Genomic DNA, 144,179 nt, shown 5'->3' with positions numbered 1-144,179 from the left:
AGTACTTGACAAAGACATTCAAGACATGCAAACACACTCATCTGACACAGAGCTAATGGACTTGAAAACATTGCTTGATCATAAGTGAAGCTACAGCTCTCAGTGTACATGAACGTATAAAACTACAGGAAGTGTTATCCAAATATTTACAAGTTTTTACCAAACGATTAGGTGTTATCAACACGTATGTGTACAAGATTGAAGTTAAGCCTCACAAGATCTTCTACCATAAGACATATAACGTACCGTTATCTCAACGACCTGCTGTGTGGCAAGAATTAAAACAAATGTTAGACTGGAAGGTCATTGAACCATCCACCTCACCTTATTGTAGTCCTCTACTTGTTGTCAAAAAATCAAATGGAGGCATTAGGTTAGTGTTAGACGCACGAGCTATTAATGAAATAATTTTACCGGTTCACACAAAACCTCAAAATTTAGAAGAGCAATTACAGAAATTTCTTGAAGGACAATAACATTAAAAGTATATTTATTTCGAGGTTTAGTCCACAATGTAACGCGACTGAGAGACTTTTCCGAGAATTAAATCGATTCATGAGGACCTATATTTCATCAAAACATACTAATTGGGTGTCCTACCTAAGTCTTTTCGAAGACGTACACAATAACTTAAATATTTACGATACGAATTACACACCTAACGAGATCATGTTCAATTGCAAACAGAACGATCAGTGGATAGAACCATTACCTAAGTTGCCAGACAAGGAAATCACACCTGAACAGAAAATAAAAGAAGTATTGACTACGCTGACACATCACGCACAGATACGAAACAAACATCACAGAAACATAATAAAAAGAAAACAAAAATTCGAGGTAGGAATGCTTGTACTACTTCGTACTCATCATAAATCTGTTGCACTCAAACGACGCAACGCTAAGTGGCGTCTGCTATATGAAGGACCTTATATAATTGTTAACATACCGCACCCTGGTGCGTATCTGTTACAACATCGTAGAACTAACAAAATTATTGGGCTATACGCACACCGAGATCTTAGAGCATTTCAGGCTGAATAATGTAAAAGTCATACCCATCAAAATATTGCTAAGCAACTCGAAAAACTCTGTTGCTACAACACAGATAATAAGTAGTACAGAAATTTTCATTTCAGCGTTCCAGTGACGCAGTTGAAGACAGAAGAACTTTTCTTTCAACGCCGCGGCTCCACCGAGAAGACTGAATATTAAAGTAAAATTTATGATTACGTAGCAGTGAATGATATATAAATTTTTCACGGAACATTTGTGACTGTAGGTACCACTGACCTGGTATGACACCTGACGAACTGACAGACGTCATCTGTGAAGCGATCTTTTACTTTGAGAAATAGATTAGACGCACATCTCTCAACACGAAAAGCATCTATCAGTAGTCAAGGCCACACAGACACTCTACACACACGCACAAAACGCGAGGAATCGAACATTTTCTCTCTCTTACTATTTTGAATATTTATTGAGTAGCGAAAACGCCTGGTCTTGCCTACTGATGTAATGAATGTTGTGTCTAACCTATCTTAATTTCAGATGACATCACAAAAAACATCGATAATATCCCAGCAAAACCGCTAAAGAGGATGCAATTCATGTAATCAAATGTGACACAATGTAATAACCTATAGCTATGTAATGATGATGTAAACATGTTTATGTGCAACTGTATTATGTTTATGCTAAGAAAATATGTGACGTGTGTATGTATAATTACTTATTTTTTTAACTGATGTATCATGTAAAAATTTGAACAAAACGAGTGCCAAAAAGACATTGCGTAGTGAACCACTGTTCACGGACATTAACGTACATTACTAAGTCTGCAACTACGCAGAAACCTATGTGAAAGAAACTGTTAATGACATTCATGATGCATCGTACCTTTGTTAACGCGATGAACGATTTCTTCGATGAGTAACCACGAACATTTAGGTGAGCTATATTTAAAAAAAAACTGAATATGTGAAGTGCATAATTCGTGCATCGTCTAGTGACATTACTACAGTACCCAACTTCAAGATGTTAACTGGATTAAATGGACACAAAGTGCCTGTCCAGAAAACAACACGACGGGTGGAAGAGTTTTGGTTGGAACTTCAGGGAATGAAATGTTCTCGAAATGTGACGGACACGCTTACCTGGACTGTCCAAGGATCGATGCCAGTTATGTGCCGTCCGAGGTTCTGCAACCAAGCTTCCACGGAATGTAAAAAAAAAAAAAACGAACTGCACGTGGACCAATTACTCGACGGGTCACGTCTGATCTGTAATAAACAATGCTTTTTGTCACAACGAACTGCATCACAACGACTATAATGGAAATAGGAAATGGACACGCTTATGTATTAATCACGTTGTTATACAACGATGTTACTGTGATCAAAAAACTTTACCACGACGATACTAACCTGTAAAAAATTATTGTGCAGCAGATGAATATGAACTGTGATAACGACACCATGTGTATAGGTCAACGCACCTGAAACAACAGAACATGTTTCGTTGAAGCATTTCATTGCAATGCTATGTAACTAAGAACATTCAACAATCTAAAGTTGTATTGTATGATAACAAATATTGTAATTTTAAAACTAAGTTACCTGTCATAGAATGTAGTCTTCATATGTAATCTTGGTGGAATATTTTCTTTGTGCAACGACTAAGAAATGCGCGCGCACACGAACAATATGAACTGCAATAATGTGCCGCGTGATCTAAATTTACGAAATAACGGCAGTGCCGTAGTTACACAGACGCTTCTGCGCATGCGCGCACTCTGTTTTGCCAACATAAGAACTTTTTCGGCGCTCGCGCGTCATTCAAATTTTGTATATAACATACAGTATAATGTAAGTCATGTAAATAGTTGTAGATAACTTAGATTTTCTTGTGCCTTTAGGTGAATTGCTCGCCTGCAGGTGTGTCCTTTCGCCTCGCAATTCAGGGGGCAATATAAAGGCACATTTGCATGCCGAGCGTGAGTTTCCTCGGAAACGCGAGATATTAATTAAATAAATAATCAGTGACAAATAAATAAAGCCTACGGCACACAACTGCAGCGCTGTGTCGCTGATAAAACAAAAGTACATTTACGTTACTCGTATGTTTGATTAAGAAGGAAGAGCTCTCGTTGAAGTGGTGCGAGAAGCACGTATTTTAGTTTATTGTCTGGCACACCGCCATATTTCATGATATAGAAAATTACTGCGAGTTGCAACCATACTAGGCACTCGATTCTGTAAAGAATTTATATTTATAAAAGTAAGTAGGATTATGAACTGTAGGCTTATTCATTGAATATATCTGATTTAACTAACTGTGTAATTTTTTGTTTAGTAGACAATCACCTCTGTACGACGTTTTGGCATGGCTGGCAAATTATTGTAATATTGAGATTTAGTTTATGAGTCCGCACCTACCGCAGCAGTCTTTGGAAACGATTTAATTACGAAGTCCGATTATTTCAGTTTTATTTCACGGTCAACTACGAGTAACATTGCCTTTACGAAAAAGCCATTGTCAAGCGTCTGATACCGAATAATTAAAACCTGACGACTCATAGGAGAGACCATCATACAGATAAAAATAATTAATATTTTATTTTATTTTATTTTATTAATTTTATAGAACCCTATCAGGTCGGATTGATGGAGGACATAGGAGCAATTCAGAGGCGGGATGCTAGATTTGTTCAAATGGTTCAAATGGCTCTGAGCACTATGGGACTTCTAAGGTCATCAGTCCTCTAGAACTTGGAACTACTTAAACCTAACTAACCTAAGGACATCACACACATCCATGCCCGAGGGAGGATTCGAACCTGCGACCGTAGCGGTCACGCGGTTCCAGACTGTAGCGCCTAGAACCGCACGGCCACCCCGGCCGGCTGCTAGATTTGTTACTAGTAGGTTTGATCATCTCGCGAGTGTTACGGAAATTCTTCAGGAACTCGGGTGGGAGTCTCTAGAGGAAAGGTGGCGTTCTCTTCGTGAATCGCTACTGAGGAACTTTGGAGAACCAGCATTTGAGGCTGCCGCCAACTTATATTTCGCGGAAAGGCCACAAAGCTAAGATAAGAGAGATTGGGGCTCCGTCATTCCTAACTGATGCGGATCCTAGGCCGTACAGTAATACAGTACTCCAGAAGAGGCCGGATAAGCGTAGTTTAAGCAGACTCTATAGTAGACTTGCTGAATGTTCTAAGGTTCTGCCACTTAAATGCAATCTTTGGTTTGCCTTCGCCACAACGTTATCTATATAATTATTCTAGTTTAAGTTATTCGTAACTATAGTCCTTAAGTATTTATAGGAATTGACAGCATTTCTATTTGTGTAATTAATATAGTAACAGAAATTTACCGGATTCCTTTTAGTATTCATGTGGATAACAGCACTCTACACATAGTTTAGAGCCACTCTTCGCACCACAGAGATACTTTGCGTAAATCATTCTGCAATTGGTTTCGATCTTCTGATTACCTTATGACATAGTAAACGATAACTTCATCTGCAAACAATCTAAGAGAGCTGCTGAAATTGTGTCCTAGATCGTTTATATAGATCCGGTATAGCAGAGTGCCTCTAACCCTTCCCAGAGAAACGTGAAAAAGCTTTGTTTTACTCGATGGCTTTCCGTCAATTACTACGATCTGTGATAGGACCTGAAGCGATACTCCGTAGGCAAGCAATATGATTAGAACCCGCTTTTGAGCAACAATGTCAAAAGCCATCTGGAAATTTAAAAGCATGCGATCAATTTTAGATCCTCTGTCGTTGACACTCATTACTTCATGAGAATAAGGAGCCAGTTTTTTTGACAACAACAACATTTACTGAACCCATGTCGGATACAGAGGCTCTGTTTGGGAGTGGAACAGGGAGAGAAGATGCTAGTTGTGGTACGAGGTACCCTCCGCCAACCACCGTATGGTGGATTGCGGAGTATGGATGTAGATGTAGATGTAGATTCCGGCACCACCGGGCGCGTCGACACGGAAGTTCCGAAGACGAGTTCTTCTCCTACTTGGCTTGCCAGTCGAAGATTCAAACGTAGCCACTTTGCACCGCCCGCAGGAGCACCATCTGAAGCCGCGCCCTCGGTCGAGGTGTCCGACCGGTGCCACTCGATCGCAATAGTTGCTGCGAGACCGCAGACAGGCTGCGGAAGGCCAGCGCGCCGCCTATGGCGCCATCAGGAATTTAATCAACTCGGCCTCCTGGCATTCCGCCCTGCCCCCTGGTATCACTGGCGGCGGCGCCGGCGACCTCCGCTTCATCTCTGATGGGCACCTCGCGGACTGAGACAAGCGCCCAGCTGACCACAGCGTGTCTCTTCAACACCGCTTTCTATGGCTACTATACGCCGCTTGCTGTGAACGTGAGACGCGAAACAGATTACATCCAGCAACCACTGTAGGTCCTCAGCTGCTGCGTTTTGAAAGCCAGAAGCCTTTCTACTTTATTGGTGACGCCGTCTCTTCATGTTCTGCGCTTACCCTTCCACCACTGCATGCTTCTTACATCTATCGTCATCTACAATATGTTTTACGCATTCTCTGTACCTATACCAGGTGGACAAAAAGTCGGTATTAATTTGAAAACCTAATAAACCACGGAATAATGTAGATACAGAGGTAACAGTTGACAGACATGCTTGGAATGACATGGGATTTACGAGAACCAAAAAAAAAAAAAAAAAAAAGAAAAAGTATTGCTAGACGCGTGAAAGAAGTTCTCTTGCGCGCGTCGTTTGGTGATGATCGTGTGCTCAGCCGCCACTTTCGTCATGCTTGGCTTCCCAGGTCCCCAGACCTCAGTCCGTGCGAGTATTGGCTTTGGGGTTACCTGAAGTCGCAAGTGTATCGTGATCGACCGACATCTCTAGGGATGCTGAAAGACAACATCCGACGCCAATGCTTCACCATAACTCCGGAAATGCTTTACAGTGCTGTTCATAACATTATTCCTCGACTACAGCTATTGTTGAGGAATGATGGTGGACATATTGAGCATTTCCTGTAAAGAACATCATCTTTGCTTTGTCTTACCTTGTTATGTTAATTATTGCTATTCTGATCAGATGAAACGCCATCTGTCGGACATATTTTGAACTTTTTTTTTTTTGGTTCTAATAAAACCTCATGTCATTCCAAGCATGTGTGTCAATTTGTACCTCTCTGTCTACATTATCCCGTGAGTTACTCAGTTTTCAAATTTATACTGACTTTTTGATCACACGGTACATTTCCTTCTGACCTATTACTTATACTGTGCGATTCCTTGACGACGTCAAAAACCTTCGGGGGTGATTATATTAGATTAGTACTTGTTCCATAGATCATGAATACGGCACTTCGTAATGATGTGGAACGTGTCAGGTTAATAAAAGGTGTCTATACAAGATATTACATTACACAAATATTACATGACACTTAATATTTTTAATTTTTTTGTGGGGGTTGGGGAAATTACACACTTACTATATCCAAAAATTCATCTAATAAGTACAAGGAGTTGCCATTAAGAAATTCTTTTAATTTCCTTTTAAGTGCTATATTGCTATCTGTCAGACTTCTGATGCTATTAGGTAAGTGACAAAAGACTTTTGTGGCAGCATAATTTACCCCCTTCTGAGCTAAAGTTAGATTTAACTTTGAGTGGTGAAGATTATCCTTTCTCCTAGTGTTGTAGCCATGTACACTGCTATTACTTTTGAATTCGTTCGGATTGTTAATAACAAATTTCATAAGTGAATATATATATTGTGAGGCTACAGTGAAGATCTCTAGCTCTTTAAATAAGTGATTGCAGGATGATCTTGGATGAGCTCCAGCAATTATTCTGATTACACGCTTTTGTGCAATGAACACTCTTTTACTCAATGATGAGTTACCCCAGAATATGATGCCATACGAAAGCAGAGAATGAAAATAGGCGTGGTAAGCTAATTTACTGAGATGTATATCGCCAAAATTTGCAATGAACCTAATAGCATAAGTAGCTGAACTCAAACGTTTCAGCAGATCCTCAGTGTGGTTTTTCCAGTTCAACCCCTCATCAATGCATACACCTAGAAATTTTGAATATTCTACCTTAGCTACCGATTTCTGATCGAAGTCTATCTTTATTAACGGTGTCATTCCATTTACTGTGTGGAACTGTATATACTGTGTTTTGTCAAAGTTTAATGAGAGCCCATTTGCAGAGAACCACTTAATGATTTTCTGAAAAACATCGTTTACAATTTCATCAGTTAATTCTTGTCTGTTGGGTGTGATAGCTATACTTGTATCATCGGTAAAAAGTACCAACTTTGCTTCTTCGTGAACATAGAGTGGCAAGTCATTAATATATATTAAGAACAGCAGAGGACCCAAGCCGAACCTTGCGGCACCCCATTCTTGATTGTTCCCCAGTTTGAGAAATCACGTTTTTTTGCATATTATGCGAACTGCTTATTTCAACTTTCTGCACTCTTCCAGTTAGGTATGATTTAAAAGATGGAGAAGGGTAAGTGCATCGATCTTATTTAAGGGATCCCGGTCCGGAAACTTCCAAGTCCAGAATTATAGGCGAAAATCGTTCTGATACAGTGGAATACCTGTACAGGTACTGTTGTTGCCAAGATTGCAGGGCAGGAAAATTTCAGTATGCAGCATTATAAGAAAATAATACCTGCCAAATTGGGCTCCAAAATGGCTACGTTAAGAGCTATGGGCACTTGTTCAGCAGAAGAGATGCGTTTTCACAGAAGCGACGATAAACAAGTGCTCACAGGTCTTTAGGTACGCATTTTAGAGCCATAGTTATTGGATATTTTCTTCTTGTTTGGGTCAGTAGTACCTCCTCCAAAAATATGGAAACCAAAGAGCTTGCGGTTCAAGATATGTGTTTCACACTAAGATGAACAAGTGCTCATAGGTCTTTAGGTATGCAATTTGGAGGTCGTGTACTAGACATCTTCTTGAAGAAATAATCGACAGCAAATCAGTTGGACAGTGGAAGGTTTATTTAAGATCTTTCACTATGGTTTCACAGTTTTGTACACACTTATTATACAAAAGGTAATATTAACATTCTAAATATGTATCAAATATTTATGTCGAGTCCGCAGCTCGTGTTCGTGCGGTAGCGTGCTCGCTTCCCACGCCCGGGTTCCCAGGTTCGATTCCCGGCGGGGTCAGGGATTTTCTCTGCCTCGTGATGACTGGGTGTTGTGTGATGTCCTTAGGTTAGTTAGGTTTACGTAGTTCTAAGTTCTAGGGGACTGATGACCAAAGCTGTTAAGTCCCATAGTGCTCAGAGCCATTTGCACCATTTGAACCATTTATGTCGATGCGAATACAAAAAAAATCAAACTTACTGGATTACATGTTAAAATATAGTCGAAAGTCGTTAGTAAAATATAAAATTTCATCTCCATAATAGTTAAAACATGCCCATCATGCTGGGTGTCATTTAGTATTACCTCACCAATGTAGAGTTTGTACAATAACATCGCTTACGATAAGGGAAGCTTCCGACTAGGGACGACACTGGTAGATGCGGGAGGAGTACCCGCAATAGTGAGTGAACATTATTATGCTAAAGTTGCTTACGACGTTAAAGTTGTAATTTTAACACTAAAAACCAGATCATATTTAGCTGTGTACACATTTAAAATTAACAAAATTGCAACAAGCAATAACTTACCACCTAATAAGGGTCATTGTGGTAAAAACAAATCACATAAACTATGAGATAATGTAAATAGAAAACAATCGCGAAGAATAAACACAAATATCAGCAGCACTGCCTCTTCCCAAAAGCTTTCCTTAGCCCAAGCGCGCGTAAGCGACGTTTCTGGACAAGCTGTACATTTGTCAGGCAACACTAAATGACAATCACCATGTTGTGCATGTTGTAATTATTATGTACACGAAATTTTATATTTTATGGACACCTTTCGACTAATTTTAACGCACCTCCGCCACAATATGTAATCCAGTAAGTTTGCATAATCTTTTTATTCGTAATGAGATATTATTGTACTTATTACACACACACACACACACACACACACACACACACACACACACACACACACATATATATATATATATATATATATATATATATATATATATATATATATATATATATGTATATTCTGATGGCCTGTTTAGGTTGTCTACTTATGAAGAAGATTTTTTTAAAAACGTTGAAACCATGATCAAGGAGTTTAAATAACGCTTCAATTTTGCTTCTGATTGGTCTTTTATTATTTATTCAAGATGATTTCATCGTCCAGTTGCTGCTTCAGCCATGTAAAAAATTTTGCTAGACATCTTTCTCTTTTTTGGCCCACTGTACCCCCTACGAAGGTTACATACCCCATAATCTTAGCAAAAACAGTTTCGGTGTATGTATTCTACTGTCAGCGGTATCAGAACGATTTTCACTTATATCTTCCGACTCAGTCGATTTCCAACCAGGTTCCATTACCTCAAACAGATTCAGTTACCCTTCCTCAACAAGCTCGAAAGTTCTTAATGTCATCACGGAATCACCTCTGCGTAGGTTTGCATTGGTCTTTGTCAATCTCATTAAATTCCTCCGCGTGTACTACCGCGTTCTCATATAAAGTAAATTGAACACTAGAATAACTGCCATTTCGGTCGCGTTGCAAGACTCTTTCTCAGGCTGCACACCAGTTTATCTGGGAAACAGGTTTTTCAATATTTTGAATTTCTATCCGCGTCTTAAGGACACCAGTGCCAAATTGCTTCGATTCTAGTGGCTTTATTATTTGTAGAAAATTATCTTTTCATCTTTCTCCGTCCAGGCTGTTTCTTAACATGCCTGTATAACATGAAGTATCACACAATTATAGGTGAGACTTTTTCTATGTTAAAACAGACAACGTTCCAAATGCATACAATTCTGCACTCTAAAAGTACAGTTTCAGAAACATTATTCCCTGTTTGATCATTCACAGCCGACTTTTTCAGCGAGTATTTGCATCTTTAGATACATTTATATTTTGGCAACAAAGAGTGGTCTGAGGCCTGCACCTGTGCCTAACGTTTCGTATCACAAAGTTGGGCGCATCAACAGAGACTGTAAGCACATGTGCAGAAGCTTCAACTCAAAATATCTCAAAAAGCTCAGGCGACTCACATTATCTGCTTAATAGTCTCAGAACGCTTATTAATGGATAGTAGTATAGGGAATGTCCACACTTTGCCTCTATAACGGCTTCAGTTTCCAGGATGCTACTCCTGGCGGGTGTAAAATGTAAAATAACTGTGTGCAACGAAAGATAATAAACGCTAAAATGAATATTTGGCCCTGTCTGACTACCCCCTGAAGCAGATCTTAGGATCTCTTAATGATCTTTAACATATACATTCCAACCTAAACAGAAATGAACGTTTAAGGGAACTAATTATACTAAATGATAAACGTTGTTGCTGCTTATACATTTATTGTATATTAAAAATAATCTTTAATTACAAATGTTTATATTTCCCACCTAAAATTACTGATCCATAGAACAACTGTGGCCTTTCATTATGACTGCGAGATCTAATATAAATAACGCGAAATGACTGACATCATCTATGTACCAAACACAAGAAGACACTACTTTTAAAGATGATCTACAATGGAGTGCAACGCCAGTGGGAATAAATTCTACGCGATCACAGCTGTTAAGCCTTATATCCCCTTATAAGCCAAAGCAATTAGCAATATCACCGTATGTACTGCGTCCGGTGCGTCGGAGTGATGGTTCTCATACACGTCTGCGACGATGGAACAACTCCAGCTACAAAATAAACTCTTTCAAAGAGTTGGACGGCAGAAGGCGGTCCTATTAATACTATACTCTAATACTGTCTTCTCCTCTCTGTGTTTTACAGACGAGAAACGCCAACTCCCAGCCACAATGACGGAGATCAAATAACGTCTCAACGTAAGTATAGGCAGAAGAAGTGCTCTTACTCACTGAACGCTGCGTACTCAACGACGACTTCCATCCCGGAGGCGAAGTCCAGAATCGTATAAGCCCACAACAGTACAGTGTATAGCCGTTCTAACTATAAAATCTCGTGAGAGCAAAGACAGGAAGTCCGTTCGTACCAACAAGAAGCTGATACTGAGCGACTGTCACACACGGGAGCTCAAAACGGAAGACCATGTCTCTCCAGCGCTGGTTTCCCGGCAAGGCTTGGCTCCCCACCATCGTAATTCCGAAAACGAATAAAATCCCCGAAACCACGGAATATTCTCCGTCTCTACAGATTCTTCCGACTGCCGGTCAACCATATTTTAGTCTTTTGTCGGGAAGCGCGGAAAGTTTGCGAGGAAAAACTTGTACAATGGAACGCTTCTGAGTAAAGATCCTTGGAAATAACCCAGCCTGCGTGGTTTCCGATATGCTTCTTCGTTCCTCTCACCTGCGTACAAGATTTTCGTAGTTTCTGAAGTATAATCCTTGCGGTTCGGCTACAATACAGGCCGGCCGCGACTCTATTGTGCTCCAGCGCTTATGTGCTACGACATCCGTCTTGCTATTTCCTATGTTTAAGCAGGACCAACACACCTGTGTGGGCCTTCCCCCCAGGGCTTGAGTTTCGTCTGCCGTTGCATTTCCACTGTCGTTCCAACCTCTACTAGTAAGATAATAAAGACACCCCGTCACCTTTCATGCAATAAGCGTTAACAATTATTTACAACACGTACGTGACAATGTCAGTTTCCTTTAAATATTCATATACACGATGTACTACTTGTCAAATAATACCTAATGTGGTTGTAGATCACGGAAAAGTATCTCGATAAGTACTTGTAAGGTGCGAAATTGTAGCCATCTTACAAGTTCACCTGTGGACAGTTTCATAGAGGCATAGTAGTGTCTGTAAAGGAATGGTAACCCATTCTTCCTCAAAAGCAGAAACCAGAGAATGGGGTTATATCGGAAATTGGGGTCAAGAGCAAAGTGGAGGTTCTATCTCACATGAGAGCTGTTGGACTGGCTTCAGATCGAAACTCTGTACAGGCCAGTCCACTTCAGGAATGTTATTGTCCCCAGACCGCTACCTCACGCACGATGCTTTATCAGAAGGTGCATCGTCAAGCTGATACAATCGTAGTCTCTGAACGGCTCCTCTACGCCATATCCAATGTTGTAAAATGTGTTCATATCCTTCCGTATCCAGGGCTTTGGTAAGCTCAGTGGGGGGCCACACCCGTAACCACAAATACACCCCCACACCTTAACACCACCTCCCCTGCAGTTCACTACTGGCATTACACGTTGTGACAGGTAAGGTTGTCAGGCATTCGCCAAACCCAGCCCTTCCATCCGACTGACACACAGTAGAGCCGAATAACTTATTTCCAGCCACCCACTGTCCAGTGGCGGCGCCCTTCACACAACCTCAAGTGTCGCTTATGATTGACTATAGAAATGTGTGGCTTATAAGGAGTTTCTCGATGACCTACCCATTCTTCTTAACTCCCTACGCACAGTCATTGTGCTAGGTGGACTGGTGGTAGCACTAGGGATCCCAACGACTCCTTCCTTCCACTGAATTTATGTGAGTTTTTACAGCCGCTCTACACAATTTTCGACGGTCGCTATTCGTCAGTTACATGTCTGCCTGGTCTTCATTTAGGTGCTGTTGTTCCTTCACGCTTCCTCTTCGCAGCCACATAGACAGTAGTCGACTTGAGCATCTTTAGAAGGGATGAAGTGTCCCTGATAGATTTGTTACTCAGGTGCCATCCAATGACTATTCCATGCTCGAAGTCACTGAGCTCTACTGACCCATCCGATCAGCTTCTACTGTTTCTCTGCTGACGACGCAGCACTTCCCGCCTGCTTTTGCACTGGCGAGATTGTCTTTCGTTACATCTAGTCGTCAATTCCGCATTACACAGCGTTATCCGGATACTTCTGAGCAGATAGTGAACATGCAACCAACGAATGGACTGCCAATAGCTCCTAACGTGTAAAAGATTAAACAATCTTCCACAGAGCGGATCTTGCTATTGACGCTTGAGGAAGTGTCACTGAATATTTAATTAAATCATAACCTCAAAAACAAAAAAAGAACTTGTCTACTCATTAAGAAAATTAAGGGTGACAGCCAAATATCAGTTTCTAAAGCAGTTATTAGCCTAATTCTTCATTATTAATGACGATTATGTCAACACTTATATTGATTATGACGTAAGACAGGCAGATACGAGGTTTGGGCAGTTCGTTCGGGCGTATTCCCGGGGAAACGACCCACCTGACGTGTTTCACCATCTATAGCTGTGCGGTAACGGATGTCTCGGTGGAGGCCACTGCGCTGTCGCAGCGGTACTCTCGCATCATCGCAACATCCTGCTACTGCAGCACACTGTGGGAACATCCGGCGCGAGGCGGCGCGTCTGAAGGTCCTCTGCGGCAAAGCAGACAATGGAAAAGAATGGCAGAAAGAGAGGAAACATTCTGGCCATTGTGTAACTAACCCCCGCCGATTCATTCTTTCACACACATTTATGTTTGAGAAAAGTCCTTGCTGTTCTGTATGAAATATCCAATGAAGACAGAAACGTACAAAACATTTATAGTCCCGCAAGTAGCCTCCGTATTGATAGTTACGAGGCAAATTCGGAAAGTAAGTTCCGATCGGTCAACCACTGTGAAAAATATATGAAGCTTTGCTCATAAGTGTTTGACAGTTTCTCTAGTATCCCTGTCGGTTGCATCACTTCGCTCTTTTCAGTTCTGAGCGCATGGTGAGCACATAAATATGCGTAGAAATAGTGTATCCCGCCAACTATGAGAACATGGTGAGAGATTTCGCCTGATGTTATGCAGCCCACATTACAGAACTGTCATATGGTTCCTATTTCGTGACAATTCTTGGTCGCAATCTGCAGGGGCAATGAAAATGCTTCTGCAGCGTTTTCGATGGGAAGTGTTTGATCATCCGCACTACAGCCGGTAATTGGCTCCCCCTGTGTCTCATCTCTGCTCAGATTAACTACTGGCTATTAGGACAACATTTTCGCACAGACAACGAGCTATAGATGAGCGTAGAGAATTGGCGGGAAGAACCAGGCGGCTGTCTTTTATGACGAGGATATTCGAAAGTTGATATAACGGTGCGACAGATGTCCTAGCTGGAGCGGCGACTATGTAGAGAAGTAACTGGAAGGTGAAGCCAACTGTCGCAAATAAAGCGTTTCTGGTTTTTAACGTAGTTTCCATTTCACGACTGATATGAACTTACTTTCTGGACAAGCCTTGTATTTTGGTGTAGCTCGCCATCCTCTCCAAGTTCAGCTAGTTCCTTTCCGTGCTCAGTAGCTGGTAGAAACCATAGGTCACACCAGTTCACAAAAAGAATAATAAAAGTGATCCATACAGCCAACATCTAATATCCTTGCCGGCCGGAGTAGCCGAGCGGTTCTAGGCGCTTCAGTCTGGAACCGTGCGACCGCTACGGTCGCAGGCTTGAATCCTGCCTAGGGCAGGATGTATGTGATGTCGTTAGGTTTAAGTAGTTCTAAGTTCTAGGGGACTGATGACCTTAGAAGTTAAGTCCCATGGTGCTCAGAGCCATTTGAACCATTTTTAATATCCTTGAAAACCTTACGTTGCAAAATAGTAGAAAATATTTTGTGCTCAAACTAACTGACTGTCACGAAGAGAATGACCTCGCCCATGATAACCAATATGGATTCTGAAAACTACGCTCATGTGAATGCCAATTCGCACTTTTCTTACATGATATACCAAAAGCCAATAAATAAGGCATTACGTAGATGCAGTACTTCTCGAATTCCAGAAAAGTATTTGACAAGGTACCATACCTACGAATACTATTGAAGTAGTACGGGGTAGAAAACGGAAGTTGACTAGGTTGAGGATTTTTTGGTTGCTAGGACGCAAAAAGTTATATGGATGGAGAATCATTTACATCTACATGAGTACTCAGCAATTCACAGTTACGACCCATGTTCAAGCTATTTCTCTACCGTTCCACCCTGGAAAAGCGCGCGGGGGAAACGAACACTTATATGTTTTGGTGCGAGCTAGAATGTATTTATTTTATTAGAATTATAATTTCTCCCTACGTCGGTGTGCACCAACTAAGCATTTGGCATTTGGAGGAGAAAGTTGGTGATTGATATTTCACGAGAAGATCCTACCGCAATGAGAAATGCCTTTGTTTTAATGACACAAATTGTCGTACCATATCCATAGCTCACTCTCTAACTTTATTGTATTTTGTTGTATTTTGAGTCATCAGTCTCTTGACTGGTTTGATGGACTTGCCACGAATACCTCTCCTGTGGAAGCCTCTTCATCTGAGAGTAGCACTTGCAACCGATGTCCTCCATTATTTGCCGAACTTGTTCCAGTCTCTGCCTTCCCCTACAGTTTGTATCTTCTACAGCTCCTCTAATACGATGTAAGGTATTCCCCGATGTCGTAACCGATGTCACTCCGTCCTGCGCCTTCTTCGTGTGACTGTTTTCCGCATATTCCTTTCCTCGTTGATTCTGCGGAGTACTCCTTATTCCTTACCTTATCATTCCACCTAATTCTCAACATTCTTCTGTAGCACCACATCTCGAATGCTTCCATTCTCTTCTTTTCCGGTTTCCTCACAGTCCTTATAACACTGCCATCAAATGCTTTCTCCAAACAAACATTCTCAGAAATTTCTTCCTCAAATTAAGACCTATGTTTCATACTGGTAGATTTTTCTTCGCAAGGGACTCCCTTTTCGCCAGTGCTACTCTGCTTTTTATGTCCTCCTCGTTCCGTCCGTCATGGATTATTTGACTGCTTAGGTAACAGAATTCCTTAACTTCATGTTTAAGACCAATCCTGATTTTAAGTTTCTCGTTGTACTCATTTCTGCTACTTCCCATTACTTTCATCTTCCTTCAATTTAGTCTCTGTCCACATTCAGTACTGATTAGAATGTGCGTTCCATTCAATAGATGCTGTAGTAATTTTTTAATTTCACTTCGGATAGAAATGTTACCAGCGAATACTGTCATTGATTTTTTTTCACCTTCAATTTTAATTCCACACTTGAAATTTTCTTTTATTTCCGTAGTTGCTTCTTCGCTGTGTAGACTGAACGGTAGGGACGAAAGAGAACATCCCTGACTCACACCCTGCTCAATCAGAGCACTTCGTTGCTTGTCTACTGTTCTTCTTGTTCCCCCATGGCACTTGTACATATTGTATGTTATCCGTCTTTCCCTGCAGCCTACCCCTATTTTCCTCAGAATTTCGAACATCTTCAGCATTTTACATAGTCGAACGCTTTTTCCAGGTCGACAAATCCTGTGAACGTGTCATGATTTTCCTTTAGTCTCGCTTCCATTATCTACCCCAACTTCAAAACTACCTCTCAGGTACCTTCACCTTTTCTAAAATCAAATTGATTGACATCTAACAGAGCATTAATTTTCTTTTTTTCTCTTCTGTACATTATTTTTTTCAGCAACTTGGATGCATGAGATGTTAGCGACTGTGCTCTTGCAATCATCAGAATTATGAGGCTGCTTTTTTTCAGGAAGTCTGATGGTATATCGCCTGACTCACACATTCTGCACACCAAGGTGAACAGTTGCTTTGTTGCCACTCCCCCCCCCCCCCCCCCAATGACTTTACAAATTGTGATGGGATGTTATCTATCTCTTCTGCCTTATTTCTTGTTGTCCCTCCCAAAGCTTTTCCAAAATCTGATCCTAAAACTGGATGCCCAATATCTTCAATATCGACTCCTGTTTTTTCTTCTATTACATCGTCAGACAAGTCATCCCCTTCATAGAGGTCTTCGTCGTACTCTTTCCATATATCTGCTGTCACCTCTGTATTTACACTACCGGCCATTAAAATTGATACACCAAGGAGAAATGCAGATGATAAACGGGTATTCATTGGACAAATATATTATACTAGAACTGACATGTGATTACATTTTCACGCAATTTGGGTGCATGGACCCTGAGAAATCAGTACATAGAACAACCACCTCTGGCCGTAATAACGGCCTTGATACGCCTGGGCATTGAGTCAAACAGAGCTTGGATCGCGTGTACAGGTACAGCTGCCCATGCAGCTTCAACACGATACCACAGTTCATCAAGAGTAGTGACTGGCGTACTGTGAATAGCCAGTTGCTCGATCTCCGTTGACCAGACGTTTTCAATTGGTGAGCCATCTGGAGAATGTGCTGGCCAGGGCAGCAGTCGAACATTTTCTGTATCCAGAAAGGCCCGAGTAGGACCTGCAACATGCGGTCGTGCATTACCCTGCTGAAATGTAAGGTTTCGCAGAGATCGAATGAAGGATAGAGCCACGGGTCGTAACGCATCTGAAATGTAACATCCATTGTTCAAAGTGCCGTCAATGCGAACAAGAGGTGACCGAGACGTGTAACCAATGGTACCCCATACCATCACGCCGGGTGGTACGCCAGTATGGCGATGACGAATACGCGCTTCCGATGTGCGTTCACCGCGATGTCGCCAAACACGGATGCGACCATCATCTTGCTGGAAACAGAACCTGGATTCATCCCAAAAAATGACGTTTTGCCATTCGTGCACCCAGGTTCGTCGTTGAGTACACCATGCAGGCGCTCCTGTCTGTGATGCAGCGTCAAGGGTAACCGCAGCCACGGTCTCCGAGCTGATAGTCCATGCTGCTGCAATCGTCGTCGAACTGTTCGTGCAGATGGTTGTTGTCTTGCAAACGTCCCCATCTGTTGACTCAGGAATCGAGACGTGGCTTCACGATCCGTTTCACCCACGCGGATAAGATGCCTGACATCTTGACTGCTAGTGATACGAGGCCGTTGGGATCCAGCACGGCGTTCCGCATTACCCTCCTGAACCCACCGATTCCATATTCTGCTAACAGTCATTGGATCTCGACCAACGCGAGCAGCAATGTCGCCATACGATAAACCGCAATCGTGGTAGGCTACAATCCGACCTTTATCAAAGTCGGAAACGTGATGGTATGCATTTCTCCTGCTTACACTAGGCATCACAACAACGTTTCATCAGGCAACGTCGGTCAACTGCTGTTTGTTCATGAGAAATCGGTTGGAAACTTTCCTCATGTCAGCACGTTGTAGGCGTCGTCACCGGGGCCAACCTTGTGTGAATGCTCTAAAAAGCTAATCGTTTGCATATCACAGCATCTTTTTCCCGTCGGTTAAATTTCGCGTCTGTAGAACGTCATCTTCGTGGTGTAGCAATTTTAATGGCCAGTAGTGTAGCAGTGGAACTCCCACTGGAGCTAATTTGCCTTGGATTCCCTGCATTCCCTTGTTATTTCATTCCTAAGTGACTTGTATTTCTGTAGTCGTGAATTTCACTTGGTATTTTGGTACTACCCTCTTTTATTGGTCAACTGAAGTATTTCTTCTGTTACTTGTGGTTTCTTCATAGATACCTTCTTAGTACCTATTTTTTACTTTCCAACATCTATATGATTACCCTTTCCAGGGATGTCCATTCCTCTTCAACTGTACTGACTACTGAGAATTTCAAGCGTATGTCTTCACTCCTTAGTACTTCAGTATCCCACTTCTTTGCGCACTGATTCTTTCCAGAGTAGTTTCCTAAACTTCAGTCTACTGTCCATCACTACTAAATTCTGATCTGAGTCTATACCTTCTCCTTCGTAACCTTTACAATCCAGTATCTGATTTCGGGTTTTCTGCCTGACCATGATGTAATGTAACTCAAATCTTGCCGTATCTCCCGGCCTTTTCCAAGTATACCTTCTCCTTTTATGATTGTTGAACAGAATATTCGCTATTACTTCTGAAATTTATTGCGGAACCCGATTAGACTTTTTATTCTGTCATTCCTAGTACCAAGTCCATATTCTCCCCTAACTCTGTCTTCCATTCCTTCCCCTACAACCGCATTCCAATCCCCCATGAGTATTAGATTCTCATCTTCCATTACATACTGAATTACCCGTTTCTATATCATCTTACACTTTCTCTATGTCTTCATCTTCTCTATAATGTAAAACGCGTTGCCGTTCTTTGAACTTTTTCAATGTCTTCCGTCAATCCTAGGCCATAGAGTAATACAGTACTCCAGAAGAGGCCGGATAAGCGTAGTTTAAGCAGACTCTATAGAAGACTTGCTGAATGTTCTAAGGTTCTGCCACTTAAATGCAATCTTTGGTTTGCCTTCGCCACAACATTATCTATATAATCATTCTAGTTTAAGTTATTCGTAACTATAGTCCTAAAGTATTTATAGGAATTGACAGCATTACTATTTGTGTAATTAATATAGTAAAAGAAATTTAACGAATTCCTTTTAGTATTCACGTGGATAACAGCACACTTGTCATAGTTTAGAGCCACTCTTCGCACCATAGAGATACCTTGCGTAAATCACTCTGCAATTGGTTTCGATCTTCTGATCACCTTACGACACAGTAAATGATAGCTTCATCTGCAAACAGTCTAAGAGAGCTGCTGAAATTGTGTCCTAGATCGTTTATATAGATCCGGTACAGCAGAGTGTCTCTAACCCTTCCCAGGGAAACGAGATAAAGCTTTGTTTCACTCGATGGCTTGCCGTCAATTACTACGGTCTATGATAGGAGCCGAAGCGATACTAGGCATGCAGTTTGACTAGAACTCGCTTTTGCACAACAATGTTGAAACCCTTCTGGAAATTTAAGAGCATGCAATCAATCTGAGATTCTCTGTCGTTGGCACTCATTACTTCACGTGAATAAAGAGCCAGTTGTTTTGACAACAACATTTTCTGAATCCATGTCAGAGATCTGTCAATGACTCTTTACCGTCGAGGTAATTTATTATGTTCGAACACAGTATGTGTTCCAAAATCCTAATGCAAATGGTCGTCGCTGATACTGGTCTGTAATTAAGCGGGTTACTCCTGTTTCCCTTCTTGAGTATTAATGTGTCTTGTGCAGCTTTCCAGTATTTAGGTACGGATCTTTCGTCGAGCGAGCGATTGTATACGGTTGCTAAATAGAGTGCCATTGTATCAGCATACTTTGGAAGGAATCTAATTGGTGTTCTACCTGGACCAGAGGCCTTGCCTTCATTAAGCTACTTCGCTAATCCGGGGATGTCTACTTCGAAATTACTCAAGTTGACAGTTGCTATTGATTCGAATTTTGGAATATTTACTACGTCTTGTTCGGTGAAGGAATTTCGAAAAACCGTGTATAGAGACTTTGCTTTAGTGGCACTGTCTTCAGTAACACTACAACTGCTATCACGCAGTGAAAATATTGACTAAGTCTTGCCACTGATGTACTTTACTTATGACCAGAACCTCTCTGGATTTTCTGCCAGATGTCGAGACAGAGCCTTGTTGTGGAAAGGAATAAAATCATCTCTCATTGACAGATTTAGAAGTAACTTTGGGTGTGCCCCAGGGAAGTGTGATGGGACCCTTTCTGTTCGTGTTGTATATTAATGACCTTGCGGACAATATTTACAGTAACCTCAGACTTTCTCCAGATGATACAGTTATCTATAACGAAGTACTGTCTGAAAGGAGCATCACAAATATTCAGTAAGATCTTGATAAGGTATCAAAGAGATGCAGAGTTGGGAGCTTTTTTTAAATGTTCAGAAATGTAAAATGGTGCTCTTCACAAACCCCAAAAACTTGGTATCCGCTGACTCCGATATCAGTGAGCCATAGCTGGAACCGGTGAACTCATAGAAACACCTGGAATTAACAACTTGTGGGGATATGAAATGGAACGATCACGCAGACTCGGTCATTGGTAAAGCGGGTGGCAGACTCCGGTTCTTTGTTGGAATACTACGGAAATGCAATCAGTCTACAAAGGAGAATTGCAGGAGAGACTGAACAGATACAGAGAAGGGCAACATGGATGGTCACAGAATTTCTCGACCCACGAGAGAATGTTACGATGATGTTGGAAGAACTGAACTGGCAGAAACTTGAAGAAAGATGCAAGTTACCCGTGAAAACTTAGTAAGTTTAAGAAAGTTTAAATGAAGACTCTGGGAATATATTACAGCCCTCTACGTATCACTTCCATAGAGATAGCGAAGGCAATATCAGACCAATTACAACGCACGCAGAGGCATTTACCCGGTCATTATCCTTCGCTCCATATGTGAATGGAACAGAAAAAAGCCCTAATAGGTGTTGCAATGGGACTACCCTCTGTGATGCACTTCACAGTTATTCGCAGAGTCTAAATGTAGATAGGTTTCCAGAAGGAGAAATGGGTGCCTCTTCTTTCTGTACTCCGAGAAGTAAAAGAAAAACTGAATGTTTACCCATCTGTAAAGAACATGTTACGTTAAGACCCTTGGTACTTCACATCGTGTGAAAAACTTTTGTGCAGTATTGTGTTTGCAGTTTTAGTAATATTATGTAACGTAGCAATAGTTTAAATTACTGCGATAATATTTGTTATTTGAAACATATTGTCACGATTAACTCTGTCACACTAGTTGTCTGATGCATTCATCCAAAAATCATGTGCTTCTAGACTTCAGCAAATCCTTTGACACTGTCGACTATGATATTTTACTTGTCAGACTTTACAGCCTAAATTTGTCTCCAATTGCAGCGCAGTGGTTTCACTCATAGTTGACGACTCGCGAGAAGTACATGTCAGACACAATGTAGACAAGTAGTATCAGGCGTCTCCCTGGGTTCGGTATCAGGTCCTATACTCTCTTCATTGTATGTAAATGATGTGTCATCAGTTTTTTGCTACTACAAATACCACATGAACGTTGATGATTTCCAGTTGTTCTCGTATATAAGTGCTAAACCTACAAACTTGATGGGAGCTATCAAGAATCACAATACCAAAAAGTGTGCACGGTCAAAATGGGGGTAGGATGTAGGGTTAAAACTCAATCCATACAAAACCCAAGAGGTACTGGTTGGTCATTATAGGCTCGTTAGCCCGCATATCGGGAATCTTTACCGTCTTTAACTCTTCAACCCTTCAGTAATGAGGCTAGGAGTAGTAACATATGGCAATCAAAATTTGACTGAGCACGTAACTGCATTGGGCAAAAAGGCATCAGCATCTCTCTGCGGCATACAAAAGCGTGAAAAGCTCTTCCCTCTTGACCTAGAAAAGAAACTTTTACAAGCACTTACACTTCCAGTTTTTGATTGCAGCGATGTTATTCTGCGAAGACTTCCTCAGGAGGGCTCACTGTGCCTGGAACTGGTTATTAATGACTGTGTTCATTATATCTGTAATGTTTGGCTCTTTGATCACATGTTACCCCTATCATATGTACAGCTATGCTGGCTCCGCACACATGGTGCAGAGATTTCCACACCCTTTGGCTTTCCTACTATCTTATCAATGTAAAGTGTCCCTCACATCTCTCCTCGACCTTAACTCTCCCATCTGAACAACATGGCGGAGACACCAGTTCTCATTAGAGCAAAATCCTTTCTGTCCCACTCCATAGTTTAGCCACTTGATAGAAGTCCTCAATAGCAGGAACCCGACTCTGGAACAACCTCTAGCATTATATTGAAGAACTAAACAACATCTCCAGCTTTGCTGGCTGCATGAAGACAAACGCAGAGATTTCCACACCCCTTGGCTTCCCTACTGTTTTATCAATGAACAGTGTCTCTCATACCTCATCTCAATGTTAATAACGCTTGCCCCAACAACACGGCAGGAATACCTGGTCCTATCAGAGCAAGATCCTTCCTGTCCCACTCCATGATTGAGTGACTTTCTCGAAGTCCTCAGTGGCAGGAATCTGACTCTGAAATAATCTCCCAGATTATATTAAAGAACTGAAGACAGAAGACGGTTAATGATATATCTACTAAAGCAACAATAATGACAACCATTATCCCTATAGTCACTAGTTACCCTCATACATCCATATTTCCAACCTAAGCTTCCTCATTTCCCAGTATTCTTAGCCGACACAGTCATCTTAAATTTCCTGTTCTCCAGAACTCGCTATATCAGAAATTATCTATTTTGCACTCCTACAATTTCTTCTTATACCTGCCACTATCATTATTATTATTATTATTTTGAGCTTTTCCTCATTACTGAGGCTTATCTCCAACATAATAATTTACTTGGAAATTACAATACACACAATAAACGTTCTTAAACTATATTTTCAAAATATTCCTCCAGGTGTTTCGATCTTGTGTGTCCTCTTCCTCTGCGCCCATTCTCCTCATTGTGTGCTGTACATTTTGGAGCCAGGTGGTCATAGGTCGTCCTCTTCTTCTTCTCCCCTTCAGTTCCCACTCCAGTATCAATTTTGGTATTCTGGTTTTCTCCATTCGTCGTACATGCCCATACCACTGTAATTTCTTCCTATCCATTACGTCATATATTCTTTCTTTTATTTCCATTCTCCTTATTATTTCGGTGTTCCTTATCTTTTCTTTCCTGGAGATTCTTGCCGATCTTCTCCAGAAGTCCATCTCTAGAGCTTGTAATTTTTTAATGTGCTTCATGTTAATTGTCCAGGTTTCCGTTCCATACAGAACCACACTCTCTAATATGGATTTGTATATAATTTTTTTTAGTTCTGCTCATTACATTCCTGCTCCATAAGACTGAGTTAAGCATCCCTATGACCCTCCGTCCGCTACTAATTCCTTTATTGATTTCTGACTCTGATTTTCCCTCGATTTCTAAAATGGATCCCAAATAACAGAAAGCGTTCATCTTTTTGATTTTATTTCGTTCAATGTATAGCTCATCTGAATCATTAGTCAAGTATTCTGTTTTTTGGTAATTAATCTTCAAACCCCAAGTTTTGTGTGCTACTGCTAGTTGATTGCACATATAGTTAGCATCTTCCCCATCTTGTGCTACGACTACTTGATCATCAGCAAACAATAAATGATGTAGGTAAACTCCATCTCTTATTTTTAATCCCATGCTATTACATTTACGAGCCCATGTTCTAAGGCTAATATCTCTATAGATTTTAAATAATGATGGTGACATGGAACAGCCCTGTAAAAGGCCTTTGCTTGTTCTAAATTTCTGTGAAAGTTTATTACCAACTTTCACTTGGCAAATGTTATCTTTATACATCTGTTGTATTATTTTAATCAAGGAAGGGTTTATGTTTGCCATATGTAGTGCTCTCCAAAGTAATTTTCTTGGAACAGTATCATACGCTTTTTCTAGATCTATGAAAATTAATCCTATATTTTATGATTTTTCGCTATGTTTCTCCAAAATCTGTCGTAATGTGAAAATATGGTCTACACATGATCTCCCAGCCGTGAATCCACATTGTTCTTCTTGGGTTGTAAAATTTTTTCCCAGTTTATTTTTAATTACTTTAATTCTTATACCTGCCACTATCATTACCGTTATTATTATCATTATTATTATTTTTATTATCACTATCACTATTAGTGACAGAAACTGCAGTAGTACAAAAACTGGCAGTATTAATTTTATTAGTTCATAGTCAGTATTATTTAATCACACTGCCACTTCAGATACTCAGATCATTTTAATATTAGTTATCGTATTAAAATTGTTATTTCTTAGGCAGCTATGTTGTAAAAATGGTACTGAATGAGTGAAACTCTAGTCGAATGTAAGAGAGGGCCTTGTGGACCTAATCAGATCATGTTAAATTAATAAATAAGTGAAATGAATAAAGAATCTGCCTGACATTTGCACACAGTTGTCCAAGATGCCACTCCAGGCCGACGTAAAAATGAATGTGCGCAATGGAATATACTGAATTCAAAAATGAAAATTTGGCCCTGTTTGACTATCCCCTGAAGCAGATCCTAGGATCTCTTAATAGTGATATTATTTCCTCCTTGTTGCTCTTTAACAAATGGCTCAAATGGCTCTGAGCACTATAGGAATTAACATCTGTGGTCATGAGTCCCCTAGAACTTAGAACTACTTAAACCTAACTAACCTAAGGACATTACACACATCCATGCCCGAAGCAGGATTCGAACCTGCGACCGTAGCGGTCACGCGGTTCCAGACTGAAGCGCCTAGAACCGCACGGCCACACCGGCGCTCTTTAACATATAAACTACATAAATGAAAGATTATGTGAACTAGTAAGTACAAAATGATAAATGTTGATTCTGCTTATACATTTATTGTAAACCCCTTTTATATATTTCAAATGTTTCTATATCTATGTCAAATGGACATAAAGAGATACAAATGAATTTTCTAACTACTGTTACCGATCAGTTGCCCAAATCTGCCCGTTTTTATGGCTACGCAATCTAATATAAATAATGTGAGATGACTGACGTCATCTGCGTACCGAACACTGGAAGACACTACTTTCAACGATGATCTACAGTGGTGTGCAATCTCCGTGGAAATAAAACTTAAGTGATCACAGCTGTTTAGCTTTAAAGCCCTAATAAACCGAAGCAGTTAGCAATATCACCATATGTACTGTGTCCAGTGCGTCGGAGTGATGTTTCTCGTACACGTCTGCGACGATGGAAGAACTCCAGCCACAAAACAAAAATCTCTTTCAAACACTAGGATGGCAGAAGGCGGCCCTCTAACTAGTATGATCTAATACTGTCTTCTCCTCTCTGTGTTCTACAGACAGGAAACGCGAGCTCGCAGCCACAAGGATGGAATTCAGATAACGTCTCTACATGTGTACAGACAGAGGAAGCGTTCTCAATCACTGAACGCTGCGTACTCAACTTCGACTCCCTTACCGGAGGCGAAGTCCAGAATCATTTAAGTTTGCGACAGTGCAGTGCCTAACTGTTCTAACTATAAAATCTCCTGAGAGCAAAGGCAGCAAGTCCATCCGTACCAACAAAAGCCGATACGTCAAACACATGCACTCAAAACGGAAGACCTCTTTCTCTCCAATGCTGGCTTCCCAGCAAAGGTCGGCTCCCCTCCCTTGTAACTGCATAAGGTGAATCATATTCTCGAAGCAATGGGATATTCTCCCTCTCTACAGATTCTTCCGAACGGCAGCCAAACAGATTGTCTTTTGTCGTCCAGCGCGGAAAGTTTGAGAGGAAATACCTATCCCCGTTAATTAGGAATTCATACAATGGCACCCTTCTCAGACTAAAAATCCTTGGAAATTACCGAGACTCCGTGATTTCTGAAGTAATGCTTCCTTGTTCCTCTCTGCTGCAGCCAAGATTTTCAGAGTTCCCGGCTATCCTTCCGGCCTAGCTACAACACCGGCCAGCCGCCACTCTATTGTGCTTCAGCGCTCAGGTTCCCTGACCGTCCGTCTAGGGCTACTAGCTCTCTTAAGTACGACTAACACACCTGTACGGGCTTTTCCACCCAGGGCCGAGTTACGCCTGCCTTTTCATTCCCACTGGCATTCCAACCTCTGTTACAGTAGGCAATCATTCATTACGCCGTTTTGATAATAGAGACGATCCATTACCTTTCATGAAATAAGCGTTAACAACTATTTACTAGGTGTACGTGACAATTTCAGTCTTCTCTAAATATTCAAGTATATGATGTACAACCTATCAAATGATACCTAATACCGGTTGTAGATCACAACATAGAATGTATATGAGTGCTTGCATGGTGCGAAATTATAGCCACCTTTCTGTATGTGCAGGTCTTCTATATTACGAAAATATGATTCACATTACTATTCGTGTCAGCTAGGCAGGCAAAATCTGGATATAATTTTTACCGTATCCGAAGTGTTGTGTGTAATGTGTGCTTGAGGACACGTACATCGATTACTGTTTCAGACTTCAGCAAATGAACTGTTTATAACCCCGAACGAAGTTCCCGTCGATGTCACAGTATGTCGTCCGCGCACAATTGATTCCTGATTCCAAGCGGAGATAGACACTATTGCCCCACTAATAATTCCGGCAGCCTATGAAATCTGACCTCAATATCGAAACAGAAGCCACGCCACATTTTTTATTCATAAGGAGCAGGCGCCGGCGCCGGCGACGGCGACTATTCCTGGAAATGGCGATCGCTTCATCCGGAGGCAATTGTTTATCCCAGGAATCCACCAGTTTCATTTCCGCTCTCTTTATGTAACTTTTATGGTAGGATGGAGTAGCAGATCATGGACTAATGGACTCTGCTCATGATTTTTGTACTGGGTAGGCTGGTAATAATGGAGTAGAGACAGTGGATACACATTGACGTTAGAAGTCTTTTGGCTACTGAAGTGCTTTGTCAGTCACCTTTTTTTTGCCTTTTTTATATAAGTCTGGGCTGTTATCTGTTTCGAACGTCTGTTCATCCTCAGGTGCCACTATACTCTACCGTAGATTAACGGATAATATTAAAGAATTCTCCGTCTCCAATGCCAACCTGTACGCGTCTACTCGAGAGAAATGTTGTGTGGCGTTAGTTAAGCTGAAGACCTAGTTTAATGACACATATCCTGAGATTCTGCATTATCTAATAATGCAGACTGTCCCATTTCTTACGAGACCATTGATTGATTGTCTTATCGTCAGATGAAATTTCCCAGTCGGTTGTAGTGAAATGATTCAAAGGTAGAGAACTAGTGTAATGGCTTATTGTGGAACTCAGTGTAGGATATTAACGACGTATCAGTCGCACAGACATACCAGAACAGATGACCAATCACTACACAATCATTAGTTCTTATAACGTATGGCAGATTCACGTAAGGGAGAAAAAATAATGTAAATATTCATTCAAGCTAGCTTACATAGGTTCTAGTCAGCAGTGACGAGGACGGCCGTAAGGTGTTCTCATGTCATATGCTTGTTGACATGACAGCCACCTAAGCACCCACTACTTTGTAGATAACGAGTAGACAGAAGTTTGGCTGGATTTCGCGTTCAGTCCTTGCAGGACATTTTCTCTATTTAGTTTTATACTGAAACTAATTCGCCATTAGTAACTGTTTTAGAACTCTGTTGTGAAACGTACGAGTTCTAGACACTCATCATGACATTTGCATATTATTTACCATTGCACTTATTATTTGGCCACCGCGCACAATAGAAACACCACCACATTAAAAACATCAATTTAGAGTAACCCTAGTTACATTTGTTAGTAAGGGTCGCCTAAACGTAGGAAAGTGTAGGAAGTAGGGTTCAGAAATGGAAGTCAGTCTCACAATTACCCAACTTTTATTCAGTTTTACATATCAACATGAAATTTTACTGCAATGTTACTGTTAGAAGCGAAAACACAGATAACTAACATGAATAACTGAAGAAAATTATGTGGGACATCGATTAAATCATCAGGAAGACAGAAATAAGAAGATACACAAGACTAACCTCGTCTAACAAGCTCGCATTTTCAGATTAACAACAGAAATAACACGAAGAACTTCGCCATCTATATGCACAACTGAAACAGTTAAATGCGAGCTTATCAATATAGGGAATCGGAAATGCAACTAACACCCTACGCTACCTGCAATTTTACAAGAGGAGAACATCATCAAACTCAGCAGTCGGCACTGGACGAGAGCCAGAAAGTGAATGAATTCTCTGTGATCCATTCTGAGCTGAACACAAAACCTAAGCACTTGGTGGAGGGGCGACAGCACTTGTTGTCAATGCACGTTAACGTGCCTTAAAGACAGAACGACAGAAATAACGTGGAGTTAGTATGAATTTTATCACACTCCAAGGGAAGTGAAACGACCGTGTACTTCTAGACATCCACGCTGAAGAGACCGGGCTTATATCTCAAGTGGAAACTTTAGGGCTTAGGATCTGCTATGTCCGAACGTAGGGATCTGTCCCAGGAAACCGCCACTTTACCGCCACTTCAGAATTTGGCAAGTGGGCTATCCCGAATCGACGGTGGGAGTCTCCCAAGCCTGCCACTCAAGTTTTGAGGAAAGGTTTTCTGCCACAGTGGACAGTAAACGCGGATGTACCGGAACTCACTTCTTTATATGGGAATCTTTGATCGTCAACCAAACCTTTGTACTGCCCACTTCTATATAGGACAGTCAGAAACAGTCTGGAAAACTTATTAAAGGTGCTGCAGAGGAGGTTGTGTTTTTGCGCCGTTTCCGAATTATTTAGCATTAAGTTTTCCAATAAAGTCCTCATACGAGGAAATTCAAACAGCCTTGAAGAGTCGGCGCTGCCACATGTGTTCTTCATTTGGTTTCTTGAAACCGAACAAACGTGTCTTTTGCTCACCTAGCTTAAATTTATCACTTCCGAAAAATGCAAATGTTAACTGGCAAGGGGCATTTCAACAAGTGGCAACTCACGGAACCACAGAGGTCGCGCGCAGCGACCTGATTGGCTAACTTCACTGCTAAATAACTCGGCGCAACGTATCGAATTTTTTTCTTAACAAAAACTTCTCAGCAACACTCCCCTACAACACTGCTACCAGCTTCTCATATTCTCTGTGGCAAACCGGTATAAGAAATAAATGTAACTGAACTGATACAGAATCGTTAAGCAATATGTATACCGGTCATTTTAAAATATTTATAATTTTTATTTTTATAGATTTTTATCATAGTAATTTGGACACAACACATCAGCATAGTTGCTTACGTACTTTGGATCAGCGACATATACCACTCTATTACGATATTCTTGTTTTTTGTTTTCATTGATTTTTATCACCATTATTTAGATATAACAAATCAGCATGTTTGGCGATGTACTTTGGATCCTGACCAATAATACATACTCTGATGAAAATAAAAGGATGATGCTGTTCCACATGACAATGGTCGTAGGTCGATTATATCGAGGATTCTGTGAAGGGATCTCTCCCCTTCTTCAGCTTTACTGCCACCGTAAAACATATTATTTCTACTCAGGTTGTCTACTGAGGCTACCAAAGACGCAAAATTAATAAGAAAATAGTTCTGTCTCTTGTCTGTAATAGCTAAAGACTAACAGAGGGAGATGAAAAATTCCAACTCTATGCAAGAAATTTATATCGCGGCGTTATAAAAGTAGGCCTGGAATGTTGGCTGTGCCCATGTTTTTCCGAAATTAAAGGATAATTTGATGCACTGCATTCTTATACTGGTTATACATTTTTCAAGAGAATTCCTAGAACCGTGAGAAGATACCAGAGTGTCTCCTACGAGTGTCATACAAATTTAAACAGGAGTTCCGCACTATGGAAGCAGAAAGACGCTTAAGGGTTCGGAGCACTAGAGGTTTCCAGCTGCGAGGAAGGGGAATGTGTAATTACGGTACCGATCGAATAGCTGGATGATCCTGCACTAGCTACTGTTTGGCCTGCAGCATCATGAGAACTCGTATAGAACGCAGCTTGCTGTATTCATACGCAATATCTTGCGCTCAGTGGATGCAGGGGAATAAGTAGATAGCAAGTGACTTCCATAGCTGTATGCGTTCGAGACTGTACTACATTATTTCTGAGCTTGATGCGATCATACGACTGTTAAGAAAAAAAAATCCTTCATATGATCGTATCAAGCTCAGGATCATCAGGCAGAATTCGAATTTGCGACTGTAGCGAGGCTGCCCTGCAAAAGCCCTATCCGACGTGTCACAATCCATTATGAGTATGCATCAAACAGGAAGGTCCATGAACGACAAGTGAGGACCTCAAAAACGATGTTAAGGAGTTGTGATTTCGTAGGCTTTTCTGGCGTAGTAATTCTTGAAAGTCTCTTCGGGTTTGCTGCCGGATCCTAAAATCAACTCGGTTCAATATTTCGGCGATCCATTTGTTCGCCATCTTCAGGAGAATGCTGTTTCTGCTGATGAGTCCGGCTGAGAACTGTTCTCAGTGGAACTCATCATGGTACTGAAACAGAGGATGACAGACTAAAGGCCGAAATACTAAATGTCTTTTTCCAAAGTTGTTTCACAGAGGAAGATTGCACTGTAGTTCCTTCTCTAGATTGTCGCACAGATGACAAAATGGTAGATATCGAAATAGACGACAGAGGGATAGAGAAACAATTAAAATCGCTCAAAAGAGGAAAGGTCTCTGGACCTCATGGGATACCAGTTCAATTTTACACAGAGTACGCGAAGGAACTTGCCCCCCTTCTTGCAGCGGTGTACCGTAGGTCTCTAGAAGAGCGTAGCGTTCCAAAGGATTGGAAAAGGGCACAGGTCATCCCCGTTTTCAAGAAGGGACGTCGAGCAGATGTGCAGAACTATAGACCTATATCTCTAACGTCGATCCGTTGTAGAATTTTGGAACACGTATTGTGTTCGAGTATAATGACCTTTCTGGAGACTAGAAATCTACTCCGTAGGAATCAGCATGGGTCATGTGAAACCCAGCTCGCGCTATTCGTCCACGAGACTCAGAGGGCCATAGACACGGGTTCACAGGTAGATGCCGTGTTTCTTAACTTCCGCAAGGCGTTCGATACAGTTCCCCACAGTCGTTTAATGAACAAAGTAAGAGCATATGGACTATCAGACCAATTGTGTGATTGGATTGAGGAGTTCCTAGATAACAGGACGCAGCATGTCATTCTCAATGGAGAGAAGTCTTCCGAAGTAAGAGTGATTTCAGGTGTGCCGCAGGGGAGTGTCATAGGACCGTTGCTATTCACAATATACATAAATGACCTTGTGGATGACATCGGAAGTTCACTGAGGCTTTTTGCAGATGATGCTGTGGTGTATCGAGAGGTTGTAACAATGAAAATTGTACTGAAGTGCAGGAGGATCTGCAGCGAATTGACGCATGGTGCAGGGAATGGCAATTGAATCTCAATGTCGACAAGTGTAATGTGCTGCGAATACATAGAAAGAAAGATCCTTTATCATTTAGCTACAATATAGCAGGTCAGCAACTGGAAGCAGTTAATTCCATAAATTATCTGCGAGTAGGCATTAGGAGTGATCTGAAATGGAATGACCATATAAAATTAATAGTCGGTAAAGTAGATGCCATCGTGAGATTCATTGGAAGAATCCTAAGGAAATGCAGTCAGAAAACAAAGGAAGTAGGTTACAGTACGCTTGTTCACCCACTGCTTGAATACTGCTCAGCAGTGTGGGATCCGTACCAGATAGGGTTGATAGAAGATATACAGAAGATCCAACGGAGAGCAGCGCGCTTCGTTACAGGATCATTTAGTAATCGCGAAAGCGTTACGGAGATGATAGATAAACTCCAGTGGAAGACTCTGCAGGAGAGACGCTCAGTAGCTCGGTACGGGCTTTTGTCAAAGTTTCGAGAACATACCTTCACCGAAGAGTCAAGCAGTATATTGCTCCCTCCTACGTATATCTCGCGAAGAGACCATGAGGATAAAATCAGAGAGATTAGAGCCCACACAGAGGCATACCGACAATCCTTCTTTCCACGAACAATACGAGACTGGAATAGAAGGGAGAACCGATAGAGGTACTCAAGGTACCCTCCGCCACACACCGTCAGGTGGCTTGCGGAGTATGGATGTAGATGTAGATGTAATATTTATACACAAGGAATGTGAAATGGAACCCTCTCATGCTACACGGTGGTTTCAGAATGTCATACTATCCACCAAAGCCAGGTGCAAATTACATGGTCGATCTTGAACGCAGCTTACGCGAGCACTGTCTCTAGTACAACTGTTATCAATTTGATTAACTCTTATGTTGCAAATATGACTCATTGTCTTTGTGCCGATTGGTTTCTTCTCCACCGGCCGCAGACTCTAACGCGCATGAAATAAACAGTGCGAAATGGAGTGGCAAATGGGAATGTCTCAACGCTGCTAACATCAAAACTGAAAAATAATAGGTTGCCACCTGATTTTCTCTATTCATTAAATCACAAAATCAAGAAAAAATTTCTATTCACGAAATAATAAAATCCGGAAAAAGATTTCTAGAGCGACTGTAACATCAGTGATCACAGCAAAGCTCCCAGATGCTAGTCAGAATTTCTGGACCAGCGTAATAAGCTAGAAAATACTTCACACGCTCTTAAGATCAACACGAGATCGCACATGCACATTTTACAAGGTGATTTTTAACAAATCCTCTAAGGGAACGTAACTGGTTGATCTTGTCCACCAATGATTATGAACATTACCTGAAATTTGGAGTGAGATTCTGAATATGAACTGAGTGTCCTCGAAATTATTATTAAGTGCAGTAGCGTCAGGATCACAGCTGGCGACGTACATCAATATTCAAACAATAATTAATGGCACGCTTCTTGGAGCCAAGTGTCACAGGTGAATCACCGCTGTCTCTATAGGTCCCAGGACGATACGGCTTCTAGACACTCCGTCGTTCTCATGGTCTGAGACGGCCTGTCCACACTGTACATTAAAGCTTAATAATAAAATGTAATAAAACAATTCCCGGCCAAGAAAAGTCTACTAGAATGAAACCTAGGCCTTGTGATACTTTTAAACAGGATAGAATCCTAAGCAGTTCCACTAATTGGTGAATACCAGGCCATATTCAGAAAAGGACGATAATGTGCGGAACAGATACGGTGCTTAAAGACGATATTACAAATGAGGAAATACAGAAACACAGTAATGACATTTATCGATTTCAGGAAAGCACACGATTCAGTGGACCGGAAAACATGTTTAAAATCATGGAAGAATTTACGATCGAGCGAAAGACACGAAAAATCACAGGACAGTTACAGGAACAATATCCACAGTGAAATACATGGGCGAAATATCAGGACCCTTCGAAATCAAAACTGGCGTCCAACAGAGGACGGACTGTCCCCAATGCTCTTCAATATTGTTCTAGAAAAGATCATCAGGGAATGGGAATGTCATGTAAGGGGCATCCAAATTGGTATCAAAAAAGAGAACCGAATTAAAGTCAACCGCCTTACTTTCGCTCACGATATTGCAATTATCACCAATAACAGAACAGATGCGATTTACGCAGTGGAAAAACTACATGAAATTTCACAAAGAACCGGACTACAGATATCTTATGAAAAAAGAAACAAATATATGGAAAGACGCCCAGAAAATAAATCCCCTTTAATCACAAAGCATGGTAAAACTGCTCAAGTCTGCCATTTTTAACTACCTCGGAGAAACTATACATGTCTCAGGATTAGACCGAAACGCCAATGAACAAAGAATCACCAAGCTCCAGAAGGCCTACAAGCTAACATGGACGCCTTACAACAAGAAGTGCATTTCGACAGTCGCAAAATTAAGTCACTATAGAACAGTGATTTTTCCAGAAGCAATCTACGCAGCTGAAACAATGGTGATTGGTGGTCATTCAGTGGCCGGGATGGCCGAGCGGTTCTGGGCTCTACAGTCTGGAACCGCAAGACCGCTACGGTCGCAGGTTCGAATCCTGCCTCGGGCATGGATGTGTGTGATGTCCTTAGGTTAGTTAGGTTTAAGTAGTTCTAAGTTCTAGGGGACTGATGACCTCAGAAGTTAAGTCCCATAGTGCTCAGAGCCATATGAACCATTTTTGATAGTCATTCAAAAATTAGGGAAATAGAAAAGCAGGAAAGAAAAATTCTCAGGAAGATATACACCACGCGGGATTAGCCGAGCGGTCTTGGGCGCTGCAGTCATGGACTGTGCGGCTGGTCCCGGCGAAGGTTCGAGCCGTCCCTCGGGCATAGGTGTGTGTGTTGGTCCTTAGGATAATTTAGGTTAAGTAGTGTTTAAGGTTAGGGACTGATGACCGTAGCAGTTAAGTCCCATAAGATTTCACACACATTTGAACAACTTTTGAAGATTTACGGGGCTCATGGTAATGTACATGTGCGTCAGTGAAAAAGACCAATAAAAAGGTGTTAGCATGTGGACGTAATGCGCTGTTCCAGTCTCTTTTGTACCTAAGGTCCATCACCGTTCCCTTTGGATCCCTACGTAGTTCGGTGCTCTCCGATACACACGATCGAACAGCGGCGGAGTGGTACTCAAGCGTCAACTTTAGCTTACAATATCTCCGGATGTAATTAACATTTTACAATGCAACAAACGGCACTGATTACGTATTTGTTTATATGTTCAGATGTGCTAACAAAAGTAACAGGGTTCCATTTAAAAAAACGTAGGTTTGTGTTAAAAAACATACTTCCGTGCATGGTTTGCATTAACCAATTACACTAGCCCCTCTCCTCACGTTCGGTCTGTGGAATCTATTCGTCAGTATTTGATGTGATTTACGAAATATATCCAGCGGTAACGTTAGGTGACTCACCCTGTATAAGGACCAACTCAGTAACTGACGAAATCAGAAAACACGGAGCCAAATTTTATACGTGTATCTACAGGATGGAAGACTCCAGAGCAGCAGGGAAACGTTTCAGTATTATAACAAAGAATAAATGAGGCACAGAATGGCTGAAAGAAGTGCAGAGGGATTTGCAGCAGATCAACATAAAAAATGTCGAAGACCCCACTGATACAAATATGGGCAGAGATGTGGCATAAACGTCATTGCACGACAATCTTGGTATGTGAACACCAGAACGATAAACTGCAAATCTGCAAGCACTATCTTGTCACTGTCGGGTTATAGCATGTACCAGCAGAGGTTTCTTTGTGTCGCTTTATCAGATTAGCAGTTGTGAGTATAAAACATGCCGCGTTATGTAAAATGAACCTGGTTGCGACCGTGACGTCAGTGAAACAATCTGTTACAGTTATTAAAATTTAAGGAAATGATAAAAATATGTAAAACGGTCTGTCATTATGTGAGCTATAATTTCGCTGAAAGATTAAAATGCATTACGGGCGTAATGGTTTGTACGGGCGTCTCGCGAAGTTCGTCTGCTAGACGCAGAGTGGCGCGAGCGTAGTACGCACTGTGCAGTCGCTTTGTGGCGCCGGAAATGTAAAAACTGGCAGCAAACAGAGGACAGCGGACGGCGGACGCACTGTGGTGCCGCCTGCCCGCTAGGCCAAGCCAGGCAGCGATGTTTACCCTTCTGGCGCGGCTGCCGCCAGAACTCGCGAGAGCCTGCTTTGTGGGCGGTTGGCAACCCGCATCACAGATCTGCACTGTGTGCTGCCGCGTTCGTGGGCGGCCGACAGAAATGCAGATTCGCCGAGCGGCGCCGTACCCAGTGACGGTTCGCGGAAACGAGTAATGGCCTGGAAAGCAAATCTCTCGTTCTTTGTTGTCGCCGTCACTTTGCTCCTCTGTGGTGTAACGTCAGGCCTGATTTTTTAAAAAAAGGGAACGGCTTTCTGGCGTTCAGAGCTGTCTTTCAATGTTACCTGCGGCAGAATCATTTCAGTTTGTCGGAAAACGCTTCTTACGGAACTGTTTCGCGGTAAGTACTCTCACATAGGCTTAGGTGGCAAAAAACATAGCTTATGCAACACGGAGTACATTTTCACCTTTCTCATGAGACTCTGCAGTACGCCGACAGTACGTCTTCTCCGGTGAAATACTCTAGGAGAAGGGAACTTGATTTTGAAATTAGATGCAACTCTTAGTACTAGGTCAGACGAAATGATAGATGGACCATCGCTAATTTCAGGGCAGGTTTTAGGAAAGGATAGCTGATGCGTGAAATGACACAAAACGAATATGCAAAATTTATTTTACAGGTCCGTCTTGATCACATAATTTTTTTTACATTTCACCGTGACCGGTTTCGGCCACTGCCATCTTCAGATCTGTTACAAAAACAGTGTGTAACCAACTAATCTAGTTTGCTGACGCTAAAACAATCAAAGCTCTGGTGATACATAAGAAAGATAAAATGTTTACATGATTAACAGCCACGTATGTCACCCATACATACCATAAAATATCCTGATGTAGTATCAACGTCAAACTAAACACGTAGGCACATAGTAAGTGCTGATGATGATCAGAATGCGTCTGGTATTTATGCAAGGAAACTGAAGGCGGCAGAGGGCACTATAGCTAGGCTACATGATTAACCAGTATCGCAACTGTAATGGTTAAAATGTGATATGCGTAGTCATTAATTAAAATTACTTCACATAGCAAAACGAACGTCTGATAATAAAACTTGTGCTGGCATACTCCACGTGGAATTGGATGCATAGTTAAAATCCACATAAAAAGTGCAAATATTAATAATGTGAAGCTTCTAGCCTGGCAAGGTAGAACATACAGTTGTATAAAAGACAGTATAAAAAGTATAAAATTAGAAACTACTATAAAATAAAATCTTTCCTCGTGACAGATCAATTATAGTAAACGTAATTGTAAGGTAATTAACGAAGCAGTGACTATTAATTAAAAATTAAAGAATCGATAGTCGATAATACATCCGGAGTGTAGTCTCAATGGCGGCTCACCGTTGCTCCTCTGTATGACGTGGTTGTTTTCCTGCGGTGGAACTTGCGGAGGGAGGCCCAGTCTCCCCGTCGCCGGCGGCCGGCGCACACGACCGCACGCCAGGCATTATGTCTTCAATTGATGAATATGGCAAAATCACGTGTCCCGTCTGCTAATAATTAAAACAAGAAACAAATAGTCCGTTGAAGAAAAAGTCATCACTCAATTTCTGTCAAATACTGATATTTTCTTTCCGTCTGTTACTATCCCCAAATGACTCTACATCATTAACGAAGTGCTATAAGTAAATGGGGTATTGTTACGCATCGTTTGAAAACATGGTAGATTTAAGCACCACTATTGCATAAATTCATTCTTATTTTCCTTCTTATTCATCACCATCGACTTCGTCACCATTCCTTTGTCCGCAGCTCGTGGTCGTGCGGTAGCGTTCTCGCTTCCCACGTCCGGGTTCCCGGGCTCGATTCCCGGCGGGGTCAGGGATTTTCTCTGCCTCGTGATGACTGGGTGTTGTGTGATGTCCTTAGGTTAGTTAGGTTTAAGTAGTTCTAAGTTCTAGGGGACTGATGACCATAGATGTTAAGTTCCATAGTGCTCAGAGCCATTTGAACCATTTGAACCATTCCTTTCATCACCATTAAGAAAAAGCTGTCATCATCCCGAGGTTTGGTCTCAACATCGTAATTTACTAACGAAAATCTGATTGGAGTTGTTGAGCCCTTAACGTGTTCCTCAGAACCGACAGTAGAGAACCAACTAAAAAAAAAAAAAAAAAAAAAAATCTTAAGTCAGACCTTTGGATTTGGGATTTTGCACCTAAAATTCCGAGTGACTATTAAAGTATATATATACAGATAAACTTGTAGATGAGCAGTATCGGCTCAGAGGCAGACAGGAAATCAAACAATACTCTAATATTCACAGTGACATCAGAAAACTCAGATTAAGATTCTATGGACACAACAAAAGAATGAATCCGGACAGACTTACAAAGCAAATAATTGAATTCTATGAAAACAGGAGTAAATCTAAAACAGACCCAATGAAATGGATTGGCGAAATGAAAACAGATCTGAAACTAGCAGGAATTACACCGGAGGATATCCAAAACAGGGAACTCTTGAGATCCAAATGTCACAAGTGGCAAGTTGACCAAAAAGAGATATCAAAGAAGAAGACTGGAACAACGTGGTCTCAGAAAAGAAGCCCACAGCAAAAGAATGAATGAAGTATGGGCACAAAGAAAGGCAAATGCACGCCACTAAGTACTTTGCGTAGTCCTAATGAGCTCATTCGAAAATATATATATATATATATATCACGTTCCTCGGAGCCATAATCCGTAGGTAGTGGTCACCCACTGCAGTAGTAGGCTTTGGGCGACCTGTCATCGATGTCATCGACAGCTCCTGTCTCTCTGTATCTCCTCCATGTCCGAACAACATCGCTTTGGCTCATTTTGGTTGGCCTGGACGCTTCCCTAGTTGAGAGACCTTCGTGGCAGAAAGTAACAATGTGGACGCGATCGAACCGCGGTACTCACTGTGTAGGCAAGGTTGAACTACAGACAACACGAGCCGTGTATCTCCTTTCTGGTGAAATGACTGGAACTGATCGGCTGTCGGACCCCCTCCGTCTAATAGACGCTGCTCATGCATGGTTGTTTACATCTTTGGGCGGGTTTAGTGACATCTCTGAACAGTCAAAGGGACTGTGTCTGTGATACAACATCCACAGTCAACGTCTATCTTCAGGAGCTCTGAGAACTGGGGTGATGCAAAACTTTTTTTGATCTGTGTGTTACACAAAATGCAAGGAAACGCTATTAAATCACTAAGAAGTTGAAAGAAACTTGAAGTACATGAGAATGTTTAATATCCAAAATAATATTGTTTCAGAAAAAAGACGCCTTGTTGAAGTTCTTACTGGGTGTATGCGATATTCCACATTCGTTTACACATGATGTTAAAAAGAGTAAATTTTCACCAGATGCTAGTACGGGCATTTAACTGGAAGTCTTATAGTGTATTTTTAACATCATGGGCGCTCCGTATACTGCAAACACCGTTCTTAGCAACTGAAGGGCATAAAGTTTAGTGTGATATTCATTTCACGGATATTTGGTCAGGAAGGTGTCAAGACATGTAAGCAGACTAAAATAAATTCGAGCTTTTACTAGTTACAGAAGTATGACAATGTCAGGAAACATTGGTTCAAAGATGGTTCAAATGGCTCTGAGCACTATGCGACTTAACTTCTGAGGTCATCAGTCGCCTAGAACTTAGAACTAATTAAACCTAACTAACCTAAGGACATCACACATATCCATGCCCGAGGCAGGATTCGAACCTGCGACCGGAGCGGTCGCAGGAAACATTAACATCCACTTTAAATATATTCATGATACGTAAAAATACCTAACTACTTGCCTACTGCGACCAAGTACTGTCAAGAATGAAATTAAATGGACAAATTTTACCTTAACTGGCCTAATAGTTTAAGTTAAGTAATTCATCTATGGAATAGAAGGAGTTGGTCCCTAAGAAGCCTTTCAGACGCTTTTTGAGCTGTTCTCGTCTGAAACTAAGCTCTTACTGGATCTTGGCAACTGACTGGAAATAAGCGTTCCTGAATTTTGGTCCCCTTTTTGGGGCAACATGTGTGATTTCTGGTCTTTATGTAGATTGTTTGTATTGCTAGCATTGATATTGTGTTCCGAGCTACTGGTTGGAAAAAGAGACATATTACAACAAATTTAATTACGGAATAAATGCACTGAGAAACAGTAGTTCGTACATGCAGTTTCGGCATGTTTTTCTTGAATTTACGATACAAATGAGTCCTGTTACATGCTTCTGTACTACAAAAATTTTCTCTCGCCTTCAAAATATGATACCCGTCTGACAGAACAGATTAGAAGCAAACAAAATACCCCGCTTTATATCTCCGTTGTAACCCATTCCTAGAAAATGCGGTGTAGTTGTGCAGTTGAAATTTATTGAGACTAAATTCCCTCAAATTTCCCTTAAAAACAAGGTTCAGATATTGGTCATCCCTCGTAAAACCTTGATGAAATGTAAGTCGCACTACTTTGAAGTGATCTTTCATCTTCATAAATGACAAACAAAAACTTCGAATAGTGTAGATCTATATATTGAAATATCCTGTCGCCTCAGTGAGTGGGGGTTACCACCTTCACTCTAGGCAAAAACAATAGAATGTCACCTTGAAGACATACGCAGATCTGACGTCTGCTGCAGCGTTAGTCAAGGCTCTCACCACAAGAACCGTCCACACAGCTGCTGCTGCCGCAAAGTGCTTACTAGGCCTGAGGATACTGCATTTACTGCAGTGGCAATGGACGGCATTGCTATGTTTCCAGACAAGCCGTACGTTAAAACAACGACGTGTATAATGAATCAAATTACGTAACTAAAGTGTAAATTTGAGTTGATATCTGATAACACATGTAGTTCAGTGCACCCAAATGACATTCGGCGTCTGATGGATTTGACAGCATGCAAATTGTATTTATAATTCCCTTGATTGAACAATGTGTAATGGGGTGGGGGGATGAGTGAAGGGCTAAAACCACACAAAAACAAAAATTACTATAAAAATACAAAAATGAAAATCAAAGAATATGCTATTTAGACGTAAATCGGACGACCCTGTTTTAACACAGGACTACGAAATCGCATTTGAATTTTGTCTAGCCAAAACATTACGAAAGGAATTGATACTTGTTTATCGACGTTTTACTTACAGTAATTGAAACATCATCTTTTAAGTGAAAATAGCTGTCAGAATCGAGGCCCTTTTCAACTGAAGCTTTGATTCGAGAACATAAAGTCTATTAAATGGCTTTTATAAATAGGTCTCAAAAATAAGTTGAGTAGTATTTTCATACGAAACTTTCCAGGATTTAGCTGAGTATTAGACGGCTTCTGTCGCCCACAAAATCGACTATGTCACTGCGAGTAAGATGAGGTTCTGACTTCCAATAAATGTTAGTATATCTGGGGAATATTTCTAAAACAGAAACCAAATACGAAAACCCGAACCACAGAAAGAAAGTTGATAAAGTAAATATAAGTGTATATGAAGTTAGTAATTGCTCTCTAAAGAACAGATACCATTGATGACCGTGCAGTTTCTCTAGAATAAACGATAATTAATTGAAACCCTCAGCTGCCGACAGGTGTTGTTGATATAATTGATGGGGACAGGTGAAAATATGTGCCCCGACCGGGACTCGGACCCGGGATCTCCTGCTTACGTGGCAGATGCTCTATCTATCTGAGCCACCGAGGACACAGATGAACAGCGCGACTGCAGTAACTATCGCCCCTTAGGTACATTACGTGTGTAGATTGTGGACAGTTGGGAATGTGGGTCTCACGGGAAGCGTGCAAGGGGTAGTCCCTGCAGTCGTGTTATTCATCTGTGTCCTCGGTGGCTCAGATACCAGCACGGTAGCTCAGCGTGTTCTGTCAGAGAGGTGGTTGGCCTCTGTAATAAAAAAACGAACTTGACCGGGTGTCATGTGACGTCCGCAACGAGCGTCTGCCATATAAGCAGGAGATCCCGGCTTCGAGTCCCGGTCGGGGCACACATTTTCACCTGTCCCCATCGAGGTATATCAACAACACCTGTCGGCAGCTGAGGCTTTCAATTAATTATCATAAATGTAAGTAAGTAACTGAAATGATATGGAAAGAGACGTGTAATTTCAGGTAATTTTGTGTAGTTGTCGAAAGTGTCTGTAATATTTCATCCGAACCAAGTTTTATGATTCTGATTTTAAGTTATGATAGACAAAGCAGTATTCATCTGAAGAAGCTGACAGATAGACTGGTCACAATCCACTTCGGATTTCGTGAAAAGTGTGACGAGTTGAACAGAATTTATATCACAATATTAAGTCACACGTAGTTATTACCCTATATATCCTGTTATGCGCTTACCGTAAATTACCGAGCGGTGGTACATCAACGTCTTGCCATGCCATGCCATGCCATGCCAGAAGACTCCTATGCGGAGATGAGGTATGGAAGCCTGGTTGTCAAAAATGACCTGTTGATTTATGTTTAAACAGATAGCACCGAATTACATTGCTTCAGATAAAATGATTTAGTAACATGCGGAAGAATTCTGTGTGATGAGTTTACGAGATGTGCGACAAAAGTAATGAGACTGATTTTTCATCTACCAAAGATTTTACTTTTTCAAACACCTTATTGTCCTCTTCAGCAGGAGCTGTTGTTCTCAGTTGTGGTAGCAGGGCTCAAAGGCTTCAGCTGGTAAGGCCTTTAACATGACGGTCACAGTCTTTTGAATTTTCTCCAGAGTTCCAAAATAACGTCCTTTTAAGACGTCCTTTTAAGATATTTTTAAATTGCTGGAAAAGAGAAAGTCACAAGGATTCAGATTAGGTTAATAATGGGACTGTGGAACAACAGGATTGGCTTTTGAGGTCAAAAATTCCATGATGGGCGTGGCCGTGTGACATGGGGCGTTGTCATGGTGCAGCGTCCATCTGTCTGCAATGTCCAGGCTCACTCGATTCACCGTTTTCCTGAGCCTTTCACGACAATTTCGTAAATTTGTGGTTGACAGTTTGTTAAACGTCGGCCTGATCTCAATAAGAGCACGCACACGTTCGACATTTTCTTGAAGTTGAAAGTCTCCCTGAGCTAGGTACATCTTCAACATGTTCTCGGCCTTCCAAAAATGATTTGCGCCAGCGAAAAACTTGTGCTCTTGATAACGAGTGTTACCCACAGGCCTATTTCAACCTTTAAAAGGTCACACTCGCGGCTTCCCCAAGTGTAATACAAAATTCGATTGCTTAACGCTGCTCTATATTGCGCTGTTCCATTTACTTAACACATAAGGGAAACACAGCTTCACTGACAGTGCTCTCGAAACTCACATGATGGATGTACGGAGCTGAAACTCGGGCTGGGCATCTGGAAGAGATAAACAACACCGGTCTACACAAGTAGAACGACTCGAACGCTCGCAGTGTTATCCGTCTCATTACGTTACTCACACACCTCGTATCGGTCGGTTATCTAATTCTGACTACAAGTCGTCTTTCAAAAAGACACTGAGCTTTTCAATAGTATCTGTGCCAGAATATAAAGAAATATCTCTGCGATCCTGCCAGTAAGACTTTATGCCTTGGTTCAGGTGGTTCAAATGGCTCTAAGCTCTATGGGACTTAACATCTGAGGTCATCAGTCCCCTAGACCTAGAATTACTTAACCTAAGGACATCACACACACCCATGCCCGAGGCAGGCAGGGTTCGAACCTGCGACCGTAGCAGCAGCACGGTTCCGGACTGAAGCGCCTAGAACCGCACGGCCACAACGGCCGGCGTATATGCCTTGACTGGTATTATTTTCTGCTGACAGTGATATCGTTATACGCAGAACTCAGATAAAAATGCTCTTCTAGGCCTCTAATGAAATATTTACCGGCCTAAGGGAAAGAGAGTACCTGGAAAATAAGAGACTTTCTCAGGAAATGTATGGCGAGACAGAAGATGATAGTGAACACTAGGCCAGCCGGGGTGGCCGAGCGGTCCTAGGCGCTCCAGTCTGGAACTGCGCGACCGCTACGGTCGCAGGTTCGAATCCTGCCTCGGGCATTGATGTCCTTAGGTTGGTTAGGTTTAGGTTTAAGTAGTTCTAAGTTCTAGGGGACTGATTACCTTAGAAGTTAAGTTCCATAGTGCTCAGAGCCATTTGAACCATTTAGTTAACACTATTTGTCGATGAAATTGTGTCTATAAGTGACGCAAAAGTAATTGGAAGGCTGATCGAATGATGTCTTGAAAAGAGGTTATATGATCAAAAGCAACAGTATAAGAAGGGTGATAGAGTGTTGTCTATTTTAGTCTTGCGATGCTGAGGGAACTACATCAGGAAATGAGACACTAAAAACAGTAAAGCAGCAAACTAACTGACAATGGTCGAGGGAGAGACGACGTTCATTGCAGCCTGGTGAAAACTGCAAAAGAAATTCAGAACAAAAAACTGGATTTGTTAAACATAGAATATACACGGAGGTGACAAAAGTCGTGGAATACTACCTTTTCCCCGGCATAGTGCAGCAGCTCGAGTTGGCATGTACTCAACAAATCGATGGAAGTCCCCTGCAGAAATATTGAGAAATGCTGCCTCTGTAGCCGTTCATAATTTCGAAAGTGTTGGTGGTGCAGAATTTTGTGCACGAACTGACCTATCGTTTATGTCCCATAAATGTTCGATGGTATTCATGTCGGGCAATCTGGGTGGCTAAAACATTCACTCGAATTGTCCAGAAAGTTCTTCAAACCAGTCACGAACGACTGTGGCCCGGTGACATTGCTTACTGTCATCATAAAAATTCCATCGATGTCCATGAATGGCTGCAAATGAAGTTGCTGAACATAACCATTGCCAGTCAGTGGACGGCTCAGCTGGATCAGAGTACCCAGTCCATTCCATGTTAACACAGCCAACACCATTATGGAGCCCCAACCGCCTTGCGCAGTGCCTTGTTGACAACTTGGTCCATGGCTTCGTGGGGTCTGCACCACACTCGAACCATACTATCAGCTATCACCAACTGAAATCGGGACTTACTTGACCAGGTCACGGTTTCCCAATTATCTAGGTTGCAACCGATATGATCACGAGCCCAGGAGAGGCGCTTCAGGCGACGTCGTGCTGTTAGCAAAGGCACTCGCGTCGGTCGTCTGCTGCCACAGCGCATTAACGACGAATTTCGCAGTACTGTCTTAACGGATACGTTTGGCGTACGTCCCACATTGACTTCTGTGGTTACTTTACACAGTGCTGCTTATCTGTTTTCACTAAGCAAACGCCGCTTCTCTCGATCGCTAATTAAAGGCCGTCAGCCACTGCTTTGTCCGTGGTGAGGGGTAATGCCTGAAAATTGTTATTCTCGGTACTCTCTTGACACTGTGGATCTCGGAATATTGAATTCCCTAACGATTTCAGAAATGAAATGTCCCACGCGTACAGCTCCAGCTACTATTACGCGTTCGAAGACTGTTAATTCCCTTCGGGCGCCCGTAATGGACACAGTTTCACGTGTCTTACCTGAGTACAGGTCCTTTTATACCTTACGTACGCGATGCTACCGCCATCTGTATGTGTGCATATCGCTATTCCACGACTTTTTTTCATCTCAGTCTAAGTTTAGGTGTCAGGAGGTACTCTTTAAGTGTAGCTGTGAATGGAAGTGATGTATGGGCGACAATCCAGACAAGAAAAGATTGACTCAAATGAAAATATATGGTTCTACAGATGTTTTCAAGTCTCAAACATCTATAGCGTATATTTGCCGTCTGAAGCAGAAATGAAAATTTGTACCAAATCCAGGATTCGAACTTGGGTCTACTGACCAATTTTTTTTTTTTTTTCGGACTAGGTACTTTTGCCTTCGCGGGCAAGTGCTCTACCATCTTTTTTTTTCAGACGCTCTATCCATCCTTCTTTTCCCAGCAATCCAATTTTTTAACCACTTTTATTTTTTATTTATTTTATTTTTTTATTTTTAGGATGGTCAGGGCGTGGTACACGCCGCACTAGCAGTGGGTCTCTTCACGACACTGCCAGTTCGTCGAGGCCCAAACCCCTCCCACCCCTTTTTTCATGTTCCCTGTTGGGTCATAGCACCAAGTGTGCAGAAATCTTAACACAAAATTCCCATTCTCCGATGTTAGAAAGACAAAGAAACCTCTTCTATGAGTAGAAACTGAACACTGATAAAAACTTAACAATACTTCTTGAATCACACAAATACTTTGGAAAATAGGCAGATACGCTAACCACTACGCCACCCTGGGACAGTGGCTTTTCGCAACTGCACGGACTACCCTAGTGTGCCTAGCGAGTGGGTAACCCAGTTTCGAATTCCGGCCTTGGCACAAATTTTCTTTCGTCGCCTCAGTCTGCATATATACTTAAAAGACTGAAGCTCTTGCACTGTGCTGCAACGGAAAAATACTGAAACGCACATTAGTAGATCAGTCAACTAATTAAGAGGTACTGAACCGAATTAGCAGAAAAATTTGTGGCACATCTTGACTAAAAGAACGCATCGGTTGATGGAACACATTCTGAGGATTCAAGAAATTGTGAATTTGGCAATAGAGTTAAGTGTGTGTGTGTGTGTGTGTGTGTGTGTGTGTGTGTGTGTGTGTGTGTGTGGTGGGGAGGTAAGTGTTGAGGGGGAGGAGGAGTGTAAAAATTTTCGACAAAGAAGCAGGATTTGCAACAGTGAGTGTGTTCAAATGGATGTGGGCTGGAGTTTGTTATGTAGAAATGAAGAGATTTGCACAGAAGAGACTAACCTGAAGCTGCAGAAGAGCATCTAATCCCGTCGTAAGACTGAAGACCACAAAAATCAGTTTTGCATACATTTACGTGGTGATCATGCTATGAAATAAGGAAGTATATAATGGACAAGGAGATTTCTGGTTGGTTACCTAGGATCGGGCATGTTCAGGGTGACAATTATTGAACTTTATGATAAAAACTAAATTAGTTACAAACTAGGGCGTGCAAACACTTTATTCAACATGTAAACGTCACTACAGCCATTCAGAGTTAGGTTGTGGCAAGTTCGATATGCCTGCCATCACTGGCGACCATGTGGCACAGACGAATAGCGAAATTCTGCATGTCCCGCTAGAGTGTCGGAACATCGATGACTTCCTGAATGGCTGTTTTCGCTCAGCAATGATTTTGGGGGTTCTTTAAAGTCAGTACCGCTATTAGACTGTTGTTTATCTACAGCGTTACATTTACACTTACACAATCATGATTTCGGCTTGAAAGAGCCTAAGATGGCATACTGTCGTATTAAAATACACTATTAGACACATTGTCTCAGAGTCGATATTTCTGGCACAGCCTACTGCTTTGTTTCATAACTGAGTACACCATCTTGTGGTAATAATGAGCGTATGGTATTGGTGGCCGGGAGACCCCTCACGGGGCGGTTCCGCCGCCGCTGCACAAGTTCTTTAACGCCACTACGGCGACTTGCGAGTGAATGAGGATGAAATGATGATGAAAGATACACAACACCCAGTCATCTCAAGGCAGAGAAAATCCCCGACCCCGCCGGGAATCGAACCCGGGACGCCATGCGCAGGAAGAGAGAACGCTACCGCAAGACCACGAGCCGCGGACATCTTGTGGTTATTGCTGTACACCTTAATATAGCCCCACAAAAAGGAGTCGCATGTGTTCAGACGCGAAGAACATGGCGGCCAATCGAGGTCGATGCCAGTGGCCCCTGGGTACGCAAGAGCCAGAATGCAGTCCCCAGAGTGCTCCTCCATGACATCAAGACACTCTCCCGCTTTGATGGGGTCAAGCTCAGTCTTGCATGAGTGACATGTGTTGGAAATGAGGGGCTCTTTGGATAATGGGGATGAAATGATCTTCCAAAACCTTCACGTACCGTTCGGCACTCATCGTGCCATCAAGGAATATCAAATGGCTCTGAGCACTGTGGGACTCAACTGCTGAGGTCATTAGTCCCTTAGAACTTAGAACTAGTTAAACCTAACTAACCTAAGGACATCACAAACATCCATGCCCGATGTAGGATTCGAACCTGCGACCGTAGCTGTCTTGCGGTTCCAGACTGCAGCGCCTTTAACCGCACGGCCACTTCGGCCGGCATCACGGAATATCGCACCGATTATTCCGTGACTGGACACTGCACATCACACAGTCACCCGTTGAGGGTGAAGAGACTTCTCGATCGCGATATTCGGATTCTCAGTTCCCCAAATGCGCCAATTTTGTATATTGACGAACCCATCCAAGTGAAAGTGAGCTTCGTCGCTAAACCAAACTGTGCCTGAGCATACTAATTTCCATCATGACCCGTGGCCAACCGTGCGGTTTGATAATCCTAATGCAAACCGTTCAGAAGTTGTGACGATTATATTTCATATAGTTTAATAATTATCACCCTGTATGTGACTCCACAGCCGACGCAAAAAAAAAAAGAGAAGTGAATATTTCCTATCAGCCATCATTTTCAATACTGTTGCAAGCTGGCGTGTGTAAGATTGCCGTTTCGTTCTAGTAACAAATTGCTAAATAAATGAAATGAGATTCTTTTGTAACACTCCACCAGTCGCTTGTTTGGATTTAACGTGTGTTCGCCCCTGTCAAACAACTTACAGAGAAATCGGGAGTGGAAATGTAGTTAACAATGTATAACGCTAGATTTGAATGTTGCCCTGTCACCCCAAATTAATCTGCGGTGGTAGTGTTGACGATAAATCACACCTAATTTTAATTCCAAACATGAACCATAACGAACACTTAGTGGGTTCAAAAAAATAAATCAAAGGGTGAATTGAGGATCAAATTACTGAAAGTAAAATCTCTACTGAATCAATAAATTTATTAAACTTCAGACCAATGCTAAATAAAAACACAAATGAACCATTTACAAATTACCCTCATAGCTGAAATTCGGAGTGAACTGTGTCAAAATAGGTACGAAACGCGATCTCTTATAAATTGGCTGACCGACTGTCATCGACACAAAATGAAAAATAAGAAGAATCACTACACTCCAAAGTATCGTGAAACCCCAGTGGAAACAGCAATTGCACGTCATACAGCTATTTATCGGTACACCTAACACAGGCCAAAGCAGGAGCGGTCTCACCGTACTACTGCTGCTGTGGCTCCGGTCTCCAGCGGTCTCCGGCGCGGCTGTGGAGTCCGGGTGTGCCGCCTCGGAAATTACACTCCTACAATACTTGGACAAGAGACTGCAGTACGTAAACTTCTGAAACTGCGACAGTCCTTGCCTCAGCAAAGAGCTGACCCGGATCACGTCCTCTCAGAGTGAAAGCCCAAGACAGGAGATCTCCACAGAGATCTGAGCAATATCACTCTTCGCCTCTGTTTTCACCACGAAAACGTTACCGAGCGAATCACATCTTTAGAGGCGCTCAAAATACCAAGTTTCTCAGTGCCGACCAATGTACGGCCTGGGAATCGAACTATTTTCCACATTTCTTCGCTTTCTACCAAATTTCACGAATAAACTCCGCCCAAGCCACCTGGGAAGATCCACAGCTTCGGGCAACAACAATTTTTCCGGAATTTTTAATTCCTAAGGGACTCCTGGCCTGCCCGACTTCAGTTACTTGAAGGCGTAAAATTAGGGGAACGTACGCGAGAGCACGCCCAGCAAGCCACTGGTCTGTTTTGTAAACACTTGAGGTTACACAACTGTAGACGCGCTGTCAGGCTGCTGGCCGAGCGCTGTCCCCAGTGCGTCGCATATGATGCATCGACGCAAAATCTGATAATTACAAAATCTACATCTACATCCATACTCCGCAAGCCACCTGACGGTGTGTGGCGGAGTCTACTTCTTCTATCGGTTATCCCTTCAATTCCAGTCTCGTATTGTTCATGGAAAGAAAGATTGTCGGTATGCCTCATTGTGGGCTCTAATCTCTGTGATTTTATCCTCATGGTCTCTTCCGCAGATATACGTAGGAGGGAGCAATGTACTGCTTGACTCCTCGGTGAAGGTATGTTCTCGAAACTTCAACAGAAGCCCGTACTGAGCTACTGAGCGTCTCTCCTGTAGAGTCTTCCACTGGAGTTTATCTACTATCTCATAACGCTTTCGCGATTCTAAATGATCCTGTAACGAAGCGCGCTGCTCTCCGTTGGATCTTCTCCATCTCTTCTATCAACTCTATCTGGTACGGATCCCACAATGGTGAGCAATATTCAAGCACTGGGCGAACAAGTATACTGTAACCTACTTCCTTTATTTTCGGATTTCATTTCCTTAGGATTCTTCCAATGAATCTCAGTCTGGCGTCTGCTTTACCGACGATCAACTTTATATGATCATTCCATTCTAAATCACTCCTAACGCCTACTCCCAGATAATTTATGGAATTAACTGCCTCCAGTTGCTGACCTGCTATATTGTAGCTAAATGATAAAGGATCTTTCTTTCTGTGTATTCGCAGCAAATTACACTTGTCTACATTGGGATTCAATTGCCATTCCCTGCACTATGCGTCAATTCGCTGCAGATCCTCCTGCATTTCAGTACAATTTTCATTGTTACAACCTCTCGATACACCACAGCATCATCTGCAAAAAGCCCCAGTGAACTTCCAATGTCATCCACAAGGTCATTTATGTATATTGTGAATAGCAACGGTCCTATGACACTTCCTTGCGGCACACCTGAAATCACTCTTACTTTGGAAGACTTCTCTCCATTGAGAATGACATGCTGCGTTCTGTTATTTAGGAACTCTTCAATCCAATCAAACAATTGGTCTGATACGAAACTTCCTGGCAGATTAAAACTGTGTGCCCGACCGAGACTCGAACTCGGGACCTTTGCCTTTCGCGGGCAAATGCTCTACCATCTGAGCTACCGAAGCACGACTCACGCCCGGTACTCACGGCTTTACTTCTGCCAGTATCTCGTCTCCTACCTTCCAAACTTTACAGAAGCTCTCCTGCGAACCTTGCAGAACTAGCACTCCTGAAAGAAAGGATATAGCGGAGACATGGCTTAGCCACAGCCTGGGGGATGTTTCCAGAATGAGATTTTCACTCTGCAGCGGAGTGTGCGCTGATATGAAACTTCCTGGCAGATTAAAACTGTGTGCCCGACCGAGACTCGAACTCGGGTGACTCGAGTCTCGGTCGGGCACACAGTTTTAATCTGCGAGGAAGTTTCATATCAGCGCACACTCCGCTGCAGAGTGAAAATCTCATTCCAATTGGTCTGATAGTCCATATGATCTTGCTTTGTTCATTAAACGACTGTGGGGAACTGTATCGAACGCCTTGGGTAAGTCAAGAAACACGGCATCTACCTGCGAACCCGTGTCTATGGCCTTCTGAGTCTCGTGGACGAATAGCGCGAGCTGGGTTTCACACGATCATCTTTTTCGAAACCCAAGCTGATTCCTACAGAGTAGATTTCTAGTCTCCAGAAAAGTCATTTTACCATTATACTCGATCATAATACGTGTTCCAAAATTCTACTACTGATCGACGTTAGAGATATAGGTCTAAAGTTCTGCACATCTGTTCGACGTCCCTTCTTGAAAACGGGGATGACCTAAGCCCTTTTCCAATCCTTTGGAACGCTACGCTCTTCTCCCTGTACTACATAACCAGCATGCCGATGCGTTTCCACAGACATTTCGTACACCGTAATCGAACGTAGTACTGTAACAAACAACACGTAATTATCTATAAAGCGATTTCGTCGCTGACAGTCGTTTTAATTGACCTGAAATCCTCGCGAAGTGATTATAGTCACGTCTAATGGACTGATGTAATGGGCGAGACCGTTGCCACCTTACACATTGAGTACCACTACTGGATTCCAATACTGAGAGGAATACTGGCTGCTCTGTTGTGACTCGTAGTCGTAGCTGTAGCAACAGGTATTTCACGCCTCGCCAGACACGGGTTGAGAAGAACCGAGGCGGCGCCGCTGCCCGACCGCTGTGCGGCAGCGGAGGAGCTGCAGGCTCGGAGGAACAAGTGCGAAGAGACTCCAGTGCGCGAGTTCCCGCCCGCCGCTGTCGGCGTCACTCTCCGCAATTTGCCGACGCGCCTCGCGCTCCAAGTCTTCCGCCGCGCTGATTCACCCGTCCAGGGGCCACCACGTGCGTCGCCTCGCAAGCAGCACCTACCTTCCACCCACGCCTCGCTATCCGACACCTCACCTCGCCTCACCGCGAGAGGAAGCGGAAAATGGGGCCCGACTGCAGACTCAAGCTGTCACCACGTGTCGCAATTATCTCGTTACACGTAGCCACGGCAATTAAATTGTAAAGCACAAGCGACTGTTAATTACTTAGTTACTCGTACCATATATCATACTCACAGTGAATGTTATGATGTAAGACGTGCAAACACACAAAAAAAACAACAGAAAACACATACGTATTGTAACACCTCGGTTCAGTTTACAGTGATAAAAGCTATAGAAAGAATAATTTAAAATTAAGAATAGAATTTTTAGAGGGGAAAATAGTGTAGAATCAGAGTTCGGTAATTGTAGATCAAAATTATAGTATATCAGCAAGTAGTTGAACGTCTAAGTACAGCAAAGCCACGGAAGCTCCGTCATGGAGAAGGCATTGACGTTAAACTATTGTGATGAAAAACCTATAAAAAGGCCTAATCGTCACTATTGCCGCCCTTTTTTTTCGTGATTGTTTCGTTACAGGGCGGGGAACCCGAGTCAGTCAGTGAGACAATAATTAGATTGGACTTTATCGTGTTAAGATTGACGATAAAATGTTAGAATATTACGGAGATAAAAAATGATGTAGTGTACGATCTCTGACTGTTGGTAGCAACGGAGAATTAAGGGGATTTTAGGTTTTTAGTGCTAGATTGGAACTTTACGGACATATAGACGACAGAAACTCAAATTATCTGCTGATACGAGTGAATTCAGAGGTACCGGTATTCAGATATTAACGTGTGGACTTTTAAAGTGTCGTGTGCCGTTAGTTGCGAATCTGGACGCTGAGCGCGTGCATATCGGCATTTGCGGACTATTTAGATTCCTCCAGGCTAGGAACCTTTTAAATAGATCATCATCCATCACCATCTTAATCCTTGAATATAGAGTGAAACTGAAATACAAGACTGTTGTACTTAATTTATTTTCCTAGTACTAATCAGTGAAGGTTTTACGGAACCAAAGCTATTCAGCAGTAAGTCAGCACCATCTAGCGGAAAGCGTAGGCATTAAATAACACGCTAACTGAAGTGAACGTTTACGTGTTTTACGGACTGCTTAATATGAACTTTTGTAACTCTTTGATGTCCCCAGTCCCTCCGAAAGGTCGCGCAGGCTGTCTTAATATAAAAAAGGGGAAAGTTTTAGGCGGGCAAATTACAAAATAAAATCGATATTTACAAGACTCGCAGTAATAGCAAAACACAACGCCCGCACCTCATCGGAAAGTCGTCGCTGTCACGTAGGGAAGTAAAGCCGGAAAACCTACCGACGATACGTACCTACGAGCAGACGTCGACGTGGAGTACCTAAAAAGGGAACCACAAGAGAGTTGGGGATGCTTTAGTACCTAGTTTACAGCTTTCCCCCGTGAAATAGCTTATTACAACCTAAAACATTTAAAAGAAAGGAAAGAAATGACGTTCCACGAAGGAATTTTCCGAATACGCCGGAAGTTGGTAGATATCACGTACATCTACAGACAAACAAATGATTACAGTTTCGTGAGAATTGGACGACTTATTTAAGACAAAGAGCTCAACAAAGTCAGCAAGTCAATGACGCGTAGACCCTTATGCAGGCGTTATTCAGCTTGTCATTCATTGACAGAGTTGTTGGTTATCCTCTTGCGGCATATCGTGCCAGATTCTGTGCAGCTGGCGCATTGGACTGTCAAAATCCCGAGCTGGTTGGAGGGCCCTGCCCATAACGCTCCAAGCTTGTCAAGCAGCGAGAGAATGGGCGCCCTTGTCGGCCAAGGTAGGATTTAGGAAGCACGAAGACAAGCAGTAAATGCTCTCGCCATGTGCGGGCTGCGGTTATCTTGCTGAAATGTAAGCCAAGGATGGCTTGCCATGAAGAACAACAAAAAGGAGAATATCGTCGACGTGCCGCTGTGCTGTAAGGGTGACAATCAAAAGGATCTGAAACGGCTGTTACGATTAATCAAGGAAAACCCCCAGTTGGGAAACGGGACCAAAATTTGTTGGTTACTGTCTTTATTGATTACTTCAACCATTAAAAGTCATTTCTTTATCACTTGACCAGGAACAGATCCAAAAAGCTAGTAGGCATGAGTGCCTTTTCAGTACAATTTACTTTACAGTTAACGGCCAAACCATTTTACTGAAAACCGACTTTGATAAAACATTTGATAACAAATCAAAATTTTCCAAGTAATGAAATTAAAACCTTACCGTTAACAGTCAAGCCATTTTACTTAAAACAGACTTTGACAAAGCATTTAATAACAAAATTAACTTTCCAAGTAATGAAACAAAAAACACCAATTTGCCTACAATTTCGCTACCGAACATGTAGGGAGCCAACTTATTTTAAACTTTGGCACAACAAGATATTAAATTACAAGGGTTCGCTAACAGGGAGGCAGAACTAGCATTTTCATAGGATGACAAGTAGATTAAAACAATCAAGTAAAGATACAGTCATTCACCTTTTACAATAACTACCAATTTTAAAGCACCGTAATTTCAAAAAGCAATGAAAGGCAAACTTAACCTTTTTAAACAGTGTCCAATAAAGAATCAGACTAAAATGCAACCATTTAACATTTTACAATAACTAACAACTTTAATACCATTTCCTGCCACCAAAATGCCCTGGGATAGAAATAATTAACCGACCGGGTATAAGTGCGGCTACAATTGACTCTCGAAGGATGCTCAGGCTACAAGCGGACTAATAGACCCACAACGTCTCACATTCAGCAATGACATCGACCTCACGCGAGGTCAGGGGAGGAGGAGGAATCAAATCAGGAACCATAATCCCTGCCCAAAAATACACTTCCTCCCAGGCAGTCCTAATAAGAAGCCAAAAGATCACTGTCTATAATTACACCGGCGACAGGGACAGGAAATCCGAACGCAGGAGGACACAAGGCAGAAAAAATGTAATCTAAAACAATAATCACTGCCCAAAAATACACTTCCTACCAGGCAGTACTAATAAGAAGCGGAAAAGATCACTGTCTATAAATACACCGGCGACAGGGACAGGAAACCCGAACGCAGGAGGCCACAAGGCAGAAAAGATGCTGGTTGCACAAACCAAAATACTTCAATTATCATCTAAACCTTTACCCAACTTAACTTGCAGTTAATCAGAGAAACAGCAGGTGAACTCCGATGCAAAGAAAGGTTCCTCACACCCGACCATGTTCACGTCCCCAGCGTACCCAACTGGGTACAGTCACGCAGCCACGCGCTCTGTCACCGGAGCCCTCGTCTTCTCTGCACCCACGGCGGCGAAATACCACTCCTCAGGTTAGGCGAGTTACTAGTCCATCATTCCCGCCTCCAGACGGACAATTTAAAGACACTCGTTGCCGCTCCCACCAAGCTTGTCAAGCAGCGAGAGAATGGGCGCCCTTGTCGGCCAAGGTAGGATTTGGGAACCACAGCCGTGGCCCCCGGGTGCTCACAGCAAGAGCTTACAGCCTTCTCCCGTCAACTCGTCCCACTCGTCTCGCACCGCCAGGATAGACCACGCGGCTTCTCGGAACAACAGCCAACTCTCCACCGCCACGCCGCGCCGCGGTCTCTTCGTACGACATTTTCTAATTCCCGATTTTAAAAACCGACCGACCGACTCGTCACCGCTAGGCAACCAACCGGCCATCCCCCCAAAGATCTTATTCCATTACACAAGGCTAACAGGAAGCAACGACTCGAAGGTCGATAAGACCAGACACGCCTCCAGAGGGGAATCTCAACAGAATCGTACGCAGCACAGAGATAAATATGAAAGAATCGATTAACGATGGAATGGAAGGACTCAGAACAATCTTTACAGCGCGATATATGCTGAGAGCCGACACACGGCTCAGGATCCTGCTATGAAAACAAATGGCTGCCTCCTGGGTGTCAGGCCGTATGGCGGGTCACAGGTTGTTGTCTCACCACTGTGCGGGGCGTCTCCGGATACGAATTCCGCCTGGAATCTCATTGGCGTAAGTAGAATTCTCTTCAGCGGCGAGTCTCGCTTCAAAATGAACCCTGATATCCAGCGAGGACATGTCTGGAGGCATCCCAGATAGCGGTGAGATACCAACCTATCGTCCGCCATACGCCCTGACAACCAGCAGTCGTGTACTGGAGCGCCATTTCTTTTCATAGTAGGTACAGTATACTTCGGCACAATGGTACGTCGGCGATATTTACGCCATGTTTTGTTGCCTGCACTTGACGAGAGTTATTACTCCTTGTCTTTGTGTTTGCGAAACTCTACTTTGGCCAGCAAGGTCGCTGCATCTCTCCTTGATTGAGAAGAGAATTATGAGCAGGCTCTCCAAGCAGATACGGATTTCGACCACCTAACGCGCCAGTTGGGTAGAATATGAGACGATATCACTCATAATTACATCGAACAACTCTGTCAATCAATGCCAAGACGAATAACTACTTGTGTAAGGGGTAGGGGCGGACCAACACGTTACTGACTTTATCTACTTGTGAAGCTCGTTCTCTTGAATAACTTATCCATTTTTTCCTGATATCGTTGAAATTCCTGGGCTAGCAGGACAGAGCGGATTAGGTTGTGGAAAGGGGCCAAAATAAGTTGCTGTCAGTTGTGCTCAAGATGCAAACTTTATTTATTAACACACAGTATTACAACAAGGATGCAAAACACTCAAAACTTTAATCGACCTCCTTTGAATAACTTTAGATTGGCTGAAGGCCGCACTCAAAATGCAAGACACAAGGCCGAAGCAAGAAATTGAAATACAAGGGTCTCCTGGAGGTTTCACCCAATCTAAACGGGCTGATGGCCTTAGCAATTCAATATTAATGGAACTTGGCTGGAGGCCCCATATTAAGCAATAAGAAGAGTTGCAATCAAGAGGCAGAAGGCCTTATCTTAAAATATTCCATGCAAAATTCGGCTGAGGCCCCATACAGAAGCATAACAATCTTATACCTTAAGGGAAAGGCAAGAACACTAAGAGGTATTAATACTCGGATGAAGGCCACATATCAACCAAATATGGTTTACGGGTTAAGGCCTAGGAAAAGAGTTTCAATTTAAAAGGCAGAAGACCTTATCTTGAAACATCTCACGTATAATTCGGCTGAAGGTCACATATAACAGAATAACAATCTCAAGCCTTAAGGGCAAGACAAGAACATTAATTTAAGAGCTATTGATACTCGGCTGGAAGCCACACATCAACCAAATAACTAAAACTCATACAGGGAAATTATTATGTAACACAGAAGGAACAGCCCTCAGAAGTTTGCAAGGGTCGGCCTGGGATTGTAACACTAACACCCGTTTAAGTGAGACAGGCAGCCTGTCCAACGACTTCTTAATCTGAAGGCAACCGAACCGACAGACAGCCGACCAACCAATTAACAAAATCAGTTCCACTCCACGCAACCAGCAAAACGAAAACAAGATTTCAGTACAACGATACACAGAATATTGGCGCCCAGAACGACCAACAACACCTCATCTGTCGAACTAGATGCTGCGCTGGAGAACAACAGCATGACGAAGAAAATACACTTCCGAAAATTACGTCAACGACCAGGGCAGTTAACCGGAACGTCAACGTACACAAGTGCTGATTGATCATCGTGGGACTAGGGCCTCCCGTCGGGTAGACCTTTCGCCGAGTGTAAGTCTTTCTATATGACGCCACTGCGGCGACTTGCGTGTCGATGGGTATGAAATGATGATGATTAGGGCAACACAACACCCAGTCCCTGAGCGGAGAAAATCTCCAACCCAGCAGGGAATCGAACCCCGGCCCTTAGGATTGACAGTCTGTCACGCTGACCACTTTTTTTTTTAAATCTCATTTTGTTCGTTTTCGTTCGTTGTATCTGCTCGGGGCGGACGTCGCAATACACTCGTTTCAGTTCGTCGTTGATCCATTAACTCAGTTTTTTTATTACAGAGGGCAGCTAACACTCTGACCGAACACGCTGAGTTACTGTGCCGGCACCACTCAGCTACCGGGGCTGGACAACGTCCACAAGTGAGAAGAACTCAACTTCAATAACAGGGAATAAATTAAGCTAAACTCTAGAGGAAGAAGGCTGGAATCTTAGCCGACTTGAATAAACACATGTTGTTGCTCGCGGGAATGTCCCAAAAGCGACAACCAGGATCAAACGAAAAAATGCAAACAGTTGAGGCTCGATAGTAGGTTAAGTGAGGACTCAACTTTCATGTCCAAGATCGGTGGGCTAAGAACTTCGTAGCACTCGTAAGCAGCACCTCAGACTCCAACCGCGTGTGCACACCACCAGTGGCCCCAGCCAGAGTGCGCGCGACGGAGACTTCCTTGCTGCTCCACGCAAACCGTCCGACTGCTCCACGCCCAGGTCCGAAAACGGTGAAAGGACCAAATATACGTTAGCCGATGACCAACCAACTGTCGTCCCACTCCAATCTTCCTCCGTCGGACAGTTCATGTGTGTCGCCAGCGATCGGCGAGCACTGGCTGTCTTCGCCTCACCGGCGCTCCGTCCCCGACTTCACTGCTGCTGCGACCCGACTGCACTGCTTGGCCGTCTCCAACTCACTGCCAGACACATGAACACCCGGCGATATTATCGGTCTCTCCAGAGATGGTACGACATTGCACTTATCGATACGCGCTGCTGCTGCTACTCACGGGCAAGTAAGGCAAGAAGTTAGTGACGCCAGTAAATGGAATAAGGAAACGAGGCAGCAGTACCGTATTAGAAGATGACAAACAACAAACGGCATGAACATGAGCCGTGCACGGCTCAATGGTAATCATTTCTTTGTCTCTACTTGTACATCACATCTAGCGATTTTTCATTTGTTTGTCTCCACTTGTACATCGTGAAAGGGTACAGTACCGCCCGACATTGAAAATAGGTACAACATACTTCATTATTTTTGTCAGAACAACACATTTTTTTTGTAAAATAACTCAATTTCAATTAATACAGCGAAGCCGGATACTAGTGTGGGAAAGAATGACAATTTATTTATTTAATTGATCACATGTGCACTCCCACAAAATAAATCCCTTTGGTGGGACCAAAGAGATGAAATTTTCCTGAGCTTTGAGCGCCTGAAATGTGGCTGACCAATACGGTAGCAAGGTGCTCCCCCACTTCAGCAGAGGTGCGAGAGGACCTCGAGAATGGCCATGTTTCAGCACTCTGCCGCTGGATCTTGTGCTGTTAAGACCTGTCTTAGTTGTGCTCTGTAAACACAAAAGAGTGGAGACATGGTATGGATGTGGAGTATTTAAGAGTAGTTTGAAATAATAATTTCTCTATTTCAGGAACTTTTGTGGGGAGAATTAAATGTCAGGCAGGTAATATTAATGGGATTGTAGTAATCTTTGGAAGTGACCAACGGTCACAATGAAACCATGTGTAGCAATAAGTTGAAATACTTCCGTGTGCTTAAGTTAAGCTGAATTACTAGCGTGTGTACAATAAGTTGAAATATTTAAGAAATAGCGTGTGTACCATAAGTTGAAATATTTAAGAAATGGCGTGTGCAGGACTTGAAATTAGAGACGAGTACTTCCACGTGGTGAGTACTGTGTGAGTCTCAAACTGTGTATGAGACAAAAGATAAAGAGAAGTACTCGTCCATGTTATCAGTTGAGGACATGTTTCATCCCTTTATTACTTTGCGTGATATGATTCTGTGTGACGCTAGATTCAAACTCTGAGAGAGAGGCAAGGTGAGTCGGCCGTCTATCCAGCAACGCCACTTGGCTTGCATTGCACAGGAAGACGTACATATATCTCCAGAGCACATAGTAGGAAAATAGAATTACGAAGTGGGGCAGTATCGTGTGAAACTGGGATAAATATTAATTGAAGTGGGAAAGCTGAAAGTGATAATGTTGAGACTATTCCCTGTGTAGTATTTCATGTTGTAGTGTGGTGTATGTCATGTAATTTGGGTATGTGTGGTTTGCATGGGAGAGTAGCGAGGTAGTTTCAAAAGATTAGTGGGTTATGCGTGTTCCTTTTGTACCGCTCGGTCTGGAGGAAAGTTTCGTGAGGGTGATTGTGAGAGTCGAAGTGTGAGAAATAATAAAAGAACCACCATCCTATCCAGAAAGTGCACTGTAGCGTTAAATAATTACGAGACCATAATATAGAGATTCACCAATGTAAAGCCATGCCCACTGGGCGGAATTTCTCATGTGTTATTGTTGTAGGTTATAGAATTTGTGTGTTTAGGTTATAGAATTTATCGGAATAAATAATAAAAAGAAAAAGATTGATGGACTTTTCCTTCGAATTGTATGTTGTCATGATGTCCCGAATTTATAATGTGTGCGCCATTCATATTCAGTGCGGTGGCCAGGTGTTGATAAAAGCCGTTAAATAAAAGACAAAAAGAAAATGTGGTATTGCCAGTGCGTAGTGAACAGTCCGAGTTCTGTGAATCACTGATAGTCAGATGTGCGTTTCCATTGCGTATTATTCATACAGGAGGATAATTTGTAACTTAATTGTGAGTACGGGAATTCATGTTACTCGATAAATAAGAATGAATCCACTCGCTTGGCAGACCGCTCATCTTGCAGGCCTGACTGGTTGATGCCACAGTATGAGCAAGGCATGTGGGTGCCTCTCAATCAAATCTACACATTTCTGTCGTATTCGGATAATTCCTTCGTATTGTGTCGTCTCTTTTGTTTTTGTCTTACAAGGCATCTCTATTAAGCAATTCCTCTATGGTGTTTTTAAGAGGATGCATCTTTAATGTACGTTGGAAACGCTTCTGTAAGCATCGTCGACGGGACACGACTGGTGCATCAGAATATACTGTGTCATGCACAGCAGTCTGCATAGAGTGGATGCCGATGCAGCTGCAGACACAAATGTATGGTTGCACAGAAACACATCTTCTCAGCTGTCGAAACGGGAAGCTGTACTGCAATTTAATGAACTCGAGTAGTGTAGCTTAGACATACTGCTAGATTATAACTATGCGTTGGATCGAGACTTGGTGAGAGAACCTTGATTTTCATGGATCTGAGCATATCCTGCAGGAACTTAAGTTTGATACGTGCGCCGTTCATTTTGAGATTGATGGAGGCAATCTTGTAGACAAGCATCTGTTCCCGCAGGGATTCGGGCGTTCGGAATAACAGGGGGACGAGGTGCAATTGCAACATCAAATCTACCGATTTCCACCTCTTCACCGCACAATCATGTTATCTTTCACGTGCCGATGGGGCAACAGTCGCCTGTGCATTGTCGGTTGAAGATTCAGGAACAATATCATCCGCCCATGCCATAAGGTGAGTTATAAGGTCTTCAGACGTCTCCCCAACGGAGTATGGTGGCTGAGGGTGTACTTCGCATGACACAGGGGATCGTTCGTCGCCTTGGTCGACAGTCTGTGGTTGCACATCCGACAAGAGCGGTTTGGTGACCGGCCCGGGGAGAAGAACAAGCGTCACAGCCCTGCGTGGAGGCGTCCATCAGAATTCCATCGTGGTGGCACACTCGCGAGCCGATGCGATCTCTTTCGTGAGCACTATGGCTGAGACCGTCTTTCGCTTCTTATGCCTTCGGGGATTGCTGCTCCCGAGAGTGCGTCTCTGTGTCAAATGACGAGAATGAATCCCAACGTCGAGGCACAAAGGCGGCCGTGGGCACAACCACTGCATCAACTTCCATACTGCCATGGGGTCTCTCTTCACCTTCTTCTAGAGCTGCCACCGAGCGAGGCGGCGCAGTGGTTAGCACACTGGACTCGCATTCGGGAGGATGATGGTTGAAACCCGCGTCTGGCCATTTTGATTGATATTTTCCGTGATTTTCCTAAATCGCTTTAGGCAAGTGCCAGGATGGTTCCTTTGAAAAGGGGGGAACCGATGACCTTGCTATTTGGTCCCCTTCTCTGAGTCAACGAGGGATGAGATGTTAGGTGTCGGCTGCACCTCCTTGTCCCGTCTTCACATTTCTGGGTGCGAAAGATCCTTCAGGTGGTCAGATCCATGCATCTGACTGGGATCAGCTCGGAGTGTCGTTACATTTGTAAGCGTTAACGATATCGTGGTGGTGGCGAGCATCAGATGTATACTCCAGATCTGGGCAATCTGTCACAGCAGACATACTCAGCAACCGTGGACATGTTTTACGCAACCTGAGCAAGTCTTTGGCTGGCTATCATATATGATGATGGCTGCATCCCCTTGACTCACAGGTGGGATGAAACATGATTACTGAGATCACTGCGCACCTGATGATTATGTTTAGTTTGTGAGGTGCTCAACTGTGCGGTCATTAGCTCCTGTACAAATTCCAAATTCCCAATCTGCACACAGACCAATTTAGCCGGTTTCACGAATGATGATGGAATGATAAGGACAACACGAACACCCAATCCTCGTACAGGAAAATCCCCAACATGGCCGGGAACCAAACGCGGGACCCAGTGATCCAGAGGTAGCAACCCTAACTACTAGACCCAGAGTTGCGGACGTTCAGTACGGTTTAGGAGGTAAATTGCGCCCGCTTCTCCGTGACGTGGCTGTGAATCATTCCAAAGGGCCTGAGTGCTGTCACACCATGTCGTCTGCCAGAAGTTTGAATGGGAGTTCGAATATGTGGATCGTCCTGATACCGAGACCCACATGATCAACAATCACTGCACTAACGCACCGTCTAAATAGCGGAGCTTCTCTAAAATCACGTTGCATGCAGATTCGGTTACTAATTTAGCGTAAACCACATGCCTGAAATTGAGAGGTGGATTCCAGCAAGCGGTTTCGATGTCCATATTCATTCCAGAAACTGAATGTTAGCGTCTATTTCCGATATGAATTCGCCATGTACTTCGAAAGACACTCACTCACGCCAAAGCTACTGAAGCACGTAAGTGAGTGCACTTAAGTGGTGTTCATGAAGTGAGTGGGGCCCTGAGCCATATCCTGATGGGTAAGAGAGCCACACGCAAAAGGAAATGCTATCTGACATTAAAATCAAAGTAAAAGATTGGGTCACTACCATCTCTAGCAACACGATAAACAAAAGGTTCGAGTGAGTTGGAAAATTAATTAAGTTAGTCATAAGGAAAAAACTCATAAAAGAACATTCGTTGTAATGTCATTCATAAAAAATGTGACGCAATTATTAATATGATCCAGGGAATGTTCACATGCGTCAAATATAACATTAAAGTGCGTGAGCACTGAATAAGAGCAGCTTGCGGCAACATTCCTGAAAACAAGACATATTCTAAAGAACTTGTTCTAAATAAAAAGGAATACTAATTATTGGACCTGTGCGCAGAGAAACGCTATGGAAACTACAAGGTGAATGGCATATGTAAAGGTAACATCGGTACAGTGGATAAAACCTGAAACAAAATGTTTATTTCTTAAGACAATGTTATAAGACATCTATATAACTGCTGTTGCCTGGTAACTACGTACGGTAGCTTGAGAAACGCTATACAATTCATAGCAGAATCTCTTAATTTAGAATCGCGGTCGTAATTATAATTAGAGGGGGGACGGAAAGGTTTAATACTCGCATTCAGACCCACATTCACTCAAAGAACAGCAAGGACGGAACCAACACCAACAAGCAACGAAGTTAGGTTTGTTCCTCTGTGTTGAGAAATGGTTAAATAAAAGAGTAAATCTGAAAATCACGCTTGCATTTAAAGTTGAACCTCGGTTTGGAGAAACCGCCTCAACGAGGGCCACTCATACAAGCTTACGCGCTTAACGTGAAATCACAAACCACACATACAATTGAATAATCCGGACAGGATATATTTAATATTCCATAATCAGAGCAATAAGTAAACCCGAGGACAGAGGCAGGGGCCCACACGAAAGCTAGACTCACAGTTAACTCCTGCGGCTACGCGTTTCGCGAAGACACAATTTCTACGTACCGTGGCCAAATTTTAGCAACATTAAACCACGCAGCCGCGAACAAGTAACATTTTACAGAGGACACATTGGAAAAGACAAAAGATAATGGCAGAGGGCCAACAAGCTCAGATATTAACCCAGGTGGGTGGTTTCCAACGGACATATAGTAATGAAACGAAGAAAATTCACAAAGAGGCAAAAATTATCAAGATTCGGGAAAGATTAGAATATATACACACGCAGTCGCAGGCACACCAACATTCACACTGAACCGAGGGCGCACTTCCTACGTGAGATCGCTTCAACATATGCAATACCTATGTGCTACGTTCTTCTTATGGACCAAAGTCTCCATTAGGAATCAAACTGGAAGTCTGAAAAAGCCTTGCATTCCTTGCTGCGACCCAGAAAATCAGTCTTTATAAGCCGCGCGGGGTAGCCGCGCGGTCTCAGTCGCTTTGTCACGGTCCTCGCGGTTCCCCCCGTCGGAATTTCGAGTCCTCCCTTGGGTTTGGGTGTGTGTGTTGTTTTTAGCGTAAGTTAGTTTAAGTTAGATTAAGTAGTGTGTAAGCTTAGGGCCTGATGACCTGAGCAGTTTGGTCCCATAAGATCTTACCACAAATTTCCAATTTTCCAATCTTTATAAAAGAAAACGCGAGGCCGAAAGCTAAAAGCTCCCCTCTCGCTATGAGACAACGCGCCACGCAGTTAAATCAACTCACCCTTCTTCGAAGAGACCTCGGCTGCAGACCTGAGAGCTGGAAGCAGACTGCCCATCTCACACTAAAACTTCTCCCACACGAACCGGTGGCCAGGAAAACCCAGAGATGAGGCTTTCGCCACCAACCTAACACCGGTAACTTTCACACAAAGGGAACAAACCCCTTTGCCTACTTGAAAACTACAACGGTTGGTCACTCTGTAAGACTACCTCTTATTCTCTGCGGCAGAATAAGCCACCGTACAGCAAAATGAAAGACACCCACATTCATTCACTAACACATGCCAGAGAGTTTTGGAGTATGAGAACAAGGGATAAACATTTTATGGAATCATAGTCGTGAGTTGGGTTACATATAAATACATGGAAAACTTGTAATGGCGTTATAGACGCGTTTGGAAGTCTGGAAAGAACCAACATAACAACAATATGATGCTTGCAAATCGTAGAAAGAAATAGGCTACGGCTAGAGTGGATCATAGCGCAGCCTTCTCTGGTACGAAGTTTAGCAACGAAAACACCCGAATTGTTCTGTAGGATACAAAATGCACTGAAAAGCAAATAAAATGATAATGAAAGGGGACTTTAGGACCCTTTCATGCACATAATCACCTCAAAAGCGAGCGCCACGGTGGGGACATAAACAGCTCTGTCCGCACAATTCCACTGCCGAAAACTGACTAGGGAACTTTGATTTTCCGTCGGAAATGCTTCTATCGACTGACATCCTTCGACCCACCGCCACAGCTTCAACATCTTCGTACCTCTCATACTTACCAAACGTTACAAAAGTTTACAGGCATGTATGAAAGAACAGAGACTGTTGATCCACAGCTGTACGGAATAACTTGAAGTTAATTCACTGAATGCGAATTCTTTACATCCGCTGTGTTAGGTATAGATCTGCTACCCAATAAAGACATTTGAAAATTTGTACCGAACGACGACTCAAAATGCTCGACCTCAGATTTGCCGCTTATCGCAAGACATCGCCCTCACCACTTCGACTATCTGTGCACCCTCCCTGGACCAACCTAAACCTCCATATCTCACACATTCCACATCTTTACACCGCAGCCCACTAAATTCATCACCTAATGCTTGCAACATTACTTGGATTCTAGTAATTAATTTCGGGTTATTTCATACAGCAATGGATCGTCAACAGTGTCTGTTCTTTCATACATGCATGTAAATACTGTAATATTTTTTCCCGCTGTGGGGAACCAAGTAATGTTCCGGCATGCGTAGCCGAAGCGGTTAAGACGACCGCTGGCGATAAGCGGGAAATACGGGTTCGAGTCCTGCTCCGACACCAGTTTTAGTATGACACTGTTGTGTAGTGGATCAATACCTAATAAAGCTGATGTCAAGGAATTCACGTTCAACGAATTATTACAGCAGCGCTTCTACATACTTTGAGGTATCAGCGCTGCTGAAAAAAGAGATACTGAGGAAGAGGGACTATTGTCTGGATAGCTCACTTAGCAAGAGCGTTACCTGCCAAAAACAAGTTCTGGGTGCAAATACCGTTTCAAAACCACTGATTTACCAGGACATAGGAACCTCCTGAATGAGAGATTTATTCTGAAGAGTAGACTGATCGTGAAGAATCGTAAATGCTGCCTACAAGTAATGATGACACCGCACTCGAAAGAGCGGCTTCACAGCGTGTGTGTGATTATTATTTTCATAGGTTTACAGAGAAACGCCCAGTCGCTAGTGCGGAACTACACGAGGTAGTCGTTTACGTATGGTAATTGACTTAGATGGCAGTCGAAAAACTATGCAGTATGGTGGCGATTGCTTTTTCATCTTCAGATGAGGGCGAACATTCAATAAAGTATGTGTAAATGAACGAGGACTCAAAATTTTCTGTGTCTCGTACAATCAACAGACATTCACCGGTGGCAACAGCAAATCCACTCACTGTAAAAGAAATAGTGTGCGATAACATATAATTTACTGGCTTCATAACTGATAGCATCACATTAACTTTCCTTATATCGATAATGCGGAAGCCATCTTGCGTATTTTCTGTACTGGTGTCATTTCCCTTCGCGAATGGTTGGCATGAAGAACGATTCATTGCTGGTAACCCTTCGTGTGCGTTCGAATCTCTCTGATTTTACCTTCCTAGTTTTCTGGCGAGATACATGTAGGAGGAAGCAGTATATTGGTTGGGCCTTGTCGGAACGTACGGAATTTTAACATCAAACAACGCCGTGATGCAGAACGGCGCTCTGTCAACGTCTGCCACTGCCACTGATTTCGCGCTTTCCAACTGAAGCTGTATCGAGCCGTGCTACAATTCTATGGGCCTTCTCTGATTCCTCCATCAACCGTATCTGGTGCGGATCCCAGACTGACTAGCGATGTTCAGGTACTGGTCGAACAACGGCTTTTTAAGCTACTTCCTTTGTGGGATTCTTCCAATGAATCTCGGTTTGGCTTCTTCCTGAACTGATATTGATTTTAGATGGTCGTATAGCCTTAAATCGCTCCGTATGCACATTATTTTTTCGATAAAGACACTGTTTACGTAACAGTTTTCTGGGTCTTACCGAATCATATATTTCACATCACGGTTGTATCGACAACATTATTCCTTAAATAGGGATATGACGTACCACATTGGTCCGTTGAAGCGAAAAAGACTTCAGTATCCTTCTTAGTTGTTATCTGGTAGAGAACAATTTCACGATGTCGGTGTCCCCTGTTCTTAGAAATATTTTCCTCAGCGGCCATATTGATTCCTTTTTTTGTCCATGTTTCCTTCACAATCCGATGACTTGGTCAGCAATACGATTGACGAACACATGATGCACCGAATGTTGAAAGGGTTAGATGTTTCATGCACCTCATAAAATGATCTTGGCGTACTCGAATTCCGAAGAAGAGTAACTTAGTTGATCCGTCAGATTCTTTCGCACTAAACGGAAATTGTGGCATTGCTTTCAGAAACGTGCAAGGTAAATTCTGGTCGTCCTGTATTATAGGATTCTCTAGGAGAGTCTTATCAAAAGTTGAAACGTATATATACATGGAAACACTCACTTTCAGATTTTTCTTAACACAGTATAGATATAACGATTACTCTTATGTAACTATAATTCAGCAACAGTTAATGACCTATATGGGGCCGCATTCACCGGAAATGTGTACGACCCAGTCGAAGTTACTACCCTGGGGCATCCTGAGAAATTTTCAGAAATCTTGATTTTTGTCCCCACCAAATACTCGAAATATACTGAAGCTCCAAAGAAAGTAGTATAGGCATGCTTATTCAAATACAGAGATATGTAAACAGGCAGAATACGGCGCTGTGGTCGGCAACGCCTATGTTAAGACAACAAGTGTCTGGCGCAATTGTTAGATCGGTTACTGCTGTTAGAATCGCAGGTTATCAAGATTTAGCCTAAAGACGGTATTATAGTCGGCGCACGAGCGATGGGCCATAGCATCTGCAAGGTAGCGATGAAGTGGGGATTTTCCCGTACGACCATTTAACGCCCCCCCCATGAACCATGGACCTTGCCGTTGGTGGGGAGGCTTGCGTGCCTCAGCGATACAGATAGCCGTACCGTAGGTGCAACCACAACGGAGGGGTATCTGTTGAGAGGCCAGACAAACGTGTGGTTCCTGAAGAGGGGCAGCAGCCTTTTCAGTAGTTGCAAGGGCAACAGTCTGGATGATTGACTGATCTGGCCTTGTAACAATAACCAAAACGGCCTTGCTGTGCTGGTACTGCGAACGGCTGAAAGCAAGGGGAAACTACAGCCGTAATTTTTCCCGAGGGCATGCAGCTTTACTGTATGATTACATGATGATGGCGTCCTCTTGGGTAAAATATTCCGGAGGTAAAATAGTCCCCCATTCGGATCTCCGGGCGGGGACTACTCAAGAGGATGTCGTTATCAGGAGAAAGAAAACTGGCGTTCTACGGATCGGAGCGTGGAATGTCAGATCCCTTAATCGGGCAGGTAGGTTAGAAAATTTAAAAAGGGAAATGGATAGGTTGAAGTTAGATATAGTGGGAATTAGTGAAGTTCGGTGGCAGGAGGAACAAGACTTCTGGTCAGGTGACTACAGGGTTATAAACACAAAATCAAATAGGGGTAATGCAGGAGTAGGTTTAATAATGAATAGGAAAATAGGAATGCGGGTAAGCTACTACAAACAGCATAGTGAACGCATTATTGTGGCGAAGATAGATACGAAGCCCACACCTACTACAGTAGTACAAGTTTATATGCCAACTAGCTCTGCAGATGACGAAGAAATTGAAGAAATGTATGATGAAATAAAAGAAATTATTCAGATTGTGAAGGGAGACGAAAATTTAATAGTCATGGGTGACTGGAATTCGAGTGTAGGAAAAGGGAGAGAAGGAAACATAGTAGGTGAATATGGATTGGGGGACAGAAATGAAAGAGGAAGCCGCCTGGTAGAATTTTGCACAGAGCACAACATAATCATAGCTAACACTTGGTTTAAGAATCATGAAAGAAGGTTGTATACATGGAAGAACCCTGGAGATACTAAAAGGTATCAGATAGATTATATAATGGTAAGACAGAGATTTAGGAACCAGGTTTTAAATTGTAAGACATTTCCAGGGGCAGATGTGGACTCTGACCACAATCTATTGGTTATGACCTGTAGATTAAAACTGAAGAAACTGCAAAAAGGTGGGAATTTAAGGAGATGGGACCTGGATAAACTAAAAGAACCAGAGGTTGTACAGAGATTCAGGGAGAGCATAAGGGAGCAATTGACAGGAATGGGGGAAATAAATACAGTAGAAGAAGAATGGGTAGCTTTGAGGGATGAAGTAGTGAAGGCAGCAGAGGATCATGTAGGTAAAAAGACTAGGGCTAGTAGAAATCCTTGGGTAACAGAAGAAATATTGAATTTAATTGATGAAAGGAGAAAATATAAAAATGCAGTAAGTGAAACAGGCAAAAAGGAATACAAACGTCTCAAAAATGAGATCGACAGGAAGTGCAAAATGGCTAAGCAGGGATGGCTAGAGGACAAATGTAAGGACGTAGAGGCCTATCTCACTGGGGGTAAGATAGATACCGCCTACAGGAAAATTAAAGAGACCTTTGGAGATAAGAGAACAACTTGTATGAATATCAAGAGCTCCGATGGAAACCCAGTTCTAAGCAAAGAAGGGAAAGCAGAAAGGTGGAAGGAGTATATAGAGGGTCTATACAAGGGCGATGTACTTGAGGACAATATTATGGAAATGGAAGAGGATGTAGATGAAGATGAAATGGGAGATATGATACTGCGTGAAGAGTTTGACAGAGCACTGAAAGACCTGAGTCGAAACAAGGCCCCTGGAGTAGACAACATTCCATTGGAACTACTGACGGCCTTGGGAGAGCCAGTCCTGACAAAACTCTACCATCTGGTGAGCAAGATGTATGAAACAGGCGAAATACCCTCAGACTTCAAGAAGAATATAATAATTCCAATCCCAAAGAAAGCAGGTGTTGACAGATGTGAAAATTACCGAACTATCAGCTTAATAAGTCACAGCTGCAAAATACTAACACGAATTCTTTACAGACGAATGGAAAAACTAGTAGAAGCCAACCTCGGGGAAGATCAGTTTGGATTCCGTAGAAACACTGGAACACGTGAGGCAATACTGACCTTACGACTTATCTTAGAAGAAAGATTAAGGAAAGGCAAACCTACGTTTCTAGCATTTGTAGACTTAGAGAAAGCTTTTGACAATGTTGACTGGAATACTCTCTTTCAAATTCTAAAGGTGGCAGGGGTAAAATACAGGGAGCGAAAGGCTATTTACAATTTGTACAGAAACCAGATGGCAGTTATAAGAGTCGAGGGACATGAAAGGGAAGCAGTGGTTGGGAAGGGAGTAAGACAGGGTTGTAGCCTCTCCCCGATGTTGTTCAATCTGTATATTGAGCAAGCAGTAAAGGAAACAAAAGAAAAATTCGGAGTAGGTATTAAAATTCATGGAGAAGAAATAAAAACTTTGAGGTTCGCCGATGACATTGTAATTCTGTCAGAGACAGCAAAGGACTTGGAAGAGCAGTTGAATGGAATGGACAGTGTCTTGAAAGGAGGATATAAGATGAACATCAACAAAAGCAAAACAAGGATAATGGAATGTAGTCTAATTAAGTCGGGTGATGCTGAGGGAATTAGATTAGGAAATGAGGCACTTAAAGTAGTAAAGGAGTTTTGCTATTTGGGGAGCAAAATAACTGATGATGGTCGAAGTAGAGAGGATATAAAATGTAGGCTGGCAATGGCAAGGAAAGCGTTTCTGAAGAAGAGAAATTTGTTAACATCCATTATTGATTTAAGTGTCAGGAAGTCATTTCTGAAAGTATTCGTATGGAGTGTAGCCATGTATGGAAGTGAAACATGGACGATAAATAGTTTGGACAAGAAGAGAATAGAAGCTTTCGAAATGTGGTGCTACAGAAGAATGCTGAAGATTAGATGGGTAGATCACATAACTAATGAGGAAGTATTGAACAGGATTGGGGAGAAGAGAAGTTTGTGGCACAACTTGACCAGAAGAAGGGATCGGTTGGTAGGACATGTTCTGAGGCATCAAGGGATCACCAATTTAGTATTGGAGGGCAGCGTGGAGGGTAAAAATCGTAGAGGGAGACCAAGAGATGAATACACTAAGCAGATTCAGAAGGATGTAGGTTGCAGTAGGTACTGGGAGATGAAAAAGCTTGCACAGGATAGAGTAGCATGGAGAGCTGCATCAAACCAGTCTCAGGACTGAAGACCACAACAACAACAACCATTTAACGAGCGTACGGCGAATACCATGGATCCGGTAAAACATCAAATCTCCGACATCGCTGCGGCCGGAAAAAGATCCTGCAACAACGGGACCAACGACGACTGAAGAGAATCGTTCAGAGTGACAGAAGTGCAACCCTTCTGCAAATCGCTCCAGATTTCAGTGCTGCGCCGTCAACAAGTGTCAGCGTGTGAACAATTCAACGAACCATCATCGACGTGAGATTTCGGAGCCGAAGGCCCAGTCGTGTACCCTTGATGTCTGAACGACAGAAATCTTTACGCCTCACCTGGGCCAGTCAACCCCGACATTGGACTGTTCATGACTGGAAACATGTTGCATGGTCGGCGACTCTCGCTTCAAATTGTATCGAGCGGATGGACGTGTGCTGGTTTGTTGACAACGTTATGAATCCATTGACACTGGATCTCATCAGAGCACTGTACAGGTTGGTGGAGGCTCTGTAACGATGTGTGGTGTGTGCAGTTGGAGTGATAAGGGACCCCTGATACGTCTAGATACGACCCTAACATGTGACACGGACGTAAGCACCCTGTCTGATCACCTGCATCCATTCATGTCCATTGTGAAATCTGACGGACTTCGGAAGTTCCAGCAGGACAATCCGACACTCCACACGTCGAGAATTGCTACAGAGTGTCTCCAGGATCACTCTTCTGACTTTAAACACTTCCGCTGGCCACCAAACTCGCCAGAAGTGGATATTGTTGAGCGTATCTGGGATGCCTTGCCACGTGTTGTTGAGAAGAGATCTCTACCCCGTAGTACTCTTACGGATTTATGGACAGCCCTGCAGGATTCATGGTGTCGCTTAACTCCAGCACTACTTCAGAATTAGTCGAGTCCAAGCCACGTCGTGTTGCGGCGCTTCTGCGTGCTCGCGGGTGCCATACACGATATTAGGCATGTCTACCAGTTTCTTTGCCTTTTCAGTGTGTATTAGCATATCTCGTTAACATATTGCTCGACAGTTTATCTCAAAATGTTCTGGCAAGTTTAGCCTATGCCGAAGTTCATCTTCTTACTTCAGAAAAACTTCAGTTCTGCGTGCTGGACTGTCTCTCTGGCTACCACCAGATTTGGGGCATGATTACGACGACAAACTCTCGACTGCGGGGAGGATCAGTAGAAATTTAGTTTTATAAATTTTCTGTAAATCTCTTCTGATAATCAGAGGAATACCGGGAATGTCGCATGTAAAAGAACGAGGTCGATTCCTGCTTCCATCCTTTTCTTACTGTACTAGTGGTGGTGCTCTATAGGCCTGTAACCAGCCAGAATGTTCAAGCGTACTTTGATTTCGTTTTATTACCAGGCATCGTGCTAAGCTGATACGTTTAGCAAATCTCTGTCAGTAACCTGTAGCCGTATCGATGTGCTCTGCGGCCGCTGTTGGTACGTAAAAGTGGTTAATATTCTCTTGATACTTGACTACTATCTTAAAACTATCTTAATATATCTGTTAACTGTTCTTATCAAAGAACTCACATATGTTTTAGTTCTTTATGCATTACCTGTTGTATACTGGTATCCTCCAGTTAGCTAATATTACGTGCACAGTAGATCGGCAGCTATCAATTTCCCAGATTTTTAATAGAAAATAGACTAACGCCTTAATACTGCTGCCTGACAGGAAAAGTTTTCGATTCCATAGCTTTTACTACTTTTCATCGTATTTCTGTTTTGTAATTTTGAATGATTTACCGATTGCCCCTTGTGATGACCTTTCCAACCTTTGTACCGCCCACACGCTGTTTGTTTGGAAGTTGACGGTATGCAAATTATCGAAGTAAACAATTTTTATTTGTTATGGTACGTATTTGCTTCCTAGTCAACAGATTCAAACGTCATTCATTCGAGCTATATTGAATTTATGAATGTTTGTTTGTAATGTGGAACAATTCAACACGAATAGTAAAAAACAACGTGAAATGGAGAGTAATAATAACGCAGTCGTTTGGAAAAACATTGTACTATCCTGCAGTAGCACCCGTGTACATATCTGCTATATCGCTTAGCGGTGCACCAACCCGCAGGCCAACGCGTAAATTATACTGTCGATATAGCAAGAATTTTCGAAAACGAAAGAGCGAATAAAGTTTCAGTGTAACTATTGCTCTGTGGAGAAATGGGTGCACGTGAAGGTAGTAGCGTCAATGCTCACCATTGGCAAGACAAAGGACATCACGGCACGAAACTAATGAGTTCTACGTACACTCCTTGTGTTTTATTTCTGCAATATAAACAAATAACAAACTAAAAGTTATATGGGTACTGAGGGAGACCGCTCATCTGCTAGAATCTATGAATTCTTACTTATTGGGTGTTGTTGTCTGGGGCGTAACGGGTTAACTTGAGCTTCCAATAACAGTTGGGATCGGAAGGTAGCAGAAAAACTGGGGAGCACGTCCGAAGAGACAAATGGAAATGCTGAAGGTTCAAGAAGAATTACTAAGAGGAGATGAACAGATGACATCTGCACGTTTATGTGCATACGATCAGTAAATGGCTACCTGCTGTAGGACAGCTCCACGTCACAAAATGTTAGGTAAACATCCCACGGTGCTTAGAACAAACGTGCACCGATAGCGATTAAGTAACAAACTACATAAAAAGGAACGACCATCTGCTTCTCGTGCATTCTATACTGTAATAGTACACAAAGGAAGAAGAAGTGTATGATATATTGTAGAAAAAAAGCAACAGAATAGAGAGAAGACCTGTTTCACCTTTATCAGAAACGCAACACTGTTTTCACTTACAGAAGGGCTGTACTGTGCCGACTGAAGAGCAACAATGGCACAATATTCAAGCACGAAGAACTTCAGTAGCACTGGTGAATAATGTACAGATTGTTACTTCAAGTTTACGTTCGAAAATCTCAGTCTAAAACAATTAAAGATAATTAAGTGATTCACGTAAAAGTATCTGTGATTTAAAAACTGAGTCTGAGAACTGTTTTACAGGATACCATATGTACTGACCACGTCGAATATTCGTTGTACCAAGCTGCCCAAGCCATAAGAGGTATGCTAGATCGACTCTATGAGAGTGGACCAGAGTTAAGGGTCTGACATTCAATGAGCTCCGTAGTAAGTTATCAAATTTTATCAATTTTTAGCCTTTAAGTCTTTCTTAGTGAATTTACATATCGTCCGCAACTACTTCTTGACATGAAGCGCTTGATGATTTCCCATAATTAAATATGAGGAGTTCCATCCGACGGTCTTTTACAAAACACTATAAGGGAGAGAGATATGGCACTGGTGTTAAATATAAAGACCTTTTCTCATTGTAAAATTGACATAACGTGTAAACTGTGGGAGTTGTGCGCAATTTTGTAATCCAGAATTGTCATTAGGAGACTTTAGATCAAATTCCGCGATTTCCTCAAATCGCTAAGGCAAACGCTGGGACTGTTTCACGAAAAGGATATGACCGATTTCCTTCACCAGTCTTCTTCATTCAGGGGATATGTTTCGTCCCTGATGGTCGCGTCGTCGACGGGGCTTTTTAGTCCTAATGTTCCTTCCGTCCTTTTTCAGTGGTGTGTACAACTTTAGAGTAAAATAAAACAGGGACGTTGGATAAGTATTGCAACACATATTTTTCTTGACGAATTTCGGTTTAAAAATGCGGAATTTGTTGTGGGACATGGTGGACCATACCTCCTTCAACCCCTACAGTTTCATGAACTTCCGATAGGTGGCGGCGCTGTACGTAACCTTCAGAACAGCGTCTGTAACGGAGGAGCGTTTCCAGATGAGAGCTGTTACTGAATTTCGTTTGGCGAAAAACAGAGCATCGCAGATATTCATATTCGCCTACAGAACGCTCACACAGAGCTGACAGTGAACAAAAGCACGGTGAGCCGTCAGGCGAGGCGTCTGTCTTCATCGAAAGGTCACGCAGACCTATCCGATCTCCCGCGGGCCGGCCGGCGCGCCCACACAGCTGTGACTCCTGCAATGCTGGAAAGTGCGGACACTCTCAGTCGGGGATTTCGCCAGGTCACAGTCAACCACCTCGCTGCTCAACTGGATGTCTCCGTTGGTAGTGCTGAAACACTCGTCCATCAGGTGAGGCAACCAAATGTACACTATGTGATCAATAGTATCCGAACAACCCCCCCCCCCCTCCAAAACATACGTTTTTGACATTAGGGGCATTGTGCTGCCACCTACCACCAGGTGCTCCACTTCAGCGACGTCAGTAGTCGTTAGAGATCGTGAGAGAGCAGAAGGGGGTGCTCTGCAGAACTCACAGACTTGGAACATAGTCAAGTGATTGGGTGTCACTTGTGTCATATGTTGGAGAGCGAGATTTCCGCACTCCTAACATCCATAGATCCACTGTTTCCGATGTGATAGTGAAGTGGAAACGTGAAGGGGCACGTACAGCACGAAAGCGTACAGGCCGACCTTGTCAGTTGACTGATAGAGACCGCCGACAGTTGAAGAGGGCCGCAATGTATAGTAGGCAGACATCTATCCAGACCACCACACAGAAATTTCAAACTGCATCTGGATCCACTGCAAGTACTATGACAGTTAGGCGGAAGGTGAGAAAACTTGGATTTCATGGTCCGGCGGCTGCTCATAAGCCACACAACACGCCGGTAAATGCCAAACGACGCCTCGCTTGGTGTAAGGAGCGTAAACATTGGACGATTGAACATTGGAAAAGCGTTGTGTGGAGTCACGAATCACGGTACACAATGTGGCGATGCGATGGCAGGGTGTGGGTACGGTGAATGCCCGGTGAACGTCATCTGCCAACATTTGTAGTGCCAACAGTAAAATTCGGAGATGGTGGTGTTATGGTGTGGTCGTGTTTTCATAGACGGAGCTTACACCCTTGTTGTTTTGGGTGGAACTATCTTAGCACAGGCCTACATTGGTGTTTTAAGCGCCTTCTTGCTTCCCACTGATGAAGAACAATTCGGAGATGGTGACTGCATCTTTCAACACGACAGAGCGCCTGCTCATAATGCACGGCCTGTGGTGGAGTGGTTACACGACAATAACATCCCTGTAATGGACTGGCTTCCACAGAATCCTGACCTGAATCCTATAGGTCACCTTTGGGAATTTTTAGAACGCCGACTTCGAGCCATGCCTCACCGGCCGACATCGATACCTCTGCTCGGTGCAGCACTCCGTGAAGAATGGGCTGGCATTCCCCAAGAAACCCTCCAGCACCTGACTGAAAGTATGCCTGCGAGAAAGGAAGCTGTCATCTAAGCTAAGGGGGGGACAACGCCATACTGAATTCCAGCATTAGCGATGGAGGGCGCCACGAACTTGTAAGTCATTTTCAGCCAGGTGTCCGGATACTTTTGATCACATAGTGTATGTGCCTCGCCGTCTGTCAGAAGACCGTAAAGAGCAACGAACGACCACGTGTAATTGCTTGCGCATTACGAGGCTGATCAAGACAATTTTTTGTCAACTGTCACCACAGACGTTGAAACTTGAGTTCATAACTTAGAACGGGAAAGAAAACGGTAATCCATGAAGTGGCCCCACACCACCTCTGCTCCGAAGAAGAAGTTCAAAGCCATCTGTAATCTGATGAAGTCATGGCCACGGTCGTCTGAGACTCTGAAGGGATTGCTCTGATTGATGTCCTCATCTTCCTAAAGGTCCGACGACCAATTGTAAATCGTATTGTGCTACCCTCAGGAAACTGCGGAAAGGGATTCACTGTGTTCGACGCCACAGCAATGCAAACGAACTTTTCTTTCTGTATGACAACGAAAGTCCTCACGCAAGTCCACGCACCAGAGATCAGCACACAAAACCTCACTGGACTGTTCTTCCTCATCCACCCTGCAGCACGGATGTCGTACGTGACGACTGCCATTTGTTTGGCTAAATGGACGATGCATTCTGCAGGGAGCAGTACTAGATGATGGGGAGGTTACTGATGCAGCAAAACGTTGGCTCTCACGTCGACCAGAAGAGTGGTACCATGCCAGTGTACAGAACCTCTCAGAAAGGCCGCCGCACTGAACAGAGATTATGTTAAAAAATACGGTTTTGTAGCCAAAAGAGGGGAGTATAATACAATGTATTGGAATTCTGAATAAAACCAACCTGCTTTAGAGAAACTGCGTTGCACTGCATGTTGAACGCCGCTCGTACATTCATTAACTGCCTAGGGCTATGACACACTGTAGCTCACTAAGGTTGGATGGGTAATATGAGCTTGCGTTTTTTGGTTAACTTATGCTGTGAAAAATCTATAAACCGATTGATCAAGCAGGATGCATCGTGAGTGCGTGATTCCGAGATCAAAACAAAATAAATTCAAACTTGCCTAGTTGAGCACGAGGATAACCTTTTACTAGGCACTTTTCAGCCTTTTCATATCGGGGTGCTGAAACTGGAACCTGGCAACCGAACGACTATTAAAGCTGGTGTGTAGAATCTATGGGTCTGAGGATATACCTTAAGACCTTCATAAAATTACCAACAACGCAATCCAGGAAACAGCAACGGAAAGTAAGTGCGATACCTATCGCACAATCAGCTAAGTAGCTCATGCATACAAGTTGATGACAAAAATCACAAGAATGCTAAACAAAACTGCAGATTGCCAGATGATAAGCAGTACGCTTTAGGAAAGGTGAAGGCACCAGAGACCAGTTCTGGCGCTGCAGCTCATAAGGAAGCAAGACTTAAGAAAAAGCAAGTAAATTAATACGATTTATCGACCCAAAAAAGCAGTCAGCTGTGTCAAGTGTTGCAAGATGTTCGAAATTCTCAGACAGGAGTAACCTATTGACAATAATATACACTCCTGGAAATGGAAAAAAGAACACATTGACACCGGTGTGTCAGACCCACCATACTTGCTCCGGACACTGCGAGAGGGCTGTACAAGCAATGATCACACGCACGGCACAGCGGACACACCAGGAACCGCGGTGTTGGCCGTCGAATGGCGCTAGCTGCGCAGCATTTGTGCACCGCCGCCGTCAGTGTCAGCCAGTTTGCCGTGGCAAACGGAGCTCCACCGCAGTCTTTAACACTGGTAGCATGCCGCGACAGCGTGGACGTGAACCGTATGTGCAGTTGACGGACTTTGAGCGAGGGCGTATAGTGGGCATGCGGGAGGCCGGGTGGACGTACCGCCGAATTGCTCAACACGTGGGGCGTGAGGTCTCCACAGTACATCGATGTTGTCGCCAGTGGTCGGCGGAAGGTGCACGTGCCCGTCGACCTGGGACCGGACCGCAGCGAAGCACGGATGCACGCCAAGACCGTAGGATCCTACGCAGTGCGTAGGGGACCGCACCGCCACTTCCCAGCAAATTAGGGACACTGTTGCTCCTGGGGTATCCGCGAGGACCATTCGCAACCGTCTCCATGAAGCTGGGCTACGGTCCCGCACACCGTTAGGCCGTCTTCCGCTCACGCCCCAACATCGTGCAGCCCGCCTCCAGTGGTGTCGCGACAGGCGTGAATGGAGGGACGAATGGAGACGTGTCGCCTTCAGCGATGAGAGTCGCTTCTGCCTTGGTGCCAATGATGGTCGTATGCGTGTTTGGCGCCGTGCAGGTGAGCGCCACAATCAGGACTGCATACGACCGAGGCACACAGGGCCAACACCCGGCATCATGGTGTGGGGAGCGATCTCCTACACTGGCCGTACACCACTGGTGATCGTCGAGGGGACACTGAATAGTGCACGGTACATCCAAACCGTCATCGAACCCATCGTTCTACCATTCCTAGACCGGCAAGGGAACTTGCTGTTCCAACAGGACAATGCACGTCCGCATGTATCCCGTGCCACCCAACGTGCTCTAGAAGGTGTAAGTCAACTACCCTGGCCAGCAAGATCTCCGGATCTGTCCCCCATTGAGCATGTTTGGGACCGGATGAAGCGTCGTCTCACGCGGTCTGCACGTCCAGCACGAACGCTGGTCCAACTGGGGCGCCAGGTGGAAATGGCATGGCAAGCCGTTCCACAGGACTACATCCAGCATCTCTACGATCGTCTCCATGGGAGAATAGCAGCCTGCATTGCTGCGAAAGGTGGATATACACTGTACTAGTGCCGACATTGTGCATGCTCTGTTGCCTGTGTCTATGTGCCTGTGGTTCTGTCAGTGTGATCATGTGATGTATCTGACCCCAGGAATGTGTCAATAAAGTTTCCCCTTCCTGGGACAATGAATTCACGGTGTTCTTATTTCAATTTCCAGGAGTGTACAACAGTACACCGTCCGAACAGGCCTTGAAGGCCTAACGGCAGCGACCTACCGCAGTGTCATCTTCAGCCCTTAGGCATCACTGGATGCGAATACGAAGGCGCATGTGGTCAGCACACTGCTCTGCTGGCCGTTGTCAGTTTTCGTGACCAGTGTCACTACTTCTCAATCAAGTAGCTGCCTGCCGCGCGGGGTAGCCGTGCGGTCTAAGGGCGCCTTGTCACAGTTCGCGCGGCTTTCCCCGTCGGAGTTTCGAGTCCTCCCTCGGGCATGGGTGTGTGTTGTCCTTAGCTAAGTTAGTTCAAGTTAGATTAAATAGTGTGTAAGCTTAGGGACCGATGACCTCAGCAGTTTGGTCCCATAGAACTTACCACAAATTTCCATTTCCAAGTAGTTCCCTAATTGACCTCACAAGTGTTGACTGCACTCCACATGCCTAAAGCACTCGGCAGATCCGGATGGTGACCCATCCAAGTGATAACCAAGCAGCGCCTAACTTCGGTGATCTGACGGGAACCGGTGTTACCCTTGCGGCTAGGGCGAATATACAACAGTACCAAAATCAAAAGGAAATAATAATAATGGAAGACTAAGCGTGAACTGTTTGAATTTAAGAAGGATGTGAAATAGGATTGCAGCCTTACGCCGATACCTTTCAACAAACACATGGAAGAATCAATGACAGAAATTTAAAAAAAAATACGTAAATTAAAAAAGGTTCAAGAGTGGGATTGAAATTCATGGTTTAAGAATATCTATGATAGGGTTCCGCGATGGCATTGCTATCTCAGTGAAAGTGAAGACAAGTTAAACGACTAATTGAATGGAATGAAAAGTTTAGTAAATACAGGTGTGGGCAGGGAGTAAACCGAAAAAAGAAGATGCATATAATGAGGAGTAGCAATGGGGTTAGTGATGAAGTTAGATAGGATTACATTAGATTTAATAGTCGTTCTGTAGACAAAAAAATGAGATTACTCTCGTTGGTGTGCAACATGTCGCAAAGTATAATATAAAAACAAAACACAACATTTGAATATAATACTAACTTCCCAGATCATTTGTCAGGATATTGTCTAGATGTGTTAATTCATTACAGTAAACTGGGACTGCTAATATTTACAGTAGCAATATAGTGCCAGAATGACACATAGTTATGCACTTTTGATTAATTCGTCATACGCAAAATACCTAACATTGATTTTATGACCAAGTGCTGTCGGAACTGAAATTTAATAGATATTTTTACTTAAGCTGGTCAAACAGACCTTGTTAAGATATTCATCTATAGAGACGAATGAGTTGCCTACCAAAAAGTCTTTCAAACCCTGTTTAAACCTTGCCTTATCTGAAACGAAGTTTCCTGGCAAGCTGAATAACACATGTTGTATATCCTATTTGGTATGTCTATATTTCAGAAACTAATAAACATATACTGTGAATTTGATTTTTTGACAAACTGGAAGCTCAAAAAGGTTTTTTCATACCTTTCCATTGGTATTCATTATGCCTCCCTTGAGATGCATTGCATATGTCAGTCCGGTGTTGAAATTGTTCCCACACTGCAGCGAGCATGCCCTGAGTTACGGCTTCCACAGCTGCCGTTATGCGATATCTCAGATTATTCATTGTTGTTGGTAACGGAGGCACATAAACAGAGTCCTTTATAAACCCCCACAAGAAATAATCACATAATCAGGTCCAGTGACCTTGGAGGCCATGAACGCAATTACAGGACTCGACATGTTGTTGTTTGTCACCTGAATTTTGTATGGTTTCATGTGTAAACGTCCACGCAACAGACGCCAGACGGGCATTGGGGCATGTTGAGCTGTGGAGCTGCACGGCGATCGGATTTCTAAGGACTCCTTGTTTATGGCGGTTGCGTTCGACGTCTGTGTCAGACACTCGGAGACCGCACAGCGATTTACGTTTACACAAACAACCTTATTGCCGGACTTGTTCATACCATCATCTAATGCTCTGTGCAGTATGAGATCCACTCCATACCTAGTACGAAAGTCACTCTGAACAGTTATTACTGTCCCGCACTGCGCAAAACACAGAATACATAACGCTTACTTTTGTCCCGACACCATTTTTACTCGAACTGAAGTGGGCGCACACTGCTGCTACCTGGCGGGAACCATGTAAAACAGTGTTTCCTCTTTCCAACAGTACGTTGTTCACGCACGCATCTAAAATAACATAATAGTTGTGATTTCTTTTTAAATCGGATAATTCTTTTTGATACACCCTGTATAATAATTGGACCGCTTTACCTACCTCCCAACTCTGATGATACAATTGCTGAAAGATTCAGAGAAAACTTGAGTTTAGTTTCAAACTCGTACCCGACTCATGCAGTTATAGATGCTGTTGGCTTTGAATTACCTGCTATATGTTGGTGAAAATACGTGTTTTAAATCCGTATGTACGCACAAAACATCATCCCAAATTGTGCTAACGCATTCTCTGAAAATTATTTTGAGCAAATAGTTCATTTGCCCACTCGAATAGTAAACGGATGTGGAAACACACTTGACCTCTTAGCAATAAGGAATCCTGAGCTAATAACGAGCTCCAAAACGGCGACACGGGATACTGAACACAAGGTTGTCGTACCGAGACTGAATACCGTAACTCCTAAATCCTCCAAAATTAAACGAAAAATGTGTGTATTCAACAATGCAGATAATAATTCGCTTGACGCCTTCCTGAGAGACAATCTCCACCCCTGCAAGAGTTAACAATGTAAGTTTAGACCAGATGTGGCTTGAATTCAAAGAAATAGTATCGACAGCAACTGAAACCTTTATACCAAATAAATTAACAAACCAGGGGACTAAATTTGGCCCCATCCTCCACCAGCATCGAGAAGAATATCTGTTCTGTCTCCCCCTAGGCTTGAATGTTGCGTGCTCCTAAGATATAAAGTTTCCTCTGGCAGATCAGCAAGAATGGAAGATACAGTTACATCCGAGGTTGTCTGCAAAGCGGGCGGCTGAACCGTCACCATAGCCCTATTGAGATCGTCTTCTGGGGGCACGTGCAGCTTGCGCCCCGCCTAACGTCGCCCTCCCACACCCACACAAGATGTGTTATGTTTCCTCAAAGTGTGTGTGTGTGTGTGTGTATGTGTGTGTGTGTGTGTGTGAATTCCGTCAGCTGGTTCGGCGTGCGTCATCTTATTATGTCTACCGCACGGCTCCAGACTACCCCAGGCCAGATGGTCAAGAGTATCTGGTTACGCCAAAGCAGCCCCACTCATTTCGTAAATACCTCAAAGGAGATCCGTGAAGAGTCCTTCGCCAGTCACATTTTGCATTTAAAAAGGTTTATTCTAGAGTGTCAGCTGTCTATACACTTGATGAACAGGTAATAAAATCTTTTAAATATAAAACGCGACCAACTGCATTCTTCTGTGGCGTATCTTCTCAGAAAATTATTTGAAGAAGTGTAAATGGTTGCGAAAACATACTTGACCTCTTGGAAACAAACAGTCCTAACCAAATAAGCGGCATCATGACAGATACAGTAATTAGTGGAAACGGAACATGTTTTCCCAATGAAACTCTATCTCGAAATCTGTCAGAAAACCAGAAGAGATTCTGATCATACGTAAAGTACGCCAATGACAAGGTTCATACAATACCTTCACTGCGCTATAATGGTGGTGATGTTATTGATGACAGCGCCACCGAAGCAAAGTTACTCAACACGATTTTCCGAAATTACTTCACAAAAACGACGAAGAAATACTCCTCAATTGGAAACAAGAATAACTGCCAACTTGCGTTAGTCACTAGATGTCCTTGGTGTAGCGAAGCACATTAAAACACTTAAGAAAGGCTAGGTTTCCGGGCCAGATTGTATACCGGCCAGGCTGCTTTCAGAGTATGCTGATGCAATAGCGCCATACTAAGGAATCGTATACGATCGCTCTTTCGTAGAAAAATTCGTACCCAAAGACTGGAAGGTTGCACAAATTACACAAATACCCAAGAAAAGAAATAGGAGTAATCCTCTGAATTACAGACCCACACCACTAATTTCGATATGCCGTAGGATTTTGGAACATATATTGCGCTCTAACATTATGAATCACCTCGAAGAAAACGATTTAATGAGAAATAGCCAGCACAGATTCTGATAATATAGTTGTTGCGGGACACATTGCTCTTTATTCTCAGGAAGTAATGTGTGCTATCGACAGCGGAAGTCAAACTAATTCTATTTCCCTAGATTTCCAGATGGCTTTTCACACCGTTCCTCACAAGCGACTTCTGATCAAATTGCGTGCCTATGGAATATCGTCTCAGCTGCATGACTGGATATGTGATTCCCCGTCACAAACGTCATAGTTTGTAGTAACTGACGGAAAGTCATCGGCTAAGAGACCAGGAACTGTTATAAACGTTCGCAGATGATGCTGTAATTTACTGTCATCTAAAGTCATCAGATAATCAAAACGAACTGCATAATGATTTAGACAAATTATCTGACGGTGCAGAAAGTGGCCATTGACCCCGAGAAGTATGATGTCATCCACATAAGCGCTAAGAAGAATCCGCTGGATTTCAATTACACGATAAATCACAAAAGTCTAAAGGCTGTAAACTCAAGCAAATACTTAGGGATTACAATTATGAATAACAAAAGTTGGAACGGTCACACAGATAACGAGGGGAAAGCACACCAAAACTGCGATTTATTGGCAGAACACTTAGAAAGTGCAGGAGGTCTACTAAAGAGACTGCTTACACTACGCCTTTCCTCCCTCTTCTGGAGTATTGCTGTGCCGTGTGGGATCCGCATCAGATAGTTCAAAGAAGGGCGGCTCGCGAAATAGGGGAGAGAGTGCCCCGGGTATGATACACGAATTGAGGTGGCAGTTATTAAAACAAAGGCGTTCTCCTCTGCGGTAGGACCTTCTCTTGAAATTTCAATCACCGAACTTCTGCTGAGAGTGTGAAAATATTTGGTTGGTGCCTATCTACGTGGGAAAAATAACCATCACAATAAAATTAGAGAAATCAGAGCTCGTACTGGACGACTTAAGCTTTCGTTTTTCCCTTTCACAGAAGCTCTTCTGTGAGCTTCTGTGAAATTTGGAAGGTAGGAGACGAGGTATTAGCAGAATTGAAGCTGAGAGGACGGGCCGTGGGTAGTGCTTGGGTAGCTCAGTCGGTAGACACATGCCCGCGAAAGGCAAAGTTTCCGAGTTCGAGTCTCGGTCCGGCACAAAGTTTAAAAAAAAAAAAAAAAAGTTCAAATGTGTGTGAATTCCTAAGGTACCAAACTGTTGAGGTCATCTGTCCCTAGACTTACAAACTACTTATACTAACTTATGCTAAAGACAGCACAGCCACCCATGCCCGAAGGAGAATCTCCGGCGGGAGTGGCCGCGCAATCCGTGACCGCTCAGTTTTAATCTGACAGGAAGTTTCATATCAGCGCACACTCCGCTGCAGAGTGAACATCTCACCCTGTACTGTTCATCTTTTAAACACTAATAATAGTTAATAAACAAAGATCGGTTATTGTTACATGACGTATTTACTTTCAGTTAATTATTTCACATTTAAATATATTCCAAAATAATATTATAAAATATTAAACTGTTCATAAAATCGTAATATACCTATTTTTTAGCATTTATTTGCAGAATTAAGAAAAAAATACAGCGAGTTGTTAATATCGTTATATTTAATTGTTTATTATTTGCTCATTACACCAATATACGTTTCATATAAATAAATATAAACAAAGGATATACATATATATATATATATATATATATATATATATATATATATATATATATATATATATATATATTATATAACGAGATTAACATACATACACACACACACACACACACACACACACACACACACACACACACATATATATATATATATATATATATATATATATATATATATATATATATATATCCCAAGGCGTGTAGATTACTTTTAATTATTGCAGTTTACTATATTTTTAATTATTATAATTCATCGCATTTATCTGAAATTATATATTGGACACTATAACGATTTGAAAATAAAATCACATTTCTCTGAAAAAAAGGAATTGTAAAATAATTTGCATCATAAATCCTGATTAAGTGTAAGTGGCAGAATTTTTTTTTTAAATTATAAAATCCTTATGCGTTTCGAATTAGTGTGATTTTTTAATTAAATCCATACTTACGTTTACTGAGATTAATTTGAACAATGTGTGTATGATATCTTTTTATGAACTGTTTTGTTTTTGACATGTCAGCTTTATGTTAAACATTATCCATTGCATTATGTATATTTCAGATCGTCGAAGAGAGTGCAATATTGTGAGAAGAGATTCTACGCGAAGAAATAGCTAACGGGTAAAAAATTGTACTCACTTTTCACTGGAAGGTATCTTAGATTCAGCCTAAGGCAACCAGAGACTACTTTTCTTCCCAGAGCTGAATATTTCAGTAAAATAAGGCTCTATGAATTGTTTGACTTCTTGGACAAACTGCTACAAAAGAATCGTCTGGATGTAGAGTAAATACTCTGATGGACAGTTCAAAAGAAGGCGAAGGAGGTTCTAGCACTGAAAAGTACACAACAAGTCGGCCCTGTTTCCATAGTCGAAAGGTGAGCAAATGAAACGGAATTTTGCTGTGACAGTGCATCAGGCCACTATGTGCTACCAGTGATGATATTTAAACGTTCCAGAGGAAGTGATGTGCTCAAGATAGGAGCGTCGCCAGATAACGTATTTTGCATTCATTGCTGAAAGTGTGTACGTCATCAAGGAATTGTTTGTAGTGTGGTTGAAACATTTCATCGAGAAACTTCATCCAAGTAATGAGGTCAAGGTGCTTCTTCTCTTAGATGACCATTCAACGCGTGCTAAAAATACTGAAGCATTTTATTTGGCACGTAATAACGGAGTGATTTTCGTGGCATTAGCTGGTCACCCCACTCATAGGCTCCAACCACGGGACGTATTTTTTAAGCCTTCGAGCCCTTATTACACCAGTGAAATGGAGACTGACTTACGGCAGACGGAGAACTCCAGAGAATTGTGTCATGCTATTTCAGATTGCACACATCTTTGGTGAAGCCTACGGGAAAGCAGCTACTATCGCAATTACGTTAGGATGATTTGCAAGTACTGCTGTTTCGCTAGTAAATCGCAGCATCTTCAAACACCATCATATCTCAGCTGCTAACTGTCTTGAGGCAACTATTGACGCCATTCCTTCTACAAATCAAAGAACAGATGTTGCGAAGAATGAGTTACCTCTCGCTGTATCTGTCAGCCTTTGCCAAAGACGTCTTCCTCTTTTCAAATATTGGAGAGAGTGTCTCTGAAATGATACAGGATTTGGGCTGGACATCATTAAAACAAAGGCGTTTTTCTTTGCGACGGAATCTTTTCTCGAAATTCGCCAACTCTCTCCTCCGAATGCGAAAATATTTTGTTGACACCTACCTACATAGGGAGAAATGATCACCACGATAAAATAAGGGAAATCAGAGCTCGCACGGAAAGATATAGGTGTTCGTTCATTCCGCGTGCTATACGAGATTGGAATAATAGAGAATTGTGAAGGTGGTTCAGTGAAACCTCTGCCAGGCATTTAAAAGGGATTTACTGAGTATCCATGTAGATGTAGATGTAGAGGTAGAAAATGGGGCATCTAGTGGAACGCAAAAGGCGCCCGTACTGACGAATAGTCCCCTCAAATCTGAAATGCACAAGAATCCAAGGAAGAGGAAACCGAGGGTGCGATTAGATTCAAGACTTCAGGATGTGGGTAAAGACACGACAGACAGAAAACTGATGACTTCGTGATTTGTCAGATGTGCTCTGCAGATTCAGTAGAAGATGTGATTCAGTGCTGTCTTGCTGTAAATTGGCCCATGAAAGTTGTACAGGAATGAAGAAGGGAAAGAAGCGTCTCTTCTTTGTTTCCACCAAATAGAGTGCTCAAGTTTGTGCTCTGTTCTGGTTTCAGTAATTTACGTTGAGTGGTTCTTGTTTTGTTCGTGCTGATATACTCTTATACTATAATTTAAATTTCAGTAGACAAGAATGCAGAAGTACGGCCAAAATCATGTGTTCAACTTTAGTTCGTAACAATGTAGCGATATTTTTTCCCGAAATGAAAGCATTTGAATTAGTAAGTAGCCAATACGTCCAGTCATGGTAACATAGCGGTTCATTTATAGTAGACGGTTGCCATCGATTGACCTATGTTACTTTTATTTTGATGTAGACTAGTTTTCAAGATACTCTATTATTGGCAAGATCTACATTAGGTGCCCGTTTGGCAAGTGTTTTGAATAACGTAGAATGTTTTGTGTTGGAAAATCTTAGCTCGATTAGATTCAGTATCGTTAACTGCTTGTGTGGTACACAGATATTTCCCCACTACGCAGTACACACGTTGCCAACTTGGATATGATTAATGAAACTTTAACATGGGGCAGTCCCGAAAACAGGTCTAATAATAAATAATACTCGAAATGTGCCGCTGCTGTAACTTTTAGTTCCGATGGCGGGTGCAAAGCCGAAACCAGTAATCAATTTTAATAAACTAACATCTAACCAAGACATAGATTTACATAATCTAAATAATTTGCATGCAGCTTAACGATTTTTAAAGAAATAACAGTCGTTTATCAAGCACCTGTATACTACTGAAGCTTCCTATGAGAACAGCCAACATTGCCCGCAATTATAATATCTGAAAAGTCCACGATGATTCTATAAGTACTTGCATTTTCTGATGCGTGGATAAAAGTGGGGACGCTTGTGAGAAGCTAAAATAGTTGTGGTGGTTCTGACAGTAGGCCTTTTCCACTGCAAGCTCTTTGCTCCCCAAGTTTCAGAGGATGTAGTATGGACTGAAACAAGAAAAATGCGCTCTAAAATGCATACATTAAAAGCTATGAGCACTTGTCTAGGGGAAGAGATGTGGATCACATTAGCAGAGACCAACATGTGCTCGTAGTTATTAAGGTAGGCACTTTGGAGTCCGTGCTTACTTGACATTATTTTCTTGTTTTGGTCCGTACTACCACATATGCAGACATGGAAAGCAAAGAACTTGAAGTAGAAGAGCACCACTGTCATAGGCATCACCACAGTTTTGTCTTTATAACTACTGACTCCATCGTTTCTGGACCAGGGTCCCTTACCGCAGATTGATACATTTACCATTCTTCATCATCTCTAAATGCTGAGGGTATCACTATGTATAATTTCCTTCCGCTGCCTCAGCTCTTGCCTGCGAACACCAAAACCAGCCATTGGTGGTAGCGAAATGCCAAAAAAGGGAGTTGCGCGAACGTCGATCGAAGATCCCTAAACAACATCTAACAGATAGTAAGTCAAAAAGTGGCCACGAAAGCCTCAATAATTTTGTGTGATAGAAACATTACGTATCCGTTCAACTCGTACGTCGTACGACGTATTTTGTAAATCACAAAATGTCACTGTAATGAACGTGCAGTAGTTTTGTATACAAACTGCCTTAATTCTGTTTGTTTTCAGTGATCCACTGTTTTTTCCATATACTGAACAGTCGGGAGATGAATGCCTGCCATAATTTGACATTTCGAAAGAGAAAAAGGACAGAATGCTGCAGGTGTTGAATGAAGGAAACAGGTAGCATGGATTTTTTGTCTAATGTTATAATACTTGAAATTTGTCAAATACTTTCTTCCTTTTTAAGAAATAAATGTGACAGGAAATGAGGTTGTCTCTTTGATAACTCAAAAGTAAATTAACAGTAAATCATAAGGAGGGGAAAAAAATACGGAGAGCTTGGTACCCGGTCCCCTCCATTTCCCTCTCTAGGCGTGACCTTCCGGTTACAACTTTCACTCACCCCGCATATTCAGACAACGGGCTTCCTGTCCCAAATAACTTTCTGAAAGAACAGCCACAAAAAAAGCGACAAAGGCTTATCTTTTGTACGCAGTTCCCCAATTTGACGCGGCTAAGTTGCGACAATAAATCTCGCTCTGTCATCCCGCCACCCCTCCACTGCCCCCACCGTTCACACAGCAGACGCAACCCTCTTCCTGTCGCCGCTTCTGCTGCCGCCGCCACTCGCTCCCCAAATACGCTGCAGCCCAGCCGGGGCCGAAATAACGCGCACAATGAATCACCAATGCGAGCGTGTCGGCATTTCCGGCGATTAACGCAGGTCAGAAAAGGGCCGCGCCGCCTCCGCCCGCCGTTTCCTCCCGTCCGTATTTTTTTTTATTTTTATTTTTGTTTTTATATTTTCGTTGGCGCGCCGTTATTGTTGTTGTCGCTCTGGTGGCAGTTTCCCACCCCGCGCAAGAATACCCTCGGCTGTCAGGGTCTCTTCCCGGGAGGCAGTGGCGGCGGGCCGGAATGCTGTTCGTGAGGGTGGGGTGGCTTGGCGATGGAAAAGGAGGGTTGGGGGGCAGTGTAGCGGGAGAAGGGGAGGTTTGGAGGCATTGCGAGGTGACGGAGCGTCGGTTTTTAACGTATTGGACGAGTATGCGATGTCTGGAACCCTGGTGCGGAAGGGTGGGGGGGGGGGGGGGGCAGGGGGTGGAAACGTTTACGGTTGAACTCGAGCGCAGTAATCTGATCTGTTGGCCAGGTGCAGAGCGCGGGAAGAATCCCCGGTCCTGCCTTTTGTGCCGCCCGTGCTAAGAAGCTAAGTCCGTGCGGCCGGGTGGGGCGGGATTGTTATACCAGGCTGCAGACAGTTTCAAAGCCAGCGGAGGGGACAGTGGGGGCCCGACGGTGAATGGAAGACGAGAAGGCAGCGGCGCCGGTCGCCGCACAGTGGTTCGGTCCGGCTGTCACGGTAACAGGGGGGGCGGCGCGGCGGCGACGTATGGTGGCGGCTGCACAGTGTGTGGAATTTGCCTCCACACGGCCGCCGTTCACCGGCGCGGGGGCAGCGAGGATCGCGGCCTTTTGTAGAGCCGGGTAATAGTACGCCTCAGCGAGCACACTGCAAGAAAGACGGACGCGCACACACACAAGCGCGGAGACAGATGGTCTGGAGGTCGCACGGCGGCAACGGATCGCGTCCGTCCTGCAGACTGCTTCATCTGCTGTGGCTCGCGTAGCGGCTCAAAGCGCGGGACGGTGTGTCGTCACTGGAGAACGGTTATTCACCTATATGGAAAAAAATGAAAATTAGTTACAAATTACGGCGCGCACACGCTATATCCAACATGTGAACGTCCCTACAGATATTTCCGTTTAGGTTATGATTTGTTCGATCTTCTTTTAGTGTTCAACTCTGAGATCGGTCTGCAGCAGAGCGCCATTCCTCTCTACTGTCTGCCTTCCTCTTCATTTTCACGTATGTGTTACATCCAACGTTATTCATGATCTCTTGCATGTATGATATCCTTGGTCGCCCCCGCCGATTCCTTCCCTCAATAGCTCCTTCTGCTATTGTTCCAGTGATGTTGTTGTGTCGTAAGATTGTCTCTTCTTGTTTGGATGTGCCTCCACAGAGATCTGGTTTCCTGTACTCTTCTAAGCACCTCTTCATTTGTTACTTTGTCTTTCCAGCTGATCTTCATCATCCTTCTATAGCACGACATCTCCAGGGCCTCTAGCCGTCTTCTCTTCGAATTGTCCAAGTTTCACATCTGTATAGGGCCACACTCCAAACGAAACCTTTCATGATACGTTTCCTTATTTTCAGACTGATGTTGTTGCTGGTAATTAAGTTCTTTCTCCGAATAAGTGCAATTTTTGGCTTTTGTATTCTGGTCGCAATTTCTTTCTTTTTATTTTACTTCCCAGGTAAGTAAACTCCTCTATCACTTCCAGCTCCTCTCTTTCAATTCTCATTCTCAGAGGTTCAAATTCTGTTCCTGTACTGCATACCATCACTTTAGGCATTTTGTTGTTTATTAGTGTTCCATACTGATTGCATAGAATTTTTTCCATTGTTCTGAGCACTTCCTCTAGATCTTTTTTTGTCTCTGTGACTGTAACAATATCATCTGCATAACGTAGCATTATCTTCTGCCCTTTGGCCGGCAGGTGTGGTCGAGCGGTTCTGGGCGCTACAGTCTGGAACCGCGCGACCGCTACGGTCGCAGGTTCGAATCCTGCCTCGGGCATGGATGTGTGTGATGTCCTTAGGTTAGTTAGGTTTAAGTAGTTCTAAGTTCTAAGGGACTGATGACTTCAGAAGTTAAATCCCATAGTGCTCAGAGCCATTTGAACCATTTCTGCCCATTCATTTTGATCTCCACCTCAGTAGTTTCTCGAACTTTGTCTATAGCTTCCGGGATGTAAGCACTGAATATATGAGGAGAGAGAGAGAGCACATCCTTGCCTTACCCCTTATCTAATATTTTCTTCTTGTTCCTGGTGACAGTTCCTAATCACTGCCACCTCATTCTTATAGAAACTGAGCATCACACGGATGTCTTTGTATTTTATTCCACTTCTCCTTAGCGCTCTGAACGTCTCTTGCCAGATAACGTTATCGAATGCCTTTTCCATGTCTACAAAGGCAATATAAGTTGGTTGATTTTTCTGTAATTGCTTTTCGATAACGAGCCTCAGTGCCAGAATCGCCTCTCTTGTTCCCAATCCCCTTCTGAAACCAAACTGATCTTCACTCAGCATATCCTCTACTTTCTCTTCAATTCTCTCCAGAACAATTTTTATGAGAATTGTTCGATATGCCTGCCATTATTGGCAATGACGTGGCGCAGACGAATAACGGAATTCTACATGACTCACTGAAGTGTCGGAACATCGATGCTGTCGTTGACCTCCTGAATGGCTGTTTTCAAGTCAGTAACGGTTTTGGGGTAATTGCTGAGCACCCTATCTTTCACACAGTGGCACAAAAAGGAGTCGCATGTGTTCAGGTGCGGTGAATATGGCGCACAATTGACACCCATGCCAATGGGCTCTCGGTATGTCAGAGCCAGAATGCGGTGCCCATAGTGCTCCTCCAGAACATCAAACACTCTCCTGCTTCGATGTGGACCAGCTCCGTTTTGCATGAACCACATCTTGTCGAAATCAGGGTTACTTTGGTTAATGGGGATCAAATCATCTTACAAAGCCTTCTCGCACCGTTAGGTAGTCACTGTACCATGAAGAAATATCGCACCAATTATCCTGACTGGACATGTCACACCACACAATCACCCGCTGAGGGTGAAGAGACTTCTGGATTGCAAAACACAGATTCTCAGTCACCCAAACGCCCCAATTTCGCTTATTGACAATCCTATCCAAATGAAAGTAAACTTCGTAGCTAAACCAAACCATAATGCACATACTAATTCCCATCATGCCCAGGGGCAAACCGCGCAGTTTGAACGTTCTAAAGCCTACCGTTCAGAAGTTATGACGATTTTATTTCATATAGTTCTATAAATGTCACCCAGTAAATGACATAAACGATGAGCCTAGGCGCTTCTTCTTCGGATCATCCTCTTACTGGCTCGATGCGGCCCACCGCGACTGCCAGCCCCTTTATCACAGAGTGCCACTTACACTCTATGTCTTCAGTTATTATAGTTAACAATATTAGAAGCCAAGATCACTTTATGTGAAATACTTTATTTCGTGATCAGTTTCGACGTTAACCAGCTGTCATCCTCAGGCTCTCAGAAATAGAATTCCACATCATCTGTCCGGTCGACGTGTTGAAAATGGTGTGTAATTACGTTTCTGAGAGATCTGAGAACCTGAGGATGACAACTAATTACTGTTGAAATTCGTCAGAAAATAAACACTTCACACGAAGCGATACTGGTTTCAGTATTATAAAGTACATTGTTAGTTCGCCACAGGAATATGTATAAAATTACACCCTCGATTATTACTGCCATATATTCCAATCTTTGTCTTCTTCTATAGTTTTTACCCTCTGCAGCTTCCTCCAGTACCATAGAACTTATTCCCTGATGTCTTAATACATGTTCTGTCATCTCGTCCCTCCTTCTAGACCAGAGGTCCTCAAACTGTTCCTCTTTCAGAAATATCTGAGAATGCTACTACTTTCATGGAAGAGCTTGTCTATGTTTAAGGTTAATAAAATTTTTAAACATGAGAAAATACTTGTTTTATTCAGTGACTAGTTCAATTTTTAATCATAACTCATAAATTTAAAGAAGAAAAAATGTCGGAAACGACGTCATGTTACTATCAGCTTTTCGTGGAGCACTTGTTCACTTCCTGTGGAACAAAGTTTCGAAACCTCGTTCTAGATAGTGTTTTACATGTACTCCTTTCCTTGCCGAATCCATGGAGAACCTTCTCATCTATTACCACTTCATATTATTTTCAACATCCTTCTGTAGCAACAGATCTCAAACGTTTCGATTCTCTTCTTTAATGTTTTTCCACCGTCATGATTCTATGTCACACAGTGCTATGCTCCAAATGTACTTTCTGAGAAATTTCGTCCTCAAATTAAGGCCAGTGTTTGCTGCTACTTCGTTGCCATCAGCTTTCATGTTAATTTATTGCTAATCTGATTTCTGCTATTCCTCGTTACTTTCGTGCTTCTTGGATTTTCTCTCAGTCCACAATCTATACGCATTAATTTTTCAATCAGTTCAACAGGTACCTGAACTATTCCTCACTCTCACGGAGGACAGAATCGTCATCAGGGAATCTTCCTGTTTCTTGTCTTCGTCTTCTTCTTTCTTAGTTCAAGAAGTAGGATTGTAGTCTGTTCCGGTTCCCCGAGAAACACCTTTTCTTTGATCTTCCTGTATCTCTCTTCCCTTTATGTCTATAGTCTGTTATACGTGTCTGAATATTGTTTCTGTCCCATTCTTTCAATATCCTTGCATTTTATTATTCTGTTCTTCCATTCCTGAAAAACATAATGAATTCTTCTCTTATTTCAGAATTCTTTATTTGATATTTCACAGTACATCCATTCATTTTCCTTAAAATTTTCACTTAAGCTGAAATTGTCCTCCTTTGGACACACTTGGCTAACGTTCAGACCTCTTTACGATATGTGGGCGTAAGTGTTGCAAAAATTTGCAGAAGTTTGAGATTTGCCTGGTTTTATGGGCCAATGTTCTATGTATAGCTCAACATACCACTTGAAACATGTTTCGTTTATGAAGATGTTATTACCATATACTTATATCATATGCCAACAGCTGAAACTGTGATACTTCTTCAAATGATTCTCATTCAGCATTATTTTAAAATATGCTGTGTATTTTCGTTTAAAAGCGCTAACTTTGGTAGAGCAAATTGTACATTATCGTTCGTGTTTTGTAAAATTCTTTGGCCAACAGCAAAGAGTACAACATTACATGTATCTTGCAAGGAATTAATTTTCTTCCTTGCTTAAGTTCTTGTTTCCATTCTCTAGTAATGTCGTATTTAAACTAAATAAAGTGAGCGAGAAACTGGACCGTCGTTTTACTCGTCTGTTAGTTGCAATTGGTCCTGTTCTGTCTTTTGCTGTATTAATTAAAATTTGGCTATGTAAATACAAGGTTTAGATCACTTGCATTAAATATTTAGGATAACCTCGTCTTTCCATTATACATGGTGTTCATCATAACTGAAATACCTCGACAACTACACATCGGATCCAAAAAAGTTATAATTCCAATTTGTTTGTATCGGAGGGTGACATCCAATGATTCGGCACTCATACGTGGGTGGCGAGGGGGCAACTTTGAAACCAAATGGGATGCACCGTTCTTTACTGCAGATTACGATTCCACGGAAAATCTACATACGTTTCGTTTGAAGCATTTTCTTCGCTTCGCCACAAATTGCGCTATAATCGGATGAATAGAAACGGGTACACAATCGTAATTTACAGCATTCTACTCTTTGGACCTTGAATAGCCAATGACACGTGGGAACCCAGCTCCATGCTGCGTGGGTGGGACAGGCCAGTATTTCGTAATTTCCAATTGGAAACTCCATTCACAACGTTGTATTCATCTGACATATTGAACAAGGGACTCCTCGACGAGCCACCGTGGCCGTTGCTCGAGGTGAAAGTTACTCTGCTTTTCCAATTAACGTAAGTGTTCAAAAGTAGTACCGCCAACTTCGGTACACTTAGTGATCCGCTTTTCAAAGGGCCGTACACAGGACAGAAGTATATACACTCGAATGTCAGCAAAGGCATTTCTGATGCGGTCGACCATATCTCCATGGCCTGCTGGCACTTGCTAGTGCACATTATCTTTTGAATAGCCCCACACAAGGAAATCCGGCGACCTAGCGGGCCAGTTAATAGGGTCACCTCTGTCGACCCACCGACCAGATTAAACACGGTCTAATACCTCCCGTGCTTCAATTGCGTAATGCGCCGGACAACCGTCATGCTGAAACCACATACGTTGTCGAATGTCCAGGGCAACAGCCTGCAGTAGTAACGGTTGTTCTTGTTCTAAAAATGTTCGATATTTTCTCCATTCAATGTGCCGTCGATAAAATGCGGACCAGTGAGTTTATTCCCCATGATTCCACACTACACGTTAACCGACCACGGACGTTGATGGTCGGCGTAACCAGTGGGGATTGTGCACACTCCAGTAATGCATGTTATGCTGGTTAACCCTACCATGGTTTGTAAATGTAGACTCAACGGAAAATGGTACCTCGGCAAAGAACGTGGGGTCGTTTGCATTTGTTGACGAGCCCATTCACAGAACAGTACCCGGTTATGGAAATCGGCGCCATGAAGTTCTTGGTACAGTGACACGTGGTGTGGATGATACTTATGACGCAGCAGTATTGTGACAATACTACCTAAGGACACACCGGAATCACAGTGTAACTGCCGGTTGCCTATCCGTGGGTTGTGGTGCACTGCTGGTAGCACAGCTTCTTCATTAGCTTCTGCTGTAACACGTTTGCTTCGTTTCCTTCTGTCAGTCTTACCCTGCCATCAGACATAAAGGCGTTCACAACGTTGGAAAAAGAAGAACGAGAGCGAGATTTCTCTGGAAATCGCTCGGCATACAAGACAATAGTAGCCTCAACGTTTTTCCTACATTCTCCGTAAATCAGGGTCATTCTAGTTTTTTCTTCAATGGTTGCAACATTCATCGTCCACTTGCACGTTTGTTCTCCAAATGATAGGTAGGTGTGCAGGTAATACACACTGCTCAAGTCTAGTAATGTTTAAAGCCGCTATCTGTTCTACGTCTGCACGATACGAGAGCTCCAGGCTCAGTGTACTGCCTGTTATGACACGTCGTAGTCGCTACACGGCCACGGTGGCGCGTCGAATAGTCCCCCGTTCGGTATGTCGGAGGAATAGAACGTTGCGAATGGAGTTTCCAATTAGAAGTTATGAAATACGGGCCTGTCCTGCCCATGCAGCATGAAGGTAGAGTCTCATATGTCACTGGATTCTCAAGGGCCATGGAGCAGCATGTCGTCAGTTACAATTGTGTACCCAGTCCTATTACTTCCATTAGAGCGCCATCTGTGATGAAACGAAGAAAATGGTTCAGACAAAACATATGTAGATTTAGCCGTAGAGTCGCCATCTGCAAAAAAAAAAAGAAAACGGGGTTTCTCATTGAAAATTTCAAAGTTGCCCCCTGCAAGGGGTGGGGTGGCGGCCTCTTATCCCCCCCCCCCCCTTTCCCCGAGACAAACAAACTGAAATTATAACTTTTGTAGTTTTCGAGATATTTCAATGTCTTCGGTAAAAATGCACACCCTTTATTACACAGCGTGTACCTACTCACTATATCGAAGTCTTTCAATTATCTGCTAATGCAATATGAGCCTTCAGATTATGTTATCATTTCTTTTAAGTTATCTGCAGCACTACTGTAATATTACCACTGCAAGATCGTCCTGTTCTAAAACCATTTTAATCCTACAGTAAGAGTTTGTAAAATCTGCAATTTCCAAAAGCATCTGTAGCTCCCTTTCTATAGAATGCTTTTACTTTCGCCACTCTCGAATAATTCGTATTATCTTCGATTTCCAACAACGAGTATTATCATTGATATTCTTCCTCTCTTAAGTTCCAATCCTGACATTTCTTATTAGTTTTTACATTTATAGGTTCAACAATAGTAGAGACAGGCTGCATTCTTAGCTTGCGTCCTTTTCAGTGAGAGTTCTCACTCTTTCTCTCTCTTTCTCTCTCTCTCTCTCTCGATCTTCCATTCTTATTGTCCTCTCCTGGTTGATGTTCATATTTTATAGTAATCTACGTTTTCTGTGGCTTAGGTATATTTTTATGTGGACTTGAAACGTCTCGTAAAATTTTAGATTCTCGATCGCTGTTTCTAGATCAAGATCGTGTATGAACGTGTCTTGATTTTTCCTAATTCTCGCATCCATTATGAAGCGCAACGTCAGATCTGTCTCTCTGGTGTCTTTAACTTCCCTAATGAGATACTGCCATCCAAAAAGATCCTCTGTACATTTCAAATGCATGAGCTTGCAGCTGATTGTACCACAGCTCACGCATTTACTTGTTTTTGATACCTACATCTGTATCAATCTTCTACAAGCCGAGGGCACTTCCAGTAGCACTCTCTGATCCCCGATTCCCTGTTGTATACGGGAGTGGCAAGTGGGAAGAATGATTGTCGGTACACCTCCGTATCAGCTATAAATTTTCTAACTCTCTCGTTTTGGTCATTTCACGAGACGTGTGTGGTAGTCATCGAACCGTAAAACACTTGCTCTGCGTGATACAAGCACTGTTCACTTCCGAACACCGTTCAGAAATTATTCAGTGCCTGTATAAGCCCTATATAAAATGATCGTTAGTAGTGAGGGATACATCCTACAAGGAAACAGATAAACACATAGCAGCAGCGTCCGACATGTGAAAATTACAAGTCATTCCATCACTAACTCTGTAAACAGCACATCTGTCGGGAAAATGTGTACACGGGGATTGCAGTGCCTCACAGGCTCCTATCGATAACTTAGTTATGACGTTGAAGTCTCGATTTTACACCCAAGAAGCGACAGGGGTGATGCATAAATCAAAGTTCGTTTAGATGAATGTGTCAAGTTTCATCAAAAATGAGATGGAAGTGCTCTGATGACAGACAGGTTTACCGTTAACGATCGCAAGTAGACAGTGCTGTAAACTCCATACAGAACACGTGCCTGTATACGAGTAGAACGCAGGCTGTGTCACGAAAACTGATGCATCCGGACACAACAATGGAAAAAAATTGACCTCCAGCAATATCTCCTTCTCTAGAATGCATCAATCAAGCACTAAATCGTACCTCGTTATAGCTATATCTCAATCGATCACCCCATCCACTCTCTGTTATCCTTTAAGTGAGTTTAAAATTGAATTCTTCTCTGCCCTCCTGAAAAGCATCAAATACAGTAGTCGACTAGAGTGAATCACTGGTACCTAAATAGACATACAGTACAATATCGCCTCGACGGAAAAAAAAAAAAAAAATTGACTGACTCCCCGACTCCCTTCGTTTCGATGTCGACGTTTTCCCGGATTATTCCTGTTGCCGAATACTTGTTCCCATGTACAACTTGTTCGGCCCGAGTCAGACGATACGTAAGTACTTCCCCAATTCCACAGCATTTCAGTGTATATTCTGTCACTTTACACCTATTCCGTCGAAATGTTTCGCAATTCTATCGATTTTAGGTCAGATTTATCCATGCGATCAAGACATAACATCTCGTTCTGTGTTCTAAAATTGTCTGCAAATGCAGTACAGCTGCCAACATCTAGCCCAAATGCAATGATCGGGAGGTGTAATATTGCACTGTACTCGACTGTATCCAGTCACCTCCACATTCGGGGAGCATTTGCTCTGTGTCCTGTATGTCTGTGTATATGCACGCTCGCAAAAGGCGTATGGTTTATGTTGTGGCCTGACTGTATGTCCTGTCGTGAGGGACGTATAGATTCAGCTCATGGAAACGGGGAGAGATTTTTTTATGTTGAAAATTATGTGCGCTGTAGATAGTGAGATTGATTCCAGAAGCACAGCTGTCAAGAGGAGACATTAACTGTACAACGATCGGTGTCAGACTGTAGCAGCAATATTAACTTCTGTAGTTCTAAAAGTATTGAAACTATTGTTATGTCATTGATGCGGCTCATTTCTTCTGGAATCGTCAATGTATTCGGATTTACATTAATATTTGGCTGTAGATTGTTATAGACTCTCAAAGAGCTGTAGGAATTCAGCTTTCAGCTTGTCTTGGAGCATTGTCTCCTGCACAAACGCCACGTGAGCGACAGCCGTCCGGATTCCCAGCTTTGGGATACACTCATTTCTGGTGAGGCTGCTCCTCTGTGCACCTGCGGTCGCGTGGGGCGGATACGGCCAATTTGCTGGGCTGACTGCTGCTGCACGCCCTATGCCCTGACCCCTCTAGCGTTCAGCCGTGCAACAAATTCATCTTACATCGTATCAGTACTGGGCGGCCAAATCGCTCGCCTAAAAAATTGAAATGGATTTAAGTGTTGAGTTAGATTACTTAGGATATTTCCGGAGACTATCTGTGGTGCGGGTATGAATGTGCAGGCTGGAGGCTGCGACGTCAGCAGTCTTGCGCTCGCTGGCCACACGCACGCTGCGTATCCCGTTATAAATGCGTGAGAGACAGAGCAGACGATCTTGGATTACGTAATGGGATCATGCAGTGGCTGTGTCCTAGAGCACATGGCGAACAAAATGTATCCACACATCTTGAATAACGGTACTTGCGTTATCACCCGACGTCATGGTAGAGCCCTCTGGCGGCGAGGAAATGCACTAAGTCAGTTGGGCTCCGTACCAAGTGGTGAACACACTGGAATGAAATTGTTTAAATAATAAAGACAAGTCCTTTTCTCCCAGGAATCCTTAGGAGGTGGTGGCGGTGGGGCGACTGAAGTTAGTACAAGTGTCCTTTATTTCGCTCAATTTTCTTAGATTAGCAGCGAAACAGCTAGTGATCTTTGTTTACAGCAAAAATTCAAACTTGGCACCAGTTCATAGGAGGAAGTGGCGGTCGGGTGACTTAGGTTAGTGGAGGTAGGTAGGCCAGGTGAGCTATCTTCCCGCGATTTTCTTTGGTTAGTAGAGATAACAGGGGTGTGATGCATTATCATGCTGGAATTTGAACTTTCCACCATTTTTGTGGCGGAGGGTGCGTGGTACATTCCCGCCAAAATTCAAACTTCCCGCCAAAATCAGCCGTCTTGGATAACGGTACTTGCATCATCAGCTGATGTCATGCTCATGACTGCCATCTTGGATGATGTCATCGCCACCATCTTGGATGGCGTCATCGCCGCCGTCTTGGATAACGTTACTTCGGCGTAGAACCCGCTTGTCCCAATACTCCTGATAAGTCTACATACGACTCTGACAGGGGACACGTCTGCATCTTGTCTGATCACCTGCATCCATTGATGTCCGATGTGAATTCCGACGGACTTGGCAATTCCAGTAGGAGAATATGACAGCCCACACGTCCAGAATTGCTACAGAATGGCTCCAGGAACACTCTTCTGAGTTTAAAAATGGTTCAAATGGCTCTGGGCACTATGGGACTTAACGTCTATGGTCATCAGTCCCCTAGAACTTAGAACTACTTAAACCTAACTATCATATTAACAGAATATTCCGTCGGTTCTTGGTAGAACAACATTATAATAATAAATAAAAAGCACCAGTTTGCTTTTGTTCTACAATATTATTTTTATTGCTAACCGGTTTTCGGCTTACAAGGCCATCTTCAGACATTTATTATTAAACCTAACTAACCTAAGGACAGCACACAACACCCAGTCATCACGAGGCAGAGAAAATCCCTGACCCCTTCTGAGTTTAAACGCTGCCACTGGCCACCACACTTCCCAGACGTGAACATTATTGAGCATATCTTGGATACCTTGGATCGTGCTGTTTAGAAGAGATCTCCACCTCCTCATGCCCTTACGGATTTATGGACAGCCCTGCAGTATTCATGGTGTCACTTCCCTCCAGCACTACTTCAGGCATTAGTCGAGTCCACGCGAAGTCGTGTTGCGGCACTTCTGCATTCTCGCGGGAGCCCAACATGATGTTAGGCAGATGTACCAGTTTCTTTGGCTCTTCAGTGTAGTACTGTAGATATGTAATGGCCACCCAATAACACAAACCGTTTCAGCAGACAGCAAATCAGTGACAGGCCACGTTCAACACGAAGCACGTCTTCGCCTCTCTACAGCTCACACTGCAGTGAAAATATTCGAAATACTGTAGTTTCATCGTGGTTTTGAGCAAGTCACGCTTCCATTGGCCCAGACACCTAGAAGTGCCCTACCATGCCTTCTGCAAACCTTACAGGGTAAAACGTCGGACACCCGTAGTCGATACTTAGTACAGAATCGCCTTTCCACTAATGCTACAATTACTAGTAAGTAGTACAGTAAATACAAGAAAACGAAAAACTGAGTACTGAAAGCGGCTATTTAAGAGTCAGCTTTCTAGTTTAAGACAAAGATAAGACTATGGTATGAACCACAATTAAAGTATAAAGACTACCACGAACTAAGCAAAAGTCTAATATTTGTCGTCTTGTTCCTCTTGGTTGGCTCTACAGTCTTTGAAGAACCTTGGCCTCCTGTATCACCTGCCTCCATTCTTCTCTGTCCATCGCCTTCCTTCTCCAATTTCTTATTTCCATCGCCTTTAGATCTTCTTCCATATCGTCCAGCTACATTTTCCTGGGTCTTTCCTGTCTCACTGCTCCAAAAATACTGCTCAGTATCTTTCTTTCCCATCTCAATAACCAGTTCTCCTCCTGTAATGTCAATACCCAGTCTTCTGATACATATATTACTATTGGTCTTAAGTTGGTCGTGTATATTTTGATTTTTGTATTCCTACTAACATTCCTGGAATTGAATACATTCTGTAAGGCAAAATAGAAACGATTTCCACTCGCTATCTACTGCTACTTTTCTGTCCTCCGTTATTACAAAGCCGCGCGGGATTGGCCGAGCGGTCCAGGACGCTGCAGCCATGGACTGTGTTGCTGTTCCCGGTGGAGGTGCGAGTCCTCCCTCGGGCATGGGTGTGTGTGTTTGTCCTTAGGATAATTTAGGTTAAGTAGTGTGTAAGCTTAGGGACTGATGACCTTAGCAGTTAAGTCCTATAAGATTTCACACACACATTTCTTTATTACAGACACTAAGTAATTACATGTTTTCACTCTTTCATGTTCTTTACCATTCATTACTACCGAATTCTTTTGTCCGTTTATATTGGGCTTCCCCGTCATCATATACTTTGTTTTGTTTATGTTTACTTCTGAACTTGATTCTCTTGCTGCTTCCTCTAACGTATCGTAGTTCCCCTTTAGTGCCCTTACATTCCTTGCCACTAATGCTACATCATCCACATATGCTACCACTTGAACTTGCCGATTAAGTATTGTTCTTCCTGGGTTTATCGGCATTTGTCCCATCACCTTTTCTAAAAGCAAATTAAGTAGCACTGTAGAGATCATATCTCCCTGTCGTAGCCCGCTCCGTGCTTGGAATTCACCAGACAGTTCTTACACACTGTTGTTTTCATTGTCAGTTCTGTTAAATTGACCATTTTTGGTGGGATTCTAAATTCTTTCATAATCTGTATAATTTTCTTCCTGTGTAGGCTGTCGCACGCTTGCTTAAAATCAATGTACAACTGATGTAGTTGCTTGTGCCTAGCGAATTAAAAATCAGCGTTATCTTGAACAGACCACAGAAAGAACGCGATACCATGACATAAAGCTGTCTAAAAACACGCAATTCTGAATAACACGTGTGGCTGGAAGGGTGCTGTGTTCGGGAATTATTCGCTCCTCTTTGCTGTGCTGTCAGTAACAAATATCTGCAGAAAAATAACTAAATAAAATATGCAAGCGCTTGGATATGCATTTTGCGTTCGCAGTTTCTGAATGGTGGGAACTGATCACACAGAGAACTCAGCACAAAAAAGGGGGGGAAATGCGGAAAGCTCTCGAAAGGACGGCAATTTATTGTCGACAGCGCCGAAGCGGCTTGCTTGTGCAGGCGCAGTGCGTCCGACAGACCGCAAACCGGTGACGAGAATAAAACAAATACACGTGCCCTATCGCGCAGCTGCTAAAGTATTTATCGACATACGGGACCGGTGTTCAAGGCAACTGACAAGATTGTTTGTCAGGGAAAATGTGAGAACTGCAGGTCGAGTGGTTTTAAAAATGTGTCTGCTACTCTCCAAAGGAAAAACCCACGGACGACTCTCCCCTTTTCGCCCACCGGAGGAAGCAAACGTCCACGACACTCGTAAGCAAGAGGGAGGATGGCGAACACAACGAATGGAGTAGATGAGAAGAAGAAGCCATTGTAAACACCTTTTCATTGCAATACAGGTGATACCATTCGATGAAAGATCAGGCGATTTGTAGCAGATCACATTAGTATGGTGATAATTCTTTTGGGTACAATGTTGTTGCACGATATCAAAGAAGACAGAAAAGAAAGCAAAGGTTTGGCTGACGGTCGACTGTAGTTTTCATACTTTTAAGAAGAGCTGTGACATTAGGTCGAATGTAGGTTGTTACCTACAGCTCATCAACACTACTTTTAATACTGCGACGTACCATTTTGGGATCTAGCTTTCCAGTGGCGCCTTACAGGTACATTACACTGTGCCAGTGTAGTGACACAGCTATTGGAAACGGATTCCATAGCTGACGTACGCTAGACAGTACGATTCTTGTGGGTAAAACGTCCAAATTTCAGATGGATTCACGATGAAATTCTGGCAGTATACGGACCAAATGCGGTGTCGCGTACAGCCGTAGAAAAGTGGTGTCGACAATCTGACCCAGGGCAGCACAGACGTGAATATATCCGAAAAGGAGGGGGGGGGGGGGGTGGGAGGAGACGAAGTTGTCCAGTCAGTCAAGGAACCGATCCGCAACAGCCGTAGATTTTCCAGAGTTGAGGACGTTCCCACAACGGTTCCGTGACCAAGGTGCGGATTTCTATCGTCGAAGAATTCAATGACTGGTAGAACGTTCCTCTGATTATGTACAGGGTTTTGGTGACTACGACAAAATGCCTCTTGGCTTCTGCCTTGGGTTCTGCGGTCAACGTTCGATTGATGATCTCGAAGTTTCGCCAGCACGAGTGGCTGGCATTGACGAACCTTCACCCTGCATTGCTGGTGGTAAAGTGGAGTCGAGCACGCGGCCGCAGATTATATGTACCTGGCCCTCGCCAACGTCCAAGTGCTTTTCCGTGGTCATTCCCGGTGCTGTTCTCCCCTTTGTTCCTCCAACTGTCGTTCGCTGCAGCACGGGAATCGAGGGTTCGTTCAACTTGAGGCTTTCTTCTTTCTTGTGGAAGCTATCCTGATGTTTGTGTGTTTCATAGTTTCCCCGAAAAAGCGAGTGTGATAGCTTTTCTCTACAGCCAGATGTTCGGTGTCGGCGGATTTTACTATGTGGTCGGCCTCACACAGCGTGTGCTCTGCCACGGCCGATTTCTCTACCTGCCGCAACCTGTAATGCCGCTTATGTTCTGTGACCTGCTGTTGATTGATCGTCCAGTCATTCCAACATAAACTTTCCCGACATTGCAAGTGCGTCCGTTTTTTCCTTTTCAGATCTGAGACACTCTTTTATTTTCTTTCTCGGTTTGCGAATAGTCTTTACGCCACGTTTGCACAATACTCCGCCGATTCTTGTAAGGTGTCAGGCAAATCCAACACCTTCCATGAAAACCCTGACATGATAAACAAATCCAGTAGTATGTCACATAGCTCAGAATAAATCGTGACATTAAATTAACCAAAGTAATATGAGTAACGAGTGAGCAAATGGAATACCACAGACTAACACAAGAATGCGTAAATGCATGTCATACCTTCCCACCGTGAGACAGACGCAGTTCCGAGGGGAGAAACGAGAACAGAAGCCGAGAGCAGAACCGTGTTAAGCTAGAAGGCCCTACGATAAGGGACGGACACCCACGTCGCCAGCCAACCGCCAGGACCACCCCCAGCCCATGTTAAAAGCTAGAGCCCTCCAGAAGAACAGTATAGATCTTACGATAACACTAAAAGGGCCACACCAGCTGCAAGTTTTAGCGTGAGACTTTTTCGCGTCTCTGTTACGTTGCAAACTTTAAAAACATTGCCCCACCACGAAAAGTATAACGTTTCTCATTGGATAGACAGAATTTTTGTAGGCGGAGCTTAAGGTTAACATTGAGACCTTGATTGATCAGATGAAAACACAGCCAGATAGTTTTTTTAAACCAAGTTCACTAAATTGCAGTAAGGAGAAGTTACGAGAGAGTTGCTTCCGAGACGGCGAGATGCGTGGAGCTGTGCCGACCGCCGCTCCCTGACGCTGACTAACCACCGACAAGGTAATGAACGCACGCAGTGCCGCATAAGCGCACATAAAGCTTCACTCAGAACTGCAGAAGTCTCATCTGTTACATCCCCGTTTTGCGTAAAACTAGTGTCGATCGTCAATTAAAGCTCATGGTATTCACATTTGCTACGTGAAGTAAAAACCTGAAACGCGATGATTTTTCTGTTATATAATTATTGAGAAGCCACATCAGCCACTGTACTTTACGACAAGTTAAATAAGTAATTAAAGATAATTGAGAGTCACTGAGGACCATTTTGATAGTTTTGTCTTTCATGAAACTTAACTTAAATCTAGATTATAGATGTGATATGGCATAGGTTATCCTTTGATCCATTGTAGAACTTGGAAACCCATTCAGGGAATATTCGTTCACATTTTTGTTGAACGCATTTTTATCATCCTGTAATAAAATTTTTCCTTTTATCAATAGTGCAATTTATAAACAATGTTTTGTGAGTAGAATAAAAATTCCAATGGCAAACTGAACTGCTTTTTCGACGTTATTTTACCAGCTAACTAAAAATAGGAAAGCCTTGAACCCCTTCCACTAAATTTAGTTAGTATTAAGATTCTTTTACAGGGAGTGCAGTGGAGCTGACGCTGAAATCATTAAGGATTTGATTATATCATCGCTAGTCTCACTGAACTCTTCTGAACTCTACATGTCATGTGTGGTCTGGCGTCTCCTTACCAGCAAGAGGTCCTAGGTTCAAACTAGTCAATTCCCTAAAAAACACGCTCAGAGCGTCGTTGCGTGAAAGTGGTAGGGAGACACAACTTAGAACAAACAGAAACCATGCAGAATGTTAGAGAATGGCGACCCTGCCAGGATGGTAAAATACCATGATCGAAGGTCGACCACATGCCTAACTAGGTCAGAAAAATATCTTGTTGAAAAATTTTTGTAACAAATTTTTTTTCCCAAAGTTATAAATAGTCGAAAACAGTAGATGCAGCGATAGATAGTAAGAAAGTATTCAATAGAACGTGAGACATTCGAGCAGAGACAATAGCATAATTAAGTTATGAATTTTAATATTGTTAGAATTAAGTTTTCTCTCCAATGCAAGCGCGCAGGTGGCGGATACATCGTTGACAAGTTGGTTCTGACCCAACAAGTAAGTGAATGGATTGTCAAGTCGTGTGTGCAAAAAGTTTATGAAACGCGTGAGATCGTATGAGCGCATGTTAGCGCGAAGTAGGGCACGTGAATTGCTTTTAAAACAGAAAATAAGGGATTCGGAAAGATTAGCAATGGCAGATCGAGACCTTGACCGAATTGAGGTAGAGACCCAACATGAAGATGGACAGAGAATAGAGGACAGTACAACAGACGATGCAGTATCGCGAGAAATAGGACGGATAACGCACCATAACGAGGACAATGTACGCCAAGGCACAGAAAACCTAGGTCAGCATACGACAGAAGAGCAGGAAAGTAGAGAGACAGCCGATGAGGATTCTAACTTGCGTCTTGGATACGTAGAACCCATAGTACAAGTAATCAGAGCTCCCTCACCACAGAGTACAAGGGTTTCGAGCAGAAACGTGTCACCTCACAGTTCATTGAAATCGGTTGCAAATCAACACTTGGGCGAAAACACAGAGCTTGGGAAGTCGGAAGAAAACGCAATAGGACCCACCAATCTGGCAGAATTATTACAATTAATGACGGAAACCATGACAAGACAAAATAAAGAAATTGCGAACCAAATTAAAATTCAGAATGCAGAAACGACGAAACAAATTGCAGAAACCACGAGACAAATGCGTGAGATTAAAGAACGAAACAAAAAAATTCAGTTACACCTAAGTCATATTGAAGACGAGGCAAAAGAATCTCGAGAAGTGATAGGAAACTTAATAACAGGTCACAATCAATTGAGAACAGACATTGACAAGGTACAAGCGGTCGTACAAACATTGAGTAATGACATACAGGACGAGATCAGAACATTACGTAACAACACCTAGGGAGAAGTCGAGAAACTAGAGAAACAGATAAACGTAATTACTAGACAAGCAGCAGGTAACGCGCGTGAAATTGTTGAAAATAGTGTGTTACGCAAACGTATCACAAAAGCAGCGCTGAAAAGATATGATAACCGTGTTGTGGCTTGGCAAGACAGCCAAGCCACTATGAGGAAGCCGAAAGGCACGCGTTTAATCTCACGCAGGCTGGCGTGAGGTCTGGAACAGGTCAGGGATATGAGATTAGCAAAAATAGTACGTATCTGTTGGAATACTTAACTTTCACCCATAATTGGTGAACATCGCTCTTGATGGCACATGTTTTTACAGCATCAATAGTAACTGGTAATGGCGCCTTGCTAGGTCGTAGCAAATGACGTAGCTGAAGGCTATGGTAACTATCGTCTCGGCAAATGAGAACGTAATTTGTCAGTGAACCATCGCTAGCAAAGTCGGCTGTACAACTGGGGCGAGTGCTAGGAAGTCTCTCTAGACCTGCCGTGTGGCGGCGCTCGGTCTGCAATCACTGATAGTGGCGACACGCGGGTCCGACGTATACTAACGGACCGCGGCTGATTTAAAGGCTACCACCTAGCATGTGTGGTGTCTGGCGGTGACACCACAAACCGCATAGTCAAAATAACAGCGCAAACGAAGCAACAATTTCAGAAATTGCGTACAGAGTTATTACAAACCATTGAAGAGCGTAGTGAACAAGATCGAACAAGCACTGAGTCTGCAACCACATCCGTATCTGTAACAGCACCCGAAAAACAAGCAATTAACGAAGATATCATGCATTTTCGATTCCAATCACAGGCGGAAAGTAACATACGTGAAATCAGACAGCCTACACAGCAACAAACACGTTTCGAAATTCTTGATGAACAAACGGCACCACAAACACATGCGGAACCACAAATGTATGTTTCAAGACAGTTTGGATCCTGCAATGAAGCAGCAAAGTTAGCCAGACAAGATATCGAACCAATACCTGACAATGGAAAGCCAGGTCGCGAAGAGTACAGTGCAATGCATTCAGCTACACGTTCACAACCGATGGAAGAAAATTATTGCTTACCACTCCAACGATACTACGCCAGGGTAGGCGAAAGTTACAGTGGACAATATCCAATGGATCTACCACAACCGGAAAGAACGACGGGAGAAATGATCGGAAACAAAAGTGGCGAAGAATCGCGAATTTCATATGGAACTACGACGAAGTATGACAACGATCACAGTCAGAAAATTTCAACACTTTCGAGAAGGAAACTCATTACATCCACGAACTTTTATTGATCAATTCCGAGTAGGATTACCAGAACACTGGACGCTAGCACACAAATTAGACTTTGTATGTACACACATGTCAGGAACAGTCGCAGAAACCATGCAGAATGTTGTAGCGACATGCCGATCGTACGAAGATTTCAGAGAGAAGTTTCTCTCACGATATTGGTCCAGTGAAGCACAGAACAGAGTGAAGTACGAATTATTACAGAACCCATATTTTGAAAATTCAGGAGAGAAGAGTCCCATGAAATTTTTCGAATTAATGGCAAAGAAAAATCAATGCTTAGATGTAACCATTCAGTGACGGAGAGTTGATTAAATTATGCGCGATGAAGTTACCATTGAAATACCAGCAATCATTAGTAGGGCGCGGAGGCAATGACGTCGAAGAATTTAAAGGTATTCTAAGGGAACTAGAGTTCATAGTTTCGGAAGATGACGCAAGAAAAAGACGAAGCGCAAGTGAAGACGAAAGCAAAAAGCAGTGGAATCCACAAGACACGGTACGAAGAAACAATAATTACGAACCATGTGATAACTTTGCACCAAGAGACGACAGTAGATTTCAACAAAGAACCGGTTATGGATTTAGAAGAGAATGTGGCAATAACTATAATTCACCCAGGAACTGCAACAACTATTACAGAGGGAATAACGACAACCGGAACGGGTACTGGAGCGCCAATAGACCGACAAATTATCAACAAAGAAACCAATATCAACAAGCGGAGCAAGAAAAGAGAATACAGATAGAAGAGGTGGAGGTAAGACCACCAAACCCCGATAAAAGTTCGAATTGACAGCTAAGCGCCCATGCCAAAGAGAATGACTCACCGACCCATGACAATTGCAACACCTTGAACAGAGAAGTAAATACTTTATCACGAGAAGAGAAGAAGGAAAAAACAAATCAGTATGGACCAGATGAAAAGAAGACAGGAAAATAACAATATCGTGTTAGGACGAAATTAATTGGGAGAATACTGACGAGGAAGATGAATTACCAGAGGCATGCACAACGAATGTAAGAGGAAAGGACGAAGTAATGAGTATTGCAGAGCTATTTTAGATGGAAACCAGGGAAAACGAATTCAATGAGGATAATGCGCAGTCGACAGAAGTTGAAAATAAGTTACTAGTGGGCACACAACCCAACGTATATAATGAAGGAAGTTATGAAGCGATAATTAGAGCATTTAGATGCGATTATGTGGAAGTAGCGACGAAGAAGGAGAAGATGGATGAGGATGAAGAAAAAGTAGAGGATGTTGAAGAAAGCGTAAACGAAGGAAGAAATAGAGAAGAGGAAATAAAAGAGAGAGAAGTAGCAGTCGAAGCTTATCCAGAAAGTTCGAATTCACAAGGGAAATTCCTGAAAAGACTCATGTATGATTCAGTGGAGGATTCGTTGATGCAAGAAGAAGAAGAACAGAACCAACCCTTTCACATTCAGCCACTTGTGAAGGCCATGGTAAAGCATATCCCAGTCAATATTGTAATTGATAGCGGAAGGGAACTGACTGCGATCTCAGAAAATTTATTCATGCAGTGTAATGCCAATGAGGAATTGCCAGTTCTGAAAACACGTAAGATTAAAGTAAGAGGTCCTATTAGAAACAATGCTGCGGAAGTTACGAGACAAACAAGGTTAACTCTTTCGTGTCAGGGTCAAAATATCGAAGCCAACTTCGTGATTATACCTAAACTAACTGTAGATTTGATTATAGGTGCAGATTTTTTAAATGAGAGACGAGCGATAATAGATATGGGGAAAGGTAGCGTAACATTCGGAAATGTCACACTTCTCTTTGAGCAAAAGCTAAAATTATAAGAAATACCAGTTATAAACAAACAATTAAGAATGATGCGAGATAAAGAGGATGAAGAATTAGAATGGTATGCACAAAAGGGGGAAACGCCTCAACTCATGTTAGAAGTCCATAAAGAAATCGACGAAAAATTGCAAGATGTTCAAGGTATTTCGGAACACAGTAAAAGAGGATTAGAGGGTATTTTACGAAATAAAGCAGAGGTATTTTTACCTAAGACTGGCAGTATTAAACACTTTCAGTACAAGTTTGAAGTAAAACAGCACAAACAATTTAGAGTGCCACCCTATACAATCCCATTAAGCTACATAAATAAAGTATTCCAGGAGATATCTGAAATGTTAGATGATGATATTATTGAACCAGCTACCTCCACATATAACAAAAAAATGGCTCTGAGCACTATGGGATTCAACTGCTGAGGTCATTAGTCCCCTAGAACTTAGAACTAGTTAAACCTAACTAACCTAAGGACATCACAAACATCCATGCCCGAGGCAGGATTCGAACCTGCGACCGTAGCGGTCTCGCGGTTCCAGACTGCAGCGCCTTTAACCGCACGGCCACTTCGGGTGGCCTACATATAACAGCCCGCTCCATATTGTACAAAAACGAGATGGGAGCATCAGGTTAGTGCTTGATTCCAGATAGATCAACACAATCATAATCACTGAGACAGATCGCCCAGAAAAATTAGAGGAATTGATACAAAACTTCCACGGTGCTAAGATATTTTCATCAATTGATTTATGGAGTAGTTTCTGACAAATAGAATTGGCCCCAGAATGTAGAAAATTTACAGCATTTATCGTATTCGGTAGATGTTACCAGTTTAAACGATTGCCATTTGGTTTAAACATATCATCAGCAGCGTTTATTAGGGGATTTAATACTATACTCAGTCCTGAAATTTTACTAAAAATTACTTGTTATGTTGATGACGTGATTATAGCAGAACCCTCTTGGCAACCTCACAACGACACATTAAATCAGTTTTTACAGATCATGAAAGAGCATGGGGTCACAGTAAATATAACAAAATCCAGATTTGGAAGGCGAGAGGTCAAATTTCTAGGACACATATCTTCAGAGAAAGGGGTAATGCCCGATCCAGAAAAACTAACGGCAATCAAAGAATTCTATACGCCATATAATAAGGAAACTCTCAGAGGATTCCTAGGTCTCACCGGATTCTAAAAAGAATTTATTTGGATCGACTCTCTCGCAGCACCACACCTATATGCATTGACTGGAAAAAACACGCCATGGGTATGGGATCAACAAGCCTTTCCTACTTCCATGGTAAATTTTCTGTTGGCATGGACGCTGTTCAAATGTCTTAGGAAGTCACCGAGCTGTTCCTCACGATGGCTCCACACAGCGAAAGTGTCGTCGATGCATCTGCATCACACCTTAAGTTTGCAAGGTGCCAAGTCCAGTGCGTGTGCTTCGAAATGCCCCACGAAGAAGTGGGCTACAAGTAGACTAAGGCGACGTCTTCCAGCAGTTCGTAGAAGTTGCCATTCCACGTGAAATGGCTCGTGGTGAGACATGCAGGAAAGAGCTTGGTGACGTCTTGCAGGGAAATGGAACTTACGTGCTTCAGAGAGTCACTAAGTGGGATTATGGCAAACAAATAAAAATATCAAAAGTGACCAGTATGTCATTAGTGTTAGTTTCTTCAGCTTCTCATTGAAATGTCCTGAGTCCTTGAGGTATCTGTCAGTTCTCCCCCCGTGTGACCTGAGCAGATGGGCCAAATGTTTTGCCAGTTTGTACGTCGCTTACAGTATCATTGCATAGAGTATGCCGGGAGGAGTGGCCCCTTCGGTTACAGGCGTCATGTCACGGATTGCGCAGCCATCGGAAGCTCGAGTCCTCCCTCGGGCATGGGTGTGTGTGTTGTTCTTAGCATAAGTTGGTTTAAGTAGTGTGTAAGTCTAGGGACCGATGACCTCAGCAGTTTGGTCCCTTAGGAATTCACACACATTTGAACATTGGAACGAGCATAGAGTATAATCATCATTAATTCCATTTTTAGAACCGACAACCGACAGATGAATAATGCGTACCTAAGACCTTGTTTGTGCCAAGAGAAGCGGCATACTGCTTTTGTTACAGAAACAGTTCGTTTCTACAAAGGTAATTTAGTGGAACTAAATTAGTATTCTCCGGTTATTTCGACTAGTCTAAGAGCGTAAAGGGGCTGATAGGGCTGCACGCCTGAACTTCATGAAAACCAGTTTTGTTTGGTAGTTGACGGCGGCGGTTTCGAGTAATATTTAATGTAGGCTTTTAGAACATCACCTCAGAGTAAGGAATTTCAAGTTAGGTGCATAGCAAGATGGCTTATGTGATTATTCTTTTACAATAAGTTGTTGAATATATATCCAAAGAGACACTAAATTCAATTTGAAACTCTTCACTTTTAGTGTATTTAGATGCCGATAATCAATGATTAAGTTAATTGCGAGAAGGATATAGTAATTAATTCTCACAGTCATATTCAGTAGCTGTCGTATTTAAAAAGCTTTCTCTTGGCAAGTCCAAGATTTTCGAAAGATCTCCCGTGGATGAAGGGAGTGTGCCTGAATTCACCTATTTATTCGTGATTCGCCATGTGCTCCACCATCCTCCTGTCTGATTATTCACTGAATAGAACCACTACTTTTTAAAAGGGCAGGGTTAATTTGTGGCACGAAGAAACTATGACAGGGTGATGGAAGTCAGTTTTTCGGTCAATACAGTATACGCTGTGTTAGTTTTACAGTCACAGGACGATTAGTTCACACTATGTAATCGGAACAAAGTAACTGTAGCTATATGATGAATCCAGTAAATCGCTCTGTGGCAGTAGTACGAAGTTTATATCTGAGCGTGGAAGCTGGTTCTCACGTAGACGAGAAGCATGATTTTGGTCTGCACAGTTCCTGTCTCTATTGGTGTAGCTGGGGAAATGAAACGACCTCACCTTTAAAGGACGAACATGTATTCAAACTACGCAACTTTGTTTTTACTTATTTTGCAATGTCTCTGTTATTCGATGTTTGTATACAATGTCGTTTAGACATGCGCACATGTCTGAATCAACAGAAACTGCTGACTATATACACCTATATTAAATATTACGACATTGCTTCGCAATCTGCCAATTAAATTTGACGACTGCTGAACTACTCATTTATTAGTGGCACATGAAAATTTGTGCCAGACCGGGACTCTAACCTGGATTTCTCATTTATCGCGAGTGATCGCATGAACCACTTCGACAACTTGTGCACGTTTCTCGGACCGACGCAAACCTCCATACGTCACACTGTCTGCGTCTCTTAAAGCTCGCAACTTTTCTTGGATTCCCGCAACGAGAGAGAGAACGATTTTTTTGAGCACTTGCCAGTTTGCCGAATGATATTGTGTTTCATTCAACGGTATGATTTCCTTTACCGAGAGGACGTTAACGTTGTGCCATAAACTGGGAGAAAAAGTGTCCACTATTCTTCACATCAGCATTTCTTTCGAAAGTTTTTGACTACCAAGAATAAATAGTTACTAGGTACATTTATTGCTTCCTATAAAAAGGAGACTATGGCCTATGTCAGCTTCCTAGATAATAGTCTCTAGAAGAACAAATAAATACGTAATAAATAAATGTTCTTCACAATAGCCGGCCGAGGTGGCCGAACGGTTCTAGGCGCTACAGTCTGGAACCGCGCGATCGCTACGGTCGCAGGTTCGAATCCTGCCTCGGGCATGGATGTGTGTGATAGCCTTAGGTTAGTTAGGTTGAAGTAGTTCTAAGTTCTAGGGGACTGATGACCTCAGAAGTTAATTCCCATAGTGCTCAGAACCATTTGAACCATTTCTCCACAATACTGCCTGTAATCCTCTAGGCACTAAGTGGAGTATTAATTTACACCCATCGGTAAGGCACACTGAAAGACAGCGAACATGACAAGAATTGTCCAGAGTCAGGCAAGAAGAATAGAATGAGATACTCAAAAAACTGCATCTAAGAAGTGCAAAAGATATCGAAATAATGATAACTGGGGATGAACTTGGAAATTGTCAGCACAGTGGCTCGCCATGGTTTATCACGATGCTGAGCATCGTTAGCTGTAGGAAGGCAGCGAGAGTCTACGAAACAGAATCAGTCCAGGGGATTTACAGACTAAAAGACCATTCAGTTTCACCATTCACAGACACACGAGTATTGTCACAAGATATTCAGAAAATTATTTCTTCTGTTCGAGGATTAAGCAAATACCTGGCAGACCTATTGTACGATTCATTTAGTTTTCCTCACTTTTCTAATGCAAAATGCAAATTACATATCAAAGGAAGGAAATCAAAAGACAAAAACAGTACAAGGAAACAAAAGACGGTGGAGCACTGTGAAGTGCTGAAGCACTACAATCCTAACGGCGCGAGGACGTTTTGGAAAATTATAAACACGTGAATGTCTTAAGTGGACGGAAAACAGATATCTGTTTGTGAACGTGGAATAGAAAATCGAAATAATTAAAACAAAAAAAGACAACGTTTTTCCCAAGCTGAAAGACTTCTTAAGGGCTCCAATATTTTATTAAGCACTGTCCTTTTGGAGGCAATGTGCTGTTGGCGTTCTGGATCTGGTATCTTTCTGATCTAGCTTTCTGAGAGAGATGTCAACCGTTTAACGTCTACTCTCAACAACAGCATAACGTGGCAAATTTTTTCACACTAAAAGCACTGACTGAGGTTAAACTACTGACAATCGACAGAAGAAATCCTAGTGTCGAACCCTGGATCTTCTGTTTGGAATTAACTTACTTTCGAGAAATAGCAACTGGAGCACAGAGATGTAGTGTAACTTTTAACAGAATACCTGAAAACGTATTATGAATGGTATTAGTTGGACATGTTGGGAATTTACTTAAGGGGGAACCAGAACAACAAAATAGGTACGAGGAGAAAGAAGCATAACAGCATAAAATGCCAAACGCAAGGAGTAGATAAGCAGTTAATTATCGTTGGCATAAACTCTAGTGTTCAATAAAGTCTACAAAGAATTTTGCAAGCTATTTGTTTGGACCTTAACACTCAATATAATCATATTTTAGATGTTTCTCATATAATAAATTGGTCGGTGTGTTTTGTCATTTGGTCAATCTGCTGCAAATTCTCAATTTTTAAAGCCGTTTACAGTTGAATTTCGCTGCCAAACACTTTTTAATTGCTTCCCCAGCGGGACATCGAGATCGATGTTGATGTAGCAGCCTGTTTATTTCTTGTGTCTCGAACTGACGTAATTAAATGTTAATGCTCTTTGACAGATGTCTTCTCAGAACTATTAAAATATGTATTTCGTCTTCAATTCTATTTCCGAGCCAAAGCATAAGTTTTGTATAATGAAACTTATGTTAATAAGTACCAATCAATGATGCGACTGGCAATTTTTATAAAAAGTAAAATATCCATTAATTCCTAATTTATGAATCAATTTATAGTGAAGTAGAAAATTATATTTCAAGGAGCGTTGGAGAGAGCATCCAATTCTTATTTGTGATATCACAAAATCTGTATTTTACAGCGTTTACTTTTGCTTGATGAACACGGCAATCATCTTCCTTCTTGGCACAGTATCACAGGCTTTCCTCAATCAATGATGATTTTCCGAGTACTGTAGATGATTTTACTGTAAAGTGATAAACGACGGAAAGAAAAATCAAATTCATCAGTGTGAATAGGCATATGGTGGAAAAAGTTACTGTAGATGATGGAGTTGAAATCTGAGTTGACACTAGGAAAGATACTCGTACTGTATTGGTGGTACATTTTAATGAACGAATAACCTTAAAACAAAATGAATGTGTAGTTCGAAATGTGAGAAAAATGTTAAACGGTTAGGGGTCGCAAACTCCCAAGACAGAAACAGGTGAGGGGTACATTTATGTTAATAGGTAAAAGATGGTCCAACGCGGTAGTAACAACAGACCTGATTCACTTCTCGAGAACAGCAGGCATCTTCTGCAGGCACGCGACTCGGTGCTACAAGACTGCAGCGTCGACAAAGGCGCTCTCCATCTTGACATTTGCAGCTGGAAATCAATGCCGCCGACTGCAGCTGGTCGCCGGAAGGTTACAGGTTACAGTTCAGGTCAGAATCGGTTCGAAGCGGCGGTGTCTGAACACATCCGGTCCACGCCTTTGCAAAACATTTCAAATTTGTTGTGGTCGATACGGTACAGTGCGTGGTAACTCAATTAAAACAGCGCTGTGACAAAGAAATTAAGGACAGTGTCAACAGGACCTTAGAGAGGGGCCTTTTGCTCGTTAAGACCGGGATGGTGAAGGAAAGTGTCAATGACAATCAGTACAGATTCTCCTAAACCGAGTGTGCATCGTACTGCTCTTGTAACTGTAGCGCGTAGTCTCCCTCTTAGCTGAGGCGGCGTACCCTTTCTTGCGCTGAGAATTACCTTCACTCTGCCGCGAGACTCTCACGAATTAGGGTGGTGTCTCCGCGGAACGACAGTGTGGCGAGAAGTGTTGCAGTTTTGGAAGACGGAATCTGCCAAGTGATCTCGTGGAGTACGGTCGATTTATATGAGAGGTATGGAATAGGTCGAGATTTTGTTTTACAACGGTTTTATCTGCAGTACATGCCGATGGCATGAACTGAAAATCATGAATGGAGACTTTCAGCATAAAGATAATAATAAATTCTTCTGTTTTCAACCTACAGGTCAACGTAGGACCATAATACCTTACATTATAGCCCGCATCTCGTGGTCATGCGGTAGCGTTCTCGCTTCCCACGCCCGGGTTCCCGGGTTCGATTCCCGGCGGGGTCAGGGATTTTCTCTGCCTCGTGATGGCTGGGTGTTGTGTGCTGTCCTTAGGTTAGTTAGGTTTAAGTAGTTCTAAGTTCTAGGGGACTTATGACCACAGCAGTTGAGTCCCATAGTGCTCAGAGCCAGCCACCTTACATTATATTAAGGCAAAAATCCCAACTAAGGACCACGGATATAAGAGTGCGCAGAGGAGCGGAATGTAGTACTGTCTGTCTACTGCTAAAGGCGGAAAGTTTCTTAAAAAAAAAAAAAAAGAAAGAGAGTGAGAGAACACTCAAAATACAAACAATGCCCTTGAAGAACGAAACTCAGAACAGAGAAGAAAAAAATTATGATAAAAGCAAAGACGAATTTTGAGAAAATGTGGTATATAGGATTTTGTATTTGTGGGAATCTACACCGTACAGATACTTAATAAACGTAACATGGTACGTACGTAGTAGGCTGTAACGTAATTTTTATTTATTAGTGCTGCTTCTTGGCACTATCAAGCACTTGTAAAACCAACAAGGAAAAGCGCTACACTGTCTGCATGCATTGCATGTATAACTAACACTTTACACACCTCACATTAAGATAAAAGATTACTGCTCTCTGCAATTGTAAGAAATTTGTGCAGTAATGTTTTATCTTAATGTGAGGTGTGTAAAATGTTAGTTATACATGCGATGGATGCAGACAATGTATAGCTTTTCCATGTTGGTTTTACAAGTGCTTGGCAATGATAAGTAGTCGAAATTAGTTTATTGCACGATTAATAAAAATCACGTTACAGCCTACTACGGACCGTGTTTACGTTTATTAAGATATGTGGGATGTCCAACATGAAAAAGGAACTGGCAAATGGTAAAATAACAAAACATATACTATTGATAAAGATGGAAAAGGGGTCAAATACTAAGAAACTATGTTAATAGAAGATCGGGAAGAATTCCTGCAGATAGATCCATGTACGTTTCAAGCACGGATAGTGACAGGTGTGCCTCTAAGAGAACTACAAAAATCAATTTAGAAAATGAAAATTGCGAAATCTTCAGGCTCAGAAGGAATTCCCACTGAGCTGACAAAAATGCAATAGAAGACACTATAAAAATAATTAAATTTCTCTTTAACAAGTGCTTGATTACACCAGACGGTCGCCCAAAATAATGCAAAAATGCTATTTGTTACCATTTCATTTGAGAGGATTAAAAAAAGAATTGCAATAATCTTAGGGTATTGGACAAGTAGGAAGGCTCTACGGTCGAATTATAAAATAATGTCTGGAGAATCAAATCATAATATAAAAATAGAATGGCTTCGACACAGACCAATCCTGTGTAAGTACTGTATTTACCCTAAAACAGACAGTTGAGAAACCAAGAGCCTGTCAATAGACGCGCATATCATTTTCATGGAGTTACATGACACCGTCCCATTAAAAAACCTTCATCGATTTCTCGACGATAGCACAACAAAATATGTTGCTTCAGTTAAAACGTTTTCGAGGAATTAGAGACAAGAATTGAAACAGGATAATAAATCTCAGGTATAGTGCGACTCAGAAAGCGCTGCTGTATAGCACGTATTCTGTTTAAGTTCCATCTGACCTAAGTTCTCAAATAATGGATGAAAGAGTGTGTATAAATGGTCATAGACATACACGTGAAATACGTATCGTATTTACTACTAGCCGATGATCAAATTATCCTGGCTGCATATGACTACGATATAAGTATATGATGATGAAAATCGCCGAAACATACAATAAGGAGGAGTAACAATTTTTCCTGAAACAAAATATCTCTATAAAGGAAGTAAACATCATGACATCAAAAATGGAAATACTGTTGAGGCATGTCGAAACTATAAATACCTGTGAGTTATAATCTTGGATCAGGGTTCCAGTAAACAAAAAATGAAGCAGAGTACACACAAGCCAAATGAGTAGAAAATAAGCAGAATTCCATTCCCGTCGGATAAAATTAAGAAGAAGTTAAAAAAGTTTTCATGAATCAATAATAGAGAGCATTTGTTTATATGCAGCAGAATTCTGGTAATTGTCAAAACAAGATAAAAGGACCTGAAACCGTGAAAATAAATTTTTTGAGAAGAACTTTTAGAGTTTCAAGGCTAGACAGTATCCCAAATAAGGATATCAGGAAGTGAATGAGACCTTCAACGTACACCACCGAAGAGACGGAGACGGTTTAAAATTGTATGGGCATGTGACGAGATTGGAGGAAGAGCGATTGTCGAAAGAAAGTAGTTTGTTGGCAACCTCCATACAAGAGAGAATGAGGAAGACCCTGTTCAGAACAGAAAGATCCAATGGAGGAGGATATGCATTTCAGCTGTTCTCATAGCTTAAACGATAACGCACGAGACTGCTCAGCCTTTGGTAGGGTTCGATCCTTGCTCTCGATCCATATCCAATTATTGTATCGCGAACCTGTTCGTTTCAAGGAAAGCAAACAAAGAACGCGTTTGGAAACATCATCTCTGGCGGGCCGCTAGAATTTGGGCACACAAGGGCCTGGTTGGCTAACTTCAATGATAATTATCTCGAAAATGGCGCAAAGCATCGAATTTTAACAGTTATTTCTCAGCGCAACCCTTACAAGGTTTCCGGACTGTTTATGGCCATCCGGTGCATACAGGGTGATGCTGTGATCGAGTTAGAAACTTTCGGGGATGCTAGAGGAGGGTAGGTGTATCCACTTGAGGTAAGGGACCCTAATCCGGAAACTACCGACTTCAAAGGTACAAGCGAAAATCTACTCAAGTTTCGCCTTAGCCTAGCGCTATGGTTACAATTTCTCTGTTTCTCTTGATCATTGAAACAGTCTTGGAAAAATGATGTGTGATGTCCTTAGGTTAGTTAGGTTTAATTAGTTCTAGGCGACTGATGACCTCAGAAGTTAAGTCGCATAGTGCTCAGAGCCATTTGAACCAGTTTTAAAAATGATGTGATCGAAAAATATTCTACGCGGATATTTGGCCCTGTACAACCTTAGGGCGTCTCTGCCACTTCTGTTTTCTTGACCGTACACGAAAATCATGTGTGCAAATTCCGTCACGAGATACAACTCCATTTGATTAGTACTTCAACTTCTAAGCTCAGACTGCAGTCTCTTGCAGTACAGAAACTGTACACCAAGATTGCACATGTCAGTACACAATAAGCCATCTGAATTGGATTAATTGAGTCATTAGCGCAACCTCTACACCTAAGAGCTCGTCGGAATTGCCTGGGCTACAAAGTTATCAGCAGTATTGGTAAATGTATTCCAGTGTAAGAGATTAAAAAAAGCATTTTCGCTAATAAACTTTCTACCCGGTTAATTCCGGACCAGGGCCCTTACCTTTTAATGATACACATTCCGTTCTCCATCATCTCGGAAAGTCTGTAACGTCATCACAAAGTCATCCTTATCCACCCATATTATAAAAACTGATATATATATGTGCGATTGCGTAGTACATGTACGTATGTATGTGTGTATGCAAGCATATATGCATTTGTGTTTGTGTGTATGTACTCATGTATGTTTACTCCCATCACATATCACTTACACTCGAGAGAGAATCCTAGGGGGGAAGATCCTAAGGAAAACGAAGTGTTGCTGCACCTACCAGTCATGGTATTGGTGGTGAAAAACCAATGCATCTACATCTACATGGATACTCTGCAAATCACATTTAAGTGCCTGGCAAAGAGTTCATCGAACAACTTTCACAACAATGCTCTGTTATTCCAATCTCGTACAGCGCACGGAAAAAGACGAACATCTGTATCTTTCCGTACGAGCTCTGGCTTCCCTTATTTTATTACGATGATCGTTTCTCCCTATGTAGGTCAGCGTCAGTAAAATATTTTCGCATTCGGAGGAGAAGGTTAGTGATTGGAATTTCGTGGGGAGATTCCGCTGCAACGAAAAACACTGTTGGTTTAATGATGTCCAGCCCAAATCCTGCATAATTTCAGTGACACTCTCTCCCATATTTCAAGATAGTACAAAACGTGCTGCCCTTCTTTGAAATTTTTCTATCTTCTCCGTCAGTCCTATCTGGTAAGGATCCCACACCGCGCAGCAGTATTCTAAAAGAGGACGGACAAGCATATTGTAGGTAGTCTCCATAGTAGATCTGTTACATTTTGTAAGTGTTCTGCCAACACTTTCTATGTGTGCCTTCCAATTTAAGTTGTTCTTAACTGTAATTCCTAGGTATTTAGTTGAATTTACGGCGCTTACATAGACTGATCTCTCGTGTAAGAGGAGTTTAAAGGATTGCTTTCAGCACTCACGCGAATGCTGTAATAATTTTCATTATTTAGGGCCAATTCTTAATTTTTGCACCATTCATATATCTTTTCTAAATCGTTTTGCAGTTTGTTTTGATCTTCCGATGACTTTTCTAGACGATAAACGACGACGTCATCTGCAAACAACCTAAGAAAGCTGCTGTTATTGTCTCATAAGTAGCTTATATAGATAAGGAAGAGCAGAGGTTGCGAGGAGCAGATATTTATCCTGAAGCAACTGATAGAGCATATGGCCCTAAAAAACAAAAAGACAGTAACAACCTTCGTGGACTTCACACAGGCGTATGACTCCATCGACAGACAGACTCTTGTTAGGATCCTGATGAACAGAGGACTTCATGGAACTACACAAGAACTCATAAAAGAAATTCTGACAGACACAAAAGCAAGGGTGAGATTCAGAGGAGCACTGTCAGAAGAACTTGAAACTAAGACTGGTGTTAAACAAGGAGATGGATTGTCACCATTGTTGTTCAATATAGCATTGGACGAAGTGATCACGCAGTGAAGAGCAATAAACAAGGAAATGGGAATGCCAAAGACCCACGTGGAGGACAAAAAGGACACCAGGGCTCAAGTGGACTGCCTAGCCTTTGCAGATGACATAGCAATAGTAAGTGAGACGGAAGAAGACTCAAAGACACAACTCGACAACTTAAGTAAGGTAGCCAGAAAGGTGGGACTGAGGATCGCCTAGAACAAGACAAAGACATTAAACACCACTGCAGACTGGGAAACACCGGAACGCACTGTGGAAATGGCGGACAAATTTAAATACCTGGGAGAATTTATAACAGGAAGGAACAGGAGCAAGAGGGAATAACAGAGAGATAAAGAAGATGAGGTCAGCCTTCTGCATGACGAGAGAGATATACAATAAAAAGAATATATCCACAGAGGCAAAGATAAGCCACTACAAGGCAATAGTGAGGAATGCGGTATTATATGCTGCTGTGACGACGACACTAGGAAGAAATGGGGCAGAACAACTAGAGAAAGGAGAGAGAAAAATACTGAGAAAAATACTAGGTCCCAAAAGAGGTGGATGCGAAGGCCTAGGGAAGAATTGTACCGGAACATGAGGACAATATCCGGGGAAATTAGACTCAAAAGGGCAAGGTTTGCTGGACGTGTAGTTAGGATGAGTATGGACAGAATGATGAAGAGAGTGTGGGAAACAGCAGGGAGGACAAGGGGAAAGACAGGAACCAAGTGGGTTGTTGAACTTCGGAAGGACTGGTTGGAATTGAGGATCAAGGTCGAAGGAAAGGGAAATTGGAGGAACAAATATACACCGACAAATATGACGGAGATCAATGACAGAGAAGAATACAGGAAAAGATTAGAATGTCACCAGAGGAGCCGCCAGGAGAAACGGAAACTGAAGATCTCGGAAGAAGGGCGGGAGAGGAGAAGAGAAAGAATGAAGAGGTTATGGGAGAAGAAGAGGAAAATGCAGTCCACGAAGGGGCTACCCGTGGTCCTACAGAGGCCATAATGCAAGAAGAAGAAGAAGAGCAGAGGGCCTGTAACCCTGTCTTGGGGAACGCCGAAAATCACTTCTATTTTACTCAATGAATTTCCGTCAGTTACTACTCTCTGACAGGAAATAACGAATCCACTCACATAACTGAGACGATATTCCATAAGCACGCCATTTGACTAGAAGCTGTTTGTTTGGTAAAGCGTCAAAAGGCTTTTGGAAATCTGGAAATACGGAATCAATTTGAAACTCTTGTAAATAGCAAAAAAATGGCTCTGAGCACTATGGGACTCAACTGCTGTGGTCATAAGTCCCCTAGAACTTAGAACTACTTAAACCTAACTAACCTAAGGACAGCACACAACACCCAGCCATCACGAGGCAGAGAAAATCCCTGACCCCGCCGGGAATCGAACCCTGGAACCCGGGCGTGGGAAGCGAGAACGCTACCGCACGACCACGAGATGCGGGCTGTAAATAGCACTCAAAACTTCGTGTGTGTGAAGAACTAGTGTTTCAAAAGCACGATGCTTTCTAAAACCATATAGGCTCCAAAATCCTACTGCAGATAGACGTTAATGATATGCCCCTACAATTTAGTGGATTACTCCTCTTATAGATCTTGAGTATTGGTATGACCTGGGGAGCTTTCGAGTCGTGGACACGACTCTTTCGTCGAGCGAATAACTTTGTTAAGTATGAAGTTATTGCATCTGTATACTCTGAAAGGAACCTAACTAGATTACTGTCTGGACCAGAAGACTTGCTTTTATTAAGTGATTTAAGTTGCTTCACTACTCTAGGGATATCTGATTCTAAGTTACTCTTGTTGGCAGCTGTCCTTTATTCGAATTCCGGAATATTTCCTTCGTATTCTTTAGTGAAGGAATTTCGAAAGGCTGTATGTAGTAACTCTGGTTTCGCAGCACTGTCGTCGATAGTATCTCCACTGCTGTTGCGCAGAGAAGGCATTCACTGTGTCTTGCCGCTAGTATACTTTACAAAGGACTGAAATCTCTTAGGATTTTCTGCCAGGTTTCAAGATGATGTTACATTGTGGAAGCTATTACGAACATCTCGCATTGACGCCCGCGCTAAATTTCGAACTTCTGTAAAAGATTGCCAATATTGGAGACTTTGCGTTAGTTTGAACTTGGCATGCTTTTTTGTTGTTTCTTTAACAGTGTTCTGACCCGTTTAGTGTGCCATGAGGGATCAGCTCCGTTGTTTGTTAATTTATTTGGTATAAATCTTTCAATTGCAGCCGATACTATTTCTTTGAATTCAAGTCACATATAGTCTACATTTACATAGTTAATTTCGAAAGAGTGGAGATTGTGTCTCAGGAAGGCATCAAGTGAATTTCTATCTACTTTTGTGGATTGGTATATGTGGTATCACCGCCAGACACCACACTTGCTAGGTGGTAGCTTTAAATCGGCCGCGGTCCATTAGTACATGTCGGACCCGCGTGTCGCCACTGTCAGTGATCGCAGACCGAGCGCCACCACACGGCAGGTCTCAAGAGACTTACTAGCACTCGCCCCAGTTGTACGGACGACTTAGCTAGCGAGGCAACACTGACGAAGCCTCGTTTATTTGCAGAGAAGATAGTTAGAATAGCCTTCAGCTAAGTCAATGGCTACGACCTAGCAAGGCGCCATAGCAATTGATAGTTATCGTATGAAGCATGTCTCATCAAGAACGATGTATACAAATGATGGATTAAAGTTAAGTATTCGAGAAGCTACGTACTTTTCTTTATAGCATTCATTACGTATCCTGTTTCAGACCTCACGCTATCCTGCGTGAGCTTATAGCGTGCATTTCGTCCTCCTCTCTCAGTTAGTGTGCGTTGTGTTGGCTAATCTGCTGACACAACAGTATAATTACCTTTTATTTTTGGAGGATTTGGTGGTTACAATATTCAGTCTCGCTATGACAACCCTGTGTTCACTCACCACTGTATCTGTTTTGATGCTCGTTATTAGCTCAGGATTATTTGTTGCTAAAAGGTCAAGTGTGTTTTCACAACCATTTATTATTTGCGTTGGTTCATGAACTAACTACACGAAACAATTTTCAGAGAACGCGTTTAGCACAATTTCCGATGATGCAGATTTATGTGCACCTCCGGATTTAGACATGCATTTTCACTGACATATCAAAGATAGTCACCAGAAACTATAACTGTATGAGTCAGGTACGTTTATAAAATGAAACTCTAGTTTTCTTTGATTCTTTCAGCTATTGTATCATGTGAGTTGAGAGGTCGGTAAAAGGATCCAATTATTATTTTATTCCGGTCGAAAAGAATGACCTCTGCCCATACCAACTCACAGGACCTATCTGCTTCAATTTCGCTACAAGATAAACTACTTCTAACAACAACAAACATACCACCGCCAAATGTGTTTAACCTATCCTTCTGGAACACCGTCAGGTTTTTCACAAAAATTTCGGTGGAACTTGTCTCCGGATTTAGCCAGCCTTCTGTACCTAATTCCAATAATCCCACCCCCTGTGATCCCTCTGATCTTGCAGGCTGAGAGGTACCCTTTGAAACATGACAAGCGACTGCATCTGTCTGAGCGACAGTGTCAGCGACAGACACCACCTGGAACCTGTTGGTCAGACAGACCAAGGATGCCCTATGTTCGGTCCCCTGGCAAATCGTTCGCTGCGTGCCACGTCCCGAGACGACCTCCCACTCGACCACGGGTGAGGGGTCAAACCCAAGTGCGAGCAGTAACTGGGTTGGTCACCAGTACATGCAGACCGGTGGACTCAGACGTGCTGGACGTCCGTTGAATCCCCACGGCTGGCCCACAACAGTGACGCCCATCAACTACAGCTTCAAGCCATGTAACCAAAGCCATCACAGCCTGGAACTGAGAGCGAGGTGTCACCCACTCGGCTCGCATCCGCACACATCCATCGCAGTCCCCATCCGTACTAAAGACAGTGGAAAACTACACTACACAGACAATCAAGGACAATCGACACGCACTATAGAACTCTACTGTTGACATGGAGGAAAACACAAGAACTGTGTCTAATAGATTGGTATGCAGAGATTCAAAAATTGAACTACCAAAGCACTGAGGTAAGACTAAATAATTCGCTCCTGATTAGTAACTTGTATATGTCACGAAATCATTTTACCTTCTGACGCACACTAAAACACAAGAAGTGTGTCTGTTGTTGCTGTGTTCTTCAGTCCAAAGACTGCTACTCTTTCCTGTGCAAGCCTCTTCATCTCTGAGTAACCACTGCAACCGACATCCCTCTGAATCTGCTTACTGTATTCATCTCTTGGTCTGCCTCTACAATTTTTACCCCACGCTTCCCTCCAGTACTGAACCAGTGATTACTTGATGCCTTGGAATGTAACCTACCAACCGATTGCTTCTTTTAGTCAGGTTGTACCACAAATTTCTCTTCCCTCCAATTCTATTCAGTACCTCCTTATTAGTTATGTGATCTACCCATCTTCTCTTCAGCATTCTTCTCTAGCACCACATTTCAAAAGCTTCTATTCTCTTCTTGTCTAAACAGTTTATCGTCCATGTTTCACTTCCATACATGGCTAATCTCCATACAAATTCAGAAAGAGCTTCCTGACACTTAACTGTGTACTCGATGTTAATAAGTTTCTCTTCAATGCTTTTCTTGCCATTGCCAGTCTACATTTTATATCCTCTCTACTTCGATCATCATCAATTATTTTGCTTCGCAAATAAGAAATCTGATTTCCAACTCGAAGGGTCTCATTTCCTAAACTAATTCCCTCAACAGCATCTGATTTAACTCGACTACATTCCATTATCCTCGTTTTGCTTTTGTTGATATACATCTTACATCCTCTTTTCAAGACACTGTTCTTCCAAGTCCTTTGCTGTCTCTGACAGAATTACAATGTCATTGGCAAACCTCAATGTTTTTGTTTCTTCTCTCTGGACTTTAATTCGTACTCCAGTTTTTTTTTTCCTTTACTGCTTGTTCAGTATACAGATTGAATAACATCAGGGATATGCTACAACCTTGTCTCACTCCCGTCTCCACCAATGCTTCCTGTTCGTGCTGCCGTCTGTTTCTGTACAAATTGTAAATCGCCTTTCGTTCCCTGTGTTTTTCCCCTGCCACCTTTAGAATTTGAGAGAGAGTATTCCAGTCAACATTGTCTAAAGCTTTCTCTAAGTCTACAAATGCTGGAAACGTAGGTTTGCCTTTTCTTAACCATTCTGCTATGAGGAGTCGTAGCGTCAGTATTGCCTCGCGTGTTCCTACATTTCTCTGGAATCCAAACTGATCTTCCCCTAGGTCGTCTTATATCAGTTTTTCCATTCTTCAGTAAAGGATTCGTGTTAGTATTTTGCAACCGTGAGTTATTTAACTGATAGTTCGGTAATTTTCTCACCTGTTAGCACCTGATTTCTGCGGAATTGGAATTATTATACTCTTCTTGAAGTCAGAGGGTATTTCGCCTGTCTCATACCCCTTGCTCATCAGATGGAAGACTTTTGTTATGGTTGGCTCTCCCAAGGCTTGTCAACTCCTGGGGCCTTGAGTCTTTCAGTGCTTTGATATATTCTTCACGCACTATCATATCTCGCTTCTCATCTTCCTCTATGTCCTCTTCCATTTCATTATATTGCCCACAGGTATATCTCCCTTGTATTGAACCTCTGTGCATTCCTTCCACCTTTCTGCTTTTCCTTCTTTGCTTAAGACTTGCTTTCCATCTGAGCTCTTGGCATTCATGCAGGTTCTCTTGTCTCCAAAAGTCTCTTTAATATTCCTATAGGTAGTATCTATCTTACCACTAGTGATATATGCTTCTACATCCTTACATTTGTCTTCTAGCCATTGCTGCTTAACCATTTAGCACTTCCTGTCGATCTCATTTTTTCAGACGTTTGAATTACCACTGTGCCTATTAAATGTTAAACTAACCCGCAGAAACTCAAGAAGCTAGACTACCAGAGCGCACAGCTGAAGCTATACAATTCGCTTCTGGTTAGGAACTCTTAAAATGTCACAAAATCGGTTACCTCCCTGTGGCTGCTTGTGTCTCGACTGGCTGCTGCTGATTCCACCCATCCTGAGACCCAGACTGTCATTAACCTTGTGCAGCATCTCCTTTATCCTCTTGAACAGTCGGAAAACAGGTGTTATGCTTCCCTTCCCTGGGACGCTATACCTATTTAGTTAGCTGTAGGACCACAGAAACTAAGAAATACAAGTAGGCGTCGCGAGGTTGTTCCAAGTCTTACTGTTTTGTTTCTCGGTGAGTGCTATCTTTACGCTTCGTGCTCCACAACTATTCTTTGAGAACACGTACTTGAAATGACAAGTCTCTGAATCCGGGTGGCACTCGTAACAAAGTAATTTAATAGAAATCTCATGTGAATCGTGAGGTGAAAGCTTTGTGCGCTAAGATATAAATTAGTATCGGTCGGCTTGCCACGTGCAGAGGATAGTCGCATAGTCAAAAATGGTTCAAATGGCTCTGATCACTATGGGACTTAACTTCTGAGGTCATCAGTCCACTAAACCTAGAACTACTTAAACCTAACTAATCTAAGGACAGCACACACATCCATGCCCGAGGCAGGATTCGAACCAGCGACCATAGCCGTCGCGCGGTTCCAGACTGTAGCGCCTAGAACCGCTCGGCCACTCAAGCCGGCGTCGTATAGTCACTGCTGTTGAAATTTTGTTCTGGATTGTATAGGGTAATTCAGAAAGCAAGCCAGTTTACGTATCTAAAACTATGAACTACATTTTTCAAAGGACCCTGACGAAATACGTAAACATATTCATTACATCTTCTCATTTCAGATGCGAAAAATGATGTCTGGCACATAACCACCTCTATTGCGCTAGCCTGCAAGACAACCTTTCTGCGAAATTCATTGGGGCCGACTGACCACACTCCACTTGCGTTTCGTCAACAACGCAATACGAATTGCCCTATTAATTTTTTATTTTATCTTTCAGACCACTTTAAGTACTCCAAATTACATCACACTGGAACATACAGATCGAAGTACCATCCAAGAACCATTTATAATAACGTGAAAGTAATTTTGCCTTGTTTTCCACTCCAGGATGTTCACACTTCAGCAGCTAGTTACTGACTGACTATACTACTCTAGGCACACTAAGCTAGCGTCCTCACGTCTTTTCCTTTGGCAGTCTGTACATCCCAGATGTAGAGATCCTTCCCTCCATCATTAACATGAGTCACTGAAAGTTTAAAATTGCTTTTTACATCTGAATTATAGAATACGCAGAGGTATACACACATTTGAGAACAATAATTATACATTGAGATTTTTACAGATGGCACGAAAGTGTAATTCTTATTACATCAGTGATATGAAATATTGGTGTTAAGCACAGTAATCCTCGTCCAGCCATCCTCGAATGAGTTCCCTAAATTACTTTAGGTGCAAGGCAGAACGGCTCCTGCGCATGAGAGACTTCCTACCCTAGCAACATCCTACAGTATCTAGCCTGAATCTCCCGTAACGCAGGAACAACGTTTAAACTCTTTTTCCCCCATTTTTCCTCTCTACTGAGCAGTCTGGAGAAGTGTCACACTAGGAATGCTTTCAACTGTTAAACGAAACTACTAAATTGCAGAAAAACTTTATGTCCAGCGTGACCCGACAGATTGTATATCTAATACAGAGGAACAGATAGGGTATCAGCTTTGAAGTTACCATGGTAATCGTCTAATAAATTTCATTTTCCCTGCACGTTGATCAGAATTGATCGCAGCCTGTCGCTTTGAGAAACTGCACTGTGATTGTGGAGAATTACACTGAGGTGAGAAAATTCATCGAATAGCGATATGCACATATACAGGTCGCGGTAGTATCACGTACTCAAAGTATGAGGGCAATGAATTGGCAGAGCGGTCTTTTATACTCGGGTGATTCATGTGAAAAGTATTTGCGACGCAATTATGGCCGCGCGACGGAACTAACAGACGCGTAATCGTAGTTGGAGCTATACGCACGGGACATTCTATTGCGGAAATCGTTCGGGAATTCAGTATTCTGAGAGACACAGTTTCAAGAACATGCCGGGAATACGAAATTTCAGGCTTTACCTCTCACTATGTACAACGCAGTGGCCTTCTCATGACGACGGAGGAGAGCGGCCTTTACGGCAGAGTTGTCAGTTCCAACAGATAAGCATGGTTGCGTGAATTAACCATAGAAATAATTTGCGGGACGTACGGCGAACTTATCCGTTAGTGCTGACATTTGGTGCTAATGGGCTATGGGAGCAGACGACCGACGCGAGTGCCTTGCCTGTGCTTCTGACAGTATCGGTTGGACCCTCGACGACTGGAAAACCGTGACCAGATGAGTCCCGATTTCTGTTGGTAGGAGCTGATGGTAGGCTTAGAGTGTGGCGCAGACCGCACGAAAAGAAGGACTCAAGTTGTCAACAAAGCAATGTGCAAGCTGGTGGTAATTATGTGGTCTGTGTTTACATGAAATGGACTGGGTCCTCTGATCCAACTGAACCGATCACTCACTGGAAATGGTTGCGCTCGACTACTTGGAAACCGTTTGCAACCATTCATGAACCACATGTTCCCAAACAACGATGGTATTTTTATTGATGGGAATGCGCCATGACAGAACGTTCTGGACAGTGCGAGCGAATGATTTGGCCACGCAGATCTCCCGACATCAATCCTATCGAGCATTTCTAGGACATAATAGAGATGGAAGTTGTTGCACAAGATCCTGCACTGGCGTCACTTTCGTAATTGTTGACACTTATAGAGATACCGAGGCGCAATATTTCTCCAGGTTACTTCCAACGACTTGTTAAGTCCATCTCACGTCTAGTTACTGCCGTATGACGTGCAGAAGGATGTCGTCACGATGGTGGGATGTATACCTTGACTTTCCTCACCTCAGTGTATTACGGCGTGCAATCAAGGCGAAACTTGCGGGAAAATTGGGACAGGCGGCGCTGCTTTTTCCTGATAATGCACATCCACATACTGCAAAGTTCGTAACGCAGAGGTTACGCCAATCCAAGTGGGAGACACTCTGGCACCGGCTGTAAAGTCCCAATGCGGTTATCACGCCTTATGTGCTTTAAAACGTTTTGAAATGACGACGATTCCTGTTGGACGATAATGTGCAGCAATCAGTTACGGAATTGCTCACGCAAGCAGGACATGGTGCTCTACCAAACGAGAATCTTCAGCCTGGTTCGACAGTGGGACGATCGCCTCAATGCTCACTGTGAGTTTGCCTTACTGGCCTACCGATTCTGTACTGGACTGCCGTATAGCGGAAACTCTTTGATTGCATCTTATACGAGGGCTATCTTTCCTTCAACATCCGATCGGTAATGGAATTAAAACCAGAACGAAAATCCGATGAAGTTTAGCGCACATGTGCTGCGAAGTGTCTCTAGGATGCCTGTGTATCGCCTCACGTTGCACTTTCCTGTTCTGAGCGCACAGGAGTACATAAAGGTTCCTAGAAAATATTATCTCCCGCCAAGTACTGCTGAGGGATTTCACTTGAATACATGGAGCCCGCAGAACGTAACTGTAACGCGTTTCCTTTTTCATGTTGCAGGGGTAAGGGTGACTCTCCTGCAGCGTTTTCAATAGGCAGTATTCAATCTTGAATCATACATCCCGTACTAGGCTTCCGCTGAAAAGAAAGAAAGAAAGAAAGGAAGAAAGAAAGACGTCGTACTTTCTTCGCCATAGAATAGGAACGCTAACCTGGATGTCAGTTCACACACGAGGCGATCGAATCGGTAGTACTGTGGGATGCCTAATTCTTGGGGGAACAGTAGTTTACCCTCTACCCAACAATGTGCCAAAGTTGAGGACTAATCCTTAATACGCACAGTACTTTCTTTTTATAATGAAAGATTGCCACTTGCGTTATCTTATCTGACATTAACGTAAACTTACTTTACGTTCAGGGCTACAAACGTCTAAGTTACATCAGAAGGCAAGCTCGTTTAATGGAAGGAGGGATGTAGAAACCATAACGTCATGTTCTGTGATTGCGTGCGTTGTGAATGCCAGCTTGTTTTCCAGGTACTATTGCTATCCCACGAGCAATTTATTAATGTATTAGAGAATAATAAATTTCTAGTAACTTGCTTTCGGAGCCCGTTACTCCACCGAAAATCATCATTTTTTGCATCCATCCCTGTCGGTTGTACCTAAGAAAACTCAGCAAGACGAGCTAGCTTCTAATAACGATATATCTTATATCTGTTGTTTCTTATAACAGGCAACAATATCTTGTACTTAGCGAAACAAAATCAGCTCTGCTGCTCACATATTTAATTTTTCCCGCAACGACAAAGTACGTCTGTCTGCGTTTGCGACGTATTTCCTCATAAAGATCACGATTAATCAGTCATAAATTTGTAGCTACATCTATCTCATATGGCTTAAATGCGGAACTGAAATTTAGAAAAAAGGCAGGGATGGAAAACTGGCGATGCAGCGAACTGTGGGGGAGGAAATCTCTTAGGCAGACATTAAGGCAAGTGGTGTACCTCTTTATTTTATACAACTCATCAAAGAAACCTTACATTACAGAAGCTATCAATGCATCAAACCTTAATCGTGCATTAATATCATGTGTTATGACATACAGAGCAAAATGTAGTCCCTATTAAAAGATAAACTGTTCTGGTGCCGAAGAGCAGTCATTTCTGTGCAATGGAACTATGTACAAGAAACGGATTTCAATGGAAACAGCCCATTCCGTTTTATCCTCGATTTGTAGCTGGTTCATTATACGAAGTTACTGTGTGTCCTTCATAGTAACAGAGTATGAGAATCAAGTCGTGAATTAATTTTGAAAACTTGTTCCTTTAGTTGACATATTGGACAAATATACAGGAAGAATATTAAGAAAGGGGCTAACTTCAAGATGTGAATCCTGGCGGGAAAAGGATATGAAAAGTTCATATCAAATCATGTTGAGGACAGGTCTGTAAAAACGCAGTTTCAACTGGTATGTTACATGATATTTATTTAACTAAAGGCATATTTGCCAACGTGGCTAGCACTGAAGAATAAAATTATTCTTTGTCTTGCAGGTTGTGTGGTTTCAAATCGAAGCTTGACGGTCCACTACTAATACCAGAAGCAAACCAAAATAACGTTTATGGTCAAGAATGCGGAAACGTTCGAGAGTTCGAATGGATTTATAGAGCCTCTTGCCCTTATATTACCACCAAATCCAAAGTACGTTCGGATTCTTGATTCTTTTTTCGACGTTACTATGAGCGTGGGTCCTTTCAGAGAAATACAAGACTTTGTGGGCTGTGGAATGTTCTCACTGCAACTATGGGACAGTAGGTTCTACAAGATACTGGTGGTGTAGCCCAAGATGCCACTCGGTAAGTGAGGACTCCATGATGGGCCTAGTGAACGCTTCCATTACATACTGTAATCTACCCCCTCCTCCCTAATTGCAGCTACTGTCCACATTAGGTTTTTAAGAAGATTTGAGAGGAGCGAAGGTTACAATAAACTTTCTTGTTTACTTATGTTTTCACGTGAAGTTGGCTCTAGTCCTTGTCTAGGGGTCTGATTCTTGAAGCTGGAATTCTCACATTGTCGGTCCTCATGGTTGAATTGATCTAAATAAATTTGAATATCGTTACTGGAGAATTTTTGTTTTCACATTAATATATGTTGTCAAATTTTAGTATATCATACAGTCTTTTGAATTTCCACATTAACAAAGCCGAAATTACATTCTTCGCATAACGTACAAAAATACGTCGGTTCACATCAGAGGTATGCTTACTACTGTCTCACTCAGCGGAAATAATACATTCCAAAGGGTTTACAGTTTTTCTTGACAAATGAATTTCTATTAGCTTCGATTAATATTTCATAAATGGATCCGGAAATAAACATAATAAACAGTACTAGACTGCGTAATTAATACTAGAAATTGTAAGTCTGCCAAATCGAAATTTCAAATGCTTCTTAAAAAGTAATTTTACCTGCACGTTCAGAGTTACTACTTATCGATTGTAACATCAAATGTAAAGTATTTCCTTTCCATAAATTTTAGCTTGAAATATAATATACTGTGTATAAAATTATATGAAAGTTTTCAGAAAAGCAGCTCAGATAATATTGACCCGCCCAAAATTCGAAAAATAATACTGATATCGACAACTACTATTTAGGAAAAATAATGCTAGAGGACGATGTCCTTTAACAATACCATGGCATCCACTTGGAACATTTTTTGCAGCATAGAAGAAATTAACACTAAATAATGTGTAAGTTACTTTTTGTCCATGTTAAAAAAGATCCTTTACACTGGTACTGCCAATAGCGAGGAAAATCTGAACGATCTGGAAGCGCCAGAATATCCGCATGTGTCCGAGGAAACAGATGCCAAAAATCCAGGGTGACTCAAAAGTCCATACAGATTATAAAACAAACTAATTCACGGAATAATGTAGGTAGAGAGGTCAAAATTTACACACATGTCTGAAATGACATGGGGTTTTATTGGAACCAGATACGGATGCAAAAACTGGTCAATAGATGTCGGTGGACAAAACAAATCAGTTATTCCACATGCGAATCACCTATAAATAAAGCTGTCGTGAGAGAGAGAGTCGGATCATCCCTAGCGTCGCTGCAAGGCAAGAATTTTTTCCAGGACTGCACTCCACCTTGTATTGCCACACTTGAGAAAAATCTCTTGCGCACATCGTTTGGTGAGGATCGCATGCTGAGCCGCAACGTCCGTCATGCTTGGCCTTCCGAGTCCCCAGACCTCAATTCGTGTAATTATTGGTTGTGGGGATACTTGATGGTCCCAAGTCTACCGCGATAGTCCGGTCTCATTAGGGATGCTAAAAGACAACATCCGACGGCATTTTCTCACCATACCTACTGATACGCTGTCCAGTTCGAAGATGATACTCCAGGCGGGTGCAAAATGAATGTGCGCAACGGAAAAACTGAATGTGAAAATGAAGATCTGGCCCTGTATGACTACCTCCGGAAACAGATCTTACGATCTCTTAATGGTGATATCTCCTCCTTTTTGCTCCTTAACATATAAATTATAACATAAACATAAATGAATAAGGGAACTAGTTACGATAAATGATAAATGCTGTTTCTGCTTGTACATTTATTATAGGTTAAAACCCCTTTATACATTACAAATGTTTATATAACAAAGTCCAATCGATATAAGAGGCACAAATGAATTTCTTAACTAATATCAGTGATCAATTGCCCCTTTTTATAGCTACACTATCTAATATAAATAATGCGAGATTACCGACATCATCTACGTACCAAACACTGAAGACAATACTTTCAAAGATGATCTGCAGTGGTGTGCACCCTCAGTGGAAATAAAACTTACGTGATAACATCTGTTTAGCCTTATAGCCCTAATAAGCCGAAGCAATTAGCAATATTACCGTATGTACTGCGTCCGGTGCGTTGGAGTGACGGTTCTCGTACACGCCTGCGACGATGGAAGAACTCCAGCGACGAAATAAACTCTTTTAAACACTAGGACAGCTGACAAGTATACTCATATTTTGCCTGCAGTTTCCGAGGTAACGCTTCCTAGTTCCTCTTTGCTGCGTCCAAGATTTTCAGAGTTTCCGAAGTATTATCCGGTTACGCTTCCAGCCCCACTAAAAACTGTCCGGCCGCCTCTGTATTGTGCATCTGCACTCAGGTGCCCCGACCGTCCGTCTTGGCTAATTCCTTCGTGAAGCAAGACCAACACACCTGCGCGCGTTTTTCCGCCCAGGGCCTGAGTTACGCCTACCGTTTCATTTCCACTGGCGTTCCAACCTCTACTAGTATAGACAATCGCCAACCGGAGTGGCCGTGCGGTCCTAGGCGCTACAGTCTGGAGCCGCGTGACCGCTACGGTAGCAGGTTCGAATCCTGCCTCGGGCATGGATGTGTGTGATATCCTCAGGTTAGTTAGGTTTAAGTAGTTCTAAGTTCTAGTGGACTGATGACCACAGCAGTTAAGTCCCATAGTGCTCAGAGCCATTTGAACCATTTTTTTTATAGGCAATCATTCATTACGCCGTTTTGATAATAAAGACACTCCGTCTCCTTTCATGCAATAAGCGTTAACAATTTACAAGGTGTACGTGACAATGTCAGTCTTCATTAAATATACGTATATACGATATGCAACCTATGAAGTGATACCTAATACGGTTGTAAATCACGGCAAAGTATGTAGATGAGTGCTTGTAAGGTGCGAAATTATAGCCATTTTGCACAGTGCTGTTCACAACATTGTCCCTCGGTTACAAGTATTGTTGATGTACGGTGACCGACATGTTCAGGATTTGGTGTAAAGAACATCGCTTTGTCAAACATCAATTGTCATGATAATTATTGCTTTTGTATCAAATGAAGAAGTATCCGTTGGTCGTTTTGTGCACTTTTTTAGTCCAGTAAAACGCTTTGTCATTTCAGGCATGTGCATCTAGCCGGCCGAAGTGGCCGTGCGGTTAAAGGCGCTGCAGTCTGGAACCGCGAGACCGCTACGGTCGCAGGTTCGAATCCTGCCTCGGGTATGGATGTTTGTGATGTCCTTAGGTTAGTTAGGTTTAACTAGTTCTAAGTTCTAGGGGACTAATGACCTCAGCAGTTAAGTCCCATAGTGCTCAGAGCCATTTGAACCATGTGCATCTATTTTTACCTCTCTACCCACGTCATTCCGTGAAGTATTGGATTTTCAGATGTTGATGAACTATTGAGCTACCCTATATAAGGACTGTTGAACTACCCTGTATAATTACAAACATACGTCTCGACGGGTATTTCAACGTGGACGTCTATACGGCTGTTTCAATGAGAATGCAACCATCGTTTGTCCCTTGCGGGAATGCAGTTAAGTTGCGGGCAGTGGGGAAATGGACGAGGTCACAACTTCAGTGGTGAGCAGCGCTTGGGAATTTCGGTCAGACGTGAAGTGTGTGCAGATGACCGACGCGGTTAAGGCAACCTCTCCAGAGAAGCAGAGCGTCCGGGTTCGAGTCCTAGTCCTGCAGAATTTTCAAGTGCAGCTGTAGGATTATTTGAACACCCGAAGCAGTTATGTCATACCGATTTTCATTAAGCTGTGTCTCCTCCGCTTTCATGTGACATGGGTGATGGTGTTAGCACTGCGGGTAGGAGTCTGCACTGGCTTGCCCTCGCCGCTGTCACCCCATTGGCAGTCACTATTGGGGGGGGGGGGGGCGGGGAGACGCGTCTTTTGCTATTGTTAATTGCATTACTGTGGACTCACCTGCCATTTCCAGGGATACAAGGTGCTACAGAATGACATTTTAAACATTAGGGAGATTGTAGAGGACGAAATTTGGAATGTTTTGCAATCAGGATTCTATAGCCGGAAATGTGAATAAAGTGTGTATAGCAGACGGGGGTGTTGACCTCCTATGTCTTGGTTGGCTACCGTTACAGTGATTGACTTTGTGTTACTGCTTCTGGTGGAAGACTGTAAACACGCATCTACAGCAGTCTACCAGAGCCTGTGTACACGGAATTGTTTATATTGTGTCCTTCAGTACAGTTTTTCCATCCAATGTGTAGGGAAGCAGCCTACTCACGCCTTATAAAATTCACATCAGTCTTTCCATTCTGTGCCAGCCTAGTCCGCTGTAACTAGTTCTGACATCATAAATATTGCGCAATACTTGAAAATGAAATAAATAACCTGAAACGTTTCTAGCATGTCAGGAGTAATACCAAATCAATATGTGTTGAATATCAGTCAATAACTTTAACCATTTTCGAAATTTGGACGTTTTTCTGTAAAATTCATTGGCGCAACAGAAAAGAGCTAGAAACTTAATAATTTATATTTATATTCCTTTTGCATAATAATTTAGTAGAAACAGTATTCCGGATCTCACAAATTAAAATTCTAGTTGAAATTCATGATTTTCTGGTTTTTATTGTAAAAATTAAGGAAGCAAGATAGATTAAGTTGGCGAATAAATAAAGCTAGGATGTTTAAATTTAAGTAGAAGGGAGATCCGCTGTAATCATAAAGATGTGAGAAGTTTCAACTCAATAACCATAAAACTATAGCGATAGCGTATCACCAAAGGGCAAGTTCAGAGCTCGTCTATTGCGTGTAGTGTAATTAAATTAATTATCTCGCACAAAATATTTGACTTAGCCACGTCAGACTTTTATTATGATTACTTACCCGTGTGCTGACTGCACATTTAAATTGAGAGCTTCATCGACCATCAGCAAAGGAAGCAATGATTTATTCGATAACTTAAAGTGGTGCATTACTAGCCTAGCGGCTAGTCGGGAGAGCAAATTTGATCAGGCGTTCCCTTAGCCGTCCGCACCGCAGCTTTATATGCAAGAACGCTGCACGAGAAAAGGAAGGCCCCAGTTCTCTCCAGACGCTGATTAGAGCACCACCTGTTCCGGGAATCGCGTCGCGTCGGTATCGTTGATATAAACAGCCTCGGATGCAGCAATAAGTTACTCGGGATATGCGTAACCATGAAATCGTTTTCGAGTGAAGTGTTAATTTTGGGATGACGTTAATGCTCTATCTTTAGTTTGCGTATGTCGTATTTTCACGTGCCGCCTCAGGACAGACATTCTACCATTATTAGCGTGGCGTTTGATGAACATTATCATCAAATTATGGCGAGCATTCACTTAAACATTTAATTTGAACAGTTATAGTTGCATCAGCGCATTAGACTCTGAACTCCTCCGGTAGTTGGATTGTGTGGATCCTTTTTGGTCTGTGACTTTCAGAATATAGTGAACATTTTAGAGAGAATGGTTTTTGATTATGAATCCCAGACAATCTCCTAATTCCTCAGAGCTATAAGCTGTAGCTAAAAATGTATTTCTCATATGAAGTGGGCACTAGGAATTCTAATTACAGGCTTCACTTTCTGGTTGCCAATATTGTACTTAGAGAGCCAGTGTTGAGAACGGCAAACAACAGCATTAAGTAAATAATAGAAACATTAACAATTATTCCACCCGCCGCCCCACAAGTGCAGCTGTGCTATAAATATAAAACTATTCAACGCGAATCAGTGTACAGTTGACTGCTTAGAATGCCTTACGCACTGTAGTTATCATTTCATGGAGGGTAATTAAACATTTGGAGAACCTGAAGCGAATTTGTGCCGTGGTGAATGACCGTTCAGTTCGTCGGCTGCATGCGGGAAAGCAGAAAAGAACTCAGACACACGACTGGCTAGAGTCCCATTAGTTACCAAACATGGTTGTCGAATGAGAGCGACAGGAAACATGTCAGATGATACATGTCAGGCAGGTGCAAGGTGGAGGCCAGTAATCGATGTATGTGAAGAGGATATTTTGGATTATGTAGCTGCCTATCCAAGAAAAGGCACACGTGCAGTTGCCCACGCTATGCAGAAACGCCACGTGAGTGTCTGGAGGATTTTATACGGTGTGTACTTACTTCCCTTCCACGGTAAACCAAAGTATGGCATAGCCTGATTTTGAACCATGCTCAAAATGTTCACAGCGGGTCCTTCGTGAATATGACACACTCCCCGATTTTTTAGACCTCTTGCTGTTTACTGATGAGTCAACTCTTTAACTCTTGCAACAGCCACGCCCTACGAATATGAGAAGTTACCATGTTAAAGTCTCTGTAGACATTTAGGTTGTAATTCTTGGACATCACCACACATCTTACCATACCCACTGGATGATGGCATGGTATATGAACTTTCTGAAGAACGCCTCGCCTGAACTTCTGGAGAACGTTCCCTTGCATTTCGGTTCTGGTTTGAGGTTTCAGTACTATGGGGTTCCATCGTACTTTGGTTGTCGGACCAGGGCGTATCTCACAGATCTCATCTCTCGTCATATTTTCCTCTGGGATGTTGTGCACTGAACACGGTCAGGAACAGTACCTGCGGTTCTTGAACTCATGTTTACAGCATTTGATACCAACAGAGGGGAGCGTGGAATCATGCACAGAGTCAAACAAAACAAAGTTCGTCGTCGCACATTATGGAACGAAGTTGGTGATCGTCACACTGAGCATTTACTCTAAAGTAGTGAAACCACAGAGCTGGTTAACAGTATCTGATTGTACTTTACTGTTTTGACAGCGAACGTTTTTCAAACAACAGTATTCTCGTGTTTCACTTAGCTCACCGATAGTGTAGAAAGTGCACAGACCTGCAGAAACTTTTAATTCACGTTTCGGGCAATAGATTCTACATTCTAAACTGTTTCGAATTTCTTTCTCTACAATTTTCCAATTTTTTTGAAACGTCATTCTGTAACACCCTGTATATTGATGTGGACTATTGTTTCTTATCCACGCAATCATCACCTCTGAAATATGTCTCGTTGCGTAACATTCACCACGTATAAATACCAATACAGACATCCAATGTTTGGTAGGTGTCACAATCCGTTGGACAGAAGTTTAGAGTTCGTTTTGTTTCCATTGTATTGTTTTAGGGCGCAAGGACAGCTAAGGTCACACAAGTCCAAGTCATAGCCTCAGAGCACTAAGACGAAAAAGAAGTTAAAAGCGATTACACTTTAAGCCCAATCGATGGAAGGAAAGAGAGCTAAGAAAAAGCATTTCCTCTCGGTGAAAGGTCCACAAAATACGCCGTAGAGGCAACAGAGTTCCCGAACTAATGATTAAATGTCCTTCGCCACATTGCTACGACGGATAAAAAGTAAAACGTGGTCGACAGCTCTCTCGTCGTTCGGTAAAACGGCTCATAACTCAGACGTCAAACATACATTAGAACGTATGAGGTCGAAAAAAGGGCATTCGGTCAGAAAATGTCAAACCGTTAAAGGTTGTTGACGATGAACATGAAGTGGTGGGGTATCACCGCTTAACAATGACGATGGCTAAAACGATAGTGTCTGCGGTTTACATTATAAAGACCAGTCGAAGACAAAGTCGTAAAGACGGAAGACGAACTTGTGCATGTTTGGAAGAAATCATACCAGTTTTTGCCTCAAAACATGTAGGGAAAGTAGAGAAGTGTAATCCTATGTATCTGTAAGGGGATTTGAAAAGGATCTTATTTTATTAAGAAACAACTAAAGTAAGCGAAATATTTTCTTTTCGATCATTAATTAAACTGACAGTTGTCGAGTTTGACTGAGAAGAGATAATCCGATCGTTTTGGATCGCTGGTGCAATGCTACTGTAACTGGGTAACCTCTTTTGATGCTAGTCAATTGTCAGGATGAGCATTACTGTCTTAAGCACCAACTGTACTGTACTGAAAACTACTGTTGGGTCCACTGTGTCTCGCGTATTTATTGACTTCAGTTCACCGGAGGTGAATGACTTCACGGTGATTGCCTCTTCTGTCACGTTGAAAAGCTTCTCGAAAACACTGGACTCGCATTTGGAAGGACGACGGTTCAATCCCGTCTCCGGCCATCCTGATTTAGGTTTTCCGTGATTTCCCTAAATCGCTTCAGGCAAATGCCAGGATGGTTCCTTTGAAAGGGCACGGCCGATTTCCTTCCCCATCCTTCCCTCATCCGAGCTTGCGCTCCGTCTCTAATGACCTCGATGTCGACGGGACGTTAACCACTAATCTCCTCCTCCTCTCCTTCTCGAAAAATCTTCTTAACGTCGGTCGTTGGCTCTTGGAATGTAGGCGAAGGCCTTTGATCACATGTGACAGTTGAAAAAAACACGTGAGCCGGTCGGGCGATGCCATGATGGCTGAATTCACAGCTTCCGCTTATGTAAGGAGGGCGATGGATTCTCCTGAACATGCTGACTAGCAAGCGCTTGCCATTGCCACTGCTGCTCTGCCCTCTGTTTGCCAGTGAGTAGCTCTTCTAAACTAAACTAAGTTTTTCATTTATTCTCTAATTTCTACTTCACATTGATTTGACTAATTTATTTACCTATCTTAAGTACCACTCAACACTACCAATAACTGTGGCTCCTCACCTTCTGTTCGAGGCTATCGAAGCATCCTTGCGACGTGCAATGGACTACCCATCGCAGGGTTCATATTAAATACGTTGTTACACATTGTACATGACACGATGAGTTTTTATACTGCTGTTATGTGAGTAAGACATGGTATAATGTTCGTAGCGATGTTTGCAGTGACTGATTTACAGGGATAATGTTGCATCGTGAAACTTGGCACGGAAGTGTGGAAAATTTCTTGAATGTTGAAAGTTCAGTTGTGCATCAGCCATCCGTCTGTGAATAGTGAAACCTCCGTCCTGTGTTTGTTGGATTTTCCGAGGCAGTAACTGTGGATCAGGCCAGCGTTTGCTTAAACGAGCATGAAAAACCGCCTAAAAACCTCACCCAGGTTGGTTAGTGTACCGGGCTGACGGTCCTTACTCAGCGCATGCTCTTTCGATCTGGTTCTGGCAAGCTTTCGCATTGTGCATTGAGTTATGTGAGCAGATTACGAGGCAGCTGTCGACTGGAAAAGAGAGCCCACTTTTACGAATAATGTTTCAACTAGCGACAACCGCTTGCGGAAACAATCCTACATGTCGCACGAACGGTGCTCCAAATTCATAAGTGATTGCCAGTGAACTGAAGTTGAGCCTCGACCATTTGACAGAATCTCGAGAATTTACGCAGCTGATAGGTCAGGCACATTATCATGTTGAAGGAATCTTTTGTTACCGTCCCAAAATTTTGATCCCCTTTGTGAGCTTTCCCGCGGACCTCTTTAACTCTTCTGAAGTAGTCAGGAAGAGATATAGTTCGCTCTTGTGGCAATGATGATCAAGGAAATTATATTGATATCAGTTGATTTCTGTTTCGACTGGGAACCGCTCACATTAAATATGTCAACGGCGATATGCATCAGAGAAATTTCAGAAAAGATTGGAGGAACACAGTTATGGGAAGGCAACGAATGATTCCTCCAACATGACTACGTGCCTGTTCTCTAGGCTGTATATATTCTAGAGTTGTGTGTGAACTACCACAACCAGATGACTGTCCTCCCACAGATCCTCTACTCCTAACACCTCCGTCCTCTCATTTCCAAAACGAAACTTACTGGATAAAGGCGTCCGTTTCAGCACTTTCAATGATGTTTAGGAGAACTTAAGAGGTTAATGAGGAAGAATCAATGAGCAAAGGAGAGAGATGCGGAAATAGTAAGGAATGAACAGATACGCTTGCAAGAGGCGACTGTTGGGAGGGTGGAAGTAGAGATGGTTCTGTGTCAGGAGGCAAACTCCAGTTCGTTCCTCGCCAGTTTCTAAAGGATGATTATTTTCATAAGTTACCATCAGTGTCTTGACTCGCTGTTGA

Source organism: Schistocerca americana, chromosome 6, assembly GCF_021461395.2.
Source record: "Schistocerca americana isolate TAMUIC-IGC-003095 chromosome 6, iqSchAmer2.1, whole genome shotgun sequence".
Lineage (NCBI taxonomy): Eukaryota > Metazoa > Arthropoda > Insecta > Orthoptera > Acrididae > Schistocerca > Schistocerca americana.
Note: the sequence above shows the minus strand (reverse complement) of the source record.